This window comes from Sitophilus oryzae, unplaced genomic scaffold (assembly GCF_002938485.1).
Source record: "Sitophilus oryzae breed Bouriz unplaced genomic scaffold, Soryzae_2.0 scaffold_1167_pilon_pilon, whole genome shotgun sequence".
Classification (NCBI taxonomy): domain Eukaryota; kingdom Metazoa; phylum Arthropoda; class Insecta; order Coleoptera; family Curculionidae; genus Sitophilus; species Sitophilus oryzae.
Window position 1 is genome coordinate 2,850,644 of NW_022145801.1, and position 121,759 is coordinate 2,972,402.

The 121,759-nt window shown below is 33.5% G+C and overlaps 4 protein-coding genes across 6 annotated transcripts; 1 reads left to right on the plus strand and 3 right to left on the minus strand.

Moving 5' to 3' along the window:
- Nucleotides 1-6,707: 6,707 nt before the first annotated feature.
- On the minus strand, nt 6,708-95,695 carry LOC115888689 (ribonuclease ZC3H12A-like). Its single transcript, XM_030908481.1, has 11 exons — nt 95,352-95,695; nt 28,332-28,558; nt 25,814-25,999; nt 22,256-22,388; nt 20,443-20,678; nt 18,900-19,053; nt 18,522-18,696; nt 17,285-17,510; nt 15,840-15,922; nt 8,631-8,788; nt 6,708-7,084 (listed from the first exon to the last, which is right to left on the minus strand). The coding sequence occupies exons 1-11, from the start codon at nt 95,559-95,561 to the stop codon at nt 6,842-6,844; spliced, it is 2,031 nt and encodes a 676-aa protein (XP_030764341.1). The 5' UTR covers nt 95,562-95,695; the 3' UTR covers nt 6,708-6,841.
- A 155-nt stretch (nt 95,696-95,850) lies between these two features.
- Nucleotides 95,851-96,656, minus strand: LOC115888708 (U6 snRNA-associated Sm-like protein LSm3). Of its 2 annotated transcripts, none has more exons than XM_030908519.1 (4): nt 96,581-96,656; nt 96,367-96,510; nt 96,194-96,301; nt 95,851-96,140 (listed from the first exon to the last, which is right to left on the minus strand). In XM_030908519.1, exons 2-4 carry the CDS (start codon nt 96,385-96,387, stop codon nt 95,964-95,966), a joined length of 306 nt encoding a protein of 101 aa, XP_030764379.1. In that variant the 5' UTR covers nt 96,388-96,510; nt 96,581-96,656; the 3' UTR covers nt 95,851-95,963. The 2 variants fall into 2 exon arrangements, with proteins under 2 accessions (XP_030764379.1, XP_030764369.1); XM_030908509.1 differs by having other exon boundaries at nt 96,367-96,467; nt 96,538-96,631.
- LOC115888696 lies at nt 96,631-98,115 on the plus strand. Of its 2 annotated transcripts, XM_030908501.1 has the most exons (4): nt 96,631-96,752; nt 96,831-96,951; nt 97,012-97,212; nt 97,295-98,115. In XM_030908501.1, exons 2-4 carry the CDS (start codon nt 96,833-96,835, stop codon nt 97,962-97,964), a joined length of 990 nt encoding a protein of 329 aa, XP_030764361.1. In that variant the 5' UTR covers nt 96,631-96,752; nt 96,831-96,832; the 3' UTR covers nt 97,965-98,115. The 2 variants fall into 2 exon arrangements, with proteins under 2 accessions (XP_030764361.1, XP_030764352.1); XM_030908492.1 differs by having other exon boundaries at nt 96,750-96,951; nt 97,295-98,114.
- A 2,031-nt stretch (nt 98,116-100,146) lies between these two features.
- Nucleotides 100,147-118,761, minus strand: LOC115888720 (sialin-like). Its single transcript, XM_030908532.1, has 9 exons — nt 118,600-118,761; nt 118,492-118,544; nt 117,913-118,061; nt 115,698-115,920; nt 115,466-115,584; nt 110,425-110,637; nt 103,777-104,019; nt 100,464-100,745; nt 100,147-100,313 (listed from the first exon to the last, which is right to left on the minus strand). Exons 2-9 carry the CDS (start codon nt 118,517-118,519, stop codon nt 100,164-100,166), a joined length of 1,407 nt encoding a protein of 468 aa, XP_030764392.1. The 5' UTR covers nt 118,520-118,544; nt 118,600-118,761; the 3' UTR covers nt 100,147-100,163.
- Nucleotides 118,762-121,759: the final 2,998 nt, after the last annotated feature.

Consider the following 121,759-nt stretch of genomic DNA (forward strand, 5'->3'; position numbering starts at 1 on the left):
TAATTGTCACAATGACACGTGTCGTACAAGTTACCAACTTGGCCCAATCTATCGATATATCAAATTTCATTTACATCGGACGTTTTTTTGATTTGATTCATTGATAATGGGGTTTGGTAATGCACAAAACGTCATCAAAATATGAAAAGAGCTTCGAGTCACATTTACATTACGAGTTTCAGCCTCCTACCTCACATAGGGCCTAGTGATGGGAATACCGGTTCCACGTGAGTCGCGTTACAATAGCGACCGTTCCAGAAAAATACCGCGATTTTGTAACCGAGGTTCCGAAGTGTTGCGGTCCTCGCTAAAAATATAACTTATCTATATTTGTAGATTAATGTAACTTTTATCCGTCACTCATTTTCCAAATATCGAGTTTATAATTGTGTATAGCCAATTTATCTCATTTTTAGAAAAACGTTGACATTTCTTGTTATTTTTTTTTTCTTTATCAATTTTTGTTTAAATAAAACAAACGGCTCATATTTATGTGTATTGCAATATAATATATTTAATGTTAAAATCAAGAACAAAGTCCAAACCACTGTCAAAAAAAATGTTTATTGGGGTAACTTAACCTTAAAAATATATATAAACAATAAAACTTATATAAATGTATAAAAGCAAATAAAATATTTTTATTTTATTTGCTTTTGCGTGTCATCTTTCAAACAACACTATTTTATACCATGCGCCTATTACATACCAAAACCGCTATTTCGAAAGTAACGTAGCGACGCGACGGGAGCACCAACGTCAATAGTAACTGACCAAATCGCGACAGGCAAAACCGAAACCCTAGAAGCGCTCCAGCGACCGCTGGAACGAAGTACGTGGCCACCGAGGTCGAGCGTTGATAATCAGTTACAGCAGTTACAGTGTTCGCGACAGGGAACTAAAACTCTAAGAGCGCGACGCCTGGAGCGAAGTAGGTCGCCGCTGAGGTCGAGCGTCGATGCCCAGTTACAGCAGTTACTTCTGTTCGCGACAGGGAACTACAACTCTAGGAGCGCGACGGCTGGAGCGAACACGTCCCGATCGAGATCGCGCGGCGCTACGGGCGTACCAGTTCCAGATACTACTGTTGACGACCGACGAAATCGCGACGGCTGGAGCTAAACACGTCGCTATGCGCGTACTACGGTTTGAGCTAACTTCAAGTGCGATTATAAATAATTTATTTGGAAATTATAAATAATTTATTTGCAAATTATAAATAATTTATTTGCAAATTATAAATAATTTATTTGCAAATTATAAATAATGTATAATTTCGTCGTCATTATGATCGTCGTTCTTCAGTAACAGGTACCTGATTCGTTGTGGAGCGCCACACGACGTTACAAAAAAATACCGCACCAAAATCGCGTTACTAAAATACCGACACATCACTAATAGGGCCTGAGTTACGACGCTACAAGATCGTCATCACGCGTCTCATGTGTCATGGCCGTGTCACTGCCTTCAATGTTTACTCCTACCGCGCGTAAAGAAGTATTACTTCAATAAATTGCACAAAATTTGTTAACTTAAGCGAAAATTTTTATAGAGAATTTACCTCCTCACTTGTATGTGCTCCTAATACAAATTTCCGATTTCTCAGCTTTTTACAAAAATTGCACGAAAGTTTTTAAACCTTGTCAAAAGTCACTCATTTTTATTAGAAACACGTAAGGGTGAAGAGATCTTAGTGCCACATTTAAATTTAGTACTGATCAACGACATTTGAATTGACTCTAGCATTTTGACCTCGCTTCAAAAATTAAAACCCTGATATTTCAAAAACTATGAGAGGTGTGGAGGAACAGAATGGGGCGCTCGATAGCGAATTCAATTCTCTATAAGGGTGCAATCGGAGCAAAACAAATTGCGCCATATAGTATAATAGATAAAGAGAGAGCAAACTGTGACGATGTCACCAAACAGTGCCGTGGCCTGTGGCACATATTTTTTCTTAACTTTCTGTTTGAAGAGATATTTATATTTGTTGATAAATGTTTTGACTACGTCTTGGTGTATACGTTGGTATCATACTAATTAATTACGAAAAAAACGTATTAAAATGTTAACAAAAGGTACAAAACTAGTATCGACGTATAGGACACATCAAGTACATATAATATCAGAAAAATAATGGCTGTACTTAAACTGCCGTTAAACGGTAGCTTACTAAAATGCCGTTAATAAGTATGACGTCGTTGATGTAACGCACTTGACGGCTTTATGAAATATAGGAATTTTATAAGGACTAACCAACGCTATTCACCCCTCCAAATAACCAACGCAACTAGCCTCGACACTGATAAAAAATATAAAAAACAAATATAAATTAGTAAAAATCAACCAACCCCACCAAATAACCAACTAACCAATGAATTTACACCCTCCAAATAACCACGCTTGCCAACCAGCCAAATAACTAAACCAATCCAATCAAAAAGAGTGAAACCAATGCAATAAGATCACGCTATAAGCAAAAAAAAATATAAAAAAGTCTTGGTCGGCGTGAGAATTGAACCACGGACCATTCGCTTACGAAGCGATAGCCTCAGCCACTGACCGCTGCAAAATGCTCAAGGTTAGGCATTACTTTCCGCCCACATGAACGACGTCACAATATCTATTAACGGCATTTTAGTAGGCGACCGTTTAACGGCTGCTTAAGTACATCGAAAAATAATTATCGAATTCAATAAGAAAACGCTAAAAAGGTGGTGCGGACTGTTTATTTACCTATGAAACGTAACTTCTGGCTCTTTCTTATGGCTGCTGCTTTTACACTTGAAAGCTGAACAACTAATCACCATTGTAACAAAGTTCACTACACACAAACTATTAAAAATCGGTAAAATAGTCGCTGGTGACCAGATGATGACTCATTGTTTGCCATCAAAAGAATGGTGTCTAAGGTCACAAATTCTGCTGCAGCCCGTATATGGGCGTTACATGTCCTTATATTCTTTAGTCGTTGAGATAAAATATAAGATATGAAAGTAGTTTCTAAAAATGTACTAATATACCTGATTTTTTTTTATCCCATTTAAAATTTACACATCTCTTCAGTATATACCAATAAAAAGTTTTTTTTGAGGGTAAGTTTTATTGTGGGCATTTTTTGTCGGTTGAATGTATTCCGCTATTTCATTATAAGGATCTGGCAAATCTGAATCGTTCTCTTTGACTAACCATATTATAGGAACTAGATTAAAACACTTGATTTTCAAAAGAAACTTATATTACAATACCTTTAAATATAATCACATAAAGGGTCAAGCAATTAGAATCACTAAATTTTAATTAAATTAATAAATAGTGTAAAAAGTTAACAACACAATCGTAAAAATCGTCTAATATCAACAAAAATTATCTATATCTTCGCGGGTTAATTTTTAAATTCACCTTTGATTGGCAAAGGCCGAACTAAAAATAAACATTCAGATCTACCAAATTCTGATACATCTTGTTATTCGTGAAACAATAAGTTGGCACAACCAAAAATAATAGAAAAAGTATACAGGGTGATTCACGGCCATGGTACGTTAGACGTTAATGGAAAACAGGTGACAGGATTTTTTTTAAATTTGGATTTTTGCATAAAGACGTCTGTTCCATCTGTATATTATTTTCAGCATACAGTGCTGCTGCTTCATACTAAAAGTGGTAGCATCTAATGGACCACCCGGTATATTATTAGATTTTTCGAAACTACTTTCATATTTCTTTCAGTTTCTCTCTAATCTCTAATAGTTTTCGAGATTAAACATTAAATTTAATTGACAAAAACATGATCTTGAATCAGCGTTTGTTAAATAAACGACATATTGAAAGCTGAAGTTTGGTTTATAGGTTAAGGAAAGTCCACAAACAATCTATCTAAATCAACCCGTTTAAAATTAGAAAAATGCTACCATAAATATTTTAGACAGATGGAGCAGGTGCCTTTATGTAAAAATCGAATTTAAAAAAATATCACCAGTTCTCCATAAATATCTTAACGATCCATCGCCGTGAATCATCCTGTATATTAGAAATACGTTAAATAATTAATCAACTGGGCGATACTATACTTATAGGACAAAACAATAACCTGCCAAAATTATAACAATTTTGTTATTATACAGGGTGCCTTAAAATCTTTTTAAATATATTCTTATTAATTTATTACACAACATTAATTATTCTATATACAACAATAACTGAAATTATCTCAAAAACCAGTCATTCCATTTAAAAAGATCACTAAAATTTTAGTAAAATTAAAACATTTATTACACTTTTTAGTCAAACAATGTCCGTTTAAACTTGAAGACCCTGTATAATTACTCACAACGTTAAAATATCAAATGTACATACATTTAATATCAACTATATAACCCTATGACTATAATAATTCAAAAATTGCAACAATTTTACTAGAGATACATAGTATCGATTTACAATAATATATTCTTAACAGCGGGGCTGTAAAAAATTAAAATTTCCTTTACACACATCTATCAATGCGTTGTTATTTCTTAAACTTAAGAGGTGTAAGTAACGAAAAACAATTTTTGACACCCTAGCTGTTATTATTTTTTAGTGTTAAAACAGCTAAAAAAAGATCTGTGCAGTACATACTCTATGGTTAACAACGCAGTCTGGAGATTCTTACATTTGAGAATCAAACATACAGTTTGTACAAATATCGTTTAATGTTACGTCATAAGTGTCATTAGGTACTTTTGACAATGACAAAATCATAGTTTGTAAACCTACCTGACCATTGACTGGTGTTTAATTGTTACGTGTTACGGTTTCAATTTAAACATGTTTGCAATCTTTTTTAAATTACTCAAAATTGGTTGGTCCAAAATTGTTCAAATTTGGCATGTGTATTTACCATACATAAACCTTTAAAAAATCTATTTACGACTTCGCTGTAAAATCAATAGGGGAGCCAATATTTTAACAATTCAAAATTTGCATGGGATTTCCTATGTTAACGACGATGCACCACCCGGTATATGCCCCTAAATTTATTAATTGAAAGACAACCAAAATAAAGACCAAACACGATTATTTTAAATTAATAAAATCGGAACGCACCCAATTACATATATGGAAACGTACCTCATATTTTCTAAACAATATGAATTGATCTCAGACATACCCTAAGACGGATATGGGATAAATAATGATGACGTAACGTTGAACGATCTTTGTACAGACTACTGCATACAATTAAATCAGTGTATAAGTTTGCTTACATAAAAAATAGTTGAGTGTAAAGAACGGTAAAAATTAAATTTCAGTGACACTGTTTAAAAGTACCAAAGTTTGATTACTGAAAGTTTAGACTGATATATGTTTAATTCAAATCTAACCTATATGTAAGAAGTCTCATGACTGAGCTGCAATAATTAAACAACGTAAATCCATGCGTTTGTACACTTCTTCAATATGAAGGTTAAATTCTAAACATAAAATTAATTCACTAAGGCAATACATATCTAGAGTATAGTAATATTTCTATTTTATTCTAGTAATTAGTCGAAAACTGACTTGACATTTAGTAATTTATGTGTGTTGAGTAGGTACAATGAGAGTAATGAAAGAACGTGAATCATGAAATAATGTCTGTTTCAAAAATAAATGATAATACATCAATACTTATTTACTTATACTCTCCTTGTTGGAGTTTGTTTACGTCTAAACAAATGCGATGTCCAAATTTTTTAAGATATAAAAACTATTGACATAGAGACCTGGAGAAACCCGCCATCTGCATTTTAATGTGTAAGACAATCATGGAGATATCCTAATTGAAATTCAAACGTGTTAAAGAGAGACAAACCATAAGCTGATCAACTACTCCTATGCGGTATTGCCGGTTTTCTGTTAGAATATTGTATGTCAATCACGAAAGCGTTCGGGTATAAATGCAGCAAGGGTTAGATTTTTAAATATCAATAATTAAAGTAATTTTGGTCCTAATACCTCACATAATGCTTCACGTTCTGTTGGTGTACCCCTTTAACTCAATTTTTGCTATTGACCCTAATCCTAAATTATACATACAGCACGTAAGAACCGGCAACCTTGCATTTCTTTGTATCTCTATCAACTGGTTGTAACATAGAACAATTATTTTTATGTTTGGCTTGCTCATTAAAATACAGACTACGTATTTAGAACGACTAAACAGGTATATGAAATACTTATGCATTTTAGTATAAAACTTTAGTCATAGTGACTTTCTATAAAAAAACACATAAGTATAACTTTATGTTCTTTTACGTATGTTATAAATGTTGACTGTCACAATTACTCCTTAAATTTAGAGGGTTTAACGAATCTCTTTATTTTGGACAATTAAAAAATAAATCTAATACAATTTGTATTTGAGAGCATAACAGACATATTATAAAAGAATAATAATATATATCTGTTTTATGAGACACATTTTTAAAAGGTCAGATCACATAATTACAATTTAGTCATGTTCTGTTATAACAGTAATTTAATAATTTGTCAACAATGTAACACATCTGTTGGACACTCTGTTTTTCAAAAATTAGATTAAAATAGCAGACTCGCCTAATACACAGACACAAAAACTAAGATATCAACTAAATAATATTGCAACTTGTGTTTGATAGATAGAATAACAATTTAAAAACAACAGGAAATAACGAAAATCCATCATAAATATGTCATAAAAAGAGCTTAGAAATTCTGAGACTAAGCTTCATAACCAGGAATAAATAAATTTTTGATAATGTACTCAACTATTCTACGGTATTTACTACGAAATTCAGACAATTAGGTATATTTTAGGAGTATATCTATTTCCGCCAGTTTACGATTTAGGTGCGAACATCCCCAAAATGGCGGCGCAAATTTTCTGAGGGTTTGTCTCGTCCGGATACATCTGCATCACCTGGATTACCTGTTCTTCTGGGAATATGGCTGCCAAATGATAGTGCAGTTTTCGTCTGGCGTCTTCCTGAGATCCGACGGGGTTCCACTGACCCGGCCAAATGTTCAGTTGGGAATCGGAACAGCTCGACATTCTGTGCATGTGACGAACTGACGGTGCTTGCTGAAATTAAAGAAAGAAATCATAAGACGATATTACCACAGATTAGGTACACTATATGTATACAGATAAAAATCTTGTCTCTAAGCCTAAGAACATAGTGAGGCGACGAGGATAGCGGCGAGCAAGCAGCGCGACATCGCGTCCAAAACAAGCATGTGAAGACAAGTACGTGCGAACATAGTAAAGCGAACTGCTCGAGCGGCGAGATCGATTCAAATAATTTTGTTTTCGTCGGTCTGTTGCGCTGTAGAAAATGATAGATTCTCAAAAATTAATAGATTTAGTATTTGTAAGAGAGATTTAATGGGATCAGAAAGATAGTAATCACCATAACCGGTACATTTTAGATAAGTTATGAGATGAAGTGGCAACAAATTTTCGTAAAGCTTATAAAACTTGCCATACTTTCTCGGGTTTTTGAAAAATGCATCTAACCAAATGTTTGCGACAGTACTGCCTAGAATTTTAGACACTGTTTACATTTTAAATTATCAATAAGCAAATGAAAATAATAAAATTGCACAAGTATCTCGCTATTCCTCGCCACTCTACTATGTTTCAGCACCTCGAGGCTTGCTCGACGCGGTATCGCGCTGCTTGCTTGCCACTATCCTCGTCACGCCACTATGTTCTTAGCCTAATTCGTGGTACAAAGATTGTTTTTTATGACGATGCACAAACGAGTAAAATTTCCTGTGCGTAAAAATATACTCGCGTTTAAACAGCGTAATAACTGGGCCGGTCAGGCGGTGTGCACCATTTTAGAGGTACTAGTGCGCCTAACTAGTGCGCGACTCCGAAAATTGGAACCACGAAAAACAATGCTTTTGACGATAAGTTTATAATCTGTATAAACTGTGATATTACTAACTATAATACGGAGCGATCAACAATGATTGAATTAGCTAGAAATACTGTGTTAAAGAATTTTTGAATTAGTGATAAGAACTGACTTTAAACAAATTATTTATAGATCAAAAAAGTTTAGCAAATTATGTCAATTCATTATTGTTAATTTTCACTTCCTTATCTTATATAAAATCGACATATTTTTGAAGCGAAACGTCTTTACGCGCTATGGGAGTAAAAACTGAAGGTCGTGACACAGAAGACGCGAGAGGAAAAGTGGTAACGATAGTCGGAACTCGGGCCCTAGATGAGCTCTCGGGCTGAAACTAGGAATGCTCAAAATCCCCTATGTTTTCATGGTATTTTGACGACGTTTCGTGCTTTATGAAATACCATCATCGATGGCGAAAAAATCGTCCGATTTAATGGGTCTTTGGAGCGTCGTAACTCGGGCCCTATGTGAGCTAGGGGGCTGAAACTCGGAATGTAGATGGAGCTCGAAGAGTATGGTTGCGACACGTGTCACTATGACTGTTAGTTTTGACGTAAGAAACGTCAATCGTTACCATCTTCTGATGCGTATCAAATACTCGTCAACGAGTAATGGCAGTAGTAGTAATACTAGTTTGCAAACAGGTTAACACTTTCGATTTCAATAACATAGAATATTTCACAGGGAAACTAATAATAAGCTTACCCCAGTCTGTTGCGCCGGCATTCCTGTCCATCCCGCACTGCCTCCCTGTGCGGTTTGGGCCCCGCGATACGAGTCAGGAGCGCTGGCGATCCTCGTCACGCACTGATGCATGTCGCCCCAGCCCGAAGTACTCAGGTACCCCCCGGGGGGAGCCACTGGTCCCGGACTGGGTGGCGCGTACCTTCTCGAGGCAAGTCTGGTGTCGCCGCCTGGATTCAACGTCAGCTGTCTTTGCAGTTTCCTATATAAAACATATCATATCAAGTGAAATATTAATACTCAAACTCCTGTGGTACCATATAAAGTTTTTTCTCCAAGATTTGGATATTCGAGCTTTAACCCAATTTTAATGTTGCTATTGTACATATAACTATGCTGGCAACTCTTACTTTTGGGTCGGTATTTACACTATGGAAATAAATCGCATAGAGATTTTATTAAGTCGGAGTGAGAGAAATGCGACAGTGTGCTGTTGCGGCGTTGCTACATTTTCCGTTGCGCCTTTCCCTGTCAAGTAAAGTAAAATCACGATCGCAAACCGCTTATTTTTAAAAGACTTTTATTTTCGAAAAGATAACTAGATAAAATCATTAGATGTGCATGTTTCTGAGCATCTGAAATGGAATTATAAGGATATCGTTAGGGTGTCCATTTTTTATAACAAGAAAACGTCAGTAATCGCGATAATTTAAAAACTCAACTTTTTAACACATAACGCGCGATAACTCAAGAACCCCTTTAGATATTGAAACTGTTTTTATTTTGAAGTTTGGATCTTTTACAAGACGTTTAAATAAAAAAAATCGATAGGCTTGTTTTTTTTTTCATTCAAAAATTTTAAAAAAAACATCCACTTACTTTTAGTGCATAGCAATTTTCAGCAATCGTGTAACTTTTTATTTATAAAGATTTTCACATACTGCCTGTTAGAAAATATAGCAGAAATATTAAGAAAGTTTTTAAGGAAAAACTATATCAATTATTTTTAATGGATTTCGAGATATCCATTTTTGAATTCAGAATTCTAATAGCGCGACCACTGTCGAACACCAGCTCAATTCCACGTATTTTTAACAAAAGTGCAAGTGTTTTTAACGTGCACTTAAAAATTAACAAGCTATAGAGAAAATTACGACTCGTTAATAAATAAACAAATAAAGGATCACGAAATGTAATTAAATCGTGAAGCTGAACGAATGATGTACACCTTTCCCTAGAATTTTAAGTACTGATTGGGTCGACCGCGACGAATCTGCTATATCCCCTTCCACGTTTCTTAGCAATGTGCACAGTTTCTCGGTTTATTTCATACGTTTTTACTGTTCTCTTTTTGCTCAGTACATTATAAACGCATTTTACTCTTCTTACATACAGAAATCTCGACCTAAAACTAACCTTTGCCAGCCCTTAGTATAAAAAAAATGTAATGAAATAATCCAATTGAAACCACCACAATTCCACAATAACATAGATATTAAAAAAACATGAAAAATACTAAAAAAAACAAATAATTACCTGTGCAGGTTGTCAGGCGTTGATGTCTGATAAGAATAACCACCCATGGTGGACTTCTCAGGGGTGGCTTGGAATGAGAACGCATCCGATTGATAGTGGGGCGACTGCGTGAGACCACCGACGTTGTCTACGCTGCGCGATTTCGAGACAACTGCGTGCTGGTTTTCTTTAGGTGGAGGCACGTTGGAACGCGTGCGACCTAAAGGATTTTTACGAATGTCACCACCTGAAAAAAAACTATTTGTAAAGTAAAGGAGATACTCAATGATTAAAATAATTGCTAAGGATTTTAGGATTAATGATTTATAGTAATAATAAAACAAATTATAGATCGAAAAATTTTAGCAAATTATGTCAATTCATTGTCGTCAATTTTTTGTTTGTTTCTTTTTATTCTTGAAAATTTACAGGTTTTGACATTTTTATTTGTGGGATCTACATAATTTTCAAAGTAAATAATTAGTATTTATCAATACAAGTACAGTATTCAACATAGAAAATAAATTCTTACATAGTAATGGTATATTTTCGCCCCGGAATTCAAAATAATGTTTATAACATTATTTTTTGAACGTAATCAACGAAATACTTCTTAATCAATACAGAATCGCAGTTTTGAGCACGGTTTAATTATCAAACATATAGGAAGATAATTTCAAAATAATGTTAACAGGTAAGTACCAAAAGAAGATGGAACACGATAAACCCATACCGGGTGTTTTTCAAAAGTGGTACGCCCCTATAACTTTTATTCCAATTCCAATTCTTAAAAGATGTTAAAGAACTATTTTTTATGGCTCATCTCTATATTTTTTTTCAGATAAAAAAATGAAATTTGGTATATGACATAAATCGGGATCGTTTGACGTATTCAATTAGTTTTGATCGCTTCCTGTTTCACCGGAAATTACTACAACTTTTGATTTTTAAATGGTACCCTCGGTATTTTTAGATAAAAGAAACAAGTTTAGATTGAAAAGTACCCATAAGAACAATGTAATTACTATTTGGCGCTATTCTTACAACGGTCGCTCTCCAAAGCTTTTGATAATTTCGGAGCGGTTCGGCTTTTTCCGGAATTATGTCGCCAAATATTATTTATTCAATTTTGTTATTTCCTTTTAATTTTTTAAATAAAATACAGTGTGTTGCATACAACAAACTTTATTTTATATAAGGATATGTATGAAATACCTATAAAACATTGGAAACCGACGTTATGCCACGATCCACGATGGTTTTTACAGTTCACAGTTCACACAGCTTTTTAAGTTTTTAATGCCACTTTTTCACAAATATCAAAACTTAAATTAAACTCACAAGATAGCAATAATTACTTTGAAAATGGACGCTTTAAACACTTTTCAGTATTTTTTCAATGAGGGCGGTTTAAATTTTGAAAGATTTTATTATTTTTCAAGATTCTGACTCTGACAAGAGAAAATTATTTCTGTTCTTGTTTGCGGTTGTCCTTAGCAACTGCTATAGCAGCGCCCTGCAACGTATGTGCTCCAAAACAATAAGTTTTGGCGGCAAGCCGAGCATTCCAATCTAAACTTGTTTCCTTTATCTATGACGACATTCTGACTAGAATGACATATATGTCAACTTTTGACATTTTCAGTTAAAAAAAAGTAGCATTTTAAATTTCAATCTAGAGTGCCATGGCTGTGTTAAACCATTAGTTATTAATCAAGGAGCTTTGGAATAATATATTTGAGGGTTTAATGTTTTAGTGTCTTTTCCTGGCCGGTTAAAAGATGCCCAAATCGAATTTTAATCATAACTCAAATTTTTTAAATGGAACGAGGGTAGCTCATTAGTATATTTAAAATAAGCATTTTTTTACGAATAATTTGGTACCATATACCTGGTATTTCGAGTCAAACTGTCCTTACATTTACATCCCTGGCACTTTAATTGAAATTTAAAATACAATTTTTTTAAGTAAAAATGTCAAGAAAAAATTTCAACAAAAAAATAGCGAGTCGAGACTTCTGAAGCAGTTAGTTTGTATTCGACAAGTCGATGATAAATCCAAAGCCCACATATTTGATATAAAGAGCACACGGGAAAAACGATGAGGGTCCAAAAACGATAAATGTTCAGGAAAACGTTTTTAATTCAAATTACGCATGGGGTTTTATCGTTTTTCCCATTTTTAAATGCTTGTTTCTATGTGACCGTTATCGATATTCAGGTTTATTTAGATAGCAAAAAATTTACTTTCATCGTTTTTCCCGAGTGCTCTTCATATGGGAAGTGTCCGCCATTTTGGATTTTATGTTTTATTCCCATTTTCGCACCCTCTTTGCATTTTTTCGATAAAAAAGGTGTGAACAATTTGGTAGAGTAATAAGTAAATTCTGTATAACTTTTGTATAAGTAATTTTGAAAAAAATATCATTTGAAACTTGCCTCCAAGATTTGTATAATGCAAGGCAAGCTTGTGTGTGGGTCAATGTTATCTTAGTAAAAATGCTAATATATTCCATTACCATAACAATGCTCTAAGAATGTAGAAAAAATTATGCATTAATAAGACAAAGTTAATTATTGTAAGCCATTTTTTAACATTAAAATTAACTGTATCTCTATGAATCAAGTTTCAGAATGATGTAAGGAGATTGAAATAGTTACATGTAAATATCATTGCACTGATATCTCTAAGTTTCATTATTAGATTTAAATTATGATATTTAATTTTTTATAGAGGATTTTTAAATTTCGTATTGCATGCATAAAAAGAGTTAATAGCATATTAAATTAAATTAAAATATAACTTAAAACGCATAAAAGACAGTATTACCTTCTTTACACTCCCGGGCCTGTAAGTGCCTTTGAGCGTGCTCTGATAACCGTTCCGTTACACTTTTATGTGGTAAAGGTCCTCTTTCGGGATGATGATACTTGCACTTGTTTCCGTAGGTACACTTCTTCCCATAAGGGCATGGTGGAGGTGGCGGAGTACCAGTTACCTCACCCTATAACACCCAAAAATATAAGTTAAAAAAGTTGAACTAGAGAATAAAACTACTAAAAAATGTATTTAATTGCTGCTGCAGTCTAAAAAGCATATCTACCAACTTAGAAATTAGAGAGGTCTACTTGAGAAGAGAATATATGATTTTCTTTGTTTTTTACCTTTCTTGGCTGCGCTCTTAAAAAGTTATCCAACGTTGGACCAGATCTACCCAAAGGATCGTCAGGTGGCATAAAATGGTCGTTTACAAAGGAATACATTAATATTCTCTCTCCAACCACTTTCCGAAATTCTACACTTTCTTGACATAGATCCCTAAAAGTAAACAAATTATGACTAGGATGATTATTTTTAACTAAATAAAAACACATATACATAGGTGTTATTTTTTCGTGTTGTTCTGTTTAAGTCTTACCAAAGTTTACAGAATTACATAAAATTATTCTGTAAACTTTGATCTTACTATTGAAAACTTTTAAAATATCTGCGACAATAGTGTGTAACAATTTCAAAGGAAAATTTTGACAGACGACATCCAGAAAATGACAGAAATTAATATGATATGCCTGTGAATTATAATGAGTCACTGTCACGCATCCTCCCGTTGTACATATCAATTTAAAATAATATGGAAGTAAATAGTTAAGCTTTTTTTGACACACTATACCGGATGCGTCTTTAAAGTGGCTCACCTATATAACTTTTTTATTTTTTCAGTTAAAAAAACGAGATTTGGTGTGTTAGTATATGACACAAATTAGGATTGATTGACGTATTCAATTGTTTTCGGTCACTTTCTGTTTCACCGGAAATGACTACAACTTTTGATTTTTAAACCCTCAGTATTTTTTTACTTTATTCGATAGAAAATAACACTCTGAATAGAATGACAGGTCATATGTCAACTTTTGACATTTTCGCATATGGTTTATTTGAAAGTATAACCTGCGGTTTACGTAACGAAAATGTGAGTCGAGAAATACCAAGTGAATGGTATCAAATTATTCGTAAAAAATGCTTTTTCAAATATGCTAATGAGCCACCCTCGTTCCATTTGAAAAAATTGAGATACAGCCAGGACAAGACACTAAAACATTAGACGATCAAATCTATTTTTTCAAAGGCTCTTTGATTAAGAATTAGTGTTTTTTAACATAGCTATGGCACTCTAGAGTGAAATTTAAAAATACAATTTTTATTTAAGCGAGAACGCGTCAAAAGTTGGCACATGATTCTATTCAGAATATAATTTTCTATTAAACAAAGCAAAAGGAAATATACCGTGGGTGTCATTTAAAAATCAAAAGTTGTAGTCATTTCTGGTGAAACATGAAGTGACCAAAAACAACTAGAAGATGATGATCAATCCCCAATTTATGTCATATACTAACATACGAAATCTCGTTTTTTTATCTGAAAAAATAAAAAAGTTATAGGGGTGAGCCACTTTTGAGACGCAACCGGTATACTATCCATTTGTTAAATAATACATAATAATTAGAGATATCGTTATTAGTTTATTTATTTTACTAATCGTTGTGACTGAAATATTTGAAATAAATATCAACTCAAAAAAGCTTATAATATACAAAACTAATTTTCTACGTCTGGACATGTAAAAAATGTAGAAAATTAGGTGGTGTAGAAAATATAAAATTTTCTACCTACCTAACCCTGCATAGAGCAAATTATTTTAATAGCTAAAATCGTTTGTTACCTGTAATTATCGTTACTAACAACGATGCCATCGTTCTGTGCTGCTAATTTTAAAATATATCTATCGTCGTAACACACCATCCTCTTTCCGCCCACTAAACGCGAAGGAGTAAAAACTAACAGTCTGTCTCGCTCTAGTTCCGCCAAAATGTCTTGGTCCCTGATGGGATTGTCCGGCCTCGGTGCCTCTTTCCGCCATTTTGGAACAAATACCGTTATGTCCTTATGGCCACGAGCCTAAAACCACATTACTAAGTTAGTTACTAAGGCAGACAGAGCACTTAAAAATAAGTCCTCAAAAAGTGTATTTTTCTATATAAATCCAATGCTATACAGGGTGGCGCCTCTCATACGCCGCGAAGGCTCCAAAAAGAACGACAGTTTGTATTGAAATTAAATTTTGTGAGCATATGTAGGTTAATTCAGAGCACTTTTTAAAAATATAGAGAGTTCTACAGGGTGTCCCCAAAAAAAGTTACATATCAAAGTTGTGTTTTTTGTAATGGAAAACTCTATATATTAATTGATTTTCGGATTCTAGGAGAAAAATAAATGGAACACCCAGTATATTATTTCGATATTCAATGAAGAATTCATGTCTTTTCAAAATACAATTAAGGTTGCCTACCCCTCAAACAAAGATTTTCCTAGATATTTTCATTTACATGATTTGATGTGAGTAGATCTTTATTATTTGATAAATTCTAGGTGGTTGTGATATGTCTGACGTTACTTCAACATAGCTGTCTAATTAGTCCAATTTTAACAACTAGTTATCATTTTGTGTCAGTTAAAACACACACACACAAAAAGAAAAATCACAGAAATTTGCCGAAAATGCAAACTTATCCTGCATCAGAGAGAATTGATATGATTCTATTAGTTGGCGAATGCAGTGTGCATTCACCAATTAATAGAATACTTAAATGCTCCTGATTTTATCTAGTCTGTTTTTTTTATGAGGATATGTTAAAAACAGCGTTTACAAAACACTGGTCCCGGACTGGGTGGCGCGTACCTTCTCGAGGCAAGTCTGGTGTCGCCGCCTGGATTCAACGTCAGCTGTCGTTGCAGTTTCCTATACAAAACATAGAAAAGATATTTATTTCTCAATATAAAAATTGTGTATCAATAAAAATTATCTATATTTTTTAGTTCTCCTTTGGTTGATAGAAAAGTGGAATATTAATACTCAAACTCCTGTGGTACCATATAAAGGTTTTTTCTCAAGATTTGGATATTCGAGCTTTATCCCAACTTTTGTTGTATTAACCCTTAATGTTGTTATTATACATATACTATGCTGGCAACTGTTACTTTTGGGTCAGTATTTATAGGTGTGGAAGTAAATCCATAGAGATTTTATTAAGTCGGAGTGAGAGAAATGCGACGGTGTGCTGTTGCGGCGTTGCCACATTTCTCTGATGCGCCTTTCCCTATCAAGTAAAGTAAAATCTCGATCGCAAAGCAATTATTTTTAAAAGACTTTTTTTCAAAAAGATAACTAGATCAAATTATTAGATATGTTTCTGAGCATCTGAAATGGAATTATAAGGATATCGTTAAGGTACCCATTTTTTATAACGAGAAAACGTCAGTAATCGCGATAATTTAAAAACTGAACTTTTTAACACATAACACGCGATAACTCAAGAACCACTTTAGATGTTGAATTTTTTTTTATTTTAAAGTTTAGATCTTTTACAAGATGTTTAAATAAGAAGAATTTGATAGGCTTGTTTTTTTTTCAAAAACCCATCCATTTACTTTTAGTGCATAGCAATTTTCAACAATCGTGTAACTTTTTTATTTATAAAGATTTTCACATACTGTTTGCGAAGAAAATATAGCAGAAATATTAAGAAAGTTTTTAAATAAACTACACTCAATTATTTCTAATGGATTTCGAGATATTGTTTTTTGATTTCAGAGTTCTAATAGCGCGACCACTGTCAAACACCAACTCAATTCCACTTATTTTTACCAATAGTGCAAGTGCTTCCAACTTGCACTTAAAAATTTACAAGCTATAGGGAAAATTACAACGACTCGTTAATAAATAAACAAATAAAGTATCACGAGACGTAATTAAATCGTGAAGCTGAACGCATGATGTGTACACCCTTTCCTATAATTTTAAATAGTGATTGGGTCGACCGCGACGAATCTGCTATATCCCCTTCCACGTCTCTTATCAATATACTCAGTTTCTCGGTTTATTTTATACGTTTGGCAACGTTTTTACTGTTCTCTTTTTGTTCAGTAAATTATAAACGCATAGTACTCTTCTTACATACAGAAATCTCGACCTAAAACTAACTTTTGCCAGTCCTTAGTATAAAAAAATGTAATGAAATAATCCAATTGAAACCACCACAATTCCACAATAACATAGATATTAAAAAAACATGAAAAATACTAAAAAAAAACAAATAATTACCTGTGCAGGTTGTCAGGCGTTGATGTCTGATAAGAATAACCACCCATGGTGGACTTCTCAGGGGTGGCTTGGAATGAGAACGCATCCGATTGATAGTGGGGCGACTGCGTGAGACCACCGACGTTGTCTACGCTGCGCGATTTCGAGACAACTGCGTGCTGGTTTTCTTTAGGTGGAGGCACGTTAGAACGCGTGCGACCTAAAGGATTTTTACGAATGTCACCACCTGAAAAAAAAACTATTTGTTATAGTAAGGGGAGATACTCAATGATCAAAATAGTTGCCAAGGATTATAGGATTAATGATTGGTACTAATGCTAACACAATTTATCGACCGAAAAATTTTAACAAATGATGTCAATTATTTGTTTGTTTCTGTTTATTCTTGTAAATTTACAAGTTTTGACATTTTTATTTGTAGGATCTACACTCAGATGCAAAAAAACGCAACGCAAGAAAATTTTAGTTAATCATCAAATCAAACAAATTTAAACTGTTATTTTTAGCCCTATTTTCATGAATTTTTTAGCAAGCTGTGTATAAATATATCAACTTTAATTTGTAAACTCAGTTTTTTATAAACATTAGTATTTGGCATATTATACAGGGTTAATCGAGGGGTTGTTTTTTTGCCCTAACTTTGACACACCCTGTGCAATAATTTCGTGTGTAAATTTCCCTAAAATATAATTTTAGGGTCAGAACCATGTCTCCTGAGCATTTTGTTTTTTGGATCATGTCAATACATACCTTGGTTAATTTTTAAGAGCGAAATAAACTTGCCACCAACAATTTTCAATTTTTTTAATTATAATTTATTTTCAATTTTTAGCCGACCATACCAATAGGTATGGTAGGAAAATGAAAGATTCGTATAATGCAAGGCAAGCTTGTGTGTGGGTCAATGTTATCTTAGTAAGAATGCTAATATATTCCATTACCATAACAATGCTCTGAGAATGTAGAAAAAATTATGCATTAATAAGACAAAGTTAATTATTGTAAGCCATTTTTTAACATTAAAATTAACTGTATCTCTATGAATCAAGTTTCAGAATGATGTAAGGAGATTGAAATAGTTTACATGTAAATATCATTGCACTTCATTCTTACTATGCTTCATTATTAGATTTAAATATTTTTAGAAGATTTTTAAATTTCGTATTGCAAGCACAAAAAAAGTTAATAGCATATTAAAATATAACTTAAGAACGGTCAATATGAAAGGAAGTATTACCTTCTTTACATTCTCGAGCCTGTAAGTGTCTTTGAGCGTGCTCTGATAACCGTTCCGTTACACTTTTATGTGGTAAAGGTCCTCTTTCAGGATGATGATACTTGCACTTGTTTCCATAGGTACACTTCTTTCCATAAGGGCATGGTGGAGGTGGCGGAGTACCAGTTACCTCACCCTATAACACCCAAAAATATAAGTTAAAAAAGTTGAACTAGAGAATGAAACTACTAAAAAATGTATTTAATTGCTGCTGCAGTCTAAAAAACATATCTACCAACTTAAAAGTTAGAGAGGTCTACTTGAGAAGAGAATATATGATTTTAACAGATGAAAAAATGATTGAATTAAAAAGTCTTAAAAACATAACTTGTTTTTTACCTTTCTTGGCTGCGCTCTTAAAAAGTTATCCAACGTTGGACCAGATCTACCCAAAGGATCGTCAGGTGGCATAAAATGGTCGTTTACAAAGGAATACATTAATATTCTCTCTCCAACCACTTTCCGAAATTCTACACTTTCTTGACATAGATCCCTAAAAGTAAACAAATTATGACTAGGATGATTATTTTTAACTAAATAAAAACAGATATAGGTGTTATTTTTTCGTGTTGTTCTGTTTAAGTCTTACCAAAGTTTACAGAATTACATAAAATTATTCAGTAAACTTTGACCTTACTATTGAAAACTTTTAAAATATCTGCGACAATAGTGTGTAACAATTTCAAAGGAAGATTTTGACAGACGACATCCAGAAAATGACAGAAATTAATATGATATGCCTGTGAATTATAATGAGTCACTGTCACGCATCCTCCCGTTGTACATATCAATTTAAAATAATATGGAAGTAAATAGTTAAGCTTTTTTTGACACACACTATACCGGGTGCGTCTTAAAAGTGGCTCACCTATATAACTTTTTATTTTTTCAGTTAAAAAACGAGATTTGGTGTGTTAGTATATGACATAAATTAGGATTTGATTGACGTATTCAATTGTTTTTGGTCACTTTCTAGTTTTACCGGAAATGACTACAACTTTGATTTTTAAACCCTCAGTATTTTTTTACTTTATTCGATAGAAAATAACACTCTGAATAGAATGACAGGTCATATGTCAACTTTTGACATTTTCGCATATGGTTTATTTGAAAGTATAACTTGCGGTTCGTAACGAAAATGTGAGTCGAAATACCAAGCGAATGGTATCAAATTATTCGTAAAAAAATGCTTTTTCCAAATATGCTAATGAGCCACCCTCGTTCCATTTGAAAAAATTGAGATACGGCCAGGACAAGACACTAAAAACATTAGACGATCAAATCTATTTTTCCAAGGCTCTTTGATTAAGAATTAGTGTTTTTAACATAGCTATGGCACTCTAGAGTGAAATTTAAAATACAATTTTTTATTTAAGCGAGAACGTCAAAAGTTGGCACATGATTCTATTCAGAATATAATTTTCTATTAAACAAAGCAAAAATATACCGTGGGTGTCATTTAAAAATCAAAAGTTGTAGTCATTTCTGGTGAAACATGAAGTGACCAAAAACAACTGAATGAGTCAATCAATCCCAATTTATGTCATATACTAACATACGAAATCTCGTTTTTTTATCTGAAAAAATAAAAAAGTTATAGGGGTGAGCCACTTTTGAGACGCACCCGGTATACTATCCATTTGTTAAATAATACATAATAATTAGAGATATGGTTATTAGTTTATTTATTTTACTAATCGTTGTGACTGAAATATTTGAAATAAATATCAACTCAAAAAAAGCTTATAATATACAAAACTAATTTTCTACGTCTGGACATGTAAAAAACGTAGAAAATTTGGTGGTGTAGAAAATATAAAATTTTCTACCTACCTAACCCTGCATAGAGTAAATTATTTTAATAGCTAAAATCGCTTGTTACCTGTAATTATCGTTACTAACAACGATGCCGTCGTTCTGTGCTGCTAATTTTAAAATATATCTATCGTCGTAACACACCATCCTCTTTCCGCCCACTAAACGCGAAGGAGTAAAAACTAACAGTCTGTCTCGCTCTAATTCTGCCAAAATATCTTGGTCCCTGATGGGATTGTCCGGCCTCGGTGCCTCTTTCCGCCATTTTGGAACAAATACCGTTATGTCCTTATGGCCACGAGCCTAAAACCACATTACTAAGTTAGTTACTAAGGCAGACAGAGCACTTAAAAATAAGCCCTCAAAAAGTGTATTTTTCTATATAAATCCAATGCTATACAGGGTGGCGCCTCTCATACGCCGCGAAGGCTCCAAAGAGAACGACAGTTTGTATTGAAATTCAATTTTGTGAGCATATGTAGGTTAATTCAGAGCACTTTTTAAAAATATAGAGAGTTCTACAGGGTGTCCCCAAAAAAAGTTACATATTAAAGTTGTGTTTTTTGTAATGGAAAACTCTATATATTAATTGATTTTCGGATTCTAGAAGAAAAATAAATGGAACACCCAGTATATTATTCCGATATTCAATGAAGAATTCATGTCTTTTCAAAATACTATTAAGGTTGCCTACCCCTCAAACAAAGATTTTCCTAGATATTTTCATTTACATGATTTGACGTGAGTAGATCTTTATTATTTGATAAATTCTAGGTGGTTGTGATATGTCTGACGTTACTTCAACATAGCTGTCTAATTAGTCCAATTTTAACAACTAGTTATCATTTTGTGTCAGTTAAAACACACACACACAAAAAAAATTCACAGAAATTTGCCGAAAATGCAAACTTATTAACACCAATTAAACAATTAACACCAATTAATAGAATACTTAAATGCTCCTGATTTTATATAGTCTGTTTTTTTTATGAGGATATGTTAAAAACAGCGTTTACAAAACTCGACCAACTATTGTCGACAACATGACAGAAATGATTGTAGCTGCTTTTCGAGGTAGAACTCCACATACGCCTTTTAAAATGAAAAGATCATTTTGAAAAGACAATCATTTTATGCAGTTAACAGGAAAGGAAGCATTTTGAGCATTTGATTTCATCTAGCTAATTTTTGTCATATTTTACTCAACAATTTTTAATTTTTGTTAAATTAACAAAAGGTATATCACAGCCACCCCCTAGATTTTTTCAAATAATAGAGATGACTGACGCAAAATCATAAAAATTGAAATATCTAAGAAAATCTTTGCCTGAGAGGTAGACAACCTAATAATATTTTGAAGATATATAAATTCCCCATTGAATACCGGAAAAATATACTGGATGTTCCATTTAAAATAAAGGAGTAACTTGCTTTTAAAAGTGACTAATGTTCCATATTAATTTTGTCTCACCCTGTATAATTTTTCGGGTCAAATTTCAATTTGGTTTAATATACAATGGATACTGTAATTAAATATCAGTCTATACAAAGTCAACTAAAATTTAGGTAGCTGTTATCGAAATTTAAAATTTACTCTTCATTTTCACAAAATGTGAAATATGTCAAAATCTTTCTATAAAGGTAAATCTTTCTCTAGATTTTAGGTATATGCTTCTTTAATAAAACTCACACCCTGTATAATTTTATATATTTTTAAATGCTTTCAGTTAACCTACATATGCTGCCAAAATTTCATTTTGATATAAACTACCGTTCTCCTTGGAGCTTCCGCGGTGTATGAGAGGCGCCACCCTGTACAAAGTATACGGGCTCAAACTTCCGATCTTTGGAAATAATGTATTGTTATTAAAAAAACTTACCTTAAACCAATCGACGCATATCTTAATTCCTCTGCATGAGAAGATTTCTTTATTTCCGTGGCTCATGGCGACATTACTGCCATCTATAACGATGGGTCTTAACGCTGCTTGACTTACATCAAGAATATCAAATCTGAAACGAATAACAACTATAACTCACCTTTGAAATGTCAAATAGTTTTACTATTAAATGTTCTTTTAATTAAGTATGATAAACAAATAATTTAACTATAAATTGCAATATTCCCAGAATTATTTTTATTGGAAGTATATTCCCAGAATACTGAGCACCTTTAGAATGCTTAAAAAAATATTTATATTTTATTTTTAGATATTTAGTAAATAGTTGTCTTATGTGAGTTAATGTTTTCGACTTTTCTACGAATTTTCTATAAATATTAGTTTTCAAAATCCCATATATTTTTGTATAAAATTATATCATTATTTGTTTACTTTTGACATTTTAACGAAATGCAAATTGCATGTACTCTAATGCATTTCATTATGTTGTAGTCTCTATGTTATTTAACTATATTACTCTTTTTAAGCTTTATTAAAAGAACGAAACTTGTGAATAGAAAAATTAAGGTAAGAGTATAATATTATCCATGTATTCATGAATTAAAGAAGGAATCGACATGATGAATCCCCTTCTATGACAGTTCTGTTTGACGTTTCAAACTTAGTGACAGAATCCATTTGAAGTGTCTAGGGGAAAAACATGATAAGCGCCATTTTACTAATTTTACAGGAGAGCACTGGACAGGTGGTGGTCATCAGGTTCTTTCCGTTTATGTATATTTTTACAAGGCATATATAATAGGATTTAAGAACTTATTGCCCTGCAGAGTTTATGCCTTTTGTAGATACCAGTTAGACCTACTACACACAGGCAGGGGGGTGACAGTAAACCGGAAAATTGGAAACAGTTGTGGCGCGGTTTACCCAGGCAGAAAGCATGGCCTTCTAGACTGTCCTAGACAAAAATCTGAATATTTCTATATGATTTCTGTCAATTTCTGCTACGGAACATTTTTATGCACGTCGGCGTCCTGTTTTGTCTTTTGTCTGTGTGTCAGCGTCAGCTCCCGAGGCCTCTGGCAAGGTCGGACGCCATTTCAATTTTTGCCGTTTAGATTTGATTGGAAGTTTGTTTCTGATATTTCGGCTGAAATTTATAAGTACAAAGATGTTTTTTGATATAAAGTTCCTTGTTAACACTTTAATAAAGTATATATGATATTAATTACATGAAGAAAATTATGAAATCGACGTTTCTGCGTGTAGTAGGTATGGGCCATATTATATGTAAAAATAGGTAATATATTAACTGTTTTTATATTTTTTTAGCTTTAAACCCAAGGATCTTGAGATATTCTTTGGCAAGGATTTTTCCGTATCTCTACTTTAAAGACTGATCGGTGATTTTGAGCAATTGAAAGCAAGTTATACAAGGTAAATTATGATTATTGAACTATTATTAGCCTACATTAATTTTCTGCAAGATGAACAGAAATGCGTAATTACATATCACATAGGTACCTATTATGTATTTTCATAGCAATAATGCTATAAATCTATGTATGTAGATTATTTTTAAAATATAAATGAGGCATTAGATGTATATGTATCATATTTTTTATTCATTTTATTTTCATTCAAGTCCTGTTTGATTTAATTCACAAAAGTCTTATGTACTTATATTTATGTTTTTTACATATTTTTTTTTGATTCCAGGTTTTGTGTGGGTTCCGGTTGCCTTTTTCCTGCTTCCAGTTATTTAGTTTTATGCCCGTGAAGCTGTGAAAACATTTATTTATCTTCAAGTTTCTGTAAGTCAATGCACTGTTACTTTACTAATTCACTTTAACACAGCATCTCTGATATTATTTAAATATTTGATATTGATACAGTAGTTTATTGGTTTATAGCTCTTTAATTGTGTTGATTTGCATATTTACATTGTTCTAAATTCCAAATAAATATTTTTGAGTAATTTTGTTGTATTATTTACTACTAGAAAGAGTAAAAAGTATATTACCCCCATTTAAACCTCCTGAACAGCCCGCCATTAAAAACCGGAAACGGAAATAAATTTCATAAAATTGAAATTGTCATGTCTATGTCATGTCAAATGCCCCAGCCGCTATATTTGATAATTATTAGTTACCCAGGCAGCCACGCTGTTTCCATAATTTAACATTGACTTGACACTTCTTCTTGTATTTATTATTTTATGCACACAGGGTCCGACAATAGTGCGTCGGGCATCTGTAGCTCCTGGAATAAAAAACTTGAGAATTTTGTTAAATGCAAACCTAAAGTAGATACGAAGATGTATTTCAGGGAAATATTTCAACTTCAGGGTGGCTCAAAAATGTGAATAGATCGGGTGATTTTTTTAAAATGAAACACCCTGTATATTATTGCATTTTTGGTTTCCTTTCAGATTACTTTACATAATCCTAAGATATGAGTAAATATATTTTGATAATTTCAGAGATATTAATAAATAAATAGATTTTTTTTTTCAACCTTTCTTAAAAAAGTTATTACAAATATAAGTACGGAAATCAAAAAAAAAAAATTTGCAAATTTTCGGTAGGCTGTAAAAAAGCATATACATGCAAGCGAATGGGACTCACCTGCACTATGGCATGTGGTCAATGCAATGGCATTACATGTATGAACCCAACAAATGTGGAAGTGAATGAGAAATCCTTAAGATAAGTTATCCTATTTTTGAGCTAAGGTTTTTTCTTATTTTGTATTAAACGTGTACATTTTTCAATATACCTATTTCATGGAAAATTATATGTAAAACTTTAATTTTTCTTATTCAATCTTTTTAAAATGTAAAAAGCGCACATTTAAAAAAATTATTTCTTTACCTATGTGGTAGGAAATTTTCTTCTCTTCAATTTTTTACTCGTGACTTTTATTCCTAAAATTCGTAGTTTTAGAGTTATTGAAGAAAAAGTAAAAAAAAAGGGCCATTTTTACCCTTTGTAGGGGTGGTTTTGGAGTGACGGGCTCAACGGCTCATCGCTGGGGATTCATGATGTTTAAAGATCTACAAAATGAAGCTCCATGCCAAATTTCAGCTTGTCTCTAATTTGTTGAACCTCGACCTGTATAGGCTCTGGGCTATTCATAGAAGTTAAAATGTTTTCCTGAAATACATGCTCGTACATACTTAACTACTACTACTTATTTGCACTTAAACAAAATTCCCAAGTTTTTTATTCTAGGAGCTACAGATGTCCGACGCACTATTGCCTAAACCTGTATAATATTGTAAAACCCTAAAATTAACTAATCGCTGATCATGTTTTACCTAGATTTTTTTTCAGTTTTTAATGTTTTTATGATTCTATACCGATTGGGAGGCCTAATGATAAATTATACCGCATAATCAAAAAAAAAATGGCGTCCAGTTGGCTGGGAAATGACGATCGATGACATTTCCCATATAAATTTAGATAAAAAATGACAGCGTTATAGGTACTACATATTTGGAATGCCCTCGGGAATATCCAATCCATTAATATTGCTTACCTATCTAATAATCCTAAATCACTAACGATACTTTCTGTGGGGCTACTGTCGCACGAACCTCCTTTTTGAGCTCCCAATTTAATCAGTTCAGCTAGGAGCTCGTTCTGAGTCGGAGAAGATCCCAACTTCTGTAACGCCGCTTGGACGTGCTTCTCCGTATAGCCAAGCTTTAAAGCAAATTCAACCCTAAAAAGTAATAAGTACATCATTTGCAGTCGCTTGGCAGTAAAATTATATTTTGGCAGTACATGTACAGGGTGGGTCAAATTCGACGCTTTTAAATGGAAACACCCTTTTCTATAGGAGATAGACAAAAACTAATATCGGTGTCTGGAGCTCAATTTTTGTCAAAAATATGATAGTGAAAACCGCATATCGACATCTGTTACCGTTTCGGAGTTACGGGGTGTTTTTCAAAAATATGCATTTTTAACAAATCGCTGTAACATATTTGCTAATTTTGTATTTTTATGAAAACATTTCCAAAGCACCTTTTTACGTAGAATTTAATGGTTTAAGTATATTTTTTTTTAAATTAACAATTTAAGAATTATCAACAAAAAAATTGATTTTTTATATGGGACACTGTATATTTTTAATTTATTAAAAATAATTTAAAATTGCCTTTCCAAAAATATAACATACTTGATATTTTGCTCGATTCCTCCGAGATATAGAGTATATAAAAATTTGCCCGCTTTAAATAAGTAGTCTTTGAACGGCACCGGCTATAATGCAAATAAATTCTAGCTGTGAGCATCAATTAAAACGAAAATAATATTTGCTATGAGAGATGCAGAATTTGATAATAATTTAAAATATATTTAACCAATATCAACACATTTAAACTATATCTAATAACAATAAAAATAAATAGCAAACCAAGACATGAGATTTTGCTACAGGTGTTTTTGGACATTTTTCGCGGAATTCATTAACTCAGTGGGGGTGAAAGATACCCTCTCATAACTGGTAAGTATTTCTAATTCTTGTTTAGACTATACGGAAGAATAAGGAATCTTTATTCTTGCGCACATATATCCATAGGATTAGGTCCATGGGCACTAAGTCAGGCGGCCTCGACGGCCAACGGCTGGGATCTTGGTTAGCTATTCAATTGTCTGCAAAAATTTGCTGGTAACTTCGGCGTTCTGAGGCGGTGCGTCGTCTTCTTGGAAAAATATGTTTTCGATTTTCATTAAGGGCATATCATCAATAAAGGGTCCAAAGCCTACTAGTTAAAAGTGGCGAACTTTTAAAAATTCTGTATTTCGAAGGGGATTATAACAAAATATCAAGTGTGCTATATTTTTGGAAAGATAATTTTAAATTATTTTCAATTAATTAAAAATATAGACGGTGTCCCAAATAAAAAATCAATTTTTCTGTTGATAACTCTTAAATTATTAATTTTTAAAAAATTATACTTAAACCATTAAATTCTACGTAAAAAGGTGCTTTGGAAATGTTTTCATAGAAATACAAAATATTCCACAGCAAAAAAGTTACAGCGATTTGTTAAAAATGCACATTTTTGAAAAACACCCCGTAACTCCGAAACGGTAACAGATATTGATGTGCGGTTTTCACCATCATGTTTTTGATGAAAATTGAGCTCCAGACACCGACATTAGTTTTCGTCTATCTCCTATAGAAAAGGGTGTTTCCATTTAAAAGTGTCGAATTTGACCCACCCTGTACAATTTTACCCAAGTGAAACCCCTAGTTGTGAGCAGTACCAAGATTTGCGTATGTTACAAATGACATCAGAATCTACATATATACAATGCTAATGTTTATCTGTGTCGTCTCTACTGAAGTAACGACTTGCTCTAGAAAGTTGCTTTTTTTTACTAAAAGATAGCTAATTCGCTCTTCTAAAAACTGTCGTCGCCGGATTTTTTGTTTTTGGCAGTCGCCTATAATAATTACATGGCAGTCATAGGCAGTCTTCTTCGCAGTCATTGGCAGTCGCTTGGTATTAAAACGATATGTTGGCAGTACATGTACATTTTTTACCCAAGTGAGACACCCCTCGGCTTTTTCATTATCTTCTATCCCTTAGTAAGCCACCCAGAGTATAGGAAGACGTCATTTTAACAAAAAATTTCAATTTCAAAAAAATAAAAAATACTTTTTATTTTTTTTTTCATTTAATTAAAAAAAAATAAAAAGTATTTTTTTTTCCTAATGTCGCATGTCGTGGCGGATGCGCCAGGTTTCAACTAGTTGGGTTATAATTTTTTAATAGAAAAGTAATACTATAAATTTTTGTGCTTAAAATGCTTGATTTGATTGGTAAAATTAAATATTGTTCGTTATATACCGATACTTCCAAAATAATTTAAAACAAAGTCTGTCCAACGGGTCAAGAAAGATTTCGACATATGACATCCAAACATGACAGAAAATTACAGACACAGGCACCACTGTCATGGATCCACTCATTGGATCCATATATCAAACATCCTTATAATCCATATATCAATTTATTCCAATTTTAAAAACATTTTATTACCTAGCGTTGTAACCGAGACTAGTTTCTTGCGTTTCCTGGACATATTCGGCGAATTCCGCAGCCAAAGTGTCACTCGTCGTCCTCGACACGTCTTGGTGACTTCCCGACAGGTGGCTCTGGGCTCCATCGTACGCCTCGCAGTCCGAATCGTAGCTGGAATCCTCGCCGGTATTGCTGGACGTTTTGGTCAAGTTGCATCCTTCCAGGCAGATGTCATCTACATATTTCTGCAATGAAGAGAAAAAATGTTAGAAATATGTTTACTGGAATAATACTAATAACGGTCGTTTTAAGTTTGAAAATGAGATTATATAGGTACACTCAGATGCAAAAAAAACGCAATGGAACATTTTTCATCAAGTTTAAAGGGAAAGTCCCTATTTTCATGATTATTTTTTTAGCAAACTGTATACAGATTGTTAACTGGACGGTTACTTATTGAGAAACAAAATTGCAACACTGCCTACATTCCAAATGAGTACTAAACTAAGCTGCCGACTCATCCCGTGTCGTCGCGTCCGTCGTCTCTCGAGGTTGCCATATTTCAACCATAAAGCTCTTACCGCGAGTAATAAACAAATTAACAACCTGTATAAATCTATCAACTTTAATTCATAAACTCATTTTTTGTAAACTTTAGTATTTGGCTTATTATACATGGTTAATTTTTACCTTAACTTTAATGTGCAATAATTTCGTTAATTACTTTTTTCTAAAACATTATTTTTCTGTCAGAACATGCAACGCAGCACACATGTGTTGACTCATGATAACACATGCTTTTGTTAATTTTTAAGAGCAGAATGAACTTGCCAACAATTTCCAATTTTTTCAACTACCATTACTTTATGATATTATTTTTTAATATTACGAAGAGGCTTTGGTGGCTATTGTCGTAATGTCATATCGACACTAATTAGAACTCTATAGTAAAATTTAAAAAATGTTAAAATGTAACGATACCGGCTTGGTTTTAATAAATACTAGTAACACTAAAAGAACTAAGGATATTAAAAAAACCTGTAATAACCTGTAATAACTAAGTAAACAAACAAACAAAAAACTTGTAAAAAATACTGCTTTGTATTGCCTCCCCCGGCTTCTATAACTGTCTGTATACGTCAGTTGTTTATGAGGTTAATGAGGCTGCAAATATGTTGTGTTATATTTTATGTTTTCCCATTCCTCTTCAAGGACCAAGCGAATATTCATAATTTCGGCCATCTTCAACAAGATCAATGACTTTTGCTTCGACTCTAAGAACCATATTAAATCATACACAACAATAATCGACAAAGCTACCTCGTCATTATGAAGAATAATATCAAAAAGTAACGATAACTGAAAAAATTGCAAAATGTTTGTGGCAAGTTCATTTTTCTCTTAAAAACGAACCAAGGCATGTGTTGACGTTGACATGAATCAAAAAACAAAATATTGAGGAGACATGGTTGTGACCGAAAAATAATGTTTTAGGAAAATTTGCTCACGAAATTATAGCACAGGGTGTTTTAAAGACCGGGTAAAAAAACAACTTTTCGATTAACCCTGTAAAATAAGTCAAGTTTCCAAAATTAAAGCTGGTATATTTATATACAGTTTGTTAATAAAATCAAGGAAATAAGGTTAAAAACTAAAAAAAATAACATTTTAAACTTGACCAAAGATGTTTCCGTTGCGGTTTTTTGCATCTGAGTGTAGAATCAGATTCTATTGTGTCCTCCTTTCTTGAGTTATAACTCATCATACAATCTCAGGGCTTTGACGATGGCCAGTATAAGTCAGGCAAAAAAAGCCAGTATGTGAGACGGAACACCTCAACACGAGTGCGCCGAGATGACAACCATTCGTGCAATAAACTTTTGTACGACTGATATCAGAGATGGAGAACTAACTTCTATAAAACCGTCCCAAATACTGGCTTTCAAGAAACAAAATAATTTTGTTTCTTTTGATGCCAGTACATCCCAGACGACTCAACATCACTAATAAACAAATACATTTATTTTTATTTAATGTCGTAAAGAAACGCCTCTTCCAATCGCGAAGTACACGCCAATGACAATGGCAAAAAACATTCGAGTTTTTATCGCGGCTCGTGACGTCAAACGAACCACACGGAGAAGCCGGAATTTAAATTATTCAATTAATTTTCGCAGTTCTTATGTTTTGGTCACGTTTTTTGTTGTGCGATAAACAAAAATATTTTATTTATTTTAAAGATCGCTATGGACTGTTCAGGTTTAGGAGGATATGGAGTAAAACCACAGCCTATTCATGAGACAGCCAGTCAAATGCTGTCAATGAGTTACTTTTTTAGAGGAACTATAGGAAACAAGAAATAGTCATCTTATCCGATAGTCAAGCAGCCCTAAAAGCGATCAACTCAGTAACCATCAATTCAAAGTTAGTAAAAGAATACCTAAAGAATCTGAACGAATTAAGCAAAGAAAATGACGTCCTCCTATACTCTGGGTGGCTTACTAAGGGATAGAAGATAATGAAAAAGCCTCGGAAAAAGCAAACGAGGAGCAGACTTACTAAATGCATTTTGTCCATTTTTCAAGATTTTCAGCCAAAGGTATGTAAAAAATATTTTATTTATTTTAAAGATAGCTATGGACTATTCAGGTTTAGGAGGATATGGAGTAAAACCACAGCCTATTCATTAGACAGCCAGTCGACTTCGCTACTTTTTGAGAAGGCCTCATCCACATGCAGACAGTGAGAGCATCAGTCTTGATAGTTTTAATAAACGGAGCTTCAATGAAGTTCAGAATCCGACGTGTTACATAAGATAAGCGAATACAAAAAGAATTCTGTTCAAACAAATATAGAAAGGAACGCAGAGTTTCATGTAAATGATCGTAAAGCCCTATACTTACTATTCGCTGATACGGTTTTATTACGCTGATACTTACTATTCGCTGATACGGAGTTTCATGTAAATGATCGTAAAGCCCTATACTTACTATTCGCTGATACGGTTCGTCGATGTTATTCGTCCAAAATCCGCGACTTCGCACGACGAATTCAGAAAGAATCGTATACACTATCACACAAAGGTAGAGAAACTTTTTAAAGCTCGTCGGATTTCAAAAACCTCTAATATTTAAAATAATGTTTGTTTTAAGCATATTTCCTTTTAGCAATACCATCATTTTTTGCCACATTCCAAATTTATCTTATCAGCTGTTTATTTATAATATGGACAAAAATATTTTTGAAGGGACATAAATAAAGAAACCAGTATAAAAATTGACCATACTTAGTAGTTATTTGTTTAAGGTGAAAACTGTTGATATTCTGATTTACATTGTTACTAAATATGTCACGCGGAAGTTATTTGTCTGAAGATCTTCACGAAAAAATAATCAACGCACATCGGAATGGTGTACGGTAAATGGACGACATAAGCACAATGTTTAATTTGCATAAGTCTGTCATTAGCAAAACGATTCCAATTTCAAAACTCGCAATTCCTTAAAGACTATTAAAAAAGTGATCGGCCAAGGAAAAGAACGAAAAAATTGAAATGATAATTAAAAAAATCGCCTTAACTATTCCGCATAAATCGGCAAATCAAATTTTGAGTGAACTACCTGGTGTCAATAGCTCTAAGCTCTAAGACCATCCAAAGAAGGCTAAGGGAAGCAGGATTATTTAGCAAAAGAGCAGCCAAACAAACACTCATCAGTAAGAAGAACCAGAAGGCCCGACTTACCTTTGCAAAAAAAATATTTGCACTGGTCGACGAATAACTGGAAAAAGCTCATGTTTTCAGATGAAAGTAAATTCAATATATTTGGATCCGATGGCATATCGTGGATACATCGCCCAGAAGGGAAAAGATTTGATCCAAAGTATACCAAGGCCACTGTAAAACATGGTGTGGGGATGCTTCTCGGGCTATGGCATGGGACCACTGCATGTAATAGAAGGAACAATGGATCGATTTATGTATTTGGACATCTTAAAGAAAGTGATGATTCCGTTTGCTGAAGATAATTTGCCCTAAACCTGGATATTTCAGCAAGATAATGATCCGAAGCATAAATCGAAAGTCTTACAAGAACGGTTTTTGTCTAAATAAATTAGGGTTATGGACTTTCCTGCCCAAAGTCCAGACCTTAACCCCACTGAAAACCTGTGAGAGGAACTAGATCGCCGGGTAAGACGAAGTCACATTAACAATAAGAAATATTTGATAAGAATTTTGAAAGAGGCCTGGAATTCCATTGAACCAGATACCATAAGATACCCATTATTAATTTTATTAGGTTAGCAACAACTATGTACTTGTAATTTTTATATTAATTTTTAGTTTCTCTATTTTTGTCCCTATAGTTTTTTTATTTAACTGAATAAAATCTTAAGTTTTCGTGGGACATGTACTTATTTCATTTAAATAAGAACTATTTAAGTATCTTTAATTTTAACAATGCATAAAATGGCCTCGCCTGTTTAACAAAAAAGACACAATTTTAAAAAGTTTCTGTACTTTTGTCCAATAGTGTATGGTATTCGAATTGAAAAAGCTTCGAAATGTATTCGATTCTCGAAAGTATTCGAATTCAAAAGAAATCGAAATACAGGGTGTCCTAGAAATAAGTGCAATTTTTTTTCTGAAAAGAAGTCGAAAATGTTTATTTTTCTTGATATTTTTCGAAAAATGTTGAAACACTTTTGAGTCCCACTGTTTATTTTCGGGAAATTCGTTTTCAGTGCATAGAGATAATCTCGGATAGAAGAAAGAAAACCCAGAAAAGATCCAGGGGTACTCAAAATGTAAGCAAAAAATATATATTTTTTTTAAAAATTTCGAAGTAATATATCTCTGTTATTTTGGACTTGTTTGAAAAATGGCAAAGAGAAAATATGTTTCTATTATCCAGATCTACCAGCCTTGAAAATATCTGCACTTATTTAAAACACACCCGGTATAATTGTAATGAGGAAGATGCATATATTTTATTTTTCGCCAGAAACTGTTCAATTTATTAGAATAAATATGTATAAATGCAAAAAAAACTTTTTTCTTCAAAGCAATACCACAATTTTATAAAACGGGCCATCAAAATACTATGGATAACGCAAACAACGCCTCGCGAATTGAAACGATATTCTATTGGTCTGACGTCACCCGCCGTTCTCGTCGACGCGCGATGGCAGCCAGACGTGTTCCGTTTATGTACGTATTTAGGTGGCGTACTAAAACATTTTTGTTGCTTGTAGCGTTGATTGAAGGAGCTTTTTATGCTTTTTTGTGCAGTTATTATTTATTAGTATGTGTTGTGTGTTCTGAGAATTTTTTAAGTAATGGCAGATTACGGGTTTGTAAAAGCACAATCAGATAACTTGCCAAAAGTCGATGCTTTTATGTTGGCTGCTTTTATAAATACAAATTCCCAATTTATTGGCGCTGAATCACGAGGAAAAAAACAGAGAGGTATGTAACATTTATTCTTTGTAGTACCTACTGAGGCATATTTAAGTATAAGTAGGTACCTACTGTTACGAACTTTTATATAGTTATAAATTAATGTTATAAACTTATTTTTCAGATCAGGTAGGGAGACGTATGGAGATAATGCTGTAGGTTATGTAGAAGTGAACAGAGACAAAAATATTTGATTAGTACGTGGAAAAATAACTCCAGAGCATAGCGTGAAAAAGAAAGTTTTTTTTTTATATATTGACACCCCCTTACCCTTATTATTTTTAAAGATTGTTTTTTTTACGAAATTATAGGAAATAAATTGTTTATCAGTAATGAAAATATTATACAAGGTGTCCCATAAGCAAACGCCAAAATTAAGTTACTTTTTTAAGTGAAACACCCTATATATTTTTGGATTCTTCGGAAATTTCTAGATATTCTAGATATATTTCATGTATAATATCCTATACCTATCTTCAAATGTTTACGAAATATTGACAGTTGAAAAGCGAAAAATACCTACAATTTTCTGGACCACCTTTTTTGAGACACCCTGTATAACTAGAATTAATTTTAAAAGAGATTATATGAAAAACCATGCAACTGTTTTATTTAATGTTTTCTTCTAAAACTTGCAGTTAAGGCTGTATGTGGGTGTCAAAATATAATGAATAACCCTGTAGGTACATTCAAATTTCATATACCTATGTAAGACAATATACATAAATATATGACTTTTTGGCCCCTTTTTTCCGCTACTCGTATTTTTGTTTATAAATATATGAACTTACATCAAAATGATCTTCATAACAATAAATCGTAAAAATAGAGAATAATTTAACGTTTTTCTTTTCATCTCTTCTCATGGACTTGGACCATTTTTTTCTATTTTCGCTCATCCATTACTGTTTATAAATATCACTAATTACTAATTATGTATTAATTAACACAAATAACTAAAATTTTGACTCGGATTCAACAGCGTTTAAAAGCAAACTGTGTAAAATAAACACGCGTCTGGCTCCACTCAACCAGAAGAACGGCGAGTGACGTCACAGGGGCAAGGCGCGGTAGAGAGCGTTTGCCCGGCCATTTAAATTAACAATATTTAATTATTTTATATTAGAGGTATTTCTTAACCGATATCAACGATTTTTTTTCTTCAATTTGTAATTATATGAACTATTTTTTAAAACAATTATTTAAAAACATGCATTTTCCTCATTTCCTATTTATTACAAAAATTAAAACAGTTTTTACTAGCTGCACAAATTTTAATAATGTATTCTGAAACAGAATTAAATAAAAACGTCTCTCATAACTCAATATCATCAAAGGTTTTCCCATGTTGCTGAACATATTACGCAAAATAATCACACGTATCGCAACTTCTTGAAACGCCAAAGAAAAAAAATCAAAATCCCGTCAAAGAATATCAACTTTTTCGTATCGTAAATCAATTAAATTCACATGATTATCCGTTTTAATTGCTTCTTGGGTAAATATGGTGAATCCCCCGGCGCGTCCAAATCGGCGAAGAGAGTATTATTGAAGTTCCGAGAAATAATAGTAAACATAGACGGTAGACTGGTACCGCGACAGCAGCTGGTACAACCGAGAACAATAAATACGTTGATCTATTGTATTTAAAGTCATATGACTGTTAACAACAGATTCAGAAAAAAATGCGTGGTTGGGTTATGGTTATATCCGTGGTTTACATTCCTATTCGCAGATGTAATAGTTGCGAGAGGACAGGTTGGTTCCTTATTGGACTTTTTTTATGTAGATTAGAAGTGTCTTTGTTTTCAACTAGTACTTTTAACTTAATGAATTTTTAGGGTAGTTTTTACGGTACCTCAAAAGAAAAAAACGGAACCTTTATAGGATCACTTTTTTGTCCGTCTGTCTGTCAAAACTCTTTTATCTCGGGAACGCGTGGAGGTATCGAGTTGAAACTAATACCCTTGTTTATATGTATATCCATAATCAAGGCTAATACTACCGTATGATCGAAAAAAAATGGCGTCCAGTTGGCTTGGAAATGACGATTAGGGATGGGTAAATTTCATTTTTCACCATATGTTGAAATTTCATAATGAAATTTTCACTGAAAGATTGAAATTTTGGAAATTTCAGTGAAAATTTCAAAATTTCAAATTTTCAGTGAAAATTTCATAAATTTCCTGAAATATTGACAATTAAATATTTCACCTTGGAAATTTCATTGAAATTTCATGAAAATTACAATTTTGTTTTAAAATTACAAAAATGTTTTTCTAAACGAATTGGATTTTTGTAATGAATTTCATTACAAAATATGCACTTTACTTTTTTGGTATTATTTTGATCATTAGAGAAATATTTCCAAATACCGATTTTGAGCTTAACCATTATTTCTTTAAAAATTGGAATCAACACAGAACACAGGTCACAGGTAGGTCAACGGGTCACAGAATAAACTTTATGAAATGTGAAACATAAAAAATGCAAAATAACAAATGTAATAATACATCAACATTTTCAACGAAAATCATAACCTCTATCTATCTACATCTACTGCGGTTTTTCATTTGTCAATGTCAAGCGCCGGTCCTCTTCAGCCGCGCAAGTAAATCGAGCAAATCAACGATCGATACTTACGTCGATACGGTCGGCATACGAACACGATAAAGGACTTCGCGAGGTTTATGAAAATTTCACTTGAAATTTCACCTGTGAGTTGAAATTTCACGATACATTTTTGAAAATTTCACCTCTATGCTGAAAAATTCGAATTGAAACTTTCACTTGAAATTTCAATGAAATTTCACTTTTTTAAAATATGAAAATTTCACATTGGAAAAGTTGCAGACATGAAAATTTCATTTGAAATTTTCAAGTGGCACAACCCTAATGACGATCGATGACATTTTCCATATAATCTATACTAATATATAAAATCGTTAAGTGACTGACTCACTGATCAATCACGATCCTGCTCAAACCACTCAACGTAAGAAGCTCAATTTTGGCATACAGGTTGATTCTAGAGTGTAGAGGTTAGATAAGAAGGGATTTTTCGAAATTCCAGTTTCAAGGGGGTCCCTCAAACATTACAATATTTTTTATTTAAAAAACGGTCAAGTTTCCGAAAAAACGCTTAAACACGTACATATATTTTATATTGTTTTTTTACATATTTTCAGATTTTTAAAAATGTATACAGGGTGTTTCGAAAAATCTGGTCATTGATTAATCACGATCCTGCTTAAAGCGCTTGACGTAAAAAGCTGATTTTTGGAAAACGGATTGACTTTAGGGTGTAGAGGTTCGATAAGAAGGGATTTTTCGACACTCGAATTCTAAGGGGGTGAAACCACCCCTCAAATATGAGAATATTTTCTATATAAAAACCGGTGAGTTTTTCGGAAAATCTCTTAAACACGTATATTTTATTTTGTTGTTTTATATATTTTAAGATTTTTTAAAAATTTATACAGGGTGTTTCATAAAATATGATCATTGAGTAATCACGATTCTGCTTAAACTGCTTCACCTTTAAAGCTGATTTTTGGCAAACGGATTGACTGTGGGGTGTAGAGGTCCGATAAGGGGGGTTTCTCGAATCTCAAATTCCGTATCCGAGTTAGTCTTTCGGGAAAACGCTTGGACACTCAAAATTTATTTTGTTTTTTTACATATTTTGAAATTTTTTAAAAAATCATACAGGGTGTTTTTACCCAAAAAGTTGGGTAATTGATTAACCACGATTCTACTCCAGTTTGTATGTTAATGGAAATTCTTGATTTGCTTTATCATCACCATTACAAATGATTAATTCGCGAACGAAGTCGCGGGTAGACGCTAGTTTATTATATGAAAATGATAAACACAAAATTTAATTTAATTTGTTCCTTATGTTTTCATTAATAAAAAAATAAGATCCCTAAGTAAATAAAAACGCTAAATCACCACAATGCACCAAAACACTTTTATTTTTACACTGGACGCGCGTTTCGCTAACCATGTTAGCCTCATCAGCAGATTTAATCATCTGATGCTAACATGGTTAGCGAAACGCGCGTCCAGTGTAAAAATAAAAGTGTTTTGGTGTATTGTGGTGATTTTGTGTTTTTGTTTTGCTGTGTAACACCAAAGGTTCCAACCCCCAACTGTAATCCTAAATAAATGTGAAAGATCGTCTTGCTCTTGACCAATACAGGGTGTCCCAGAAATAAGTGCAAGTATTTTAACTGGTATATAGTACAGTTCAACCCCAGAAACACGCCTATGAGGTTTTTTTCGCGAAAAAAACATTTTGAAAATTCGAAATTCTTTGAAAAAAATTTTGGATTTTTTTTAGTTAAAAAATATAATTTCTTGGTAATATGGCAACATATTTACGTAGTAGATTAAATTTACCAGAAAGAAAATCCAGAAAAGATCCAGTGGTTCTCAAAATTTTAGCAAAAAATATTTTTTTTTGGAAATTTTCAAAGTAAAATAACTCCGTTATTTTAGACTTATTTGAAAAACGATGAAGAGAAAGTATGTTTCTTTTATCGAGATCTACCACCCCTTAAAATACTTGCACTTATTTCTGCTACACCCTGTATAATATAAGGTTAAAAAACTTTGCACATTAAATTGTTATTTAAAAAAATGATAAACACAAAGTATATTGCAGAGACAAGGGCGTTCGTGCGGTGTATAGTACGCCCAAGGCTGTACCGGAATTTCGAATTTTCCTTGAAGCCGTGTGAAAACCCAACCGTCTTCAACTTGAGAAACACCCATTTCTTTTCCATTCATAAAACTTTCCAAACCCTTCTCCTAACCATGTCTACGTAACGAAAAATAATTATTCACTTATTATTGTTATTAATAATAATTGAAGGTTTTGGATTACCCCAAGCAGATAGCGGTATTTTGATTGTTAAATATAAACAGACAATGTACTAATCAATACTGCCTATTTTTAAAATAGTTATTAACGTAATAAGGCCGATAAACAACAAATAACGGCCGGGCTGAAGTTTGTGATCCGAGGCGATAGCCGAGGATCATAAGCAGCCAAGGCCGTTATTTGTTATCGGCCGTGTTGCGTTCTAGATTTTTCGTCATACTGCAGATTTTTTAGAGCAATAAACACTACTATTTAATAACAAATTTTATTGAACAATAACACAAGTAAGGATAAAAAATACATAATGTCTTATACTAAAATTCATTTTTCATGATAATGAACATGGAAATTAAAAGTGCACTTGTTGTTCTTAGAAATCTGTAATCCTTCCCAGGGATTTACAGATTTTATAGAAGAAGATGATGCTACTGAAGAATGGCAAATATTTGTATCCACTAAAGACACATTATTTTTGGAGCTATCATGAAAAAGTTGATTTGTTATTTTCATTCTTTTGAAACTGATTTTTCTATGTAAGTTTCTGCCACTGTTGAAGACTCCCATCCTCCTAGCTCCTTTAGCGATAGTAAATCACCACCATTTTCGGCGAGCATGGTTGCTGATGATCTACGAAATGAATGCCCTGTATAACGTTCTGGATTCTCCAAGTTCAAAAATTTTGCAATTTTCTGCGGTACGCTCCCGATGGTATGTATACCGACGATTTGCTTAACACACTTGCCTTTCTTGTAACCAATGAAAAATTTTGGATTGTCAAAGTTACGAGGACGCAGGTTGATGTATTTTTTGTATAAACCATAGGCATCAAACGGAAGGCCCGTTTTTGGAATAAGAAATTTCCTATCTTTCTTATTTTTAGTATTTCTTAATGAGACAAGAATATTTTTCTCCGAATCTTCGAAATCATCAACTGTGAGTGACCAAGGCTCGCTGCGCCTACAAGCTCCAAGAATACCAAGCACCAATACAATTTTTTCGAGTAACCAGGTGTAATCATCGGCATCCAGTAGAAAATTATTTATGTCATTCTCCGACAGAACTTTGGCTTTTTTTGGTGAATAACCTTCGTTTTTGCGCCTCAGAAACATGAACAGTTTACCAAATCTATGAACAAATATAATTTAGATGAGTATGATTAAATATCGAAGAATATAATGGCTTTTTACCTTGATATGTCGATGTTTTCATATACTCTCAACGCAAGCTTCAGCATGGAATCTTTGTCCACAGTGATGTAGGAGAATACATTTCAGACATTCTTTTAGCATAAGCCAGCAATACCGCTTCATTTACGCTGTTTATACTTCTATCCTGCCGCCACTTCAAAAAATTGTCATATTCCTGCTGATATCTCTCTCTGGTTATAGTCGGAAGTATAATTTTGAGTAGCCGCAGCCGCTTCCTCCTGTATTTCCAACGGAATTTCTCGCGACATCTCGCTATGGTCTATTTTCCCAATTTTTGAAAAGTCCAACTGACAATAAATAGTCATTGTTGCAGGTGACAGACGTTACGATTACCTTAGAAACTTAACGGCCGCCGGCCGTTATGATAACGTCCGGCGGACGTTATATGCATCTTTTCCATTCTGATTTTGCTTATGTTATAATAATATAACAATATAGTATGACGAAAATATTATAAACATCGTTATCGAAGTTAAGCGACTATAGACGGGGTAAATGCGCTGTTTCAGGTTGGTATAGAGAGAATGATCACCATCAAACAACCATTGACTTCATAAAAAGCGCCATTTTTTAAGCTTTTTAGCGATTTAAGCTATAATGTTTCTTTCGAAAAATTACTGAGTTATAGCCAATTTTTATAATTTTTAAACAATTTCACTCAGTTAGCTATGGGAACAAGTTCAATCGTCGTTGCTCTCAGAAATGTAAAACTGTCACATCCAAACCAAACTTCGTAAATTAAAGTAAACAAAAATTGTAAATATGAATTTTTTAAATGAAGAAAAGCGTGTAGGATTATTGGTTCAACTTTTCTTGGCCATACATTTTCCAGGATACGTTGACCGGTGAACGTTATTTACGTACTTTTCTTGGCCATACATTTTCTAGGATACGTTGACCGGTGAACGTTATTTACGTTTTTTAGAGAACGGTTTTCAAGACGTGTTAGAAAAGTTAAATTTAGATAGTCGCGCATCAACAGGGTGGTAAAATCAACAGGTTGTTCAAATCAAAATTAACCGAGATAGGGTAGCTAGAAGCTAGGGAACAACTTGTCGCGTTTTATTTTTCTTTTTATAAAATTCCAAATTTTAATATTGCTGGCGCCATCTATTCGCTAGATGTTAAACTTCATTCAGTACAGGTAGCGGTTCCTTTCCATAAAAACAAATTTCATTCAGTATAGACGATAGAGTTCACTTAATTGCCTTTGGTCATATGACCTGTCAATTGGAAGACTTCCGTTTTGCGAAAAGGAGGAAGGAGGCTTTTTCCGAGAGATAGGAGATCAGAAAAAGACGCGTGGTTCAGCGTCCGACGAATCTCAGAGAAAAAGGGCTTTCTGAAACACTTTTCCTAACAGTAAAGGCACGGGTATCCAAAAGTGGAGATTTGAAATCCTGTAGAATATACTGTTCAGAGCCTAGTTCGTGTTTTTTTTGGCCTTTTCCTGGAATAAGATCACAGTAAGTGTATCTACCATTTTGTATCGCCATGTCTAACTAAATTTTATTTCAGTTATTCCCGTTTTTTATTTATTTTGATAATGTTTGATTGTGCATTACTGGTTTGGATCAGCATATAAAATTTGGATCAGAAAATATAGCCAAACTAGGCTATATTTTGGAATGTGTACAGCTGATTTTCAGACCGTAAGTTATTTTTTTGGTATTCGGTGACTGTTCTGAGAGTTTTTTTTATATAGAGTAACTGGCGTATAAGAAATTGACGTATAAGTAATTGGCATATGAGTAACCACTTTTGAGACAGTATTTATGACTCTACATTTATTCTACTGATATCGAAGACTCCTGCTACTATCGAAGAGTCTACATCCACTTCCGTTAGTCTGGAGACTGCCTGCCTATCTGTTCACTACGTCATAAATTAAAAAAAAAATACAGATAAGTTCTAAGTTCAACACACAAGGTATTCCCTAAATTTTTTTTACTTTGAGATAATATTTTGAATATCTCTGTGAATTGTTGTCATTTATTCCATATATTATAGTCAAAATTTACCTTTTAGTTAACATTATAAGTCATGCTTTGTCCTTAACGGTACGTTTTACTTCAGTATGATCTTTTATGTGAGAATCGCTAACACGGATTCATTTTTGAAGGTTATTGTACACGATTTGTTTCGAAACATCATCGTATTGGTACTTACATAAATTTCACCTGTTTATATATTACGTAGTATAGTATACTGAAGAGAACTTTAACTAAATTTGAGTTTACTTAAAGCAACTAACGATTTCATTGGGATAATTGAAACTGGGTTTAAACTGATTGATAATTGTGTTCGTTTTTAAATAAATGTTCAACGTAGGATAGTTATATCTGACTTTTATTCTTGATGAACATAATAGACCCTTATTGCTGTTGATTATTTTATTTTAGCTATTTCATGATCAAATTTTCTTACTGGTTTCTTACTTTACCTTTTCATACCCAAAGTAAGTGGCGCCCTTTTTACTGTCTTTGACCATTACTATTTGAATACTTAACATCAATTTTAGAATCTTTGCAGCCTATACATTATTACTTTTATTTTATTATTTAACAACATTATTAAGTCACCACAGGTCACAAGCCTTACCTACGAACCCAGCTCTCCTCTAACCTTGAGCAACGGATACCTTTTTCTTTCTGTTTGAGTGATGACAGAAAAAGTCGTCACAAACTTTTACTGAAACAGTTTTTTCAAAGTCTTTACAGTTTCTCTAAAATTTGTAAAAAAACATTTTATTTATATTTTTCACCCCCTCTCGGGGTGAATTTAACAAAATTATAATTTTCCAAACAAATTGAATAAAAATGTTAAATATATGAATTTTTCAGCAACTTATATTTTTTTTTAAATTTCTATAATACTATCATCCCCTAGTTTCTAGCCACCCTATCTCGGTTAATTTTGATCTGAGCAAAAAAATGTAGAAACCATTTTTATGTAAATCTTTCACAATTCGTTTTTACATCTTTCAAAGTAACTGATGTCAAAAATTCAAGTTTTTTCACCAAAACTTCTTATTTAAAGACCTATTTTCTCTATACTTACTTATTTGAAATAGATACCACCTCTGATAAAATATAAAACAATTTCTCTAAATAAATATCCGCATCAGCCACAAGTATGCGAGATATCAGGTTAACTAATCAAGTATATTATTCATTTAATCAAATAAAAAACAATCTAAAAATAAAAATATAAGTTCTTTCGGATTACAAATTACAAATACATTTCCCACTTGTCCGATCCGGTTTGAGCAATTTAGTATGCAAATAGCGTTATCAATACAAATAAAACTAAACCTTATAATCCTATTAATTATTAATAGAAACCCGAACGCAAGGCGACTAATTATATTGAAACAGTTAAAAGCGCGCTACGCAGTACTAACCTCGCCAAAAGTAACAGTCATATCCAGAAAAGCAGACACGGGCACCCGGAACTCGGAATAAATTAATTTATGCAATTATTGGCGGTTGTAAAAACGTGGTTTAATAGAAAGACGACAATTATTTATTATGATATGTAAATAGATATATTTTCGTTATCTAAAATCCTTAATGAATAAAGAGTGACAATAAACATTATTTTATTATGTGTTGCAAAACCTGGATACTTAAAACCGACATTAGGAATAAGGAAACTGTAGTTTGCACAACGTTCGATGTAACGAAATAACAAAGATATTAAAAATATAGAGAGGATACGACAAAAGACTAGTGATGTTGATTTTCGTTGCTTTTGATTACTCGTTACTAATCGTTACTCGACTACTAAGTAATCATTTCAAATATTCGTAACTTTGATTATTATGAATAAGTTTTACTGATTTTGGTACTGCTGTCAATTTTGTCAACTGCTGTCAACCTTTGGGTCTAATTTCACCTGCTTAAGAGATATATTTTCAAAAATAGATTCTTAGTACTCACGTTTTTCATTTAATAGACCTCTGTGGGTAATTTTAATACTTCTAGAACCATTACAATGTTTTGTACAAATATTCAAAATTTACTTGTACAAAATTTCACCTCTAATTTCACTCTCTTAGGGAATGAATTTTAAAAATCGGTTTCATTTTAATGATGATTGTTAAAAATTTTAACAAATTTTTAACAATCTTTCACCCTCTTAGGAGGTGAGTTTCCAAAAAAAAATCGCTTCTTGTCACCCAAGAAACCTCTGTGCAAAATGTCATACTTTTAGAAGCGATTTTTTTTTAATTTTTGTACAAACTTTCACTCCGAATACCTTCATAGGGGATAAATTTCCAAAAATCGAGTATCCATTTCGTCACTTAAGGATCTTTGCGCAAAATTTCATACTCCTACGACAAATTTATTAACTACGACAGTAACGAGTAGTTACTTTTTCAACATCTCTACAAAAGACCCAGGTAATAGAAATAGAAAACAGCAAAGTAGGTATATTAACTAACATCATTAAGTCGTACCTAAATAATAGAACTATAATCGTGAGAAACTTTAAAAGAAACAGAAAAAACTGTATATGGAGGAGTACCCCAGGGATCGGTTTTGGGTCCCACATTATAGAACGTTTTATACGACGATCTTCTGACTTTGAAAGTACCGAAAAATGTACAGCTAATATGTTATGCGGATGATTGGGCGATACTCATAGACTTAAAATAAAATATAGACTACACTATTTACATCTCAACGCGGACAAACATTCTTTTTTGTACACATGTTTACTTCTGGGTACAGTCGACCGAGCCTTCCTCATCCAGCCTATGTTGTCACGTCTTTAATATTATCAATATTTTTTTCTTGTTTTACACATATATTGAGATATTAATACTACAGTTTAATAAAGTAGGTTTTAATATTCCATAGTGTAACAGGGGGAAATTTTGAGGGTCGGTTTGATGAAGTAAAAGGCGATAGTTTAAGTTCCTCGTGTATTTCTCTCTCTCTTTTGTAACTCTTTGCTATAATGGCTAGAAAATTATATAAATGATTTGCTGATCTTAAATATTATGGATAAATCTTACCTAGCACCAAGTTAATTCATACAAAATATAATAACTAATAAGATGTATGGTGAAATTTTAAACCACAGGCTGCCGCCGTTATTTGCAAAAGTTAAGAATAAATGTAGAAATAAATTTACTTAAATCGAAGATATTTTTTATCCGCATACCAGATTTATTTAATAAAATGGGTATGAGCGGCGACATCTACAAGACGGGTGTTTCAACGCATTGAATGTTAATAAGGTTTACTACATTTACACTAAAATATTCCCATGTAGTTCCGCAATTTAACAACAAATAATCAGTAACCTAATATATTCTGTTTCAATAGATGTATTAAATAGTTCTTATACTACTAAATTATAAGTCGGATACTGTTTAAAAAGGATAAGTTCTTTACAATATGACAACACCGATTAGAGGCGAGGGAGCCTATTCATTCTTTATTACCTTGTAGTACGTGTCGGACGTGTGCGGTAAAGCTTTGTTGCCGCTATCTCCCCGGCTGTATTAACGCATTTTCTTAGCTTGTAGTCCTTAAGTGTTTATTTTATTGACTTTTTCTGTTTAAGAACTATAAAATATGGTTCGCCAATGCCAAATTTGCAAGAAATTTGACTTAAATAATCCATTTAAGTCTTGAAACGACTTTTGACCGGTAGGCAACTCTCAATTTACCCATTAGGAGTCAGTGGCGTTGTTCTAGAAAGGCGCTTATTTAGATAATATTTTAGTAAAATGTAAAATCTTGTAACAAAATCATAATTATAACCCTGTTAATAATTAATAATGTTTTTATTAAAAATAGTTTCCGGTTTATTCTAAAATTATCTTCAGAATATAAAATAACATACAAGAATTTTAAAATGATATTACATTATGAAACAATATTTTTTAATATACCGGGTCGTCTCAAAAGTGGCTCACCCCTATAACTTTTTTATTTTTTTTAGATAAAAAAAACAGATTTGTATGTTAGTAGGTATATGACATAAATTAGGATTTATTGACGTATTCAATTGTTTTTGGTCTCTTCCTGTTTCACCGAAATGATTACATCTTTTGAGCAATAAGATGTTTTCAAAATAATGAAATTTTGATTTTTCAATTAATTATTTGATAGCTAATTGGTTACTTTTGAACCGCCATAACTTTCATTAGTTTATGTTGATTAACCAGTTAGCAACCCATCAGAGCAAACTGTTTGCCTTCAATTTTCTCGAAAACCATCACTCTGGGCGATGTGCAACAAGAGTACCTTTTTTGTAGGAAAAAGTATGTTTTCAAAAAATGAACCCACGTTGTAAAAAAAATAACCTCCAAAAAGTTATTCGCGAAACAACCCCCTACCCTTGCAAAATCTACCCTTTCCGCTTTTCCAAATAATTTTTCAGTATCACCATTTGATTTAGGGTCAAAATTTATGGCAGAGGATTTTTTTCCAAAATTTTATCTCCTTTTTTAAGTCTACAATTTCAAAACAACCGTATTTTAAGTTCACCCTTTCAGTGCCCCTAGCTCCCTTAATATGCATTTTCCACCCTATACTTATAGGAACTTTTTTTACTATTTTTAGGAGTACCATCACCCCCCGATTTTTTTTACACCATTTCAATGACACCCTGTATATTTCAAACTTAAAAAATCAAACGAAAAGTCAAAAGAATCAATGATTCGTGCTCATTTCTAAAATTTATTACAGTATAATTTATGTTAAACGTTGATAAAATCAAAAGAGCGGCTTTCAAGGAAAAAAGATCAATGTCATTTCCTTTTCTAAGATTGGGTAATAAATCATATCGTGAAGTTTGAGATATCCTACATTTTTGTATATAAAAATACCCGATAAATCAAATAAAAATATCTAAATTTAGCAAAGCATAACCTTGTCCGAAACAAGTACACATATACTCAAATGAAGGAGTAAAAAGACACACGGAAATCATCAACTATAATTATATTGTATGTTACTTAAAAAGTAAAAAGAAAGATATACTAACCAATAAGTATACCAGATGAGGATAAAAACTACCCCCACCGCTACATCAATTTTAGTATAAATGTTACGCTCAATAGTCGAATTCGGGCAATGCCCGAAAAAAAAAGCAAATCTAGTTTTGAGCAAGGAATATTTCCCAAACCCGAAAAACCAACTAACCAATGAATTAACACTCTCCAAATAACCACGCTAACCAACTCGCCAAATAACTAAACCAATCCAACCAAAAAGAGTGAAACCATAATGCAATCAAATCACACTATAAGCAAAAAAAAATAATCGAATAAAATTAATTTTTCGGGGAAATATTCCTTGCTGAAAACTAGATTTGCCTATTTTTCTTTGCTCAAAACTAGATTGCGATTTCGACTATTGAGCGTAATATAAATATTTTCCAAATCTATCGACAACAGATTTTCTTTTCATAAAATGATGCTTCTAGTATTTACTACATTTTTTATCTCTTGTAGAAAAACGCTACATCGCATAGTTTTTGAGAAAAACGTTTTTGAAGAATTTATTTTTCCAAAGCAGACCTACAAAATATACAGGGAGTTCCAATATTCCGTAGTCATAACGTAGAGGGCATCAATAAAAAATAAATTGGAACGTTAATTAATTTACAAGTTATTAATTTTTTTAAGCTTTTAATGAAGCTTATTGTCAAATATAATTTGTGATACTAACTTAAAATTCCATATTTTCCAACTGGTTATTACAGCATAGTAATATCCATAGCATGATGTGACAAAAAACATTTTTTTAGCAGTCAGCTTTAGAAAAATAATTTTTTTACTCAAAAAGTGTGCATGATGGCGTTTTTTTACAATGAGACAAAAAATATAGTAAATACTAGAAGGACCATTTTACGAAAAGAAAATCGTCCGTGGGGTTGGAAAATATTTATACTAAAATTTATGTAGTAATTTAAGCAGTTTTCTCCGTTCCCGTACTTTTTCTTGATTTTTGTGAAAGCCAAATGTCTTTTTCTTATTTTAATTCCAAAAATACATAGTAGTGCTATGTGTTATGTCCACGGAATATTTTGACACCCTGTATACAAATAAGCTAATTGATGAAAAATTTGTAAAAAGTGTAAAATTTCAAAATTAAAGATAGTATTTTATTTCGTAAGCCAATATATCAATTGACATTAATTTTTTTGAAAAAAAAACTGTATGTGATAAAATTAAGATATAACGGAATACTTCAATTAAATTGTGGCACGCATTGAACTTAGGTCAAACGTGTACTCTTATCACCATTACGAAGCGGTATAATAAAAGATAAAGACCAGGATGCAACTGATTAACCGGATGTAAAAACAAAACATAAATATTTACTTGAAAAGTACTAGATCAGTAGTGCTTTATGAGTGGTCTGTATTTGAAAACAATAATATTAAGTGCTAATTGACTCTAAACCGTAATTTTTCTTAAGTGTTTTAAAACGAAGTAAATAGTATCTAATACGTCAAACCAAAGTTTACAGAGTTAAAAACGTTTCTGTAAATTTTGGCAAAATTATTAAAGAATGATAGACTGTTATAAAAGTAAATTAAATTTTTAATAAATATAATCAATAACAAATGTCAATAGTCCTAAAGAACTACAAGCACAAATTAATTAACTAAATACAGCCAGCAATAAAGTGGGTCTCAAAAAGAATTTAGAAAATATTAAAGTATAATGTACAGCTGGTTCCAATAAAATTGAGTACGATTTAAAACATATTTTTATTATTTCGGGCAGTATATTCTATGATACCAGTCCCCCATTTCTCTAATTATGTCATGCTGACGTTCTGAAAAAAATATTTGCCACTTTGTCAAAAGCAAAGTTGTTTTATTCAATGTCACAATAACCTTAACATGTCAAAATATTTGACACATTAATATACACTGCTCAAATATTCGAAAAAATGTGTAAAGAGTCGTATTCATTTTTTTTTTTGAACCAGCTGTACAGGGTGGGTCAAATTCGACGCTTTTAAATGGAAACACCCTTTTCTATAGGAGATAGACAAAAACTAATATCGGTGTCTGGAGCTCAATTTTTGTCAAAAACATGATGGTGAAAACTGCATATCGATATCTGTTACCGTTTCGGAGTTACGGGGTGTTTTTCAAAAATGTGCATTTTTAACAAATCGCTGTAACTTTTTTGCTATGGAAAATTTTGTATTTTAATAAAAACATTTCCAAAGCACCTTTTTACGTAGAATTTAATGGTTTAAGTATAATTTTTTTAAAATTAATAATTTAAGAATTATCAACAGAAAATTTGATTTTTTATATGGGACACCCTGTATATTTTTAATTTATTGAAAAAAAAATTAAAATAACCTTTCCAAAAATATAACACACTTGATATTTTGCTCGATTCCTCTTCAAGATATAGAGTATATAAAAATTCGCCCGCTTTAAATAAGTAGGCTTTGAACGGCACCGGCTGTAATGCAAAAAAATTCTAGCTGTGAGCACCAATTAAAAAGAAAATAATATTTGTTATGAGAGATGCAGAATTGTATAACAATTTAAAATATATTTAACCAACATCAACACATTTAAACTATATCTAATAACAATAAAAATAAATAGCAAACCAAGACATGAGATTTTGCTACAGGTGTTCGACATATCGACCTTATATCTGTTATGGACAGACGGGGCAGTTTTTGAACATTTCTCGCGGAATTCATTAACTCAGTGGGGGCGAAAGATACCCTTTCATAACTGCTAAGTATTTTTAATTCTTGTCTAGATTATACGGAAGAATAAGGAACCTTTATTCGCAAATATATCCATAGGATTAGATCCATGGGCTCTAAGTCAGGCGGCCTCGACGGCCAACGGCTGGGATCTTGGTTAGCTATCCAATTATTCTTGAAATTGGCTGCAAAAATTTGCTAATAACTTCAGCGTTCAGAGGCGGTGCGTCGTCTTACTGGAAAAATATGTTTTCGAGTTCCATTAAGGGCATATCATCAATAATGGGTCCAAAGCCTACTAATTAAAAGTGGCGAACTTTTAAAAATTCTGTATTTCGAAGGGGATTATAACAAAATATCAAGTGTGCTATATTTTTGGAAAGGTAATTTAAAAATTCTCTTCGGTTAATTAAAAATATAGAGGGTGTCCCAAATAAATTTTTCTGTTGATAACTCTTAAATTATTAATGTTAAAAAAATTATACTTAAACCATTAAATTCTACGTAAAAAGGTGCTTTGGAAATGTTTTCTTAGAAATACAAAATTTTCCCTAACAAAAAAGTTACAGCGATTTGTTAAAAATGCACATTTTTGAAAAATACCCCGTAACTCCGAAACGGTAACAGATATTGATATGCGGTTTTCACCATCATATTTTTGATGAAAATTGAGCTCCAGACACCGATATTAGTTTTCGTCTATCTTCTATAGAAAAGGGTGTTTCCATTTAAAAGCGTCGAATTTGACCCACCCTGTACAGGGTGAGTCAACGATAGAGTAAAGTCCATTATCTCATTTGTTTCAAGGTTTACAAAAAAAATTTTAATATAAAAGTTATAGGGATGGTTAAGATACACATTTTAAAATTATTATAGAGTATACAAGATGCTTCAAAAAAGTGTGGCGGCTATAACATATGTTTTTTTTTAATGCAACACCCTATTTTTTATTTTATTTTTAGATTCTGCGTAAAATTCCATAACTTTATATATATAATATTATATACCTAAAATTATTAGTAATATTTCAATTTATTTAAACAAATGTTAAATTGCAGTGTGGTAAAAAATTGTCAGTGGTGCCATTGTTTCTGAAGTTGGAGTACCAAAATTTGGTAGGAGAGTTTTATAGAGATAAAAAGAAAGATATATGTAAAGATATTTTAATTACATGATACAGGGTGTTCAAAATATATTTATGAATTTCAACTGCTTAAAATTAAAAAATCTCAATTTTTTTAAACGGGACAGCCTATATATTATCATTTTTTCTGATAAATTTGACAAAATTCTTCAACTTTTATTAAGTATGTCATATCCCTAGTTTTAATAGCTTGCAATTTATTCCCATTTTTTTCTATTTTTACAAAGTTGCCATGACAAAACAAAACTATTTATTACTTACCTTTAACAAGTAGCTTCATAATTAGTTACAATTGCTGGTATTAGTTAAAATTAATTAACTTTACTCAAATAAACTAAATCGCAGTAGTGAATTTCTTGGTGTATTTCTATATCATGAAAGATGACACTTGGGATTTTTTGTCGGAGCGAATAGCCACAGATTAGGGTAATATTAGATTACCTAATTGCTAAAGACTACTGATATATGAATTTTCTTCGACATACAGTATAGTCTTTTTCTCGTAGTAATTCTGGTTTATAATTCATTTGGTAAAGCCAATATTACTACTGCCGCGAAACTGTTCCATTACACACTGAAGATGTTTTCTAGATAATATACATCTATCCTTATAGTAGTTAGCAAAGTACTATATAATATATAGTACTGAACCAAAAAATGTGGTTTTCTAAGTTTGTCCGTGTATATCAATCACAATGACTAATTCATTTCAAGAAAATCTGTTATCTCTACCATTTATACTTATTACAACAAATTAAACTAAAATTCAAATTTTGTTCTTAACTTGCTTAACAGACATGAAATTGTCATAATTATTACTTTTTGTCATGGCAACTATGATGTTATAGCGCAATTGTATTAAAAATATGGGTAAAAATAGAAAAAATTAAAATTTATAGCAAACTAATAAAAATAGGTATATGACATTCTTAACAAAAGCTGAAGAGTTTGGTAAAATTTATCCAAAAAAAATGATAATATATAGGGTGTACCATTTAAAAAAATTGAAATTCCTTAATTTTAATTAGTTGAAATTCCTAAATATATTTTGAACACCCTGTAACATCTAACTAAAATATGTTTACATAGGTCTTTTTCTATATCTCTATAAAATTCTCCTACCAAATTTTAGTTGTCCAACTTCAGAATCAATGCCATCATTGACAATTTTTTAACCCACTGCAATCTAACATTTGTTTAAACAAATTTAAATATAACAAAAACTATTAATTTTAGGTATATAACATTATATATAAAAAAGTTATGGATTTTTACGCAGAATCTAAAAATAAAATAAAAATAGGGTGTTGCATTTAAAAAAACATATGTTATATTCGCCACACTTTTTTGAAGCACCCTGTATACTGTATAATAATTTTAAAATGTGTATCTTAACCATCTCTATAACTTTTATATTTAATATTTTTTTGTAAATCTCGAAACAAATGAGATAATGGACTTTACTCTATCGTTGACTCACCCTGTACAACGAACTAGTGGAAAGAAAAGACATTCTAATAAATAACACAACACTGGAAGTAGTAAAAGAATATATACAGAGTGTCAAAAAATAGTGTATAATTTCGGTGGGTTATTCTACAGATAAAAATAAATCAAAAAGTTCCTATGAACATAAGCCCTAAAATGCTTCCCGAAGAAGTTACAGCCCTCGAAAGGTTAAATAAAAATAATATATTTTGTTTTTTATTTTTATTTTATTTTATTTCTAAGAACATTGGTAAGCAGTTTTTCCTGAAATTTGGTATTCTTACACACATTTTAATGCCAAAACGAATATCGATCGTGTAAAATTTCGTAACACCTCGGAACTTTCCACTAGGGTAGATAGTAGTACAGGTGGTACTCTCTCTTCTTTTATCCTTATAGATACAGTAATTTCAACAAATGACATAAAAAGCTAGAACTTTTTTACGTAAAAAAGGTGTTCTTCGTTTAGTTTGAAACAGTGGACGGTATTCAAGATATTTGCGTTTAAGGGTTACGATAAGGTTGCCAACTTTCAAAATAAAAAATAGAGGATGAGAGGGAAAAAAAGAGGCACAGGTGAACATTTCTTGAAACCTCGCCCAAATGTCTAGAATTTACCAAAAAGCTACGTCAATGGTATGCGATTGATGGTCTTTCTTATTTTCATGACTGAAGACTGTCCTCTGGAATAGAAGACGGTTGGTAACCCTAGGTTATGATGTATCGATTCTAGTATTAGTGAAATGATAAAATGTAAAGAAATTTTAAATAAATTAATCCCCTGTTTTCGCTAATACCACACTAATACTAAAATCGATGTATCGGAACCTTTAAACGCAAATATCTTGACAACCGTTTACCGTTTCGAACTAAATGAAGAGCACCATTTTTAAATAAGAACGTCCTAGCTTTAATTTTCATTTATTGAAATTACTGTATTTATAAGGATAAAAGAAGTACCACAAGTAGTACTTACTATCCTAATGAAAAGTACCCTTTCAGGGCTGTTACGGAATTTTACACTATCGCCATTCGCTTTGTCATTACAATGTGTGAGAAGAGTACCAAATCTCAAGAAAAACAGTATACCAATATTCTTAAAAATAAACAAAATATATTATTTTTATTTATCCTTTCGAAGGCTGTAACTTCTTCAGGAAGCATTTGAGGGCATATATTCACAGGAACTTTCTGTGTTATTTTTATCCGTACCCACCGAAGTTAGATACACTATTTTTTGACACCCTGTATATTTGGCACAACTAATACACATCTCGGGACCTCTACTACCAGAAATCAACCGAAGACTTAACTTAGCATGGAGTACATATGGAAGAAACTCAATCATATTCAAATCTAGAATACCACTCTATCTGAAGAAAACATTCGATCAATGTGTACTACCAGTCATGACCTATGCATGCGAAACTTGAAAAATAATTTTGATTTAATTGACAATTAAGACGGACATCATAAGGAAACTGCAGGTCGCACAACGCTCAATGGAACGAAATATGCTGGGAATAACTAAGGGAGACCGTAAAACAATAGAGTGGATACGACAAAAGACCCAGACAATAGATGTCATCCACAGAGTCAAATCCCTCAAATGGCAATGGGCAGGACGCCTGTCAAGAAGAACGGACAACAGATAGATCACAAAAATTACAGCATGGTACCCACAAAGAATTAAGAGACCTAGAGGAAGACCCAACTTGAAATTGGACCATGATAATTTGGGCCCGCAAAGCCAACAATAGACAACAATGGGCCCAACTACAAAAAGAGTATGTGAGGGAGGCTACACCATAATTGAAATTGGTTGAATAAACTGAAAATGATGATGATAATGATGATAATCAATACATGGATGATCAGGATTTAAATCATGCCAACCCTGTTACATATTACCAATTACCATAGGAACATTGCAAATTAAAAAACGAAAGTTGTAAAAATGTCTCAAAACACAAAAAGTTTAAATGATAATATAGCAACTAGCAACGTACTAACCTCGCCAAAAGAAACAGTCATATCCAGAACAGTTGAAATCCGGAACTCACAACACATTTACGTAGTCAACATTAACACTTTAAGTAACATACAGTATTTCTCGTTTAATTATCACCTTTAAGTAAAAACAGCGTAGTTAATGTTTTCCTAAACATTATTAATAAGCGACGAATTTAACTTCCTTTGTTTAGAAACAAACACTGATAACAATACGTCACTTTTACCACACTTTTCACCAAAAACTTTCCATCAAAACGTCCGTCAAATGCACCGATCACCACGACATCCAACACCACGATCGTCAGCGTATACTCTTCGACAATGACCGCCGTAAAGAAATCGGCGAAGATCCGGATGGCCAGCCGGATGTGAAAGAGAAAGAGGATGGCTGTCGGCCTTCCACCGGCGGCGGTGATTCCACTTGGCGGGTCGCGAGACTTGAAATCGGCGTCGCGGACCGAAATTTCGACGGCGGCGGAGTCAGAAGTCGGTGTCGCGGTAGAGAGGTCGGTCGGTTTGAGACCAGGCAATGTTATTGGCGGCGGGCTGGCGGATACGGCGCTCGCGACTACGAGAATGACGATGAATGAAAATTGAAAACGCGAACCGGACCTGAAACAACTATACGAGCGGAGAGAGAATCGAATGGTTTGGAGGAAGGCTCCGTGTACGAGGGAGAGTCTGAACCAATGACATAAAGAACGAAATAAAAACTTTATTAACTTTATTAAACTTTATTAACTTTTAGATTAGTACATAAAATAACAGCCGTTTCTTTAATAAAGGCACCTAAGACAATGTCTTGTGTTGTGCCTTGTTTTGAGAGTTACTTTCTTATTAAAAGTTAACTACACGCAGAAAGAAAGAGAAAAAAAAACATTATAAATATGTAATAAAAGTATACAAGCTATAATTCTAAAGGTTGATAATAATGGTTTGTCCTAGACCAACATGGAGTGCATTATCACATAATTGACAACTATATAAGATTTAATGTTCTTTTGAAAATACGGCTAGAATATCTCCTGTATAACGAAGGTAAACTGTTATATAATTTTATTCCATTATAAGATATACTTTTTTGACAGACTGATTTACTAACACGATCTATAGGAGTCATCTGTGCAGCTTGACTTCTGGTATTGTGTGAGTGGTGCGCATGATACAGATTGTTCTTCGAATGTATTAATATTAATACAGATTTAATATATAGACTTCTTACATTCAGGATACAATTTGTTGTATATATATCTCTTAGGCACCAAAACTGTAGCTGTTAAAACAACGCAAGGAACTCCACAAGGTGGAGTAACCTCCCCTTTGCTGTGGAGCTTGGTGGTGGATGAACTACTAGATGCATGAACTCTAGCGGGAATACACTGCATTGGGTATGCAGATGACATAGTCATGATCGCTCGGGGGAAACATGAAGGCACCTTGTGTGATATTATCCAAAGAGGACTCCGTATCACTGAGAGATGGTGTAGGACTGTCGGGCTGAGTATCAACTCAGACAAAACCGCGATAGTGCCATTCACCAGAAGGCGAAGTCTGAAAAACTTGAAAAGAATCCAACTAGATGGAAAGGAAATACTGCCAACACAGGAAGTTAAATACCTGGGAATAACCCTGGACAGTAAACTCCTGTGGAACAGGCATATTAAGAACACTACCAGCAAAGCCATAAAGGCTCTCATGATATGCAGAAGACTGGCCGGAAATAGATGGGGCTGCTCCCCTAACATTTTGCGCTGGATGTATACCATGATAGTAAGACCCATGATTACTTATGGAGCAGTTGCCTGGTACACAAAACTAGAGCAACGGACGGCAAGGCTAAACCTATGCAAAGTCCAGAGACTAGCATGTGTTTGCATCACAGGAGCCATGAGAACCTGTCCAACAGCAGCAATGGAGGTCATTCTAGATCTAACACCACTGCACATTGTCATTGGTAGATATGCCAATGCGACAATGATTAGAATGGTCACTAACGGAATTAGTACTGGGAGAATGGTCAGATCAGGGAACACCCTCAAAAGGAAATACCACTCCTGCAACTCCCAGTGGACGATATGCCAAGAACGTACAACTTTGACAAACATGTCAATGTAGTATTGAGCAATAAGAAGGATTGAAGAGCGAAACGCTTGCCCAGCAGTTAAAAGACCATACCATAACTTGGTATACTGATGCTTCCAAAACCAATACGGGAACAGGGATCGGAGTGTTTGGACCGAGAGCTAAATACTCCGAACCAATGGGCACTTACCCTAGTATCCTACAGGCAGAAATCTACGCTATCGAAAGATGCGTACAACTTATCTTAGATAGCAACTATCGGAAACAAGAAACAGCCATCTTGTCGATAGTCAAGCAGCGTTAAAGGCGATCAACTCAGTATCAATCAATTCGAAATTGGTCAAAGAATGCATAGAGAAGCTGAATAAATTAGGCAAAGAAAACAAAGTCCTCCTACACTGGGTGCCTGCTCACCAAGGGATAGAAGGCAATGAAAAAGCAAATAATCTAGCTAGGAAAGCAGCGAACACTCCACTAACTGAACCAGAACCGTTCTGCTTTCCAAGTGGTAACCAACTCAAGGCGGAACTCAAGAACTTGGAAGATTCCATCCGCAACCTGGAATGGAAATTTTCCAATGGTCTAAGACACTCGAAGAAGTTTCTGAGGGCTTATGATGAAGAAAAATCACAGATCTTCCTGGGTCTGAGTAAGAACAATCTTCGGATTGTCACGGGGTTTTTAACAGGACACTGTCTCCTCAACGAACACCTCAGTAGATTGAAACTAAGAAGAAACGGCGAATGCAGATTCTGTGGGGAAGATGGGGAAACACCAGTACACCTCATCACTGAGTGCGCCGAGATGACAACCATTCGTGCCATGAATTTTGGTACGACTGATATTGGAGATGGAGAACTACCCTCTATAAAACCGTCCCAGATACTGGCTTTTGTCAAAGCCCTGGGACTGTATGATGAGTTATGATTCAAGAAAGGGGGACACAATGGATATGTAAGGTCGAAGTGATTAACCCCCCTCCCACTCATTCTAAATTCTAAAAATTCTAATATATATCTCTTACACTTACTCTACTTTTAATCTTGAATATGACGCCTATGATAAAATTCTGACAAACTTGTAACTTTTTTAGTGTGGTTTCATACGCCGAACCCCAACCAGATATGCCGTAATTAAGAATTGATTCGGCTAAGCTGCTATAAACGATAAGAAGTAGTTTTTGAGCTAGTACATTGCGCAATTGATAAAATCTGTATATAAGCTTTCTGATTCTTTTAGCCAGATAATCTATATGAAAAGTCCATTTTAAGTAGTGATCGATGAATACACCCAGGTATTTCACAACATTAGTTTGGATTACTCCGTCATTAAAACCTTTAATATACATGGGAACCAATTGTCTACTTTGCCCTGCAACACTCGGTGAGAAAGCCGTATATTTAGTTTTTGAGACATTTAAACTCAGTCTATTAGCATCCAGCCATTCTTTCACGTCTTGCAGTGAGGCTTGAGCTTTGTTCCACGTCCTTTCCCATGAAAAATCTTCACAAAGCAAAATCGTATCATCCGTATAAGAAATAATTTTACACTCATTATAGTTTAATAAATCATTGATAAATATAAGAAATAGGGTAGGTCCCAGTATAGTTCCCTGTGGAATCCCAGTTTTTATAATTTTGGTGTTGCTGAGTATCCCGTTTATGTGTACCTACCTGTTGATATCTTTCTGTCAAATAACTTTTAAATAATGAACAAATTTTACCTCTAATACCTATATTGTTAAGTTTTTCCAGTAATCTGCTGTGATTCACAGTATCAAATGCTTTTTGTAAATCAAGAAAAATACCAATGGTCTTTTTGTTACTATTAAAATTACTCAGTATGTTTTCTATTAGAATCTGAAGTGGTTGTTCAGTGCTAATTCCCTTCTGAAAACCAAACTGACAATTTGATATAATTTTATGTTCGTTTAAAAAAGATGTCAGTCTCTTGTTAATGCTTTTTTCAAAAATTTTAGACAGACCATTTAGTAATGAGATAGGGCGATAATTAGTCATCTCCATTTTATTTCCATCTTTGAATATAGGAATAACAATACTTTGTTTAAATTGCGTTGGTACTAGTGATGTTTCAAATATTAAATTTATAATATATGCTAGAGGTTTTGAAATTACATTTTTGATGGATTTAAGAGTTTTAATTGCTATTTTATCTTTACTAGGTGATGAATCATTTCTAAGAGAGCCAATTATTTCTTCAATTTCCAAATGGTCAATTTTGCCGAGATAACTGTGGGACACGTAACTCTCTCCTACTGTACAACCTTCGAGCACGAAGTCTTTTTCTTATGGTTTCAACTGAAACGTTCGCACCTGTAAATGCCAGAAGTTATCTTTATAGCTCTGGATAAGAGACATTGTGATTTCTTCTAGCAATTTGGTACACAAAGTAGTCTTTTTGTTCAGTTGTGACTCTTTGACGACTTTATCTGGGCCTGTTCTTGAGAGTCCTCAAAAATTCGTAAAAATTTAATTTAGGTACTCAATTCTGCACAAATTGTAGATAATTCTTATAAAAGTAAGAAAAATGAGTGTAAAAAATACGATTCCATCCAAAGATGACAACAGCGTCACTATTCCTGATCGATACATGCAAAATATCACCATTGCAAATACTTATTAGCCATAGTTTCTTTTTTTTTGGTACTACTATAAAAAAATGAAATCAAGAACAAATCTATTTCGACTGAAATCAAAATAAATTTAAAAATGCAGTTGACTAACATGGCGTGAAAAAATCAAGTATAATAATAATATATCAGTTGTTTTTTTCAGCAAATTTTAATTATTCATGCAACATTGTTTACCCGGAGTAATAGGAATTTCAGAAAATCGTGCTTTCCGCTACTTAAAAACCCTACCCACACTTCAATCACCGCCATCTATGACTAAGTCTTTGTTTCCCATACTCAAGAACTACATATCTGCAGCACGCCGATACTTTTTACTGATTAAAAAAAAAACGTCGAAATCTATTCCATTCTGATATTTTAATTTACATGATGACATAAATAAAATTTTGAACATTTCTCAATATTATGTGGTCAATAACCACATGGCCAACTATGGTTTCCATTTAAAAAAAAACATATGTTTGTATCATATGTCAAATATGACAGGCTTCAGAAAAAACGGAAAACACAATCTTATCAAGGATATGATTCTATACAGGGTCTCCCACAAATAAGTGCAATTTTAACTGGTAGTATAGTTCAACCTCAGAAACACGCCTGAGGTTTTTTCGAAAAAAAAATTGAAAATTCGGGATACTTTGAAAAATTTTTTTGGAACTTTCTAGTTTTTATTTAAAAAAAATAATTTCTTGATAATATGGCAACATCGGAAGTAGATTAAATTTACAAGAAAGAAAATCCAGAAAAGATCCAGTAGTTTTCAAAATTTTAGCAAAAAATCTTTTTTTTGGAAATTTTCAAAGTAAAATAACTCCGTTATTTTGGCCTTATTTGGAAAACGATAAAGAGAAATTATATTTCTTTTATCGAGATCTAGCACCCCTTAAAATAGTTGCACTTATTTCTGGGACATCCTGTATATAACTTTTATCTGAAAACTTTTTGCCTAATGCCGCTAAATGGCCGAGCAGCTGATGAGGCTTATATAAAATTCTTCTTCTTCTTCTTCTTTTTGTCTAAAATAGATTATAATGGAATTAGGGAGCATTTTTAAAATAGCCGAAATTTGTTTTTTTTTTCGAAATATCTAGTAAGCCATAAAAATTTTCAAATATTTGAAAGAGGCATATGTTTGCCCTCGCAAAACTACAATTCTTCCAGTAGTTTCCAAGATACCCATAGAGAACATCGTAGAAAACTCACCCTGTATACCGATTTGGTTATTTTAGAAGTGTGGTCTGGATTTTAACGTGTAAGGAAGTGATGTAGGCAGTTTAATGGAAAATCAAATGTATTAAAAAGAGATAAAAGTTGGGTTGATATATTTCTTCTATGCGGTATTGCCGGATTAGGCATCAAAAGTTCAAACCGCACAAGTAGGCGTTTATGGAAAATGTTGCATCTAGGGTTGGAACCTTATTTTTCACATTTAGTTACTCATTTTACTACAGATGCAATAGATTATAATTAGCTTAGATAATATTATCTTCATCTCAATAGTATACATAAAGTTTTTAAAATAGTTTATTTTTTTCTACCCAAATTTTCCTACAAACGTAAAAACCGGCAACTATGCCGCTTTTGATTTTGTCTGTCTGTCAACCGGTCGTTTATATTATTCTCTGTCTTACACGTTAAAATCTAGATCACACTTCTAAAATGACCAAATCGGTATATGCTACAGCAATGAATGATTAGTTTTTACTTCTCAATTATTAAATTTATCTTCATTTTTTACATACTAGAAAATTTGGAGCAAATCCTAGAAGTCTAGATTGCATATTCAGCTTTCTAGTTTACTTGCAGAAAATGTATTTCTGCATTGCGATGGGTGAATGTAAGTAACATTAAAAAAATTAATTCATCGCTTATAGTAAGTGGAAAATCAAGATCTTACTACGATAACATAGCGGTTTATCTCTTTTTTACCTTATTAAATTTCAAAGGTTAAACTTTATTAATCAATGAATTGCATAACTTTTTATAAACTTGCCGGTTTCATTCTGGCCGTTCTATTTAAAGAAACATACCTTTTGGTCGTTAATGTCACCCAACTTGTCCCATAAATTTACCGATTGAATTTATTGCCTTATGTTTTAGCATAAAAAACTGGATTTGTTTAAAAATACTACAGTATACGAAAATTATTCCTTAATTTCCTGGTTCACAGAATATAAAGCCTCCTCTATAAGGTTTTACTTCAATCCCTCAGCTTTAGATGCCTATTAATGTTAAAATGCCCTATTAGTAGGCCCATTACAGCTTTGACTGTCTTTCTGTCTTTACTTATCAGGTCATTCGTGAATTCTGGAATCAGTTTGGTTTCATATGACTAGGTAGTACAGATTGGTCGAATGTTTTCTTCTTTAGATAGAGAGGCATTCTAGATATGAATATGATGAGTTTCTTTCATAAGTACTCCATGCTAACTTAATTATTCTGTTGATTTCTGGTAGTAGAGATCCCGAGCTGTGTATTAGTTGTCCGAAATATATAAGTTCTTTTACTATTTCCACCATTAGTATGTCTTTTCTTTCCACTAGTTCGTTGTACATTACTTTAGTTTTTGCTAATTTCATTTTGAGACCCACTTTATTGCTGGCTGTTTTTAGTTCATTAATTTTTGCTTGTAATTATACAGGACTATTGGCAATTAGAACTATCCCAAGTAACAAAAATATCTCTATAATTATCGTATATCACGCTATAAAACAAAATGTTATACAACAGATTTGTTCCCAAAACATGATATAGTGCTTTATACGACATCTACCGAAGCAAAATAGGCCCAGGTTTATACAGCTCTATAGTTGGCATAGGCTTCTGTAAGGATATTATACAGATATTATAAAATAAATATTGATACGCTTATACAGCTACTATAAGACAAACTGTTTTTTGCTTTATATAACACTTATGTCTGATAAGAGGGTTGTTAGGCTATTATTATAGAATGACGACTAACAGTTTTTAGAATATATATAAAAGCCATAAAAATCAGTTGCAAGAATACTGTTTAGGTTGCTATAGAAGTCCGCTAGAAACGATATTCGTTTGACCCTTTCGTCATCTTAAAAGAACCATTTTGTTCATTTTAAAATAACTATACGATAAAAATATTTCCTAAGCCAATACCTATACAATTCTTTATTTCTTTACATATTCTATAAAACTGTCAGAAAATAATAAATAAATGGCGATGGCAATTAAAAATAATATACCACCATGATGAATATATACCTACTACCTAACTTAAAACAGAAAATAAATAGGTTACAAGTTATAGATTCTTCTGGGCAACAAATTTTTCTGATAAAATATATATGTATCAAAATATGTATACATTTTAATGCACAAAATTGTAGCGCCTTCTCTTTTTTATCATTTTAAATATTTTTTCTTTTAATATTTGTAAAATTTAACTATATTTTTTTTAAAACCTATTAGAAAAGGTATGAAACCTTTTCTAATAATCAAATTAATAATCGCCTTTTGCAAGAAACACTTACTAGTTAGTTGGTTTTTATGTTTTTAGTTTGAATTGAGAAAATTTGCATAATGGCGTTAGAAATAGAAAACCCTATATTATTTATAACATGGAGGACATAGTTACAGAACGAACATTCGTTACAGAACTCTTACAGAATCTTTTGATTCTGTCATGCTATTTAAGCTATACCTTAAAAGATGTTTGCTGACATTTAAATCGAAATATTGAGTTTGATTTTTAGACGTTGTCAAATTTCGACGCCCGCTAATAAACATTACTGCTTGCCGTAATTTGCGGACCAGTTAGCGATTCTACATTCTACGTCAAGCGCTAACGTTATTAGCGGGCGTAGTGTTAAAAATCGACTCTCGCACATCATACCTGTCAAAATAAGGTTGGATCGCAATTATTTCTTTATCACTGCGCATGATCAATATATCGAATTACGGGTAATGTCGTTGAAATAAGCTTCCCAAAAATCCATTATTATAACGTCATAGTTGGAAACTCCCTGTACCTTCATATTTTAATATTTAGTGAATTACAAAAATTGTACGCGCTCTTTAAGTAACGAATCGATATTATTTTACCAATATACAATACTTTTATTACAATCTGGCAACAATGTGCCGAAAGTTTCTTTGAGTATCTTTTAACGCGGCCGTTTTCAACAGTACACAATAAAACGGTTTTGTAGTGTTTGTTTCTATATTATTATACGATAATTGTATTGCGGAGTGCATTGTGAAACAAAATATAACCTTAAAATCAAAACATAGATTTTTGCAAGTTTATTTATTTATCCCAAAATGTTTAAGATAGTGCAAATCATAGAACGGGGAAAAGATATATTAACGATAATACCAACAGCCTGGGAACAAAAGGGAATTTTATTATGGCCTAAGATTGGAGCATCAAAACTATAGAGGGAAAAAATTCTGTCCCTGATGAAGCAATTAAATGTAGTTGCCCAAACTCTGAGTTCTTTGTGTACTCTGATGTTTTGTTCAAAAACAGATGTATCTTCTTTTATGATGTCTTCATCCGTATTATTATTTGCTCCCTGATGGTCAGTTGCTATAGCAGACGGTGGTAATATATTGAAGTCGGTTGGAAACTCTGACTTATCTTCGGTGTTTTCTTCATATATATTAAAATTACCTTCTCTCTCAGCACTAACCGAGGGGCCATTCAGTTGATTGAGAGAAAAACTGGAATTATTATTTTTAATAATTTTAGCATACTTATTTGCAACTTTACGTTTAAAATTTCCACTTTGCTTAATTTTGTGCCAGCAAGCACCATCAAGATTCATTTTAAAACTTATTTAAATAAATACAAGATTTTACTATTATTGTTTGTTTTATTAAGCGGCGTTTAGAGACATTAGACTTTTATAGTGCAAGCATCCAACTACGTTAAAATCCACATCATAAATATTTCTATAAGGTATTTTTAAGGTATTTTTAATCCATGATATAACGCTACTATAATATAGTTCTAAAAATACTTATACAATGTTTTAATAAAATACTTACACAACTATTTAAAAGTTTTTATATTACAGTTCGTGAGAATAATTATACAACGTTTATAAGCGCTTTATATGACCACTATAAAATTGTGTTATAGGAAGTCATAAGAATATTTATACAGCCTTTATAAAACCTTTAAATTTATAGAATAAATTGGACTTATAATTCAGATTGTAAGAATATTCTTACTGCAGTGGTATATCACAGTTAGGTTTTCTTATTAAATTAGTCCTAATAAATGCGCTAAATGATAAAATTATGCTATAAACAACACTAAAAAGTACTAATACGATAATTCGTTCATTTAGTGATTCCAAATTGTTACTTGGGATGTCATCAGTGAATCTTAGATGATTAAGATATTCTCTATCTATTTCTAATCCTTTGTTGGTCCAGTCCAGTTGACGGAAGATTTCTTCTAATGTTACTGTAAACAGCTTTGGGGATATCGCGTCTTCCTGTCGTACTCCTTTGCCAGTTGGGGACTCTGGGATTGTTTTATATATCATTTCATATACTGTGTGTTAATTCTAATTTATGCCAATGTCAGATATTCCAAAGACGAAACGTCAGTTTGAAAATCTGACAACACCATCTTGTAGAACAGAAAAAGTAGCAAAGATAACGTGTAATTTATTTTATTATATCTCCATCCAATAAAATCAATTCAAATAGAATCATAAACTCCTAATATCTAAATTATGTTTTTTTCCAAAAATCTTCGGACGTATTCGGACTTTTTATACTTTTAAGATGGCACTTTGATCAGCATCAAATTGCGCAACTTTGCCTCAATTCAACCGACGTAGTATCTCTTCTACTTTCCGAGATCTCAATGATGAGGTTCGAAAGTGGCCACCCTGTACACAAAAAGATTTACCATTAATTGATATTGTTTTCACCTTCTGGTCTATTATTTTAATTAAAAGTATGTGCACAAGTCAAAACTTTATTGGCTAACCGGATCTTGTGAAAGATATATACGAATATGAAATAACAACATTATACAGAAAAATATATTGGTTTACTATTTTTCTGGGAATAAATATATAGAAAATATTTGTTTGCAATGTAAAATTGCTCCTTGAAATTAACCAGACAAAATAAAGCATCTATTAATAGGGATACATTTATAAAAAAAACAGTTTACACCTTCAAAAGAATCCATAACTTCGAAATACACATTTTATTACTTCCCCAAATTTTGTTAGTAGCAGAATTTAATTAAGATGTACCTAATAATAATTGAACTAGCTGTAATGAGAATGAAATGCTTGATCATAGAAATGGAAGATTGGCTGCATTTTGCAGTTTGTTTATCATCTTCTGTATATCCTTGCAGCATGGTGCAAATAGGCAGATATGATCGGCATGCTCCAGATCAGTAAGATGTGTTATGAGGGTCCATTGTAGACCTCGTGTGTTTTTGAGTGCTTCTTTCATTATCGTGTCGAGAACAATATTAAACGGCAGAGGAATGAGCGTGCATCCTTGTCTGACTCCAGTTATAATTTCAAAATAACTACCAGTTTGCGCGTTGTGTAGAACTGAGCATTGAGCATGTTGCTTTTTTATAAAGAGCTTGAAATACTGTGACTTTTGTTGGAATGCCTGCATCAATAAGTGCTTTCCAAATCGTCAATGCGAAAAAAGAGCGTCACATATCAAAAACCACAATTTTCAGGAGAGCCAATTTAAAATTTACTCAAGATAATGGTCTTGGTAATGGACTAAGTAATGACGTGGCACATACATGGCAATGATATGGCAATAGCGTTGCTGATTTTTCAGGAAGCGCACATATAAGTTATGTGGCAGTGGCGTAAACATGTCCTCAGAGGACAAAGATTTGGTAGCAGCTGTAAACCTAATTAATATGAACCAAAATTATCCAAAGCGTCGCTATTGGATACACCCCTTTTACAAAAAGAGACAAAGGAACAGTGGATTTAGTGTTTTTAAGAAACTGAATATCTATCCTGAATGATTTCAAGCATTTTATAGAATGAAAAAAGAAACCTTTGATGTGCTAGTTAGAAAAGTTGTTCCCTTGCCAAGTCTTGTTTATTCCTATTGGAATAATCGGCACGAGTGTGGTCATAAATGCATGGTTTAGTCTCAATTAGTGATACAAAACGTATATTATTGAAGTCCGGATTGTCCTTAATTTTCGCCAAATTCGAGTAAAGTGTTGCAATAAATCACAAAAATTGCAAATTTTTGAGATGTGACGCTCTTCTTCCGCATTGACGAAATAGAGTTGTGTGTGATACTATCAAAAGCAGTCTGGAAATCTATAAATACTAGATATAATGGACAATACCGATTTAGACATGGTAAAAAATACTTCTTCTTCTTCTTTCTCAGTTGGATATAGGCCTCTTCTAGGTTTTTCCATGCTTCGCGATCTCTAGCCAATCTTATCCATTGTCTTCCCGCCACTGCCCTGACGTCATCGACCCATCTCTTTTTTGGTCGGCCTACACTTCTTGTTGTTCCCCTAGGTCTCCATAGGATTACTTTTTGGGGCCATCGGTCTGGATCCTGTCTTGCCACATGTCCTATCCATTGCCACTTCAGACTTGCCACTCTTTTAACGACATCTATTAATTTTGTTTTTTGACGTATGTGGGTATTCCGTATTTTTTCCCTAATGGTGACTCCCAACATGATTCTTTCCATGGCTCTTTGTGCTACTCGTAGTTGTTCTGCTGTTTTTCGGGTAATTGCCATAGTCTCTAAGCAGATAAACAGGTAGAATGCAGCTGTCGTAAGCCTTTTTCTTTAGGTTCATGGGCACCTTTTTATCCTTGAAAATATCGCTCATATTTCCAAATGCTACCCATGCCAAATGGATCCTGCGTTTGATCTCCGTATTTTGGTTTTCCTTGCCCAGCTTGATTTTATGACCTAAATATATATAATGGTCTACGTTTTCAATAATAACGTTGTCAACGGTAATGTTATGGATATTGTTGCTCATTATCTTGGTCTTCTTCAAGTTCATTTTAAGGCCAATTTTCTGGGATTGGTCATTTAGCTCATTTAGCATGGTGTTTAGTTCTTGAATGTCGGTGCTCAGCAAGACAATATCATCTGCGAACCTCAGATGGCTAAGGTGTACCCCATCGATGTTTAGACCTCTATTTTCCCATTCTAATTTCTTGAAGACATTTTCCAGTGCCAGTGTAAATAACTTGGGAGAGATGGTATCTCCTTGTCTCACGCCCTTGCCGAGTGGTATTTTTTCTGTTTCGAGGTCATCATCTAATTTAACTTGGAAGGTTGCACTATCTATTCTAAAAAATGCTTAAGTAATGATATTGAAATACACACAAAAGTTCTAAGACTATAGTGTTAAAAGGAGACAAGAGTAAGTAGAATAATTCAGTTTCTAAAACTGTTGAACCAATCTCTGTTCAGGCTTAGTAAACATTTTTAATCAGTTATAGATCCAATAATGAACATTACGTTATTATTATTCAAGTACCTACATATTCTAAACGATTCAAACATAATGGTATACTCGAATAATTAACAACAATACTTAAGTATTATCTAGTTAATACCTTTTGGCTTCGTATTAATCATAAGAGGCATTTCGTAGCATTCACCAAAATCGTGGCCATGATCTTTTCATTGTCAGGTCACCTTTGCACTCGGCCATTTTTTGAAATTGGTCTTTTTTAGAGATTTTATTTATTTTTCAATTTCTTGCAATAATCCAATAATGTTTCTTGCATGATATGTGCTATTGCGTTACTAAACTTCATACTGTTTCTTCATTATCATTTTATGTTAATAATTTATTATTGACAAAGATAGACAAACTTATAGTCCGCTCGAGCTACCAAAATCCGAGTGTTTTTAGAAGGAGGTCTATTTTTTATGATTCTAACGAATTTTTAAGGTGCTAACGTTGAAATTAAGCGTGGAAGTCATTTCCAAAATTTTGGCGTTTGGTCGCTACATTAAATTATGCCAACAGAAAAAAAATTAAAGATGTAAATAAAAATAAGAAGTTTCCTCTCGGGAACGGTAAGTAGCTAAACGACCAGTGAAGCCTCTACGGATAGAGCTAATGGAGCTCTATATTCGCCCCATTTAAACTCTGTTTCAAAAATGCATGTTTCGGAGATATTTAATTTGACAGATTTCAATTCTTTATTTTCTGGATACACCCCTTTGAAAAAAAACGAATTTTTTATTTATTAACTTTTTCCACTTTCTTTGCCTGGTATAGTTAGAATACGTTAATGTAGGGCTCTAACTCACTGACGACCAGGTCGCAACGACCTAGCCGTCGGCTGGCCAGATGTATTGCGTTTATAGCTGCGGCCACATGAACAACCAGTTTCAACAGAGTTGTCAGATCTAACGTTTTTTTTTACGTTTTACCGATTAGAAAATATTGTTTCAGAAAGAATCAAGTTTCAGAAATGTTAAAATATCCGAGTTAACTAAAAAGCGAAGTTGCTATTCAGGAGCTTATTAAATGTTCTAATATTAAATAATGCATTTAAAATATTCTTGGATTTTTCGTTAATAAATACTGGTGTGGTAAATGGAGTAAGTAAAATCTCCAACCCCGACTACACAATAACGTCGTTATTTCCATGTTTTCCAAATCCGCGATGCCTGCTATTCCATCAGTCGTTTCATAACAGAATATTCTACATCCTACGTCTATGTAATTTAATATGTGTAGAGTGAGACACGTAACTCGTGAGATTTTCAGCATTATATCAATAAAGGACAAAAACAGTATTGTTCCTAAAGGTGCGTCCAGACTTGAGCATTTTAGCCCGAATGAACCGAGTGCGCATCACGAACAAGCAGAACAAATAGGCCGAACAAAAAGCCTTGTATACGCGCGACCGACAAAAAGTTTATATATATATTCTGTTTTTTTTTCTACTGATATGGACTTCTACTGATGGCTCTTATCGACTTTAGAAGTAAACATATTAGGGCCATCGTAAAAAAAGGTCGTCAGACACTGGCTCTAAATATAAGGTGATATAGGCAGATACAAAGTTTAGCTTCCAGTTATTTCAAGGTTTACAATATGAATTCCCCTTTTTTAGGAGTCTAATGGACGTTATATATTATATTTAATTTAACGTTGTGAAAAACGTTAAATTAAATATAATATTTAAAATACAGTTGTCCTCCTTGTACATGACTACAATACAACTAAGAAAAATAATTTAATAAAATAAACAAGTGGTTGTAGAAAAACTTTAAATATGATTTTTTGATTTTTTAACATCAAAAAACTCGAAGGTATAATAACAGGTATCATACCAACCATAAATAGTGTATGTCATATAAAAATGTTTTAAATTTTTTCTAGAATCGACCCTTCATAAAACAGGGACTAGATTTAAGTTTCCGTTTGATCCAGTCTGTATACTATTTCTTTGGATTTTCTGCACGTGTGCAAAAACTACACTAAAACACTATATCTTAGAGAAAATAAAATATTGTACGTTGAATTTGAGGGATTTCATCTGTAAAATGATTAATTTGGAAGAAAACCGGCAACAACCGGCAGAAAATTATAATATTTGAGTGTAGCCTACTGGTCGCAACGACCAACGGATGGCCAGGACGTTAGTGTGCGCCGTATCATTTGATTTAATGGTTTTAGAGGTAGCAGCGGCCTGGCCGGTGCGACCTGGTCGTCAGTGTATTTTAAAAAAATTGTCGAAAATGAAAAAACAATTTCTCCCCTTGTATGTACAGTGTGTCCCATTTTGGTTGAAATCATAGGGTATCTCCGTTATTAGTAAAGATAGAAGGGTGCGGTTTGCACAAATATGTCCCATTTTTTCGTCAAACGGAAGATGCTGCAAACAAAATTTTCATAGCCCTCTTCATTTCTGAGCTACAGGGTCTTTTCGGAAATTTTGCAATTTGGGACACCCCCTGTATCTCTGTTATTGTTAAAGGTATCAAGAAGGCGAAAACTGCTTATTGTAGAACTTTTTACGTAGAATACAGTGGCGTAGTCTGTTTTCTACCAAAAAATATTTTGAAAATATGAACTAAAGTTATGTTTTTCAAATTGGAACACCCTGTATATTTATAAATCATATGATCTGTCTTGCTATGAGCTTCTCAAAAATATATATCACTCTATGTTTATTTTCACTATTTACTGCAATATTTAAAATATATCATTTTCTGATTAGTAGGCCGTGATAAATAACAAAAAATCAAAATGGTATTTACTAAAATAGTCATACACATATTAAAATTTATTTGGGATTGATATATTTTACTTTTGAAATAACTGTTACCACTGAAACTGTGAATATATATTTTTTTTTATAACGGGATGGGTTTGCAAATATCTAAATCTTGAATTATTAAAGCATTTTTCAGGTGTTCGACATTGTTGTAGTGCCTACGATATATTTCGTATTTCGAAAATTCCCAAAATCAGAAATCGAGAACGGCGAAATCCGGGAATCGAGGAGGCTATCAATATGCGTTCATTGGTTCCAATTCATTGATTTGAAAAATAATAATTTAACAGTATTCTAATATTTCCATAGTTATGAGGGGGAATGTTCCCCATCTTGCTGAAAGTATATTTCACGTAAATCAGCTAAAGGAATATCTAAAATTTCCGATACGATAGATTATTCTTATGTATACACGTATTCCAAGATTTACAAATAGCGGTAGAGAGTTAAGTTTCCCTAATATATAAAGAATTTATTAGCGGCTCCCAAAATAAAACAAGAGAGACAGATAGCAGTATACTTTTTAATAATTCTTTAGTTTCTTTTATTATCAATCATGGCCTACTAATAAATATGATATTTTAATAAAAACTTTTAAATATTGCAGTAAATAGTGAAAATAAATATAGAGTGATATATATTTTGAGAAGCTTATGGCAAGACAGATCATATGATTTATAAATATACAGGGTGTTCCATTTAAAAAAACACAACTTTAGTTCATATTTTCAAAAATATTTTTTGGTAGAAAAACAGACTACGCCACTGTATTCTACGTAAAAGTTCTACAATAAACAATTTTCACCTTCTCGGTAGCTTTAACAATAACAGAGATACAGGAGGTGTCCCAAATTGCAAAACTTTCAAAAAGACCCTGTAGCTCGGAAACGAAGAGGGCTATGAAAATTTTGATTACGGCATCTTCCGTTTGACAAAAAAGTGAGACAGGTTTGTGCAAACCGCACCCTTCTATCTTCACTAATAACGGAGATATCGTATGATTTCAACCAAAATGGGACACCCTGTACATTTTTGACAAACTGTGTATACTAAAAAAATTAACCAATCAATCTGCATCGATCCACGCCTAAAAAATCTTTCAAATCAGAATAGGTGAAAAAATATTGATTTTGGTCGAGAAAAATTTTGGAAAATTTTTCAACATTTTTTTTTAGATATCTACCAAACCCGTCAATTAGAAAACATTTATGCACCGTCGGATAGACAACAGATGGCGCCCTCCCACGGCCTATTTTTCGTTTCTTAAGGTGCGTTCACACCGGCTGCGCCCCTCCGCGCAAATCATTTTTTTAACATACACTTTTGTACGCGGTAAAAAAAACACTTCACATGTTAAAAAAATGTTTCGCGCGGTACGGCGCGGAGCGACGCAGCCTGTGTGAACGCACCTTTAGATTTTCATAAGGACTCGTAGAAAACGATTTAAATTTGTTTAAAGTTTTGCCAAAATCGAAAAACGAAAATAGCTAGAAACGGTAAGTAGCTAAACGACCAATGAGGCCTCTACGGATAGAGCTAGTGGAGCCCTACCATTCGCCCCATTTAAACTGTTGAAACATGAAAATTTCCAAAAATCTTCAGGACCAAAATCGAGCTTTTTTGACTTATTCCGATTTGAAATATTTTTTGGGCGTGGATCGATGCAAATTGATTAGTAAATTTTTTTTAGTATACACAGTTTGTCAAAAAAGTACATATAGGGTGAGAAAAAAAAAATAAAAACCAAAAAAGTTGAAAAACTAAAAATGATGCATTTCCGCAGGAAAATTCTTGTGGCATACTACTCAAAAACGCTTCCAAATATTAAATAAACAAATAAATCTTACCTAACTGATTTCAGCTAAACGAAAGTCGAGCCATCAATTTGACCGTGTGTGGTTCGCTTTACAACTAAAATATGCTTTTTTTAATCTTAACGTTCATTTAATTACCTTGTCTATACATTATTAAACTATTTAATTTAATGATGTTGCATTGTGTAGGACAAATTAAAATATTTAAACCCAAATATCTTCAAAATGGGTAGTTCAATCAATTTACAACACTTTCACCTTCTTATTTAAAAGCGGTTTAGGAATATATACTTTATTATCAAAAAAACGTCGTCATAGTATCGTTTGAAATGTATTTAAGGAGCAAAAAATTGAAGTCGTTTATTTTTTAGAGACATAATTTTTAGAGTTTTTTAAACAAGCAAAAACAAACAGCGTTTCCTAATTTCGCCTGTGTGTCTCTAAAAATAAAATAAAACATATTATACAGTTATCAATTTTCAAAAAATTTTAAGTATTTTTTACGATTTTTCCAGTCCCACATACAAAAATTAATATTTTTCGCCAAATTTTCCATTTTTTCACAAAACGTACCATCAGAAATTTCAAAACACACATATTAAAACAATAAAATTTGGTAGATAATAACCTACGCCATAAATTAACACGTCAGAGTATCGCCGAAAAAAAAACGTAATTGTGCAAAATATTTGTTAATAATAGTTTGCTTTGTCGATTAGCTGGCTGCGAGATAATTTGTGAAAAAACGGTTAAAAATGAACCCGGATACGAGAAAATGTGTTTGATAAACAAGTATTTCTTATTAGCGTCTACCAAACTTAAGTACGTTATGTAGTTTTTTAGTTTACCGATAACTTGCCAATAAAATTCGATTTTATTGAAATTTAGAAAATAACAATTTTGGATGTGTATAGGATACTTCAATAATACCCCCCCAATAAGTAATCTATAGGATAATTAGGATAATAAGAAACTTGCAAATGCATTTGGTGTAATTGCAGACCTATATACCCAACTAACAAATATAGTTCCCAGTCCTTTTTAAAATGTCACTGTCCCTAAAGTATAGTTCTGGTGATTTGAAAAAATAAACAAATATTTAATACTTGACTATCAGAATATAAACGAAAATAAAATAAAAAAGTGTTTGCCCTGAACCGGTCTCGAACTCTGAATCCTTGGTTCGTAGTCGGAAACTCTAAGGGCTGCCCTAGGGAGATGGAGACTTGTTCGATTGGTATTCAATACTAGAATTTAACGGACTAAACAAAAAAAAATTGGCGCCGGGAGGCACGAACAGCCGCCTATACTAAAATATGTTAATATCTCAAAAACTGCGACTTTGACTGATTTTGATGTTATTACAAATTTTGTTGCAAATATTATTCTTAAATCTTAATTTGAAAACCGCGTTTCGCTAGCTACTGTAATTTTGGAGTTAAGATTTTTTTAAATTTCTAACCCTCTCCCATACCCCCTTACCAACCCCCCCACCCCAGCAAAAACTAATGGCCAGATTCTCGGGTGCCACAGTATTTTTGTGCCAAATTTGGTTAAAATCGGTTCAGCGGTTTTTGAGTTATCGTGTTACAGACGGACAGACAGACGGACGACACCATGAAAATATCATGTCATTTATGACCCAAATAACCCATTTTGGGTGAAATTAAAAAAAACTTTTTTTTTGCCGATCTTAATAGCCTACCATACCTCCCAAGCAACACAGATAGTTCCAAATCCCTTCGGTTTAAGACTGGCTACCAAAACATAATTCCTGGGTGCACCCTGTTACCAAATTTGTCACTATATCCGGTAATACCACTGCAAAGTATTTTTGGATAGTATCTGTTACCACCCTGTTACTAGTCATTTGGAATTTAAACACCCAAAATTAAGTTAGCAAATGGGTTGTTGCGTCTAGTAACCGGGACTACGCAAATCCTTTCATTGTTACCACTAAGTGGCAAAATCTACATAGTGACAATAAATACGGAACGGCTACCAGCATGTGCTACTGAAATGGGTGTATGAAGTACTTGTTACTATATAGTCCCATGCTTAGTCGCAGAATAGTCGCAGTATCCTATATTTTGGGTCTTAAAGTTACGAGGCATTTGGGTACTAATTGTTGGTCCCAAAATAGTAGCTGCGACTATGGTTTGTTACTATAAAGTAACGGGTACTATACTCCTATTGGCGTCTTGCTACTACAAAGTGGTGGAAACTAAAAAATATTTCTTTATAGTAGCAGATCGCGTATTTACCCATCCTGTCCGTTACCACAAAAATAAAGATCAGTAAAATTGTTTGTTCACTGCGCTGCTAGTGGAACTTCCTAGACAAGTTCACCAGTATAAAGGGTTTATTGTTATAGTAGTTATAAGTGTGTGGTACCAAATTATTCGCAAATTTTTTTTCAAATATGCTAATAAGTCATCCTCGTTCCATTTGAAAAAATTGAGATATGATTAAAAATACAATTTAGGCATCTTTTAACCAGTCAGGACAAGACACATCATAGTGTTCTTAAATTGTTTTGAGATGAGAGGTAGGCGGAACTTTATAGAAACATATTGAACTATATTGCCACAAAATGCCTGATTGTCCGACTTTTTGGGTGTTCAAAGTAACTTTCTAGTCCCAGTAGTTACCATAGTGTAGAAAATTTAAATACATTTAAGAATAATAAAGTTCCAAAGTAGTAACCGATACTACAAAGTAACTTTTGCGTAGTAACAACTTAATCACTGGAAGTAGCGGATCTTTTAAAGTAAAAAACGGGTAGTCCCTGCTACTTCATAGGGAAGAGCCTAACTTCATCGTAGCGAAGTGTGCGTCAGCCATTTTTTACTGTCAGACATTTTTAATTAAATTTATTTGTTAATATATTTTCATTTTTCTTTATTTTCCCAAGTTTTATAGTGCTTTAAGCATTTATTTTTCCAATTAGAACTCGAACATACTTTCGTGCATTACGAAATATAATTTTTAATATTTTTGATATTATTTTTTGTCCTTAAATATCTACAAAATTGAATTAATTCGAAGGCGCGTTAAAATATTTCCATCTAACTCGGTAATATTTGTCAGTAAAGTGACGTGCGTTATTATATTAGTCCTGGAAGTGTCCGAAATACGCGATTAAAAACCATCATTTTCATCATAAACATAACAAGCCATTATTAACTTAACTTTAACATGGCCATGCACCGCGGCTGTCATATCATATTATTTTATTTCAAAACGTTTTTTAAAAGTAGAGGTCGCTAGAAGAATGTTTTACTACTATATACTAGCAGTTACCAGGCGGCTACGTAGGGGCGACCAGGCCGCTACGTAGCAGGATAGTGGCCGCTACTACCCTTTCACTTTATAGTTAATACAGTGGCAGCGTTAGTCCCTGGGACCACCCGGTATACTACCCAGTTACCCTAAATTCTTCCCCATTTTAGTAACAGTTACGTGGCGGCTACGTGGCGGCAACGTAGCCGTCGATAGTGGCAGTCTACTTGATGGTCGCTTTTGTAGTCCCAGGAACGTACCTGCTACTATCTGTGTTGCTTGGGCTATTGGTATGGTCGGCTAAAAATAGGATCTTCTTCCGATGCGCTGTAGTGAACGCAACGGGTATCGGCAGCCAGATGGGCCGCATACTGTTCCAGAGAGCACAGTAAAATATATATCAAAGAGCTTTCTTAAAATACTTTCTCGAAAACGCTGCTAGTTCTTAGACTACAGTTAGTCAGCCCGGCGCCGAATATGTCCATGGTTGGCAACAATGAATTTGATAAAAGCGCCATCGATGACGTAACTAGAAGTTTATTTTATTAAGACGTATTTCACGAAAATATATTCTATTGGGAACACTACTGACAATTAGTCAGCTGCTGTATTTATCCTCTATTCGCTGTATTTTCTTAATAAGTTGGCTGAGAAATAAAGATCGCTGTCATTTTATATGTAAAATTATATGGTAGATGTCATCGATTCGTCATTTCCAACGTCAGGCCAACTGACGCTGTGTTTTTTTCGATCATACAGTATTGTCCTGCAACACTCATCTGTCGATTTTTGTACATTTTCAGACATGTCCTTCATTCATTCTGTCGAATATTAATTTATGTGTCGAGAAATAATATTAAAACGAGAAATCTGGTTGCATATACGGACTTGGAAATTTGTAGGTCAGGCTCGAAAACCCCGGATCTCATTAAGGTTATTGCTTGTAGCTCGGGTTATTGTAATGTCAAGATTAGTCACAAAATTAAATCTTAAATTATATTACTCTGCTATGCAAATTGTTGACATTTTACAGCTATTTTAACTGATCGAATAAGAGTTATAATATCATGATTTCAAAAATAAAATAAAAACGGTTACTTATAAATTTCTGCTGCTTTTACACAAAAAAGCCCTTCTCCAATGAAAAGCATCATGTTTTTTAAGTGTAGTTCTATATTATTAAAGGAATATATAAAAACAGTCTTTAGACATTCTGAAATACTTATAGAATATGGTTTTATCATCGATTAATTTCTTGAAAAGTGTACTGAATGAATTCTCCATCAATTTCTCTTTTCAACCAAATCATACAAATCAATCGTGTTCTAATAAATAGCCTCTTCTTCATCGTCAAGAGCTACAGCAATGATAGCTAGTTAGTTTTTAGTTCTTCTTTATGGCCGTTAAATCTTGGGGTAATATTACTTACTGCTATTACTCGCTGACGAGTATTTGACACGCATGAAAAGATGGCAAAGCGTTTTCTTTCATGAGCTTTTCTGTGACTGAAAAACCCGATACGTGGCTTTGCTGGTGGTGGCTTTTTGCTCTCTTCCGCACTCCGGACGTTGAAAAATCTCATTACTTTGTTGTATCTTTACTTTTTGGTTGTCGTTGGTAACAATTACAATTTTTCTCCATTGCGTTGTGTCGTGCGCTGCTTCATCTCGCTGATTCTGCATGTTTATCCCCTTTAAGTTTTCGTGGAAAATATCCTTGAACCTTTTGAGTTGTCCACCCGGTTTTCTCTTACCGTCTACAAGCTCACCGTAAAGCAGAGATTTTGGTAGGCGGTTTTCTTGCATTCTGCATACGTGACCAGTCCATCTTAAGCGGGACTTTGTAATCATGACTTCACTACTCTCGCAGTTAGCTCTTTCAAGGACCGATACGTTTGAGACATGATGGAACCATTTGATTATTAAGAGTTGTCTAAGATGTCTCTGTTGCAACTTGTTAAATGGGTTCGTGTGTCGGCGGTACGGCGCGGAACCTAAGTTTCGCTTCCATATAACATGGTGGGGATTATTATTGCTCGGTACACTGCAAGTTTCGTTTTGAGCTGTAGAAAACCCTGTCTTTTAATTTCCAGAATGCTTTTGAGGCGCATCTAATTCTGTGCTGAGTTTCAGAGTCGATATTGGCCTTTCCCGAAATCCAACTGCAGAGGTAATTAATTGAATTCCGCTACATATTCCAATAGTTCTTCTCCGATTTTTAAAGCATTTCTCCAAAAAAATTCTTTATGAGTATTTCGCCACTAAGTTCAGTAAAACTAACTGCTGACAAGTATAGTCTCCGTTGGATTAACGCAGCAGTGTTTACAAAAAATAACTATTTTACTTTGTAGATTTTCTTGCAGTGGCGAAATACCCATATAGGATTTTTTTGGAGAGATGAATCCGCCACATAGGTATAGGAATTTTTTATAGCAGTATAGCAATCTTCCGGACGATCAATATGACATATGACTCTCTGTTCAGAGGTTAGGGGTGGATGGGGAAGTGGAAACCGGCCCGGGAAAACCAGGCAACCGGCCCAAATCCACAAAAACAAAATGACCATAACGAAGAAACATATTTTATTTATTAATATATAAGTAAGGATGTTTATCGCTCGTGCGAAAAAGCTCTTTTACCTCCGTTTTTTTTTAAATTAAATTGCCTTGATCAAAATTTTCAAAAAGACCAATATTGGGTTGGACATCTGAATTTTTACTACAAAATGGCTCAGCTTTACAGGGTTCTACTGCTTTATTTCCATTATCGATAACGGTAATATGATCTTTAATAGACTACTATTTTGAGTCACGATTTTGAGAAACTTTAAGACTTCCTGATTCATTCAGTTCAGCTGACCCAATCCTCTGTGAAATACGTTACTTTTAGCTTTTCGGGTATATACTTTCTTACACATTGTAGAAAGAAATTCTCTTTTTTCTGCTACAACAGCAGCCTCCCCGTGTACACGTGTTTTTAACTGAATGAACCGCGGTCGCCATTAAAACTGCAGCATTTTTTAGGTTATTATATAGTTCTTATCACGAATACGGTTATTATATACACGTAATTAGGTTTTTATATAGTTCTTATCTTCCTCTATACTTTTCTACATTTGACATCTTGTATGATAATGCCATGACTCAAACGAAAAAAACCTAGGCAAATTCACTTTAGCAACATTTTAAACAACAATTTAGACTTGGCTTTTAGTCCATCCCTAATTCAAATCAAATATAGATATATTTTCTCCGTCAATCGCAGAGTTCGTGTCAAATTCAAAATTAACCTTTTTACAAAGGGGAGCTCGAAAAATGTGCACCGAGGCACCCAGTTGTCAATCTACGCTACCTTAGTATACATTTAGATCGAGGCTATTTAAATTTACCTAATGCAATTCATTCTTTTTTCTGCTGTCAGTCAGTCATATTAATAAAAGAATAGTGGGTAAAACTATACAGGGTGTGTCTTAAATAAGTGCAAATATTTTCAGGGGTGGTATATTCCGACCCCAGGAACAAATCTATGAGGTTTTTTTGCAAAAAAAGATGTTAAAAATCGAGCATTTTCTTTTAAATTTTCCTGTATATTTTAGAAAACTTTTTAAAACTTCCTATTCGCCACAAATTCCCCCACGGTTTAGTTTCTTAATCTCTGATATTACGGTACTAAAAGAGTATCCAAATACCGAAAAATTGAGGTGGCTTAATTTTTTTAAACTTCTAAACTTTAATAATTCGATTTGGGGACTTATTTGAAACTCGCTAAAGAGAATTTATTATATTTATTTTATTGAGATCTGCCAGCCCTGAAAATATTTGCATTTATAGACTCACCTTGTATAATAAAAATTTTCAAACCGAACAAACTACAGATGATTATTAAAATTATAAGTGTCCCAGAAAAAGACATTTTATAATAGTTATTTTACAAATTGGTGTTTATGTTTAAAAGCAACTGACGATTATACTGATGCAAATTGATTAATTAGTTATGGAGTCACTAAGAATCTTACGCCACTTTAGTTAGAAGATTAATCATTTAAATTTTGCTAATCCAATCTTTTTCTGATGAGAGCTCTGAGCGGCCCACCGGAATCACACAAAATTACTTAAAAAATTGGTCCAACTTTTTAATAAATGAATTAAGAGATATAGGGTATATTTGTAATAGAAAAAGTTTTTATAACTTCTACAGATATTTTTCGATTTATTATAAGTTTTTAAAAACTTCATTTTTTACCATCCAACCTGAACCATCTTTATATAGGTTATTTTATTTTGAGAATATTCCGATGTAAGCCTGTAAAACTCAGATCTGAAAAATCCGAAGAAAACCACGACTAACTCAATGGGAGGACAATTTTTAACTGATATACTTGGATTTGGTAGGTATATAATTATGCGCTGATGTAAAAAAGCGGCGAGCTAACGTTGCTGCTGTTTGTATTTTTGGGTCAGGCGAGGACTGCATCGTTTTTTCGAAGGTGTTTTCTAAAATATCCGGGACCCTGATGCTCGAGGCCTCGACAGATCCGGGTCGCGGCCACAACGCACGGTCGCTGAACCGATTTTGGTCCGCGCCGATCCGCCGGTACTCGATTCGATTCGATGCAGGAACACCGTCAAAATATATCCGTTTTGTGTATCAGACACGATGCGATTTTTCAGCTGGAGACAATTATAACAATTAGGATTACAGCATCGGTTTGGGGTTTTTCTTGGTGCATAAGCAGCAGGAACAAGACCCAGATTACCGTTTTATCTGCAAGACCAAGACCAACACCGACCAGCGCAAGACTTATACAAGACCAAGACGCAGCATGCATTTTTTTCACGTTTTTCTAGTAGTACATCTACTAGTAGTACGTTACATCTACCGGATCTGTGTCTATGAAAAGAATGCGGACAAAAAACATTTAAATAAAAAAAAATATATTTTATAAATCGCTACCTATACAGGGTGGTCCGAACTGTATTCCAGAAACTTCGGCAGCGTATTCTGCAGATAAAAATAAGTAAAAAAGTTCGTATAAATGTCCTAAAATTTTAGATTTTTGTTTCGATTTTTTCCAAATAATTTCTGAAGTAGCGTCAATATTTGGATGAAAATTGGTGTCTGGGTTGGATTTTTTTCCATGAAAAATTTGATTTTGATTTCAGTATGACTCCTATTTGTAGGGGCGCCACCTACATGTTTTAACTGTTTTGAAGCGTAATAAAAATTTTGGGAAGGTTTGGTTTGGTTTGGTTGTCCACCCGGGGTTGACAAGTTTTCATCTGATAACCCTATCTACAAGTAGGAGTTACATTGACATCAAAATCAAATTTCTCATGTCAAAAACCTTCCATACACAAATTATTTAGAAAAAATCGAAATACTTAAATATGAAATTGGACACCTTGTATCTCAGAAACTAAGCATTTTAGGACATACACGTATAAAAACTTTTTACCTATTTTATCTGCAGAATATGCTGAAGAAGTTTCCGGAATACAGTTCGGACAACCCGGTATAGAAGCGGCCAGAGTCCACGTGGACTTGACGTGTATGTCACCGCAAAACACTCCCCACTCATTTCAATGGCTACTTGCAAATTTGTCGAATTTTTAATGATGGGAAGCGTCCTCTAATATTTTTACGAGAAACATCGATTAAACGGTAACAGAGAATATCGTTTCCCCCCTTACGGATGCCCTGTAGTTACAGAACGGATAGACATTTATACTAATGTCAAGGTGTATTACTGGTTGCATAACTGCATACTGCTAAATAATCGCAACGTGCATTGAGGAACCTGGCGCATTCGCCAGAAAGTAAAAGAAAATTATAGAATTCTTTAGAAAATTCCAGAAACCATCGCCAGGGGGTATATAAGGCCCGCGCTTTGACAGTTGGACAAGTCTGAAGATAGTCTGAACTTTGATAATACCGCGAAATACCGTTAGAGTAATAGTAGTTGCATAAGTTGTGTTGTAAATAGTATAAGTTGTGTGTACAGAGTGAAACAAATAAATTCGTTAAGTATTTTATCGTGAGTTTAAATAGTGGACCCACGGAATCCGTAACACTAATGTATGTGATTGTACTGTATGTGGTGTAGAATGTAGAACGTTTAGAAGTGAAGTTAATCACCACAACCTTACAGATCTATTGTCTATTGTGTGTTCCCCTTCTATAACGAGTTATAACTCAACATATAGTCTCATGGATTTGACTAAAGCCAGTATTTGACACGGCTCCACAGAGACCAGCTCTCCATCTCCGCATCAACCGTACCTATGTTTATGGCATAAACGGTTGTCGTCTCGGCGCTCTCAGTGATGAGGTGTTCTAGTGTTTCCCCATTTTCCGCACAGAATCTGCATTCGCCGTTGTTTTTAAGCCTCAATCTACTGATGCGCCAATCCGAAGATTGTTTTTACTTAAACCAAGGAAAATCTTTGAATTTTCTCGGTTGTAAGTTTTGAAAAACTTTATCGAATACCTTTAGACCGTTGCAGGACTCCCATTTCAGGTTGCGGATGGAGTCTTCTCGGTTCCTGAGTTCCGCTTTAAATTGGTTTTCGCTTGGAATGCAGAACGGTTATGCTCCAGTTAGTGGAGTTTTCGCTCCTTTTCTAGCTAGATCGTTTGATTTTTCATTGGCTTCTATCCTTTGGTGAGCTGGCACTCAGAGTAGGAGGACTTTATTTTCATTGCCTAATTTGTTCAGCTTCTTTAGGCATTATTTGACCAACTTCGAATTGATGGTTATTGAGGTGATCGTTTTCGGATTTTTCGTCGGATAAGTTTCTAAGATAAATTGCATTCATCTTTCGATAGCGTTGATTTTTGCCTGAACGATACTGGGGTAGGTGCCCATTGGTTCGGAGTGATCGGTTCAAATATCTTGTCTATCTTTTACATGCTGAGCAAACGTTTCTCTCATCCAATCCTTTTTATTGCTCAATAGACTACAGTGAGGTGTTTCTCAAAGCTGTACATTCTTGGTATGTCATCTATTGACAGTTGGAGGAGTGAATTTCCGCTTTGAAAGTGTGCTCTTGTTTTGTACAAGCAACTGCTACATAGGTAATCATGGGTCTTACTATCATGGTATACATCCAGCGCAAAATGTTATCTATTTCCCGCCAGTCTTCTGCATATCATGAGAACCTTTGTGGCTTTGCTGGTATGTATGTGGTTAGTCTAGGTATCAGACATATCTATGTGTTTAACTACCCTTCGAATAAAGTCAAAATTCATGTGAATGAATATACATACTTTGCTAAGTACAGACATAAAGTACATACTTTGCCAGATGAATAAAGTTTTCAGTCGTAAATAATTTTTTTCTTTCAGTTTATTTTGTTTACATATTTCAAGCAGCTTGTCCGTCTTACTGTTGAAATTACATGTACATTTTCTTGGCAATCGCTGACATCAGTCTTACGACAGTCGGCTATAATTATATAGCAGACATAGGAAGTCTTCTTCGCAGTCATTGGCAATCGTTTAGCAGTAAAATGATATTTTGGCAGCAGTGAGACACCCCGCGAGTTTTCACAAATTCATAAAATATATTAAAGTTAAAAATTTAAATGCTAACGTCTTCTAATTTTAATCTGGACAGGCCTACTTTGTTTATCCGAAATTCGAAATTAATGTCTGTCAAAACGGATCACGAGAGGTTTCGATAGACGACATCCAAAAAATGACTGAAAATGTAATTTGCCTTAAAATCAAAATGACAGATACAACTGTCACCGTCAGAGATCATCATCACTGTTGGACAGACTATAATAATATTCTCAAACTTTAAAAACAAATTAATACAACATAGAAAATGAGCCATAACAGAAAAACGTGTTGACTTAATTATTAATACTTTCATAGGTACTTTAAAAAAGCTTAGTTTTAAAGAATTCGTTGACGAATCTTGTTCATTTACTAACAGAAAATAACAAACAACAACAAAAACGTTTTTGACGAAATCTAACAACCTATTCTGACGCAAATAAGCGATATTTTTCCTATCGCCATCTTATTCAGATCTGTTTGTGAAAATTTAGTCAAGTCGTTAATACGGCTAATACAATTAACACCTAAAGTAAACTATATCCGGATATTGGTGAGTAAGAACCTACACATTCTACAAATCAACCGGTAAATATGTGATCTCTTCGAAATTATCAACTTGATAACTAAAAAAAAGTTAGTATTTAAAGCATAATAGAATCTTTAAAGGTCAACGATATGTGATGCGCTTCTTGCTAATTATTTGTGGCAAAATAATAGTAAACATCCATATTGTGTCTTTACGATCTTTCATAAACAAAATTCTAAGTACCTAGTTGCAGGTAATGTCTACATCTATGAGGAATCATTACTGTAATTTTCTAGAATTGCCGAGCGTGAAACTTTGTTTTGGTCCTAGTCAACAGACCTAGTATGTTGCTGGCCCGAAGCAGACCTTCTTGACACAATATTTGCTTTGTTTAATCTTCTTCTTACAGTCCGTTCACTTACATATACGCTCCTTAGGTGCAATTCATTAGAAATTTGAAAAGCTGACAAACGGCAGTTTCTTAGCGATAAACTTACAATAATTTGATCGTCTCGATTCGAAGTTCTTATACCCTGGACGTCTAGCATATGAATTTGTCTCGAGGAAGCGACTGCACTGTACTTCGCACACCTAAATCTGTGAGCGACATAATTTTGATCTCTATGGCTAAGAACATAGTGGAGCGACGAGGCTAGCGGCGAGCAAGCAGCGCGACATCGCGTTCATAACAAACCTGTGAAAACAAGTACGTATGAACATAGTAGGTAAAGCGATCTGCTCGAACGGTTTCTGGGCGAACATTCTAGATAAGTTATGAGATGAAGTAGCAACAAATTTTCGTAAAGGTTATAAAACTTGCCACACTCTCCTCGTTTTTGAAAATTTCACGTATACTACACCTTCTGGTTTATTGTGGTTTCGAATCAACCCAATGTTTGCGACAGAATTTTAGCCACTGTTAACATTTTAAATTATCAATAAGCAAATGAAAATAATAAATTTGCAAGTACCTCGCCGCTCTACTATGTTTCAGCACCTCGAGGCTTGCTCGATGCGGTATCGCGCTGCTTGCTCGCCGCTATCCTCGTCGCTCGACAATGTGCTTAGCTTATCATCTTCAGTTAAAGCAACTTATAGCGGATACAACTTCTGGACTTAAAACCATCCCTGCTAGAGCTATTGCTCAACAGCCAACATACAATAATAATATGCTTTTTCCATAACAGTGACCAGTGACATTAAATAAATCATAAACACTATTTTATTGGTCTGTTGACTGGGACCAAAAGCAAAGGCATGGTTTTAATGTAAACATTATGAAAAAATGTTCAAAAAATGTTCTTCAAAAGCGACTATCTCCAAAAAACATAAAGCTATTCAAATAAACCAAAAAGTATAGAAAAAATGCACGTAGATGATAGAGTGATTTTTCATATTTCTTTACTTTTTTAACATATTCCACAGAGTGTTCCAAACTTTCACCGAAATGACATTTTGTGTTCCCTCGTGTAACTGACAGATGGAAACTTTTTACATTTTTAATTTAAAAAATTGGCGAAGGGAGGCACTTTTAATTTCAAAGTAAAGGAATTTTTCCAATTTTGGTCCGCGGTTATTTCCCCTATCCGCCACCTAGGGGCGCGTCCGATAGGAGTTTGGAGTTCTCCACACGGATTTTCTCAAAAACGGACTACGGAAACACGGAATATCTCAAAAACTGCGGCTTTAACTGATTTTGATGTTATTACAAATTTTGTTGCAAATATTATTCCTAATCTTAAATTGAAAACTGCGTTTCGCTAGCTACTGTAATTTTGGATTTACGATTTTTTAAAATTTTTAATCCCCTCCCATACTCCCTTACCAACCCCCCACCTCCACCAAAAACTAATGGCCAGATTCTCGAGTCAGATTCTCGCCACAGTATTTTTGTGCTAAATTTGGTTAAAATCGGTTTAGCGGTTTTTGAGTTATCGTGTTACAGACGGACAGTTATTTATGACCCAAATAACTCATTTTGAGTGAAATTATTTTTTTTGCCGATCTTAATCTTAATAGCCTACCATACCTATTGGTATGGGCGGCTAAAAACTATAGTCTTCGTTGCAAGGGTCGTATTGTGATTTACTAATAAGTTTAGTTTGTGAAAAAGGGCCATTTAAGAAGTGACCATTCCCTTAGTCCAGTTCATCTTACACTCCCCTCGGACGCAACCCCAGGTGGCGGATAGTGGAAATAACCGCGTAAAATAAAATTCCTTTACTTTGAAGTAAACTAAAAGAACTGCGTACCAACTTATTATTAACACATTTTAGTATGGGCGGCTATACGTGCCTCCCGGCGCCAAATCTTTTTCCAATAACAAGGGGCCGTCCTCTGCCGGAAACACTGCGACCTGTGAGGCCTGTTCTGTTTGTCCCCTTTATATATCTGCACCCAGGGGTGGATGGGCCATATGGGAGAACGGGAAAATTCCCGGTGGGCCGGCCGCTCCCGATCAGAGCTCAACAAAAGATTGGATTAGCAAAATTTAAATGGTTAATCTTCTAACTAACCCAACGTAAGATTCGTAGAGACTCTATCACTAACTAATCATTTTCACTTTGCATCAGTATAATCGTCAGTTACTTATAAAATACCAATTTGTAAAATAACTATTATAAGATGTCTTTCTCTGAGACGCTTATAATTTTAATAAACATCTGTTGTTTGTTCGGTTTGAAAATTTTTATTATACAAGGTGAATTTATAAGTGCAAATATTTTCAGGGCTGGTAGATCTCAATAAAAGAAACATAATCTATTCTCACACGAGGCCTATAGAAGCAGAGGACGACCTCCTAGTCGATGGACAGATGACATTAAGAGGGTGGCTGGAAACTGGATTCAAGTGGCACAAAATAGAAGGAAATGGCTACAGTTAAGGGAGGCTTTTGTTCAGCAGTGGACGGTATAAGCTAAATGATGATGATGATGATGAATATATTCTCTTTACCGTGTTTCAAGTAAGTCCAACCGAGTTATTAAAGTTTGAAAACTAAAAAAAATGATTTATTTTTAAAAAAATTTGAGCCACCTCAATTTTTCGGTATTTGCATCCCTTTTCGTGCCGTAATATCAGAGATTAAGAAACTATACCGTGGGAAAATTTGCGGTGAACAGGAAGTTCTAAAAAAAATTCTAAAATATACAGGAAAATTTCAAAGAAAATTTTGCAAAAGAAACCTCATAGACGTGTTCTTGGGATCGAAATATACCAGCCCTGAAAATATTTGCACTTATTTAAGACTCACCCTGTATAGTTTTACCACTATTCCTTTATTAATAACTACTAAATATGACTGACTGGCAGCAAAAAAAAAGAATGAATAGCATTAGATAAATTTAAATAGTCTCGATATAAGTGTATACTAAGAATACGGTAACGTAGATTGACAACTGGGGCCTCGGTGCAATACTTTTCGAGCTCACCTTTGTAAAAAGATTGACGAATTTGACGCGAACTCTGCGGTTGACAGAGAAAACATGTGATGGCTATCTCTATGCTTGAGAACTAAAAGCCAAGTCTAAATTGTTATTTAAAATGTTGCTAAAATTAACTTACTAAAAATTACTGAGACAGCAGAGAAGAGTTAAATAAGGTTTAAACCAGATTAGACAATAAAATATTAATATGTCTGGAAAATCAAAATATTCTTATTATGGACTGTAACATATAGTATATAGCATTACCTCAGAACAAATTTATATCCACTGCTTAGGTCTAGTTTTTTTTCGTTTGAGTTATGGCATTATCATACAAGATGCCAAATGTATAGAAAAGTATAAAGGAAAAGTGATAAGAGCTAATATAATAAGAGCTAATAATCTAAAAAATGCAGCAGTTTTAATGGCGACCGCGGTTCATTGAGTTAAAACACGTATACACGACGAGGATGCTGCTCTACCAGAAAAGAGAGAACTTCTTTCTACGATTTGTAGAAAGTATATACCTGAAAAACTAAAAATAATGTATTACACAAATTGGGCCAGTTGAACTCAATGAATCAGGAAGTCTTAAAGTTTCTCAAAATCGTGACTCAAAATCGTAGCCTATTCACGATCAAATTACCGTTATCGATAATGGAAATAAAGCAGTAGACCCCTGTAAAACTGAGCCTGAGAAATAAAGCAATAGAAACCTTGTAAAATTGATAATTGTGAAAAGTTGATAAAGCCAATTTCAATTTCTTCCAAAAGCCGGAGGAAAAAGAGCTTTTTTTGCGCGAGCGAAAAACACCGTTACTTATACAGGGTGTTTCAAAACAAATGCGAAAAACTTTAGGGGGTGATTCCTTGTTCAAAATAAAGGGTAGTTTGTTTTATAAACGTTGGGTCAAAAGTCAATCATTAGGGAGATATCGCGGTACAAAGATGGCGGAAAAATAATGTTTTTATTTTTTATCTTGAAAACGAAAAGAGATACACTAATAAAATTTTATGGAAGCATTACTGTTATGAAAACACACTTCCTGGTAATTTTTTTACTTTTTTAAAATGAGTGGAAGGGGTTGAAATAAACTACCCCTATCATTCTTGTTAACGAAATTTAAAGAAAAATCTTATCAAACACATGCAAATGCTTTAATTTGTATAGTTTAGTTTGTTTAGAAACTTTTATACCTCTTTTGTTTTTTTTGATAAAACTCACCGATTGGAAATTAAAAAATAAAATGTAAAGCATTACATGTCAGGACAAAAAACATTTTTAGATTAAGAATCTAGTGATAATAACGATAATAATAATCATCTAGATAATAACGTATTGCAGTAGAGTAATGTCAAATAAAATAATATTAGGAACATCCTAAAAAGTAACAGCGGCCGACTAGATGTTTTCCTAAAAAAATTACAGCAGCCCACTAGATTCTTTATCAGAAAATGTTTTTTGTCCTGACATGTAATGCTTTACATGTTATTTTTTAATTTCAAATCGGTGAGTTTTATCAAAAAAATACAAGAGATAAAAAAGTTTCTAAACAAACTAAAATATCCAAATTAATTTTTTTGCATGTGTTTGATAAGATTTTTCTTTAAATTTCGTTAACAAGAATGATAGGGGTAGTTTATTTCAACCCCTTCCACTCATTTTAAAAAAGTGAAAAAATTACCAGGAAGTGTGTTTTCATAACAGTAATGCTTCCATAAAATTTTATTAGTGTATCTGTTTTCGTTTTCAAGATAAAAAATAAAAACATTATTTTTCCGCCATCTTTGTACCGCAATATTTCCCTAATGGTTGACTTTTGACCGAACGTTTATGAAGCAAACTACCCTTTATTTTGAACAAGGAATCACCCCCTGAAGTTTTTCGCATTTGTTTTGAAACACCCTGTATATTAATAAATAAAATATGTTTTTTTCGTCATGATCATTTTGTTTTTGTGGATTTGGGCCGGTTGTCTGTGATTCCCGGGCCGGTTTCCACTTCCCCATCCACCCCTGTCTGCACCCATTCTCCTATCCCTGTGCCCGTTAACTTATGCAGGTCCTTGATAGGATGGGAGCATAGTTCCTCCGGTTCTAGCCTAGCTATCCCAAATAAAAGGTGTCGCTTGCGATCCAAAGCCTCGCAGTGACATATTATGTGCTCCGCTGTTTCAGGATCTTTATCGCAGAGTCTGCAGCAACGATTTTCTTGATACAGGTTGAGCTTGTTCAGGTAACACTTGACAGCCATGTGTCCTGTTGTAATCCGCACTTTATTCCTGTTAAGCATTAGCAGTTCTTTTGCGGTTTTAGAGCTAGGCCCTTGGATAAAGGCCTTGCTGTGCCTGTGACCCTGTCTGTTTCTCCAGTGGACATTCTGCTTTTCTCTAATCCAGAGCTTTAGTGCACTCATCGGGCCATACATTTGGGTATTGGTTCATTGTCAGTACTGGCTCTGGACCAAGATAGGATGCCGATGATCCTTGCCTAGCTAGCTCATCGGCTTTTTCGTTGCCTTGGAATAATTTAATTTTTAGTTATTATTTTACCATTACGATGGCAATATAAATATATGTTCTTTTTATATATATATATATATATATATATATATATATATATATATATATATATATATATATATATATATATATATATATATATATTTTCTTTTATTATTTTTAATTTATTGAAATGTCTCACTCAATCTGTCCATTTTTACTGATTTAATACGTCTCAAATCAGTAAAAAAGGCAAAAAAAAAAACGGATTATATTACAAAGTTAATTGTAGATACATATCTCTGGGTGAAAGGTGTTTCTATCTGAAGGCTAGAGTGAATAAAAAGGCGCATCCTGGTCTAGTCAGGTTCGTGTCTATTATACTTAAAGTTGGTTAGGTGTCCGTTTCCTTAGATGGATGTCTTACAGTGGCGGTCCTATAAAGAGGGAACCACTCATTTACAAAAAAAGATATACGGCAGATTCTGTTCTGAACGTAGACGTGTATAAAATATATACTGGGTAGTGCATTGACGATGGAGAAATAGGAAATCGCTTGCAAATTTTTAAATGTCCAAATATTGGCTCCCCTGTTTCGGGTTGCCAACCGCCCTCTATTCCAGAGGACAGTCCTCTTTTTGATCTCACTGTCCTCTTTTCTCTCGCATATTTAAAAAGTCCTTTTTTACATACCAACCTCAAAATCTAAAAAATGTTCGTGTATCGCCACAATACTTTGAAAAATTATTAATATGTGTCTTTTGGTACCCCCACTCGTTTGTACAAAAAAGAAGTCGAAGAAATATTTCTGTAAAAGAAATATTTGTAGAAACGATAAACATGTTCAATTAGTTTATGTTGGCTCATGTTTTGAAAAAAGTTTTTTTTTAAATGGTTTGTTTTATATTAACAAGTTTTGAGTACAAATATTGTTAAGAAAGTAAGAAAGACCATCAATCGCATACCACTGACATAACTTTTTAGTAAATTCTAGACATTTGGGCGATGTTTCAAAAAATGTTTCACCTGTGCCTCTTTTTTACCCTCTCGTTCTCTATTTTTTATTTTGATAGTTGGCAACCCTACCCCTGTTGGTTTTACCGCGAAGGTCTGGGTATGCTGAATACACATGCCAAATTTGAACAATTTTAGACAAGCCGATTTTAACTAGGTAGGTAATTTAAGAAAAAGAATGCATCCATTCTTAAATTAAAACCCCGGTCTATCCTTATCTACATAGAATTCATATGGCGTATAAAATGCCTTATCTAACAAACATTTTTCTATAGTTAACAGCAATTTTGATCTAGGTAAATCAGTAACTGAGAATGACTTTTTAGAATGCTATGTTTCAGACTGTTTAAGCAGAGCTGCAAGCTCACAGAAAACTTAAGTCTTCTTTTGATTTACATAATTTTAATGACTTAAGTCATTTGATTTTAAGTCATTTTTCGAAAGCTGACTTTTTAAGTCTTTTTGAAAATTATTTGTGATTTTCTTTATTCTGAAATAGAAAATGATTTAAGTCTTTTTATAAAATACTTAAGTTCTTTTATAAAAGGTTTAAGTCAGATTTTTATATATTTTTCTGATAAATTTTTAACAGCAGCATTTCTTTTTAAACTGTTTAGGCTGCAGCCAAGCAACAGAACAAAAAAATAATGCTCAATCTCAATACCACTAGTAAATAAAATATTTTCCGGAACCGGCTATGATTATTTTTGTCGTATTACGCGTGCGTAGTGAGTCTGTTGTCTTTCAAGTAAATCCCCGACTCAGTTATGTAGCCCGAAAGACGAATGAAAAATTTATCTTGAATATATTGAAGAGTACCCTAAAATCCTCCAGACTTAGCTTATGCCATCGATATACAGGGTGTCCCAGGCTGAGCGTGATATTAGAAGTTTCTAGGGAACTACAATATCTAGATTGGAGATTTTTGCACATCATTGTTTCACATCTATCGATTAAAAAATTGTGATAAATCATTTTTTTCAAATGGAAACCCACTTTTTTATTTCACTAGTGAAAAGTTTTTTTAATCCGTTACTTTTTGACTATGCATGTTCCTATACCTAAAATAAATAATCTTTAAGTTATTTAAGATTTAGTTTTAAAGCGTATATTCTTCTGGTTCTTAACCAGTAGCCTATGACTTTAAATGTCAAGCGATCTAAAACTGTATCTGGTCATGTCATATTACCATTAGATATCACTAAAATACGAGATATATTTTTATAAATACACCTTATAATGTTTTAGAACCGGTATTTATAATATACGAAATCCAAATAATTATTTTTTTGACAGAAGGAAATAAATTGTTTGATGGTTTGACACTTAAAATCAAAGGAAGCTAGATAAACTCAAGAAAAAAATACGCTTTAAAACTAAATCTAAAATAATTTAAAAACGATTTATTTTAGGTATCGGAACATGTATAGTCAAAAAGTAACGAATTAAAAAACCTTTTCACTAGTGAAATAAAAAAGTGGGTTTCCATTTGAAAAAAATGGTTTATTATAATTTTTTAACCGCTCAATTTCATCACAGCTACGGCCAGTATTATATGACATTCGAACGATTTATTTTTTGAAATAGATAGCCACATGTCTTCTCTTTATGTCACAGTGGCTGTGGTAATCACTAAATTTATCGTTCAGGCTATACAGATTTTTTTGACAGACAGTTTTTTTCGTCCAAAAATTTTAAATATTTTTTTTCTCAAAAATGGTTAATGTTAGGTATAGAGTGTTTGACATCAAAAATCATAAAGTTTTACAAATAATTTAAGAATGTAATAAAAAATGGGGGTAGCCATTTAAAATAAGAAAGTTTCTGTCAACTTCTGGTATTTCCGGAAGTGCCGCCATATTGAAAATATTTTTAATCGATAGATCTCGTTGTGAAATAGTGATGTGCAAAAAATCTCCGATCTAGATATTGTAGTTTTCTAGAAACTTCTAATGCACACTCAGCCTGGGACACCCTGTATTACATAGTGATCAAAACACATCACCGCTTTTTAATAGACGTGTATTCGATGACATCCATGCCCTAGACACTCGATGGTAATTTTATAGAACTCCAAATTTAGTTTCTTCCGCATCGCCAGATGGCGCAAAAGACATTAAAGTACAGGTTTCTAATTTATATATGAAGATGACATGACAGTCCCTATGTTGACTATTGTCTGTGGTCTAGTTTTTGTCTAATTGGCACATTGACATCATGTTGACATTTTGACAAAATGTTGGTGATCCGTCAAGTTATTTTTAAATCATTATTTTGATCATTATTTAAATAATCATTAATTCAGATATTCCTGATTTATCGGAAAGTTCGGTGATTTCAGTGATTTGTGTTTATAGTTTGTGTTTTTATTAGTTTGTGCATTCTGATATTTAGAGTCGATCATCATTTTCGTGTTAGATATTAAACTTTTTTATTAAAGTCATTCTGACATTTTGGAAAGTATAAATTTATGAACCAAATAAAAAAAAATAGTTTAATCATAAATAAGTAAGTACATAGTTGGTAATATATAGTATTTTTTGTAACAGTTAATTAGTAGTCTATAATATTTTTGCTATATAATTTATTTGTTAAATCAAAAAATAGGCGCTATGTGCTCTATTGTTGGTGTTTAAAATGTATGTATATATTTTAATTTTGTTTTAATTATGTTACACTTCTAATGATCTAATAAAACATAAAATACAACAAAAAAGTCTATATTTATTATTTTATATTTTACAAGGAGTAATTTTGAGCTTGAATAACGTTACAGTTTTAGTTAGCGTTAATAAGTAACGGAACGCTAAAATTATGTTATGCCAAAACTCTCCATTAGTTTCTTCTGGATCACCAGGTGGCTCTAAATGACGGACCCAATTGTTTTATATCAGTGTCCAATCTATCTCTAGTACATGACATTAGTCTATGATGACATCTATCTGTAATGGATATACCGAGGGATATATCGAGGAACCGAGGGATATACTATCTACTTAAGACTTAAGTACTACAAAATCGGTTAAATTTTATAAAAAAAAAACATATTTTTGTGTTTGTAGATGTTCTGAAAATTAACCGTTTTATTTTGTGTAGTTTTAGTCTCATCTGTATCTACAATAAATTAATAAAATGATACTTATACTGATGAAAGTGGCTAATTGGTAATACAAGAAAATCAATACATATTAACATTTAAAAAAAAAGGTACTTAAATTGAATTCTGGTTGTTTTGACTGGAGGGTAATTATATTGATTTAAGTCATTTTACTGACTTAAATCAATAGGTATAATCTGAAACTTGCAGCTTGCAGATCATCATGATTTAAGTCAAAATTATAGACTTAAGTCATAAAAACGACTTAAATAACGTTATACTGATTTAAGTCTTTACAAAAATGACTTAATTTTAAATGAAATGACTTAAGTCAAAGAATTAATCCTATTAAAATCTGATCCTATTAAAATCTGATGAGCTTCCCCAGAATATTAAGCTCGAGGTAAAATTATAATTTTTGTGATTATAAATAACTGTGAACTATAGACAATCTAAATACATATTTAGTGTGAAAATTACAGTGCAATAAAAATATATTATGGTATAACAATCTAAAGAATGAGTGCACACATATTTAGTCAATATTTGTCATAGACTGTTATTTGTTGTTTACTCTTATTTATGGATATTTTTAGATACACTAGGACTATATTACATAATCCTTTGGACTATATTAGATAATTCTATATTAGATAAGTTGACATTGTACAGGGCGGCTCGAATTTGACGCTCATCATTGGGATTTCGGAAACCATAAGAGATATAGGATCGGTTAAATGGAGGCAAAGTTGCGCAATTTGATGCTCAATGAAATGCCGTATTGCATTTTGAAAAATTCCGAATACTTCCGAATATATTAAAAAAGAAACGGAATTTTCAATTTTGTTTTCTATTGTTTCCTGGCTTTATTTGTTAAGATAACTTAAAATGAAAAATACATTTTTGTGGCCACGTTTCGGCTTCTGGCGACCATGATCAACTTAATTTTTTTAAATACGGACCTGATTTTTTTTCAATTTAATTAAATCCTTTCATCTCTCTTAAAACACTATATATAGTCACTTTGCCGACGTTTCGTACAGAAAATTCCATCACCAGAATATTTTATGCAAAAAAATAATAAAAAATAAAAATGCAATATGGCATTTTATTGTGCATCAAATTGCGCAACTTTGCCTCCATTTTTACCTGTATCTCTGACGGTTTCCGAAATCCCAATGATGAACGTCGAATTCGAGCCACCCTGTACACTCTTACAAACGAATGGTCAAATGTTAATAAAGAATATGCGCTACTAGAATAATTATATTATATTATATTATTCTCACTAGAAGAGTTAAATATAATTTGACAGAGCTGACTACATTTCAAAAATCAAAATGCTACTGACAAAGTAGGTACCTAATGTTTATAGCTACTATTTTAAAATTGTGATTTTTTTTACTAAACAATAAGTCCATACTATAAACAGTTCATAATTTTTTTTTAATAAATCTACCTACTTACCTATACACGAGACAAGAGTAAAAGAAGGCATCTCGATAGCAAAGTTTACAGTTACAGAACTATTCTGTAAACTTTGACGATAGTTGTATACTATATAATACTTTAAGAAATACATTCTGTATTTTATAAAATATTACAATTAAAACAAAAGAGTCAATATATCTATATATTAAAATATATTTCTTAGTCCCAATCAATTTCAACAAATGCTGTTTGATGTGTGAAGTCGACTTTGTTACATGTTAAGCGAATCAGTTTTTTGGCTAAAGGTTCCTGCTGATAGAAGAACAAAAGTAAAAGTATCGGTGTCCTCGTTTCCCTTGGGGTCAAATCCGTCTCCAATTCATTTTAAATTTATCCGCTTGGCCCAGTTTCTAACTGGGTAAAACCATCTCTCTGCATACTTTGTTTTATTTTAACTCACCTGAAGCCTGGGTATGAAATCTCCACTCACAGATCTGGGCACCCCTTCCGGGCCGGAAAAGAACACATCGTACAGTACCGTTTGATCACTACATCGTGTTTTTTCTTTCAAAATTGCTGCAAACAACACTAAAATCCTGTCCAAGTTGTCTTTCAGGAGAGGGGCACAACACAATCTTACTTTTACGGTTCCGATCGCGTTCTTTGACATTTTTAACGATGCCCATACTTACATTCTGAACACGGGCTGTAAATCGTTACTTTTTTTTTAATTTTGCGGGTATTTCGGGTTTATTTTGAGCGATAAAAACGGCTCCAAGAAATTTTTTGTTGCAGCCTGCAGCGCCATCAGATGGACAACGTAACGGTGACAAATAAAACTAAATTCTAGCGGGATTTTTGAATTTTACTCTATCCTCTCTTCTGTAATACACTTATTTAGAAATCAATATTTACTACAAATACCACGGACAAATGCTAAATGAAATCTCGTCTTTTTGTTTTCAGAAGATTTATTTCTTAAAATACAAATTATTAAATTCACTTATTTATCATTGGTTCATAAATAAATGTTTCCCTAATTATTTAAACAGTACTTCTAACTATTTTAATTTTATGAAGTTCTCATAGGAGGTGAAACTAAAATTACTCCATCTCCGCGCACAAATAGCATTGGGATATTTCTTTTGGTAGTTTTATAAACTTCTTCGTAAGTTTCTTCATCAATTTCAACAGTGGTAATAGTTTCCTCTGCATCGCTTAGTATCATATTCATATGCTGATCATATGCCTAAAACATATACTTTAAATAGGCTTTATAAGCTTGGAAATTAAATATATTACGTGGAGACGTCCTCTTATTTCTCTGTCATTTCTCATTTTCACATAAATCTTTTCATCGAGACTTAACCTTACTAAATCAAGTGGTTCCTTAACTGTTATAGATGGAATCTAAAATTTGTGTTTTATAAAATATAGATTTGATTTTAGGTGTATTAAGGTTTAGATTATCTTACAACATCCAATTCATCAGCCATAATACGAGTGATTGGTTGGTATACAACTCTTGAAAAATAAGTTAAAGGGTTTAGTGGAAATCTGGTGGTTGTTTGGAAATCTGAAAATACTCGTTAATTAAACAACTTCCAGTACGTAAATACCTAAAAGCAAATTGATAATATACTTACATTTTTAATAAGAAACTTGTTTATAACTTTGTTTATAACTTACCGGCTGCAGGTAAATGAGTTGGGTAAATAAAAATTCAAAATGTTTTGACAGATTACAGATGTTTGGCATCATTTTGACACCACAGAATAACTATTTGACACTGACAGGTTTGAGCTTATTGACCATAGATAAAGGTGTTTTTGACTTTGACTTGATATTTTACATTTTTGAGGTTAGTTTTTTGTAAACAAAGATTATAATTTATATTTATTAGGCTTTGTTAATTTTAATTTACAAAGGTAATTTACAGCTATGACTGAAGCTCCTGTATTATCAAAAAAGCAACAAAACCAATCACTCTCTGCTAAGAAAACTAAGACTAAAACATGTATAAAAAATGTTCTAGCAACACCATTTAAAAAATCCCATTGGTAAGTTAAGAATATTATATTTCTTTAGCCTCTCAGTTCATATGTACTTTATTTTTATAGGCCATGTATTTGTGAAGATCATTACAATTCTTTAAAAGCTGTTTTGGAAGAGGACTTACCAAGACTAGTTCCCGAAAAAGTAAAAATTTCTTGGAAGGAAATGAAACATGTTCCAAGAAATGAACGAAAAAAATTTCGACAAGAATGCTTGCAGAAACAAATAGCTGAGAGGGAAAAGTCCGATGTACAGTGTGAAAACAGGTATTAATACATAACATATTATATTTTACATTTATTACTGTACTATTCTCTGACAACACTACTAAATAGAAAGATATTTTAGGGACGGTTTAATACTAGGTGTAAATGATGTCTCCAAAGCTTTAGAGAATAGTAGTGTAAGTCATATACTTATCACTGCTGAGGTAGAGCCAAGGATATTGGTAAAACATGTAATAAACCAAGCCATAATGAATAAAATACCTACTTTAGTTATGCCCTATTTAAGAACACTTTTAAAAGCAAAATGTGGCATATCAAGTATGGTTCTTGGCTTTAGAGATCACCATCCAAAGTATTCATTAGTGCAAACTTTAATTGAAGAAATGGCAACTATGTATCCTGTCGATAAAAGGCACCCTTATTATTCTAGAGCGCAAAATGATTCGGTGATGTTTGTTGATGAAAGCAATTCACAATTAGAGCAAGACGACTCAGTTATGATAGTGCAACCAGAGCAAGATAATACAGTTATGATAGCAGAGCAAGATGATTCAGTTATGATAATAGAAGATACTGAAGATGAAAATAAGTCAGTGTATTTAACTCGAACTGATAAAACTAAGAGAGTGTTTGTGCCTGAAACAAAAACTTCTAAAAAGGAAAAGACCAACTCAGAAGTGTTTATACCGTTTAGTTATGCAAATGATCTATTTACACCATTGAGGGTTACTAGAATGAGGAAAGATGAAAACAGAAAAACGAAAAGAGGCAAATTAATAAAAATTAAGTAATTAATTTAACCAAACCAAATTAAACATTATAATAATGGCAACTCTAAGAGAACATAGTTTGTTAATTTATGCACCTTTTTATGCATATAAATAAAATTGTGAAGTATCTGTGATTTCTAAATAAAGTTTCTTCAAGTTCATGTAGTTATTTACATGGAGTTTCAAACACACACGTTTGTCTGAACTGCATGGTAATTTTCATGGCACTCATGGAGATCAATACTCTATGATTGTGTTCTAAGGTGCTCAAATAGTGTAGACTGTTGTGCTTAAATAGTGTGGACTGTTCTAACCGACTTTTTCTTTGATTATTTTTGGGAGATCATTAGTTTATGATCTTGTTCTAACATGCTCAGATTGTGTAGACTGTTCTAATCAATTGTTTTCTTGATTATTTTTGGGAGCTCAATACCCTATGATTGTGTTCTAAGGTGCTCAAATATTGTAGACTGTTCTAATCATTTTTTTGGCTATTTTTGGGAGATGAATACTCTATGATTGTGTTCTAAGGTGCTCAAATAGTGTGTGTAGACTGTTGTGCTTAAATAGTGTGGACTGTTCTAACCGACTTTTTCTTTGATTATTTTTGGGAGATCATTAGTTTATGATCTTGTTCTAAAGTCCTCAAATTATGTAGACTGTTCTAATCATTCTTTTACTATTTTTGGGAGATCAATACTTTATGATTGTATCCTAAGATGCTCAAATTGTGTAGATTGTTCTAATCAATTTTTTTCATTATTATTTTTGGAAGCTCAATACCCTATGATTGTGTTCTAAGGTGCTCAAATATTTTAGACTGTTCTAATAATTTTTTTTTGACTATTTTTGGGAGATGAATACTCTATGATTGTGTTCTAAGGTGCTCAAATAGTGTAGACTGTTGTGCTTAAATAGTGTGGACTGTTCTAACCGACTTTTTCTTTTATTATTTTTGGGAGATCATTAGTTTATGATCTTGTTCTAACGTGCTCAAATTGTGTAGACTGTTCTAATCAGTTTTTTTCTTGATTATTTTTGGGAGCTATATACTACCCTATGATTGTGTTCTAAGGTGCTCAAATATTGTAGACTGTTCTAATCATTTTTTTGACTATTTTTGGGAGATGGATACTCTGTGATTGTGTTCTAAGGTGCTCAAATAGTGTGGACTGTTCTAATCAATTTATTCTCTTAGTCATTTTTGCGAAAACAACCTCTATGATTGAAAATAATGCTCTATGATTTTGTTTGAATGTGATCAAATAGTGTGTTGTTGTAATATTTTTATTCTTTTACTATTTTCGGGAGATCATACTCTGTGATTGTGTTCTAAGGTGCTCAAATAGCATAGACTGTTGTGCTTAAATTGTGTGGACTGTTCTAACCGACTTTTTCTTTGATTATTTTTGGGAGATCATTAGTTTATCATCTTGTTCTAACGTGCTCAATGTGTGTAGACTGTTCAATTTATAATTTGTAGTTAATCAATTTTTTTCTTGATTATTTTTGGGAGCTCAATACTCTATGATTGTGTTCTAGGGTGCTCAAATATTGTATACTGTTCTAATCTTTTTTTTGACTATTTTTGGGAGATGAATACTCTATGATTGTGTTCTAATAAGCTCAAATAGCGTGGACTGTTCTAATCAATTTTTTCTCTTGGTCATTTTTGTGAAAACAACCTCTATGATTGAAAATAATGCTCTATGATTTTGTTTCAATGTGATCAAATAGTGTGTTGTTGTAATATTTTTTTTCATTTACTATTTTTGGGAGATCATACTCTGTGATTGTGTTCTAAGGTGCTCAAATAGTGTAGACTGTTCTAATCATTCTTTTACTATTTTTGGGAGATCAATACTCTATGATTGTATCCTAAGGTGCTCAAATAGTCTGAACTGTTCTAATCACTTTCTTTCTTCATTATTTTTGAGAGATCAATACTCTATAATCTTGTTCTAAGGTGCTCAAGTAGTGTGGTATTTTCTAATCAGTTTTTTCTTGATTATTTTTGGGAGATTAGTACTCTATGGTCTTGCTCTAAAGTGCTAAAATAGTATTGGATCAGTAGTGTCAATACGGATCGAGTTACGAATAGTACAAAAGAATTTTTAAAATTTTATAAAGAAGACAAACTAAGTGAAAATAGGTAAAATTAAAAAAAACATCATTTCATATTTAATTAATTTTATTTGCCACCATATCAACTATATAACTTTAACGTCTGGGATTTCCTTCCCCTTCACTTTGATCTGCTTTATTCCATTTTTGTTCTTCTCCAGATCCAAACGCCATATAAACTAGTATTTCGATGACGTATAAAACTATCGTCACCCAAAATATTATCCTCCAGGATCTAATAGAATCCTGAAAAAGGTAATGGTAAGTAGCATAAAAAATATGCGTTGTCCTATTAATGCGCACGTAAACGGATCTCGTAAACCAGAAGTGTGTACCTCTCAACATGATAAAATTCGCAGACTTAAAATATTTTACTTTTTTTAAAGCTATACTTACATCATCTTTTGTCAATTTGCCAACGACTATAGGGACCATAATGCCAGGAATAGTGGCCGCGCTATTGGTCAGTGCCACAAGTGTTCCTGCAAAGTTCGGTGCGATATCGATGTGGTTCGATAAAAATCCACAGAAAATCCCACCAATCGCGGTGGTAGCGACTGTCATCAGGACAACGGCCAATGTCCTGTGCTCTACGTAGCACAAAACAAGGAAACATGCCAGTGGAACGATGGAGGCGAATCCAGTGGCTATCTTCCTAGCCGCTGTTGTTGAAATTTTCTGAAAATAAAACGCATAGTTACTATATCTACGTATTTTTACAAACTACAATCTTTTTAGTGTGATTCAAGTATAATTTTACGCTAAAGTTGTAACAGATTATTATAAAAACCATAACATAAAAAATAAAACTAATACATTTAGCAACAGTATACTAAATAATATATAACATATTTAAACTTCAATAATTGATAATAAACATTAGGTATAGGAACTTCAAAAGAACTTCAGAAGTAGAATGTAGAATGAGTAAGATGCCGTTAATCACTGCGACCTTAAAGATCTATTGTGTGCCCCCCTTCCTTGAGTCATCACACAGTCTATAACCCATCATACCCCTGTTGTAGAGGGGACAGGGTATTTCCCATCCTCCTCTGGCAACAGTTCTTCCTCCGAGGGTACACACCCTTCCACTGTTGGAGTTTGGCCCTCCGTGCCGCCCTTCACAGTCGAGGAGCTTGCGTCCGACTGAGGAACCCGTGAGGTGGAGACTGGAGGATCTGTCTCCATTTTCTCCACCTCTTTAACTTGGTCTCTCCTTAGACCTGATACCGGTGTTGTCCCGTATCTATAATAGAGGATATGTCCGTCTTTTTCTATTACCTCCTTGGATTTGAGTTGATGACTCCTCCCTCGAGTTGATGACTCGCCAACTCGATGTCCTTACATTGAAGTTCTGACCCTGAATAAGGCTCAGCAGGTAGGTTGTGTCTGTCCCCTTGCTCCTCGGCAGAAAGACCGTGATGGCCCCCCATTTAGGTATGTTTTCTCCCTTCACTGCAACCAGTTCCTGCCCCTGCCAATTTTTAAGGTTAAGTGCGATTTCCACCAACCAATTCGCCGATTCTTGAGATACACAATCTATGAGGATCATGCCCACCCGAAACTGTATCCCCGCAAAACGCAGCTGACCCACATTTTGTAGATAGCTGTGTTGCGATCCGATCGCCACTACTTCGTCCAGTATAGCCTCTTCTAGAGACGTTTGCTGGTCGGTGGTCAGAGCAACCTCTGGGAAATCCTTTGGCAGCACCGCCATTTTCACTTGTCCAGCAATAGCGGCAAAGCTGGTGATACGTCCCTGCTTGCCTCCCGGTGTTGGCTAGAAGCCTAATTTAGTACAAACTGCAACGTTGTTTAAAATCCTAATTCACAGAAATACAAAACTAATATGGCGTCTAAGTCGCGTTTTATCCTAAATTGGGATAATTATAGTAAAAATATTATTTTTATGATTTAGTTAGAGACATATGTCAGATGGCAGTGAAGGAAAACAAAACAAAAGTATTTAAGTGTGGAGGATGTTTGAAGATCATAATTATTGAAACACTTTAACCGACTCTGTAACTCGTTACCCAAGGCAAAAAAGTTAAACGCAAACAACTTTATTGATAAATGTATTGTTTCTACTTTGAAAAATACTAATGGGCCTTAAAATTAAAGAAGTTCTAATAATTTTCTTGAATTTTTTTTTAGTAAAATGCGAATAATTTATTCGCAGTCGAAAAAATTGTTTCCGCGTGTTTTTTAGAGTCAAATATTTCAATGTATTCAAAAAGTAGGAATTGCTATTTTAGGAACGAAACATTTACTTATTTAACAACATGGCGGCTTTCACTTTGTTGTTTTGGAGATTAAGATGGAGTAGTTCGAGTAGTCGCATACTGGACTAATAAAGTCGCAGTTCGGCCTTAACAGGTAGTATACTAGTCGCAAGATTGCCTAATTTAGTCATCCTAGAGTCTAGCTTGTGCCGCCCTCTATAATCTAAATAAACGAGGGAGTGGATAAACTATCGGTAATATATGTCGATGTATATTTAAATTTAGTTTTATATGTACCTTTATTATGTCCCGTTTTAATTAAGTTTTTTTTATAAAAATAAAAGCAGCACTGAACTGTCTGACTGAACAGAACAATGAAGTGAAAATTTAAGATTTAAGGTTATGGTTCAATACAGTTGCAAAAGGTAGTGACTCGACGTCCTACCAACGTAAGAATAAGGAAATCTAAACAACGTTGGAATTAGTAAAATAGACGACGTTTGCATAACGTTGGAATAGGTCCTGAAACTGACGTCGGAAAACTCTATATTGTCCAACGTTGTAACTACTTTGTCCGAATCACCTAAAGATCACTTAAGCAAAAAAGGTTACAAGACAACGTTTATTCGACGTCGCAGAAGCTTCTACTTTGCTGTAGTACTAGTCCAACGTCGGTACAACGTTATAAAAACGTTTAAATTTATTTTAATACCCAAGGTAGGGAGCTAACTATTTTTTGTAACTAATCCAACGTTGTGTTTAGTAAACATGTGGTCGCAAGTCGTGAAAATGCTACTTGGGTGCGATCCGATCGCCACTACTTCGTCCAGTATAGCCTCTTCTAGAGATGTTTGCTGGTCGGTGGTCAGAGTAACCTCTGGGAAATCCTTTGGCAGCACCGCCATTTTCACTTGTCCAGCAATAGCGGCAAAGCTGGTGATACGTCCCTGCTTGCCTCCCGGTGTTGGATGCCCTAATCAAAAGTTGACATACGGTATGCCGTTCTATTCAGAATATCATTTTCTATCGAATAAAGTAAAATAATACCGAGGGTGCCATTTAAAAATCAAAAGTTGTAGTCGTTTCCGGTGAAACAGGAAGTAACTGAAAACAATTAAATACGTCAGTCATTCATAATTTATGATATACTAACATACCAAATCTCGTTTTTTATCTGAAGAAATAAAAAAGTTATAGGAGTCAGCCATTTTTGAGATGCACCCGGTATACGTATTTAGAAGAGTTTGATTGAACCGCCAAAAATTATCAGTCAAATGTTTTTTTTTAAATATTGGTACCGAGTCCCGAAAGAACCGGGAATTCATAATTTCGAGTCACGGTACTTTCGGTACCAGGGTTTTCCTGGGTACTCTGCAGACCACAATGACTGGAAGGTCAATGCGTAAGAAAACGGCGCGAAGTGCAGTGATGCTAAATCTATGAATTGTTCCCCCAATTTAGAGTAAAAAATAATAAAATTAACTCACTTTTTTTTCTCGTAGTGTGTCTAGGGTTTTACTCAATATTATCGAGAACAGCCACATGGTAAAGAAGGGTAGGGACGTCAAAATGGCATTTTCCGATATTTTGAACTTGAGCACGCCCTTCATGTACAGGGGCAGCTCGATAAGTACCATGTACCAGCCCCAATTGCTGCAGGTGTGAGCGATTAGAATGGCTAGGAAAGCAGGCGAGGTGAGAGCTGATTTCCAAGGAAGTTTCGGGGTTTCCTAGAAAAAAGATTAAAAAAGAAATAGAAAAATAGTGCAATTATTGTAAAAACATTAAAAAATATCTATCTTCTTCTAAAATGGTACTTATCATCGTTTTTTCAATCGTTTTGAATTTAGCGATCGCGTTACCTATTTGATTAAATATCTTTATATATACAGGGTGTCCCAGAAATGAGTGCAGATATTTTAAGGGGTGGTAGATCTGTTCAAAATAAACATATTTTCTCTTTACCATTTTTAAAATAAATTGAAAATAACCGAGTTATTTAACTTTGAAAATTTAAAAAAATAATCGCAACATTTTGAGAACCACCGGCAGATATCGCCAACTACATCCAATTATCCGGATCAAACCCGGATTTCAGTTAATTCGACGCACTGTGTTGCCATAGGGACAAGAAAGTATATGTTAAAAGTAAGTCATAAAATCACAACACCTGAGGAGTTTGCAGAGATGCATTACATTTTTAAGATTGTGATATTATTACATAAAATAAATTAAAAGTTAAATGTTTAATAATGTATTAAAAAATGTGTTAAAAAAGTTAAATTAAAAAAACTTACCCAACATTAAAAAAGATACTTATGACAGATCGATGTAACTGTGACAGGTCTCTTTTTCGATATACACTTAACTAAAATACACTTCATTGTGCTGCTTTACTTGTACATGCTGTAGTTATTATAATAACTACTAAAATAACAGTCCCCATTTTTAACACATTATTTTGAATCACTGATTTACAAAACACCTTGAAAGGCACACATTACTTTGAATACCTTTCTGAATGAATAAATGTTGAGAATTATCTCCACTTTCCGAACTACTTTCAATCTATTATCAAGATCTTACCGCCACTTTCCGAACTACTTTCAATCTAAGAAAATACATGTTTCACTCAACAATTTTAAATACGTATTTTGTTTTTTCGCTATTTTTTCTATGTATTTCAACAATTCCATCGACAACCCAATCGTCGCGTCGGCCGCCGACCAAGAGAGCGGCGCATCACTGGTAACTGCTCCTTTGTCGAGCTTGCGTCATGCGAGGTTGCCGTAGTTTCAACAATTTCAAATTCAAGACACTCGAAGCAATCAAATTCTTATTAAATTTTAAAAATAAAACAGAAAAACATGAAAGGAAACAAACAAAACACAAATGAATTGGTTATTGATAAGGTCACAAAAAAGAAATTTCTAAAATGTTTATCGTAATTCAGAATTCAATACATCGAAAATAGCCCGACGAATAACCAATTCACTTTTGTTTTGTTTATTTCCTTTCATGTTTCTCTCTTTTATTTTTAAAATTTAATACGAATTTGATTGCTTCGAATGTCTTGAATTTGAAATTGTTGTAACTAGGGCAACGTTGCTTAACATCGTCGTCGACGCAAGCCCGCCACGACGGCGCGGCGACCGGCGACTCAAAGGACCAGTTCACACGCGGCGGTTCTTGGCTGACGGTTAGGCCAGAGAAGAACAACCGGTTAGGCTGTTGATGGAATTGTCGAAATACATCGAAAAAATAGCGAAAAAACAAAATACGTTGTCAATAATTGTTGAGTGAAACATGTATTTTCTTAGATTGAAAGTAGTTCGTAAAGTGGCGATAAGAGACAATAATTCTCAACATTTATTCATTCAGAAAGGTATTCAAAGTAATGTACGCTTTTCAAGGTGTTTTGTAAAACAGTGGTTCAAATAAAATAGAGAAACATGAAAGAAAACAAACAAAACAAAAATGAATCAATTATTCGTTGGGCTGTTTTCTAAATTTCTTGAATTGTATTCTAAATTACGATAAACATTTTAGGAATTTCTTTTTTTGACCTGATTGTGAATAATATGAATCATTTTATATTAAATTTATTCCAAAATAAAGTTATTTTGCAGCATAACAAAGATTTTCGTAAACGTCATAAACGTAACGTTTTAGTTAATTTTCGGTGGTTTTTGTTAAGTTTTCATTGAAAGGGTAAGTACTAAAAATAATTAATGTGTTTTTTTTCTATAATTATTAATAATGAGCACTGATAAAAGATTAAATTTAACATTCTAATTTTTTGAGTAGAAATTTGTCTATGAATTTATAAATGTAGAACTATGTTCCGCCGAACTATGTAGAACGTGGATAACATAGGAGGTTGCAACACTGCAAGGTTTAGATACATCGTAGGGAAATCTCAGGTGAATAAACAAGTGGCACTAAAAAGTTTTTTCAAATTTCCCGGAAAATGTCAAGAAAAATTTTAAATTTTCAACATTTTTTTTTCGCAAAAAAAACCTCATAGGCGTATTTCTGGGGTTGAACTATACTACCAGTTAAAATATTTGCACTTATTTCTGGGACACCCTGTATAATGTAAGGTTAATCAGCAAATATCCGGTATTATAGCAAATACTGGTAAATTCGGTAGCACAAAACGTTCGACATAAAGGCAAAAGACGTTTTGTTTTATACAGTGTGTCCTGCTAAAAGATGGGACCAATTTCATTTTAAGGGTATATGTTTCAATGAAATTGACAGCTTTAACACGTTTGTAGATGGACACATCCGGTACGTTTGCAGAGAACAATAGGGCAATAAAGATATTATGAAGTCCTGACAGCACCAGTGTCGGGTATTAGGGTTTTAATATTTATTTAAAGTTTTGTTAAAATATATTTTGTTACACAACATAAACTAATATGATATACAAATATTTATTTACCTATTAATGGCATTTTTAGTAATATTGGATTATACGAGTACACGCAATTATCGTACATATTAGTGAAGGAATCTAAAGTTTTTATTGTAAAATGAAGGTAACAGGTTACAAACCATAAATAACATAACTACAAAAAACAATGTCACACGTTTAGGAAAACATTTCAATTAATGTTAAGTATTACAATAATTAAAATACATAACATATGTAGGTAATTATAAATCATCCTCACTGAAGTCAGAGTCGTCAGAATTTCTAACTGAAATTTGCAGAGACTCTACTGTCTTTTCCAAGAGATTGTCAAGATCCCACATTTTTTACTCCTCTTTTATGACTCTATCAGGGTGTCCCAGTTCAAAAGAAACAAGACAATTTAAAGGCATTTCTGGTGTGAAAAGGACAAAACGGTGAAACACGTCAACATTATTTATTTTCGAAGAAATAAATGCGACTATTTTTGAAGCCCCTAATTCAAACCCCCAGCGTTGGTGACATATCCATCCTTAAAATCTTTAATGTAATGCGGGGTCTCGAGTAGCACATCATTTGAAAGGTTATCAAAGCCTCTTTTCAGCGCCGTCTCATTTTTGGAGTTTTTGGTGGTCACATTTTGGTGGAATCGGGCTGAAAATCTATCTCTAGGATTGGTATCCGGCCAGTAGCGACAATTGTGGCGATTTACTTTTCCATTGAGGAAAAATGTACATTCATCTGGAAAGTACATGTTGAAAAGAAGACGTGACGTAGCAATGAGCATTTCACTTAGTTCTTCACAGCATTCTAATCGTCTATCGAAATTATCTTCGTTCAGTTTTTGGACCAGATGAAGTTTGTGGAAGTTTAGTATCCTGTGAACACTATATACTCTTACTTATTCCTGTGGCTGTTGCCAATTGTCTAACACCCATTCTTGGTTCGGCATGGATTTGTCCCAGAACTACTATTTGCATCGCCTCATTGTTAACCGCACTAGGTGGAACTTCTCGCTTCTTTGTACGAACACTTCCAGTTCCTCTAAATTTAGCTACTAATTCCAGCACAAGAACAGTAGCCGTACAAAATATTAAGAATACTTCCAAACTGAATGACAAGATGAAAAAGATTTAGCAGTACTGCCTCAAAAGAAGATAAGATATTAATAAAAACAATTTTTTACCTACCAAAAACTTGTTTGCATTTTTGTTTCTAATCGGCTAATACACGTCTTCTTTTCAACGTGAATACTTTTTGGATGAATGTACATTTTTCATATACGGAACAGTAAATCGCCACAATTGTTTCAAAGCAGGGCACTGCTTTTTGTGTTTTATTCATTATGCAAAATCTTGTTCATTTAATGTAAATTTCTTATTTTAAACCCTATTTCGATTCTCAATCAAATATCAAAGCATCATCAATTTATGAAAAGTTTATTTTTCAGTCCGATTCCACCAAATGTGACAAAAACTCCAAAAATGAAGAGGCTTTAATAACCTTTCAAATGATGTGCTACCCGTCCCCGCATTATATTTAAGATTTTAAGGGTGGATGTCACCCCCGCGTGGGGTTTGAATTAGGGACTTCAAAAATAGTCGCATCTTATATATCGAAAATAAAGTTGACGTGTTTCACCGTTTTGTCCTTTTCACACCAGAAATGCATTTAAATTGCCTTGTTTCATTTGAACTGGGACACCGTGTATGTGTCTGTTTTATGACTGTATGTGACGTGGTTTATGGCATTTGTCCAATTTTCGGCAGAGATTTTTCTTATCGACATATTCATAAGTTCTCTCTTTTTTTAGTAGGAAAGGCAACACAAGAGTGCATGTAAAACAAAAACCAACCAAGCTTAACCAACTGTAAAATAAATAATACCTGTGGTTGTTGCCCAAACCTTTGAAACAGAAATGCAATATCTTCAGCACGAAGGAAATAGAGGAAATATTTGAAAGTGCTGCTTTAATTTGATAAAAGTTGTTTTTATATTTTAATTTTTTTCCGCTGGTTCTGATAAGGAAAAAACGGTAAATACCGGTAAGCCGGTAATTCCATGTTTTAAATTACCCTTTACCAGTAAATTTAAAAGGCGGTAAATTTGCAATCCCTAATTGTATTGGTTAGAATTAGCAACAAGTGCGAGGAAGCTCTGAGTTCAGAGCAATTAGGTTTCAGACGATGCATGGGAACCAAGAAGCACTATTTACAATGGAAACGCTTCTGCAGAGGTGTTTGGAAGTAAAAAGACCTGTATACCTACGCTTTATTGATTTTGAAAAGGCTTACTTTTCGTGTCCAGCACACTAAGCTAATATGAAGTCTGCAGAGCATCCAGCTAGATGACATGAAAGATATTAGGCTGATTTCGCATTTGTATTGGAACCAAACAGCTACTATTACCGTGAATAACAGAGAATCTAGACCTATTAATATGAAACGTTTATTATTCAACTTTTTTTCAGAAAACACATCTAGAGAATCCCTAAGTGGTAAAAAAGGAATTGTTATGGGAGGAGAAATAATAGATAATATCAGATATTCCGACGATACCGTAATTGTAGCAGAAAATCTCGTAGATCTACAAGAAATAGTAAACAGAGTCAATGAAGCTTGTATGAATTAGGGGCTCTATTAATATAAATAAAACTAAATATATGGTTGTGAGCACAAAATAGAAATCAACCAGAAGGTTGACTCCCAAACTGCGCGCGAAACGGTGGTTAACCTAAAAATTCCATTATGAGCGGGTAACACCTGTCAATGTAGCGGTGTTATCGGTTTAGTCAGGGCAGGTCAGGATTTAGTTGAATTCTGACTATCGCAGAAGACAGCACCTGTTCGTAGCGTCGAGTCCATTGAGTTATCTATACAAACTTTACCTTTCGAAATAACGTATTACGCTCAGTCTGTAATCACATATCAGATAATAAAAATACTTATTCAATATAACTCTGACAACAGCCTGCGAAAGCGTTTTAATCCGGCCCTGAGAGTTACCCGCTGCTAATATGGCGTCGCGATTCGTGAAACGTCATCAAATTCGGCAGAGTCGGCGTTCTGGTTGATTTCTATTTTGTGGTTGTGAGTAAAGTAGATGTCGGCGATCGAATGAAGAAACGTTGGAGAGAGTGGCGAAGTTTAAATACCTAGGCTGTTGGATTAGCCAATATCTATCCTTCATACGAAATCAGATGTCGCGTAGAACAAGCACTGAACATCAAAATAAGGAGAAGTTTACAAAATGTTATCTGTGGTCGATTTTTGTGTATGGATGTTTGACGTGGACACTTAATAAAGAATAAACGATAAATAAAATCGAAGCATTTGAAATGGACATACAGAAGAATGTTTAAAATATCTTGGACCACCAGAACCATAAATGAAGAAGTTCTTCGAAGAATGGAGCACGACAGACTACTTCTGAATGCCTGAAAATGCCTAGATCATATAACCAGAGGACCTCGATATGAGTTTCTCCGACTGATCCTTGACGGAAAAATCGAAAGAAAGAAGTGGATTGGGCGCAAGAGGCTTTTGTGGTTGAGGAACTTGCGGCAATGGACGAGCTTGAGCGCGGATGAATTACTCCATGTAGCGCAAGATCGAGAGCGATACAGAGATATTGTTAGCATGGTAGTCGTCAACGTTCACTAGGAACATGACATTTGAAGAAGAATTGTATTGTTATAAATCGAAATTTTAGTATTTACCTGACTCTTGGTAGATTGGCTGGCTTGTTTTTGATCGAGTGACGTCATAATATATTCTCTTTCTTCGGGACTGATCAATTTTTGAGATGCGGGGGTATCGGCTATCATGCACATCCAGAGAAATAACCAAATGGCGCTGACCGAACCTTCGATGTAAAAAACATATTTCCAATCCAAATAATTCGCTATCAGGCCAGCTGCCAGCATAAAACTCTAAAATAAACTTAGTTTCTTTAATTTTTTTTTCTGTCTATCCGCTTTCTATAGGGGATAGACAAAAAAGACGGTCAAGTGGTGTAAAAAGAAAACACGCCTATCATCTTTGAAATTCAAACCAAAATTAATCACTTAGAGTAAAATCACCCAATATAATCATTCTGGTTTGCATATTTTCATCCAGTTTGCTATTTCATATCCCGCTGCAGTGATAGCTTTACGCCACGGACAAAGATGGACAAAGACATTGGTGTGAAGTTCCATTTTGGTGGTACGATGTCTCGTCCGAGAACACAGGTTGTAATGAATAATGACGAATGGTTTAATTTATTTATAATAAAAAGTTTAAAACAACTTTAAATTTAAACCTACTAAAAGTAAATACAAAAATTAGAAATTCGACTGGTAATTGTGAAGTCAAAATAATTCGGGGAAAAATAAATAAATGTTCGGGGATGGGGGGCATACCTTTAACAGATAGAACGGTATTTAGCCTACAGTCTGCAGACGATCAGGCAGCACTAGCAGAGGATAAATAAGACCTAGGATATATGGTCTGCAAACTAATAGAAACCGATGTAGACTGAGGACTAACAATAAATATGGAAAATTGTAACCTACAACTGGAAAATTCAGAAGAAATAGAAGCCTGTGAAGAATATAAATATTTAGGGGCTACATTTAACAAAACGGGTTCAGAAGAAAGAGAGTGATACAGGCGTGATACAGGAATCCTCTGAAGCAAAAGTATTAGGAAACGTAGGAAATACAATATATCATAACACTCTAATTAAAAGTAATTTGGTATACGGTTCAGAAACTTGGAGAATGAATGTAGAATGTAGAATGTTTAGGAGGGGAGTTAATCACCGCGACCTTATAGATCTATTGTGTGTTCCCCTTTCTTGAGTTATAACGAGTTATAACTCATCATACAGTCTCAGGGCTTTAAGAAAAGCCAGTATCTGAGACGGCTCCACAGAGGCCAGCTCTCCATCCTCGACATCAGACGTACCAAGGTTCATGGCACGAATGGTCGTCGTCTCGGCGCACTCAGTGATAAGGTGTTCTGGTGTTTCCCCATTTTCCCCACAAAATCTGCATTCGCCGTTGTTTCTCAGTTTCAGCTTACTGAGTTGTTCGTTGAGGAGACAGTGTCCTGTTAGAAACCCCGTGACAATCCGAAGATTGTTTTTACTTAAATCAAGGAAAACCTTTGATTTTTCTCGGTCATAAGTTCTAAGGAACTTTTCGAGTGTCTTAGACCGTTGGAGGACACCCATTCCAAGTTACGGATGGAGTCTTCCAGATTCTTCAGTTCCGCTTTCAGTTGGTTCCCGTTTGGAAAACAGAACGGTTCTGGTCCAGTTAGTGGAGTGTTCGCTCCTTTTCTAGCTAGATCATTTGCTTTTCATTGTCTTCCATCCCTTGGTGAGCAGGCACCCAGAGTAGGAGGACTTTATTTTCTTTGCCTAACTTGTTGAGCTTCTCTAGGCATTCTTTGACCAACTTCGAATTGATGGTTACTGAGTTGATCGCGTTAAGTGCTGCTTGACTATCGGATAGAATGGCAATTTCCTGTTTTCGATAGTTCCTATCTAAGATAAATTGTACGCATCTTTCGATAGCGCAAATTTCTGCCTGAAGGAGACTGGGGTAGGTGCCCATTGGTTCGGAGTATTCAGTTTTCGGCCCAAATACTCCTATCCCTGTCCCTGCTTTAGTTTTGGAAGCATCAGTATACCACGTGATGGTATGGTCTTTTATATGCTGAGTAAGCGTTACTTTTGGAGAATGATAGAACAACATAAAAGAATAATAGAAGCAACCGAAATGGATGCACTCAGAGGATCGATTAGAGTATCCAGAACCCAGAGAGTGAGAAATGAAAATATCCGGGAACAAATGGGAATTCACGACACGATTATGACTGACATCGAAAAAAGGCAACTTGTCTGGTACGGCCATGTACAGGGTGGTCGAAATTGGTCTGTTTTAACAGAGAAAACCTATTTCCTGACTAGATAGAGCAAAACCGATGTAGATGTCATGGGCTCGATTTCTGAGACTCGTTTAATGTCATAAACCGCCTGTTGATATTCTCACTGCCAACTGAGATAGGGGTCTTTTTGAATTTTTTACCATTTTGAAAATTGCCCATAATTTTTTTATTTTGCGGAATAATAAAATTCTGTAAAGACTTTCCCAAGGCACTTGTTTAAGCACAATTCAGTGGCGTAGTCAGTTTTTTTCTATACTTGCTCTTTTTGTCCGAAATAATAAAAAATATAATTATTTAAATGGAAATCATAGTTGGCTATGAACTTAAAAAAATGTTGATGTGTAACCCTTTCCAACGATATAAAGTTATGGGTATTTATTTCTAAGAATGGAAGAAATATTAGGGTTTTTTATCTTTGTATCGAAGCGGGCCTTGATTTTATGTTGATCTAGTTGCCTAATTATTTTTTATCGCAATTTAATATTGTATATTATTATTTTTCTGTAAAATTAAAGACTTTTGAAAAGAAAGATCAACATTCTATATTAGTTTTACCAATTACAATTAAAAAGCCATTAAATGAAGAATTTAGAGAGAATCGGATTGGAACAAAGGACCCCATATCTTGGCCTGCTAGGTCCTGTGATTTAACTTCTTTCGACTTTTTTATGGGGGAAATTAAAAGACCTTATATTATAAGAGAAGAATCATTGGACGAAAGAAGAATTGCAGAAGGCTACTAGCAAGCTTTTGGGCTTATTATACCAGTTCGCCTAATAAATCGCTGTAACTCTGTGCGCAAAAGATGTTTATTGTGTATTCAACAAAGAGGTGCTCAGTTTGAAAATCTTAGATGATTTATTTTAGAAAACTATATTCGTTACTCAAAAAATACGCTTTTTAGCTTTGTTCTTTGTTTATTGTATAGATTTCAATTGTAACTACTAAAACTAATATAGAATGTTAGTTTACCTTTTCAAAAGTCTTTAATTACGCAGATAAATAATAATATACAATATTAAATTGCGATAAAAAATAATTAGACAACTAGGTCAACAGAAAATCAAGGCACACTTCGATACAAAGATGAAAAACCTAATATTTCTCTCATTCTTAGAAATAGGTATCCATAACTTTATATCGTTCGAAATGGTTAAATGCCAGCATTTTTTTAAGTTCATAGCCAACTACGATTTCCATTTAAAAAATTATATTTTTTATTATTTCTGACAAAAAGAGCAAGCATAGAAAAAAACTGACTACGCCACTGGATTGTGCTTAAAAAAGTGCCTTAAGAACGTCTTTACAGAATTTTATTATTCCGCGAAGTACAAAAGTTATGGGCAATTTCCAAAATAGTTAAAAATTCAAAAAGACCCCGTATCTCAGTTGGCAGTGAAAATATCAACAGGCGGTTTATGCTATTAAAGGTGTCTCAGAAATCGAACCCATGACATCTATGACGGTTTTGTTCTAACTAGTCAGGAAATAGGTTTTCTCCGTTAAAACAGACCAATTCCGACCACCCTGTACATCAAGGTATGGATGACAACAGATTACCAAAAAAAAACAATGTATTGGATACTACATCACTGGAAGAAAAGAGGTCGCTCAAAAAGAACTTGACACGAAGGAGTTTGTAAAACCATGGATGTGAGAAATTTAGACGATGGCCAATGGGAGGATAGAAAAAAATGGAGTCTAGATATCGGGCAACGTTATCGCCACGTTCTAAACCGATTGGATATAGAGAACGATAAAAAAATTAACTTCTTAGATATTACTTTACATCATACCAATCAAACCATAAAAACCGAATGGTATACAAAGAAAACTTGGTCCTCAAGATATCTCAATTTTTTATCTAACCATCCAGCTAACCAAAAAAGATCGGTGATAATTGGCTTGGCGGCTCTAGGAGATGCGAGACCTTGTCGTTGGTGGGGAAGCTGCTAGTCAGATGCTCCGGGGAATCCCCTGTGGCACTTTGGCTAGGTCTATGGAGCATCTCATTATCTTGTCCCTGGCTGTAGTGTCGTGGTCAGGAAATTACACCAAGACGTACAACGATGGGACTACTCTTTCCGTCATACTAGGCGCCATTTACTGTCTGGGGTTATGTATCACGGGTGTGGGCGGTCATTAGCTTAACCGCCCGGTCTAAGAGGAGACAAACCAACAACCTAAATCTAGTGATGGCGGGACCAGGTCAAAGGCATGCTGGCTATAGATAGAAGAATAGCCTCTTTTGGTCTCAACCTTGCGACACCAGGAGACAACCCATTGTATTCTCGTCTCCCTTACAGCGGGGCTCTGTAGAAGTGGACCGACTAACTCTTGCGGTTTAATTGACCTCAAATCCAAGGAGATAATAGAGAAAGAGGGATATATCCTCTATTGTAGATTTGGGACAACACAGGTATCTGGTCTGAGGAGAGTGCAAGTTAAAGAGGTGGAGAAAATGGAAATAGATCTTCCAGCCTCCAGCTCACGGGTACCTGAGCTCGTAGGAGGTAGATACCCACTCCTCGGAGGATGAACAGTTGTTGTCAGAGAAGGATGGGAAATACCCTGTCCTCCGTACAATAGAAATATCCCCATGTATGTTGAGTTATAGACTGTATGATGAGGTATAACTCAAGTAAAGGTAACACAATAGATCTTTAAGGTTGCGGTGATTAACCCCTCCCCCTCTCTTATTCGTTCTACATTCAGTTTTCATACAGTTTTGATATGTTAAATTATCACTTTGGATGATTTCATTAAGATGATTAAAAGTGACAAGTGGGAATGAGTCTTTAGTAATGACAAAGAAGTACTTACAACAGTGCCTAGTGCAGTACCAGCATACACTATACTGCTCATAACGCTTCTCTCATTAGGAGGTGCCCAATGAGCCAGCAGTACGTGCATGCCTGGAAAAGTGACACCTCCACCCATTCCTGTAAATTGCAAAATAAAATTGTTGTCATTCGTCGAAATTGATTGAGTTAAACTGATTTGCTGATTTGTATAATTTTCTATTACACATTTATGCTAAATATTATTTAATTACCTTGGGCAACTCGTATTCCAATTAATGCAGCGTAATGAATCTCGGACATGATGGGTGAGAGTAGGGTGCCGACGACATTGATGGCGACGGAGAAGAACATCACCCATTTGGCGCTGAAGAGTTCTGCAATTCGACCTCCGGGAACTTGGGTTATCAAATAGCCCCAGAAATAGGAGCTGAGTAATAGACCTTGGACCATTTTTGACCAGACAAATGGACCATCCTGGAAAAGATCACAAATCATATTAATTATTAAATATTCTGTTTTTGTTATTGAATCATTTGTAGTTAAGACGTAATAAGAATCCAGGCCGGTTAGCTCGTCTGATGATGGGGTATAAGCCCCGAAACCGATAACGAGAGTGTGATTGATTTTCCCATAACGGCAAACAAACATAACTTTTTATTATTTTCAGTTTGGTATTATATTCTCGTTATTATGACTACAAGGTTGGTTCATTGTTAATTGTTTATAACCATTCGGTGGCTTTAAGGTGACAGGTGATTTTCGTTATGCTCTTCCCGGCAACATCTTCAAGATTTATGAAGCTGTAACCTCCGAGGAAACAATTACGTATCATAGGATACGTAAATCCGGCTTTGTATAGCAAAGCCGGACAACAATACAGAAAATACAGGACCCTTTCCCCTTCCTTTGGCTCCTTGCAGCTTCCGCAAACTTCGTTAAAAGGATACTCACTCTGGCCGCATGTTCACCAACTATTGGCCAGTGTCCTGTATATACCGCCGTTGGCCTGGCGATATATCCCTAAACGACTTAATTATATGGCTGCCCTCCAGACAGAAAATGGAGGTAAATGTATTTTTTATGGTATTGAGAGGAGTAAAAATTCTTCTATATGTCTAGCCCTAGGTAAAATCCTCGCCTTGCAAGTTTATCAGCGCGTTCGTTCCCTTCGATGTTCATGTGGCCTGGAACCCAAATCAAGGTATGTCTTACTTACTTGCTACGTAGGATAATTTGTCGTATGATTTTTTAACTATTGTCAAGGTGTATGTGGCGCCATCTGTCGGAGAAGCGAGTAACTATAAAACGTGTATTGCTGGTTACCCACAAGAAATCTGAATACATTTTTTGTTGAGGCGCCATCTCTTAATCAAGTCGACAAGTAAGCGAATCGGACAACAGAATTTTCTGGTAGATGGCAGAAAGTTACCGATAATTTTAGAACGTTCCAGAAACACTCACCACAGCTATGTAAAACGGTGCGATCGGCAGTTGGGACAGTTGGAAGTTTGAATATACCGCGTTTTAAATTATTGGGAATCGGACAATTTGGCGAAGGAATTTTATAAGTAGTTAATTGTGTGTTATATTAGTATTTTATCGTGAGTTTAAATTAGTGGACCCAGGGAATCCGTAACTCTATTTTAGAGGATGGTATTTTGGTAGTTGAGTTCAGCGTCGAGATGGCTGCTTGGCTGTCAGTGATTACTACAGTTTTCCGCCCATAAGATGTCTCCTCGCTCAGCCATTTGCAGGCCTTCCAAATGGCAAATATCTCTGCCTGGAATACACTTGATCTGTCCAGAAGCATATAACACCTTGCAATGTCAAGACCCTTCAAGAAAACCCTCACACCTACGCCTGATCCATCTTGGATCAGTAAATAGTGCAATATCGAATTCCTTCACTAGTTTTTTAAACTTTCACTCATTTCTGGTTGGAATTCTGTTACTAACTAGAAAGTTCTTGCCAAGTTCCAACCTAGGTGCCAGATGTCAGATCTGATGAAGAATCTGATGGTCCAGCAATAATATTCTTTGGTAATCTTCTAATAATACTGCTGTCAAAATAGGGTTTTTCCGTTCAGCAACCAGTTTCTCTGAGCCTTATTATACTACTAGAAGCCAGATTTATAATATGAAAATCTAATAGGAGGAGATGAAGGAGCACGTTATTAGAGCATCTGTGAGCGTCGATCTTAAGGCTCCTGTAATGCACAACCACGCACTTCTCTGTATCTTTCCAAGCTTGGAAAGATTGGTTGTCTTCTCTAAAGCTGGCCTCCATACCAGACCAGGGATCCATATGTGAGGATTGGTCGCACCATAGCATTGTATATCCATTTAGCCATACTCGGTTGGAGTCCACAGTCCCCAGTTCTTACCTATCATTATTTTACACGTATAGAGGACAACGTAGCTCTTTTTTATTCTTTCCTTATGACTATATACATACTAAACTACATACCTCGGCTGCATCTCCATGATCGCTACCACCAACTGCAGTGTGATTTACCATGCTCACTATCGCGACATGAAAATTCACCTTCAGTCCATAGATTATGCCCATACCGATGCAACCTAGTATTGCAAGTAGATATCGGGTTGATATTTTACCTAAAATCACATCAGCAGGTTAGCTTTAAACATATTTTCTAGTTTACCAAGAGCGAGTCCAACTGGGGACTCTTTCTAGTTCTGCAATTTGTTAAATTCCATCCTCAAGACCCAACCTTTTAATTCGAGGGTGATGGTATCTCCAAGGTCTACAGATAGGCGGTGTAAGCCTACAGTGGCCTGTGTATACTGCAATTTCTGGCCACTGTTAAAAGTAAAGTGTTTTGGTGTATTGTGGTGAATTAGTGTTTTATTTTGCTGTTGTATCACCAAAACTTCCTACCCCTAAATGAATCAGTCTTCATTGTTAGTAGAATATTATTATTATAATCATACGAACTTTTAAGACCTAACTAATTAAATATAATACTAATTAAGACCTAGCTAAATTTAATTTTTATGGCCACAAATATTTTTAAAAAAAGGTTACCGATCCCTCCTCTGGCTTCTACTTCCATCGTAGTTTATTTTGATTTTTGTACTCTACAAATAAAATTAACGATAGTTACAGTGATATAATAATAAACGCTTGACTTACATTCCTATCTTGAGCCTATACAGTAGAATGAATTATATACCTAAAGGAGTACCTAGATATAAAATGTTTCTTATTCAAATCTTGATCATTGTTTATTATTTATGTGGTTTAGCATGTGATTATTTTTAAAAATACATTTTCTTTCAAAATATCAAAAGAATGTCATAATTTGGTATGTAATTTTCAAAGTCAAAATTTAAATGACAAATAAAAATTCAATCTTTGCCAATGAGTAATTATTATTTCCTGGTATCAAAATAGTTTATAGAAAATTAACAAACGTATGAAAGTTTTCAGCTCTACAAAGTACAGCTTATTTTTATGTTTACTTCATGTAAAAATGTAATTTGTTGTATTAGGTCATGGTAGGTAAATTACCATTTCAAAACAACTTGTCTTTGTTATACAGGGTGTCCCAGGAATAAGTGCAAGTATTTTAAGATGTGGTAGATCTCGATAAAAGAAACATATTTTCCCTTTATCGTTTTTTAAATAAGTCCAAAATAAGGGAGTTCTTTACTTTGAAAATTTCCAAAAAAAAAATATTTTTTGTTAAAATTTTGAGAACCACTAGATCTTTTCTGGATTTTCTTTCTTGTAAATTTAATCTAATACCTATGTTGCCATATTATCAAGAAATTATGTTTTTTAACCAAAAAGTAAAAAAAATTCCTAAAAATTACGAATTTTCAAATTTTTTTTTCGCGAAAAAAACACATAGGCTTGAGTCTGGGGTTGAACTATACTACCAGTTAAAATACTTGCACTTATTCCTAGAACACCCTGTATAATAAAAATCGGGGACGAATGCTAATATAATCACTTTTAAAGGGTTTAATTAAATACATCTGCAAGTTCAAGATACAATATACTCTTTATTTTTATAACACAGTTTAACACTAAATTTTTTGCATAAAATATACTTATAAAGCAACAAATACTTATATTAAACTTAAATATTTAATTAAAATACAATTTCAAGATCTGTTATTATTAGTTATATTTTTTTTGTAAAATAATGATATTAATTTATATTACTCCAACCAATTGAATTGGTAATAATCTTTTTTACACAAGTGTTTGGTTACAATTTCTTACAATTAAAACTGTTGCACACTTGTAAGGTAGGTACATTTAATATTAATAATCTTAATTATGTTAATATTTTAACATGTTATAATTCAATCATAAAATCAATCTAATTTTCATTATTTACAAAAATTAAAGCAAAACTCATATTAAAAGAAACTATTTTTTATAGAAAACTAACAGCAGTATATGAGTTTTCAGTCTTTTTAAAATTATCTGGTTAATATAAAATTTTGAAATATATCTATCTATCATTTAATTTATATGATTAGTTTTGTAATGAATTTGTGTAGCTATATTATTTGATGTCTTTAGATCGCACTAGACTAGAAGAAGAATACACTATATCTGGCTAAAACAGCATAAAAATGTTTTTTATTATTAATTAATATGGCTATGTTCAGTTGTAAACCATGCTGGCCAAATACAGTGAAAATCTGTGAAAATCTATACAATACTTACTTATACTGTTGTTTTTCTGATATAAATAGTATAGTATATCAAAAAATACATACATATAAGCATTGACTTTTGTATATTATTTGTATATTTGAAAATGTTTGTATATTCTATGAATATAAAAATACATTATTAGTTGTTAGCGCATATAATCATATTTTAAAATCTGCCAATTCAGTGACACGACTTATTTTTTCACTCTCATTTAATTCAATGGTAAATTATTTCTTCAACAAGCAGTCAAGTCCCTCCTGACAGTATGACCTGACTTTGAAGTCCCTGCTGACTCTTGATTAAATATTGTCATATAGCTAAATTACTAGATGAACATCTATAGTCAGTCCAAAGGATACATAACAATGACACTGCAAATTAAATAACAAACACAATCGTAAAATCTGTAAAATATTTAGGGCATGTTGTAGACAATTCTCTGAAATGGGACATGCATCTCGACATTTTGTCGAAAAAATTAAGCTCTGCCTGTTTTGCATTAAGAGCTGTTTCTGAGGAGCTTAACTTGTCAGTTGCTAGAACTGTTTATTATGCACTTTTTGAGTCGGCACCTCAAATATACCCTTCCATTCTGGGGTACATGTTGTGCGTGTCAATTTGACCGCATTTCCAAGCTCCAGAAGAGAGCTGTTCGATATTAACTGGGATTAAACAGGAGAACTCATTACCAGGACTTTTTTAAGAAATTAAAAATATTAACTCTTCCTTCCTTATTTATATTTGAATCAGTTTGCTTAATACGTAAGCTTGTATCAGCTTCTCAAGAAAGGCCATCTCACACTTATCCACTCAGGAACGCGGAGCAAGATCTTTATCTACCTACCCCACGCTCAGAGTTAGTTAAAAGTTCAATATTATACAACTCGAAAAAAATGCACAATAACCTGCTATTTGAAATCAAATCCATTACATAATTTTCTTCATTTCGCAAAGCATTGAAATCTTATTTACTAGACAAGGCTTTCTACGCCGTAAATGACTTATATTTTGATAATCGAATTTGATCTTCTAAACACTGGTCTAATTTGCTATTACTATATTTACCAATGACATCGAAATAAATTTATCTAGAGGTCATTGATATTTACTATAAACTTACTAAATATTTTTGAGTATTATTTTTATTTTTTTGTTCTTTGACATTGTAAACATTTATAAATGTTTATTTTAAACAATAAGACTGGCAATGTTATTTGTATAATGTTTTGTATTCTCTTTTGTTTGTTTGTTTGTTGTTATTTGTATAATGTTTTGTATTCTTTTTTGTTTGTTTACTTTGTTTGTTTACTTTACCTTTGTTTACAAATTGTAAAAATTTTTGACAATAAAGGCATTTATTTATTTATTTATTCAATGATGTATTTGTTATTTAATTCATAGATAAGTTGTAATTTCTATAATTTTTTTGATGTCGTTTGTCGAAGTCTTCTCTGGCTCGTTAGTTATACTTTAGTTCACATTAAAAATATCATCATAATAGCGATTTGAATGGGTCTAATGATATTTATTTGTAATCATAGTCACATATTATATACATAAATGGATATTACTTAATATTAATGTTTTATCTAAATTTACAATTATATTCTCGTATAAA

Bases quoted from the DNA above. Each gene is read 5' to 3' on its own strand.
- LOC115888720 (XM_030908532.1), bottom strand. From the start codon at position 118,519: ATGGAAGTAGAAGCCAGAGGAGGGATCG. The intron at 118,062-118,491 runs GTAACCTTTTTT...ATGTGATTTTAG, and splicing joins AGAAGCCAGAGGAGGGATCG to GTAAAATATCAACCCGATAT. The intron at 110,638-115,465 runs GTAAGTACTTCT...AGTTTATTTTAG, and splicing joins GTACTGCACTAGGCACTGTT to AGTTTTATGCTGGCAGCTGG.
- LOC115888708 (XM_030908519.1), bottom strand. From the start codon at position 96,387: ATGGCTGATGAATTGGATGTT. The intron at 96,302-96,366 runs GTAAGATAATCT...CACAAATTTTAG, and splicing joins TGGCTGATGAATTGGATGTT to ATTCCATCTATAACAGTTAA. The intron at 96,141-96,193 runs GTAATATATTTA...TATATGTTTTAG, and splicing joins AAATAAGAGGACGTCTCCAC to GCATATGATCAGCATATGAA.
- LOC115888696 (XM_030908501.1), top strand. From the start codon at position 96,833: ATGACTGAAGCTCCTGTATTATCAAAAAAGCAACAAAACCAATCACTC. The intron at 96,952-97,011 runs GTAAGTTAAGAA...TTATTTTTATAG, and splicing joins CCATTTAAAAAATCCCATTG to GCCATGTATTTGTGAAGATC. The intron at 97,213-97,294 runs GTATTAATACAT...AAGATATTTTAG, and splicing joins GATGTACAGTGTGAAAACAG to GGACGGTTTAATACTAGGTG.
- LOC115888689 (XM_030908481.1), bottom strand. From the start codon at position 95,561: ATGTCAAAGAACGCGATCGGAACCGTAAAAGTAAGATTGTGTTGTGCC. The intron at 15,923-17,284 runs GTAATTATTTGT...TGTTTTGTATAG, and splicing joins ACGCCTGACAACCTGCACAG to GAAACTGCAACGACAGCTGA. The intron at 8,789-15,839 runs CAGTGTTTTGTA...CCAGTCCGGGAC, and splicing joins CGCGCCACCCAGTCCGGGAC to CAGTGGCTCCCCCCGGGGGG.